Source organism: Wyeomyia smithii, chromosome 2 (genome assembly GCF_029784165.1).
Source record: "Wyeomyia smithii strain HCP4-BCI-WySm-NY-G18 chromosome 2, ASM2978416v1, whole genome shotgun sequence".
In the NCBI taxonomy this organism is placed as follows: Eukaryota; Metazoa; Arthropoda; class Insecta; order Diptera; family Culicidae; genus Wyeomyia; species Wyeomyia smithii.
The window spans coordinates 91,598,157-91,718,086 of NC_073695.1; the positions used below are offsets into that span (position 1 = coordinate 91,598,157).

The 119,930-nt window shown below is 38.2% G+C and overlaps 5 protein-coding genes across 13 annotated transcripts; 4 read left to right on the plus strand and 1 right to left on the minus strand.

Moving 5' to 3' along the window:
- Positions 1 to 17,645: 17,645 nt before the first annotated feature.
- On the minus strand, positions 17,646 to 75,693 carry LOC129719851 (basic helix-loop-helix neural transcription factor TAP). Of its 8 annotated transcripts, XM_055671266.1 has the most exons (4): positions 75,473 to 75,693; positions 21,314 to 21,363; positions 21,193 to 21,254; positions 17,646 to 20,783 (listed from the first exon to the last, which is right to left on the minus strand). In XM_055671266.1, the coding sequence occupies exon 4, from the start codon at positions 19,588 to 19,590 to the stop codon at positions 18,406 to 18,408; it is 1,185 nt and encodes a 394-aa protein (XP_055527241.1). In that variant the 5' UTR covers positions 19,591 to 20,783; positions 21,193 to 21,254; positions 21,314 to 21,363; positions 75,473 to 75,693; the 3' UTR covers positions 17,646 to 18,405. The 8 variants fall into 8 exon arrangements, with proteins under 8 accessions (XP_055527241.1, XP_055527237.1, XP_055527236.1 ...); XM_055671262.1 differs by having other exon boundaries at positions 17,646 to 21,239; XM_055671261.1 differs by having other exon boundaries at positions 17,646 to 21,254.
- LOC129719753 (uncharacterized) lies at positions 60,625 to 64,709 on the plus strand. Its single transcript, XM_055671153.1, has 4 exons — positions 60,625 to 60,758; positions 60,807 to 61,487; positions 61,557 to 61,781; positions 64,431 to 64,709. The coding sequence occupies exons 2-4, from the start codon at positions 60,915 to 60,917 to the stop codon at positions 64,707 to 64,709; spliced, it is 1,077 nt and encodes a 358-aa protein (XP_055527128.1). The 5' UTR covers positions 60,625 to 60,758; positions 60,807 to 60,914.
- On the plus strand, positions 73,404 to 75,151 carry LOC129719852 (pyridoxal kinase). The gene is made up of 4 exons (XM_055671267.1): positions 73,404 to 73,910; positions 74,124 to 74,373; positions 74,433 to 74,702; positions 74,759 to 75,151. Exons 1-4 carry the CDS (start codon positions 73,821 to 73,823, stop codon positions 75,070 to 75,072), a joined length of 924 nt encoding a protein of 307 aa, XP_055527242.1. The 5' UTR covers positions 73,404 to 73,820; the 3' UTR covers positions 75,073 to 75,151.
- A 1,028-nt stretch (positions 75,694 to 76,721) lies between the features above and the next one.
- LOC129719853 (protein starmaker) lies at positions 76,722 to 107,513 on the plus strand. Its single transcript, XM_055671268.1, has 5 exons — positions 76,722 to 76,978; positions 99,697 to 99,881; positions 100,208 to 100,295; positions 105,118 to 105,738; positions 105,867 to 107,513. Exons 1-5 carry the CDS (start codon positions 76,889 to 76,891, stop codon positions 106,887 to 106,889), a joined length of 2,007 nt encoding a protein of 668 aa, XP_055527243.1. The 5' UTR covers positions 76,722 to 76,888; the 3' UTR covers positions 106,890 to 107,513.
- Positions 107,514 to 111,422: 3,909 nt separating this feature from the next.
- On the plus strand, positions 111,423 to 118,461 carry LOC129719854 (uncharacterized). 2 transcript variants are annotated; one of them, XM_055671270.1, is made up of 10 exons: positions 111,423 to 111,606; positions 111,671 to 111,785; positions 111,844 to 111,921; positions 111,982 to 114,124; positions 114,213 to 115,274; positions 115,337 to 115,719; positions 115,786 to 116,038; positions 116,094 to 116,260; positions 116,733 to 117,722; positions 117,776 to 118,461. In XM_055671270.1, the coding sequence occupies exons 1-10, from the start codon at positions 111,596 to 111,598 to the stop codon at positions 117,920 to 117,922; spliced, it is 5,349 nt and encodes a 1,782-aa protein (XP_055527245.1). In that variant the 5' UTR covers positions 111,423 to 111,595; the 3' UTR covers positions 117,923 to 118,461. The 2 variants fall into 2 exon arrangements, with proteins under 2 accessions (XP_055527245.1, XP_055527244.1); XM_055671269.1 differs by having other exon boundaries at positions 115,337 to 116,038.
- The last annotated feature ends 1,469 nt before the right edge of the window (positions 118,462 to 119,930 follow it).

Below are 119,930 nucleotides of genomic sequence, written 5' to 3' on the forward strand. Positions count from 1 at the left end.
TGCGGAAGGGGTTGTGTAAACATAGCGAGAGGGAAAACGTCATAAATTTTGTCATAATCATAATCGGTGCAATGAGGATAGAATAGCGGCAGCGGGTTAACGGATTTTCTCCCGGAATGGGACAATCGGGTTTTGTTCCAGACACAAACTAAGAGCTGTTCGTCAATTTTAGCACTCTGGTCAGCATGCTGTGCATTGTATATGGGTAATCAGGATTGTACAGATAAGTAGTTGCAATTCTTTTAATGGTAGAAAGGATTTCCCCAATTACATTTTGATTCATTTCAATGAATCGAATTTATTTGCCCGAGAGAAAAAAAACTAGACGGTGGATCGTGCGGAGTGCGAATGGATATGTAATTGTCTGCCATAGAATTAATTTTCAGTACTTTGGATCCCTTTGCATCATTACAGTTATTGAGAAAACAATAAAAATATTTGGTAGTTAGTGTTATTTTCTATTTTTTCCAATTTTAAATCTTCTCTGTTCTTTCCTTTAACCGCTGCTACACGCAAAAAAATCGTCCTGCTGACCTATCCCGTTTGTGTTACGGATACTCCCGGATTATTGAACCAAAATCCATCAAGCGACACTTCTAACGACTTGGAATTCAAAACCTAGTCCACTGGTGGCTGAATCTAGTGTCTACATCGTCATAAGCCATTGAAAAACCAAACGCGGTCTATCAAAAGACGTGCAGAAAAAACAGCATTCTCTTTTGAAACAAGCATTCGTGTTGAAAATATTCAACTAAGTAAGTAAACGGCGCGATCAAAACGAAAAGTTTACTTTTTAAGTGTTAAATTGCACAATTTTCCTCCTACTGTAAAAAAAAACAAGCCGATGATAACGCGAATAATAAACCTCTTTAACATGTTGGCAATCATTAGAACACTCGGACTCAGTCCCACTGCGTGCGTTTACCCAACATGAAGTTCACGAGTGAAAAACAAACATCAAACACTGGCATATGTTTAAAGTAATGGACCGTAGTATAGAAAACCAACGGGCTCATTATTAGGACCGCTCTGGTGTTTGGTTTGTTGTTCGCGTGTTCTAGCTACCAACAGCAAACACTATCATTTATAGCCTCTCTGTTTACATCGTGATCATAAACCATAAACCAACGGCTGATAAGCAAGGTAAACCAAACTGGTAGGGAACACAACAGAAGTCAACATACAGGTGCAAGAGTCGGCTATGCGGATCACATATCCAAAGGCGTTTACTAACAGGCTAACTCACAGCATAACAAAACGTTTACCTACAAGGAGCATACATTATTTCAAGATAATCCGTTAACGAACCGAGAAAAATGAAGAAAAATTGCACCGTGCAAGGAAACCTGCATCAACTTAAAATTCGCCAACGATATTTATATAGGACGTCCTTTTGAGACGCATTATCGAATTCTGACACAGGCCCTCAACCGGTCTCCGTGACATGCATACAAGCCCGCTAGGCTAGGTTTGAGCAGGGATACGCATGCAGACAGGTCATAAATTATATAATGTTTTGTCATTTCTGAAACAAACATGGAAAATTTAATTTATGCAAACGATTCCAATTGGGAACGCTTCTTCAAATCTAACCTGACTGATGATTAAACTGCACTGTTAACGAAACCGAGTTCCTGGATCGCAGCTGGGGTAACCATCTCGAGCCCGTAGTCCGTAGCTTCTGCTGTAGAAAAAGGATGAAAGGGGCCATCATTTTGCCGTTTGATGGGAGTAAATTTGAATAACAATCACAGTGGTAATGAGCCTTTTGACTTCAGCATAGACCAAGGGGCTAAAGTCCTATCGTATAACGGACGGACATAAGGGCGGCTATAGAAGCGCAGATCGGTTTGCGTAGACAAAACCGTAGTTAGGTATAAATATAATAGGCACGGATGCGGAAGATTTAATTAAATTTTTATGGCATTTCACATCATTGCCTTCAATTCGACGGGGATCCGCGGAGTGACACGAACGAATGACCAGCTTGGGAATTTGTCGCTTATTGGCTAAACTGATGATTGGAAAATTGAACAGCAGAGGTTAGAAACCGGTGTTTATTAACGGTTGAAGTTAATATTAACTTACATTTTTAGATTCAGCAAGAATTAAAAGTAAATTAATAGTAATAATCAGTAAAGCTAGTGAAAGCGTATTTTTGTAACGCCCAATTCTCTTTCAATTTTGCCTACCGGTGGGCAGGGTTACTCTCATACTTTTTAAATACTCAGAATTTCAGATTACACCAAATTTAAACTTTGCTGTTACATATTAAAAGCGCGTACCCTCGTATATATAGGCCCTCAAGGTAACATTCTATCATGAATTTGAGCCCCTCATTTTACTAAAATGACCAAAATATGAAAATAGTTTTTTTTATATTTGACAAATGTAAATATATTCCAGCGAATACTTTAGCTGAATATTACACTAGTCAACACAGATTTTGCCCTAGAACTCAAACTGAAAAATAATGAAAGATAATAGCTTTTTAACCATTGATTTGAAGTTTTAGTGCCCCTAGTAGAGATAACTTTTTCAGAGACTAAATGAGTTTTCCCATAAGTCAACGTAGAAGCAACTCGGCGAGCAATAACTCTGCGTCATTTTGAGGCGATTCTGCATTTACAAGGGGCACCAAAATTCACAAAAATGGTAATAAAGCTTTGGCCATTTTGCCACGACAAAAGATAATGTAACAAAATTGAAACTTTAAGAGTGCTGTATGACGTTTTAGAGGTGTTTTATGTTTTTTTTTACTTTAAGCATAGAAGAAAAACGAACGCTCGTGGATAAAAACTTTCGTTACACCGTTACACTCTTATTCTCAGTAATGAAATTGGCTTACAAACTTCTCTTTACCAGAAATTTTGTGAAGAATTTAAAAACTATTTTATTTCAACTAAATATACTGAATATGTATCTGTGACGCATATTCAATGAAAATTAAAAATGTTCTAAATCTTTTATCTTTTATGTAAATAACAAAAAAAATCAAAATAATTTCCTATTTTTTACGAGAAGTCCAATATTTCAAGATACAACGGCAATGAAAATATTGTCAAATCCTAGCAGTTCAAAAAACAACACCAAACATAAAATTTCTTACCTGAAGCCGATCTTATCTATCCCTCTTCAGCTTCTTGTGTAGTTTCGGATTGCTTATTCAAAACAGATAGGGAGATTTCAGCATGTTTTGATGACCGAAGTGTAATCCTTAAAAGCATCGTTCAATGTATGACCATTGGCTTATCAACGAACACTCATTGACATATCTTGAAGTTCATTGAATTAAACGTAGAAAGAAATCCTTTATATAGCCAAAACGGATTAACATCCCTTTTTCCCGGTAGGTATTATCTGCCACACTTCAGAGCATCTTACAGGGAAGAAGAGGCGTTACACCGGAAGAATTTGAGATCCTTTCTATGGGCTGACTTTTGTACCTCGCTCGGGCAGAGTGAGTGAAAGTTTTTATTTTCAACTCGAGCAGACAATCGAAGCCGTGATTAAACAAGGACACGTGCGCTAGGTGTTGATTTTTTTATATTCATTCTTTCTACGGCTGACTGCCGTGCAACCGAAAACCCAGTCAAGCATGCATTGAAATACGAGGGGTGGTGGTCACGAGTATCTTGTTCCCTATTCTTCTATCGGAAACGATAATCATTGCACACACGTGGCTAAATCATGCAGCACCCAACGGTAGTGCTGTTATTTCTTGCCTGGTCTACCAAAGGTGACAATCCGAAACGGAAAGTTGCTGACTAACCGTTTTTAAGCCGCCACTGTAAAGGAGTAGGAAGTAATTATTATTGTTGAAGAAATAAGTTTCTTAACTACTGTTGTACTCCTTTGTTATTACAATTGATGGGATAGTAAAAAATATTCGGATGTAAGCGTCATCCATGGGTTTTTAGCAACTTCCGGAGAAAGCCTATTAGCATTTATGATCACCCCGGTGAGCGAAAGGATAACATGAAACGTAACATCTGTTTGCAAGGTCTGAATGAGGTGACATCGATTTATCATTGCAATTATTGAAATTATCCACAGCCGAAAAAAAATATATAAAAGCAAATAAAATTTACCACACCGCTTCGGCCTGTTGGATTTTTACAAATTATTGCTGTAATAATCGCAAAATTGGCAAAACATAACCGTGGCGATACTGCTGGCAAAAATCTACTGCATCGAATCGCCGTGCACCGCCCTTTGATCTTTTTCAACTCTTCCGAATTGTGAAAAGATCAATTTCTAACCTACATGGGTTTATGTTACAAAACTGTATCAAAAAAGGGCTGCATGATTGGACATAAATCAAACCCTAGAGATCAAAGAAAATCAATTGACATGGACCGCCTTCGAATTACAGCGTGTTAGGGAGTTGAAAGGGTTATAATTTTTGCTCTGTTTGACATACCTTATTGAAGGTGTACGCTACTTTGCAGTCTTGGAAGAAGGCATACTAAAAAACTTCGGCAAACTGACTCAAATTCGATTTGCTTTGATTGAAAAGGCAGTTTACCTAAAACAGTACCTTATCCTGTAAAATAGAGAAGATGATAAAAAAAACTAATTTTGTGCTATCTATACCTTCTCTTAGTTTTGTAGAAATCCATCTACTTGTTACATACAGAAAGAGTTCAATTTTTGTTATACTTAGATTTTTGGGTAGTTGCTCTAGTTCCCAAGTTCGCCTTTCGACGGGCTTCAGTAAAATGGCTATAAATGTTTAATAAATTTTGTTTTCTTTTCTTGCTTCTTTCAATTCATGTATCTTTAGTATAGTCTAAAAAGGAATATCTATCCAAATACCTGGTTTAACCAATGATTTAGTTGCTAAAGACAAAAAAATGTTAAAACCAGAAGGTAATTATTTTCCTGCAGACAGTGAAATGGAAACCACTGATATTCTCTTATTTATTGGAGAAAACAAACGATAAAGTTATTAGTTGGTAGATGGAACATTGTAATTTTTGGTATAAAAGTTAATTTATTGTAGAAGTTAAAGAAACTAATAAATATTTACCGATTAACAAAACCCGTCGAATGGCGGTATCAGGCATTAACGTCAAGTTTTTTTCGCTGAAAAACTGTGTTTAATCAAACTTAATCTACTTCAATATATCTATAATGCCTAAACGTTCATTTCATTGTCCATCTCACATAAGGAACGGTAGAACACTTTCTCGAACATGATAGGAATAAATCAGGCACAATCAGGCACTTGCATTAAGTGTAACGTTTACCTCTATCTGCAAGCTCGTTAGGACTTTTTTATGAATTTCATATTTTTTCAAGAGAACTCGAAATTCAAAATCTTAAGAAGCTTATTTTTCTAAAAATCATAGAAGTTCGCAATCAAAAAGGTAATTTAAAAAAAAAACACTCGAGAGATCTGCATTAACAAGGGTACCAAATGCTCAGCAACACCAAACATACCAATACCAGACCTCTCATGTAGCCTTCTCTAAGTTATAGTTTCACAAAGAACATTTTGACTAAGAAAAAATGTCATAAAAAATTTTATTTTGCAACTTTTTTCGCGCAGCGTCGGTGATGGTTTGGGAAGCCGTATCCAAGTGTGAGAAGTTTTAACTAGTGTTTATCAAGAAAAATGTCAAAATCAATGCCGCGTCCTATAAGACCGAGGTTCTGGAAAAGGTTGTTGCCCCAGCACTTCGGGACTTCTACGGGAAGGATTGTTATGTCATTCAACGCACCAGCCCACACGGCGAATATCGTCCAAGCGTGATGTCGGGAAAATTTAAAGCACTATGGACCAATTTAAGAAGCTAATTTCCAAAATCTGAGACGAGATGCCGATGAACCAGGTGCGTGTCACGTATGACTTTTATAAGAAACATCTCAAGCTCGTCATACAGCACAAAGGGGGTGCTCTCAGCTAATATGCCGTAAAGGTTCTGATTAAACATTGCCTCAGAATTGACTCAGAAAAGCACGGTGCTCCCACAGACCGTTATTATAAAAAAATGCACCAAATAATCTGAGTACACCATTCGGTTCGTGATGACGTCCTGAATCTCTGGTCAAAATTTCAAAATCATCGTACGGTACATTTTTGAGTAATGGCCTTTTGAAGATCATAAAGTATGAAAAAGTGATATAAAACGACGAAATACTCAATGTAAAGCACGTTTTTCAGCCACAATTTTATGAAACAACTTCCAAAATAGTTTCTACACATTCCAAGTATTATATTTTAAGATATTTACAATTGGTTGAAAGATTTATTTGAAAATCCCAAAGTGCACAGTGGTCTAAATTCGAAAAATCGTGATCGTTCTAGATTTGACTATGAAAAATTGATTTTATGTAATCAATGTCTTCAGCAAAATTGTTTCATAGAACAAGGCCTTACTATTGGCGTTTTTGGTTTCTCGATCAATCCACCTAACAGGGTGATAAAAAAAATATTTTTTCTGATTTTCAATATACCTTAGGGGCCATCCACATACCACATGGACAGCTTTGGGGAGGGGGGGGGGGGTGTTGGCTAATGTCCACGGTCCAAAAAACTGATTTTTAGGAGGGGTGTTCCTCAAAAAAATCTATTTTGTCGTGTTCAACGTACAGATAGGATATCGCAGTATTCAGCAATTGTTTTTCTTTCAAAATTTCCACAACTTTGCTGAAGGAAGCAATCCGGTATATTGAAAATTAGAAAAAAAATATTTTTTTTTATCTAAGAGGATTGATCGAAAAACCAAAAACGCCAAAAGTAAGGCCTTGTTCTATGAAACAATTTTGCTGAAGACATTAAGTACATAAAATCAATTTTTCATAGTCAAATCTAGAACGATCACGATTTTTCGAATTTAGACCACTGTGCACTGTGGGATTTTTAAAACATTCTTTCTACCAATTGTTAATGTCTTGAAATATAATACTTGGAATGTGTACAAACTATTTTGAAAGTTGTTTCATAAAATGGTGGCTGAAAAACGTTCTTTACATTGAGTATTTCGTCGTTTTTATGTCATTTTTTTGTACTTTACGACCTTCAAAAGAGCATTACTCATAAATGTACCGTACGATGATTTTGAAGTTTTGACCAGAGATTCTGGACGTCATCACGAATCGAATGGTGTACTCAGATTCTTTGGTGCCTTTTTTATAATAACGGTCTGTGGGAGCATCATGAAAGAATATCTTGTATTTCCATTTTCTTAACTCATTTTTAAAGTGTATGCGAACTTACTGAACACCCTGTACAATATGAATAACTTCATTGACTTTTGTCCTGGGAAAACATTAGTAGAAAACCGTAATAAGAATTATAATTATTATGTACCATTTCGTTCCTTGGAATGTCCTATATCCAATAATGCACAGCTCTTTAATGTAAGTCCACTTCCAGGGAATCAACAGACGTTGGAAAAAGTGACAGTCAGTATTGAGACGGTTTGTCTATCTATCTCTTAGCGATTACCTTGAAGTGTTCGAAGTTTGAATCAAAGCCGATCGTTGAATTCTCGTTATTTTTATATACAAAACTTGTTAATATCTATGTAAATAGCACTTAATTGCAACAAGAACAAAATAAATAACATGCTAAACCTTTATGATCGATGAGAAAATTTATTTTTCGTTACATTTTTCAGTGCAAGAAATTGCATCATGGCTTATGTGTTAGAAATTTGATGCAGTACGGCACTTTCTTATTTTGCCATCAGTTTATTTTTGACAGTTCTTTTATTTCTCACAGACAGCTGTTAACATTTACTATATAGTGCTGCCAAATATGTTACGATCGTGCTTCATGAGAATAAAAATGCAGTTTGCCGTTATGAGAGCACCTTTTTTGTACCAATCAGAAAGCCGTTATATAGGCTAACGTAACCAAATTGCATCATTTTCAAATGGCTGTAACTTTTTACTCTTTGGGTTTTTTTTCTATTGCACATTTGGGTGAAATTTGTTCAATGTGTATTGTTGACACGGTGTAAGTTGCACTCAGCTGCTAGTGCAATCGTTGCGAAGGTGGAGTCGGAAGAAATGAAGAGGCGTAAATAAATTTTACGCACATACCTCTAAAATCCGAATCTTTTTCATCGTGCAATCAGCAGGAAACTGGGAATGGTTAATCTACGATAACTCGCGTTTCAAATCGGTACAACGACCGGAAAAAAAGGTCCATATAAGCACTGATGATGACACCAAATCGGTGTCGAAATACGTATTTGCATAGTGACAAGTGTTTCTCTTGAAAGTGAAGTGATAGAAATAAAAAGTGAAGTAATTCAAAAGCGTAAATTTAAGAAAAAAAGTGGCCAAAATAGATCTCCGTATAGTGTAAAGGATCACAAGTGGGTAGTTCAAGCTTTTAAGGAGAATCCAAACACTAAAGTTTGAGATGTGGCTAAAAAACACACCCAGATGTTGACGATAATAGGTCGAGCCTGACGATAATAAAGCTGATGTCCTACTTTGCTTGTATATATTAATTATTAAATGAAAACACTCGCAAACTAGTCTACTTAACATCCGAAAAAGAACTCCATTCATTGTGATGATGTGATTATTGTTTGGTTTGAGAGAAGGAGGACAGGATTCAAATGGTTAGTTGACAACCTGGAAGGCTCCAGTCCTCACAGGTTCCTATCTCAAATTTCCCCGAATCATACGATCAGGGGCGGACTAAGGCAAAGGTGAAGCAGGCGATCGCCTGTTCGTCAATCATCGAAAGACGATAAATGAGTGAGCGAAAAATTTGAAAAAATAAAACTCGAATGATAATAATAATTTGAATGTTCGGCAGGTTATCAACTTTTCAAGGACTGCCTGGCAGTGCCTACTTCTTCAAAAACCCATAACATAAACTTAACAATGATGAGCAGGCGGGCGCCAAATCAATTTTCGCCTACAGCTCGAATTACCCTTCGTCCGCCCCTTCATACGATCAATCAATAGACTACCAGCTGAAACAAGGACACAACCGGTTTTCTTGACAAGTATGTTTAGAGTTTTCCTACAATTATATTCCCTTAACTGCGGAAGCATTATCTTTTAATAAAATGAAATTTCAAAAAGTTTATCTAATAGTGTTGAGATATCACTGTTTGTGGCAGAACACACAATATAAATTCTGAATAAAATTCTGGCGCGTTAACCATATCTCGACGATAGAGGAAATGCCTCGCCAACCCGAGCATCTGTTCACCAATGTAGTGCGGCTAAAAACAGCGTCTGTTCTCCTTGTTAGGGGCTACTGATCAGTGTCCTGGTGCCAGCGAGGGACTCTAAATAGTGCTGTCACAATGGTCTTCGGGACGACAAGACTGGGGTTGGTGCAGGTCTTACAAGCCAACCGTAAAACAATCAGTACAGGTAGCAAGTAGGGCAACAAATGGTGAGTTGACAACCTGGAAGAAGCGTCAAACATACCTTCGGCCCTCACAAGTTCCTATCTCACACCTCCGCGAGTCATATGATTACACTAGACTGCCGGTTGGAACATGGATACAACTGGTTGGTGTTGCCTGGGCAATGTTGTCATCCGACACTAGCTAAGTGAGAAGGTGCGACGCGATCATTGGCGCGTAAACCATATTCCGGCGGTAGGGGAAATGCTTCGCCAACCTGAGCGTCTATTCACCAAGATGGTGCGGCTCAAAACAGCGTCTGATCTCCATGTTAGGAGCGGCTGATCAACGTCCTGGTGGCAGCGTGGGGCTCTAAACAGAGCTGACACGATGGTCCCCCGGCGAGACAGGGGGTTGGGGAAGGCCCAACAAGCCGCCCCGGAAAACAACATGTTACAAACAACGTAAGAGATAATACGGATCGGAACAATCGGCAGAGACCTAGGCAACGAAATAAGGACTACGATTGGAAACTTGGGACCTGGAACTGCAATACGCGCAGCAGCTGGAGGCAGTGCTACCCACGGAAGAGCAGCTTGGCGCAGCTACCCTTGAAGATGGCTGGAGGAGCATCCGATCCGCCATATGTAGCACTGCTGTAGTGCTACTAGGTACAAGGGCCCCGAATCATAGAAATGACCGGTTTGACGGCGAATGCAAACGGTTAGTCGAGGAGAAGAATGCAGCACGGGCGAGAATGCTGCAACACCGCACGAGAGCGAACGTGGAACGATACCGACAGGCACGGAACAGCCAAAACTCAGTCCTCCGAAGGAAGAAGCGCCAGCAAGAGGATCGAGATCGCGTAGCGATGGAAGAGCTGTACCAAGCTAACGACACTCGAAAGTTCTACGAGAAGCTGAACAGCTCCCGTAAAGGCTTCGTGCCGCAAGCCGATATGTGCAGGAGCTTGGACGGCAACCTCCTTACTGACGAGTGTGAGGTGATCGAAAGGTGGAGGCAGCACTTCGACGAGCATCTCAACGGCGACGCAGTAGAGCACGAGGACGGTATGGCAACTGATCTTGGTGAACGAGCAGAAGACATCAGAATTCCAGCCCCCGATCTTCTGGAGGTGGAGGAGGAGATTGGTCGGCTGAAAAACAACAAAGCTGCTGGAGTGGACCAACTTCCCAGCGAGCTATTGAAATACGGTGGAGAAACACTGGCTAGAGCCGTGCATTGTCAAGGTTTGTGAGGAAGAACGAGTACCGGAGAAGTGGATGGAGGGTATTGTGTGTCCCATCTACAAAAAGGGCGATAAACTGGAGTGCTGCAATTACCGGGCAATCACTCTGTTGAACGCCGCCTACAAGGTACTCTCCCAAATACTTTGCCGTCGACTATCGCCATTTGCGAAGCAGTTCGTGGGGCATTACCAGGCGGGATTTATGGGTGCCCGCGCCACCACGGATCAGATATTCGCGGTTCGGCAGGTTATGCAGAAATGCCGCGAATATAACGTGCCCACACATCATTTGTTCATCGATTTCAAATCGGCGTACGACACAATCGATCGGGACAAGCTATGGCAAATTATGCACGACTACGGTTTTCCGGACAAACTGACGCGGTTGGTCAAAGCGACGATGGATCGAGTGATGTGTGTAGTTCGTGTTTCGGGGGCACTATCGAGCCCCTTCGAAACCCGAAGAGGGCTGAGGCAAGGTGATGGTCTTTCGTGCCTACTGTTCAACATTGTCCTGGAAGGAGTCATTAGAAGAGCGGGGATTAACACGAGTGGCACGATTTTCCAAAAGTCGGTTCGACTGTTTGGTTTCGCCGACGATATTGACATTGTGGCTCGGACCTTTGTGAAGATGGCGGATACGTACATCGGACTAAAGGCTGAAGCCAAACGGATTGGACTGGTCATCAATGCATCGAAGACGAAGAACATGAAAGGAAGGGGTTCACGTGAAGACAGTAACAGTATCAGTAACCTCCCACCTCGAGTTCAAATTGGTGGTGATGAAATCGAGGTGGTCGATGAGCTCGTGTATCTGGGCTCACTGGTAACTGCCGACAACGATACCAGCAGAGAAATTCAACGGCGCATTATGGCAGGAAATCGTGCATACTTTGGTCTCCGGAGGACGCTTCGATCGAGTAGAATTCGCCGCCGCACCAAGTTAACCATCTACAAGACGCTGATCAGACCGGTAGTCCTCTACGGGCATGAGACATGGACAATGCTTGTGGAGGACCAACGCGCCCTTGCGGTGTTCGAGCGGAAGGTACTCCGTACCATCTTCGGTGGACTGCAGATGGAAAACGGAGTGTGGAGAAGGCGAATGAACCACGAACTGCAGGAGCTGCTAGGGGAGCCATCTATCGTCCACACCGCTAAGATAGGCAGGCTGCGGTGGGCTGGGCATGTTGTAAGGATGTCAGACGACAGCCCGGTAAAGATGGTTCTTGAAACCAATCCGTCAGGGACGAGACGGAGAGGTGCACAGCGGGCAAGGTGGATCGATCAGGTGGAAGACGACCTGCGGACCCTACGCAGACTGCAGAGCTGGCGAACTGCAGCCATGGACCGAGTGGAATGGAGACGACTCTTACGTACAGCAAAGGCCACACCACGGCTTGGGACTGTTTGGTAAGGTAAGGTAACGGGTTGCAAGTCAGACTGGAACGATCGGCATTGACCTAGGCAACGAAAACGGGCTAACTATTGGAAATCCGGATCATGGAACTGCAAGTCTTTAATTTTTTTGGGAAGTACCCGCATTTTTTTCGACTTAATGGGGATGCGCAAGTTCGACATTGTAGCGTTGCAGGAGCTAAGCTAGAAGGGAGTATCGGTACATACTTACTGGTGTTTATTATAGGAGTCACTTCACGGTGAACTTCATTCATTGAGACCTATTCCCGATTTCACCTCAAGTGAGGTGACAAAAATTACCTCCGTAAAGTGAGATTGACAGTGAAGTGAAATTGTGAGTAGGACAAGTGAATTGAGAATGTTTCCCAGCTCGAAAATTTTTAAGTACCAGAACGCCGATTTTTTCCGTTTTTTGGATAACACCAAATCTTGACTTCAGTACCGAAAATTTCATGAACTACTGTGCATTTTTTCCATCGGTCAAAAAGTTGAAACTTTGACCGCATTGAGGCACTGATCGAATCCTGATTCGTCTCGTTACTGGAAAATAAGTCCAATATTTGTTATTAGATCACAAATCATCAATTTTCAAGACTTATACCATCTTCGTGGAATCATTTCACCGTTCAAAATACTCGTGAAATAATTCCACGCGAAACGTCGCTTTTTCCGTTTCTACTTCAGTAATATGACACTCATAACAACCCAGATTTCAAGGCAGATGTCACTTTGTTTTTCTCACTTACGTGGGTCCCGTTATAGGACTTTATTCCATTCACTCTGATTTTACCGTGAAGTGACTCTAGTTATAAGCACCACTGCCTCGTTGTGAAAGACGAGACATATTTAAAAGCAGACGGCTGTTATCTACTCAAGGTTAGATCATGACATCTCTAGCCCTGAGGAATATTTGTGCATAGTGAATAGGGTGGGGAAAATGATCGATTTTCCAGAACCAAGTTTTTTTGGTTCCTTTTAGGGTTCCAAACTATCCTAAACTTACCTGAAGTCGATTGGTTTTGTCTCCGCTTGGCGCATTGCATTTCAAATTTGTATGAAAATTTATATGGGAAAACCTACTTTTTTGCATTTACCTTTCTAGAGAGCTCAATAATGCTCTAATAATGCACTACATTATGTTGAAGTATAGTATCTTAGATGCCCAACAACTTTGCAGAAGACACTGAAGAGCTAGAATGTCCCTAAAAAGAGCTATAGTTGTTTAAAGTTGAGTATGTCGATTTAAATGCAGAAAATCTTTTTTTTTTTTCTTCACCTATCGTTTATTTGACACGGCACAAATACAATTTAATGTTCAACGGCGCCAATTATATCTGATGACTTAAAATCTTTAAGCAAATTTTTTATCCTCGCTGCCGACTACGAGCTGAAATTAAGTCTATCTTAAAACTAGCATATATTTTTCAATTAATGTTTTGTAGTTGAATGGTCGTCTGATGATCGTCGAATGGTCATGAATATGCAGCATGTATGGATTTGTTCTGCTAAGCCACGATGTTATGAGCTGGGACAGGGGCTTGTAATCCTCGGGTCCTGGAAGTATTGTGCGGGGTTCAGTTGCTGGTTATGTTTCGTTGTTGTTGTTCGCTGTTGTTCAAGCCAAGATATCACGAAAGGCCTCGGGTTCTCAGGTCCTGGCGGATTCGTGTGGGGTTCAGTTGATGATTCCAAAATCGAGGTCTATGACGTGTTCTTGCCGTTTTGTTGAATGTGGATGGAAAGGAATGGGACTAGACTGGGGCGTGGATGGATTTCAGGAAAATGTATATAAGGGACATGTAGGGTAGGTCACGACTCGCCAAGACATCACGAACAGGAACAGCTGGTCCTCTACCCTCGGCCCGGAGGGAAGTTATTAATTTAGACCTGGCGTCACGGTGTACAGGGCATGACCAAACAACGTGCTCTATGTCGTGATAACCTTCACCACAGGCACAGATACCACTTTCCCTGAGCCCAACACGACGGAGATGCGTATCAAATCTATAGTGATTGGACATAAGCCGCGACATCACGCAAATGAAATCTCGACCTACATCCAACCCCTTGAACCACGGGCTCGTCGATACCTTGGGGATAATGGAATGTAACCACCAAATGCAGAAAATCTTGTTTTCTGCCAACATTACCAATGTACCGGCGTCAGTAGGATTCCCATCAGAAGTAACCTGTAGTAACCAGTTTATACACTCAGCTGGACCAAGCAAACAAATTTAGGTCAATATTCTAGGCGTAAATAGAATCTACAACGTGTTTCAGAGGTTACTTTTGATGGAAATTTGACTCACGCCGGTACACTGGCAGTGTTGGCAGAAAAAGTGATTTGCAACATAAATTTCGACATACTCAACTTTGAACAGCTTACTTACCTTACCAAACAGTCCCAAGCCGTGGTGTGGCCTTTGCTGTACGTAAGAGTCGTCTCCATTCCACTCGGTCCACGGCTGCAGTTCGCCAGCTCTGCAGTCTGCGTAGGGTCCGCAGGTCGTCTTCCACCTGATCGATCCACCTTGCCCGCTGTGCACCTCTCCGTCTCGTCCCTGACGGATTGGTTTCAAGAACCATCTTTACCGGGCTGTCGTCTGACATCCTTACAACATCCCCAGCCCACCGCAACCTGCCTATCTTAGCGGTGTGAACGATAGATGGCTCCCCAAGCAGCTCCTGCAGTTCGTGGTTCATTCGCCTTCTCCACACTCCGTTTTCCATCTGCAGTCCACCGAAGATGGTACGCAACACCTTCCGCTCGAAGACCGCAATCATAGTCCATGTCTCATGCCCGTAGAGGACTACCGGTCTGATCAGCGTCTTGTAGATGGTTAACTTGGTGCGGCGACGAATTCTACTCGATCGGAGCGTCCTCCGGAGACCAAAGTATGCACAATTTCCTGCCATAATGCGCCGTTGAATTTCTATGCTGGTATCGTTGTCGGCAGTTACCAGTGAGCCCAGATACACGAACTCATCAACCACCTCGATTTCATCACCACCAATTTGAACTCGAGGTGGGAGGTTAGCACTGTCCTCTCGTGAACCCCTTCCTTTCATGTACTTCGTCTTCGATGCATTGATGACCAGTCCAATCCGTTTGGCTTCAGCCTTTAGTCCGATGTACGTATCCGCCATCTTCACAAAGGTCCGAGCCACAATGTCAATATCGTCGGCAAAACCAAACAGTTGAACCGACTTTTGGAATATCGTGCCACTCGTGTTAATCCCCCGCTCTTAAACTTTGAACAGCTCTAGTATTTTTTTGGGACACCCTAGCTCTTCAGTGTCTTCGGCCAAGTTGTTAGGCATCAAAAAACCTACCATTTGAAGGTATGAAACCTATGGTTTGAGCCATTTTGAGCATTTTAGAATGGAAAATGCATAAAAGTTGGTTTTTCCATACAAATCTCCATATAATTTTAAAATGCAATGCGCCAAGCGGAGTCAAAACCAATCGACTTCCAATCAATTCAGAATTGCTTGGGGCCCCAAATAGAACAAAAAAAACTTGGTTCTGGCTTTCTGCTATCAAGTTTCGTTTTTTCCATATAACGATTCCCAGCCCTAATAGTTATAGCCGAATCAAAAAAATTACAACTAGAAAAAATATAAAAACTGGCACATTTTCCAAGGAATTTCTCTAATATAAAATCGATTTTTTTAAGAATCCTACATTCATACAATCGAAAGAAGTCTACTAAAAATTTGAAAAAAAAAGTTTTAAGGTTTTGAATGAGAACATTTGACTTGAACGCATTTAAGTCAATCCGTCTTTTGAATTTATTGTTCATGATTTTGTTTTTGTAATTTAAAGAAAATGTATGCCAAAGATGTAGTTTATGTCAATATATGCAATAAATGATTCATATGATTTTTTTCTAAGTAAAAAAAAAAACACCAAAAACGACCGTTCTTTGATGCTTCACAGTAGAAGCTTGCCTTATTGTTTTTTTAGAGACTAACGAAACACATTATCAAGGTAATTTCAAATTGCCACCTTTTCGAGATGCAGTTGATTTCGGATCTGTTTTTTTGTGTGAATATTATCATTGAAGAATCTATGATTATGTAATGTGGTGCATTATTGTTTTTATTTTTGTTTAAATTATATTTTTCGAAGAAATCTATCTAAAAATTATAAAAACAATCCAGAAAAAAGGTTAATGAAATTGGCAGCTGAAAAATAATAAATCTCCGTGAATGTAAACATAACCGTAACTTCTGAATTATTGATCTAAGGTGTCATCCACGAATTACGTAGCGACTTTTTTGGAGTTTGCGACCTTCTCTCTCGCATAATAAGGCTTTGTAGTATTTTTTATTACCCCTTTTTTCTATACGACCAATGGTTGCTGCACTACAATAAGTTTGAAAAATTCCTCTTCCAGCGGAAAATACGCAGTTTGCTAAGTCAAATACGTGTGCAAAGTTTTATTCAAATCAAAAATGGTTGTTATTCGACGTCATTTGACATGGAAACGCTCTATAATTTTTTCGTAGGCAACATTTTCATAGAGTCAAAACTTTTGAGATATAATTTTTCAAAGATTCCATTTACTAAAAGCATTCAAGAACGGAGAGGTTTTCGGTGAATTTAAAGATAGTATGAAAAAACTCAAAATATGATAGAAAACGACATCATTTACAAATGCTAGCTCAACAAACTTCTCGCAGTGGCCTTCAATTCGCCTGACAACAACAAAAACTTGTGACATATCTAGTAGACGTTTCCGCTTCTTCTACATTTCAAGAACTGTGATGTACTACCTAATCGAAAAACAGCTTTTGTTTTCAATCAAAACACGCTCTACTGAAAGTTTTCCATATTTTTATCAGTGCATGTTATTGTAGTCAAACAAATAATGCTTTTGTCTCCGACACTGTATTATTCAACGATGGTTTTTAAGATATTATTAATCTTCAATGTGTTGATAGTTTCAAATATCTCTCTACTTTTTTGTAATCATCTTACATTGCAGTCTGTTAGAGACGAAAAATTTGTTCTCAGCAATAAAATGGCAGCTTGGGCAACAATTCTAACACCGGTGAAATACAATATCAACGAAAATCAAACTGTGCAGTGTTGTCCTTTGTGCATCAATGCAACGTTTTTCACCTCCCTAAAAGAACCCCCGAGGTGTCAGCCGACGGATTATTCGCATAATCAGACCGGCTGATGTGGATCTGTAGTATGTTCCTGAAGCAGGGAATGCTTGATCATTGAGAGGGTCGTACGCAACTAACAATGGATGCAGCAGGGAATCTCAGCAGCGGACTACTGCCGGTATAATTCGTGTGTTACCCGTCAAGGTTGTGATTCCGATTCACGCGTGCGTGCTTAGTTTAAAGGGAAAATAAGAGCGAATAAAGTTTAGTTATAAATTTTTAACTGGATAACAAGGTAAACCTTATAGTAAGGTACACACGATTCAAGCGTGAAAGCATCAACCAAGTAAAATCGCATATCACCTTTACCTACCCTCCAATGCACCTTAAGCAAATGAGATACAATTGCGGCATCCGTGTCGCTGTCCACTGAAGTTGGAAGTTTGGTGATATGGTAGAAAACACACGTTCAGCTATGTAAGTTCTTTCTAATGTGGATTGAAAAATAGTTTCACAACTAAATAGCTTCATATATGATTTATTTTTAGAATATAGCCTATTCGGAATATTGGTACGAAATATATATAGTTTTCTGAGTAAAATACTACTTTCTAACACTAGGTAATTATATGCAATCTAACATTTTCCAAAAGGCATCTGAGTTTGCAATTGAAAATCATTGTCGAATCCAATACATATACCGTATGCTGAATTCGAAAACAATTTTCACATGTTTGTTATGACTGGTATGAGTTATATACTGATTCTTTCCGTTGAAAGAATCAGTTTAAAACTTATGAATATTTTAAAGTTTTCGTTTGCAAACAACATCGCGATATTTGGATCTGATTTAATTCAAATCGTCATTAATTTGATAATGTTTACAAACAAACCTAGAGTGTTTTTCTAGTGTGACTAGCAGTTTATTTCAGTCCTCAAATTGAACAAATGATAGGTGAGATGACTATTAATAGAATTCTTACTTGTATGGAATTCGATTAGAAATGATCTCGCTTGCCTTATTTACCAACACACAATATTTTACACTTTGTGAAGGCAATGTATTGCATTTAATAAATGCATCGTTCCTCACTCGGGATCCGCTGATCGATCTTGAATGAGAGACAATTGCACTTTTTGTTTGCGATTAGTTATAGAGTATAATTTACAGTATCAATTTCACTAGTTCATCTATATGAAAATTATCACCAGAATTTCCGTTAAACATATGCAACTTGTTAACCTTACATGTAATGCTTTTCAAAAAAACCTGAATGTCAACAGTAAACACTACAACTGAACAGGATAACTCTCACTAACTTTCCGACAGCTTTCCATCGGAAATCCCGCGGCCTCACTATAATTTGAAGTGTCAGACCATGGTGGTGTTTGGCTGTAGAAACTACTCCCGTAATGCATTCCTTGTTGGACTGCAGGGTTAGTGGAGGTCTTCACACAACTCCTATCCACAGGTGTTACCGTTGGGTATGAGGAACTATCCAAATGCACCGGTATAGACGTATGAGGAGTTCCGCTATAGTAACCGGAATTGAACATCGATGGTGCACCGTTATGCTGAAGGCCGGCTGCTGAGTAAGCCACTGAAGAATAAGTTTGGTTTGAAGGATGAGTTTTGTGGGCACCTTCGTGATAAGCTGTATCGAAGGCACCTCGGAACATTTGATAGTTTTGTCGGGAGAAGTTCTGGTGATCGTATACAGGAGCATCATTCATTGTGATCGAATATTGATGCATGCTACTGTAAAAATCGTTACAACTAAATCCAGGATCCATAAAGTGAGAGGGTGGATTCACAAACATGGCATCAAACAATTCTTTCGTGATCCGTTCGCCACTTAGTGTAAGACTTTGCAGTTTTTCAAGATCCAAATGAACTTCACTATCGAGTTCAAGTACTTGAACTAGTGAAAATATGTAATTATACGCAAACTTAAGAGTCTCAATCTTTGTCAGCTTGGTGTCCTCGGGGAAAGTCGGAAGAGTAAGGCGTAACTTTTCGAGGGCTTCGTTCAGGGTATGCATTCGGTTGCGCTCACGATCGTTTGCCTTTAGTCTACGAAACCGCTTGATCTTCTGAACTTGAGTGGGGCTGCGATTTCGGGTTATTCGGCTCTTCCCCATTGCGTACTTTCGCTTTGGTTTCGACTCTCCATTCGCGGCCGACGGTTTAGTTGGTGTAGAAGTTTGAACACCCAAGCTGGGACTAAATTCCGCTGATAGATGTTCCAGGCTCTTATCTTTCAGTGATTTGCGACCACGTTTCTTAGGGCCGGGTTGTTCTTGTGACAAAATAGTTGAGGCCAAAACGACAGGGTCGAAACTTAATTTTCGCGGGGCAAAACTGAATGATATGTCGCCACTGGATTCTAAACTTTTCTCGAAGCCACTATCCTCGGATGTGTAGTCCTCAAAATCGTCGAAAGACGTTTCATCAAATCCACAGAGAGATGACATTTTTCTTCTTTTTTTCTCAATTTGCGCACCTCACGCACTTTATCTCTCCACGGTCATAGTACGATTTCCATAATCCAAAGTATTATTTAAATAAGAATTCACTCTGTTAAGAAGTACTGCTCCTGTTCGATCTAATCACTGCCGCTATCAAACACCAACTGGTTCGTCCAACGAGTCCTGAGTAATAATATATACGCAGGATCTGTATAGTCAGGAGTCCCCCGAGGATTCCTTCTGAACAATTTACACTTTCCTCCGTCCCTTTTCCACTAACCAGCGCTACCCTTCGCTATCTCGAATGAATTGAGCATTTCCCATTGCATTTTGTCATTCGTTCGTCTCGTTCCCTCGCAGGCCGAATCAGCCAAGTAGCGAAACCGGCAGCCGGTAAAAGGGAGGGATCTAAATCTCCGATCCCTTATTCCATTCAACCGTGCGTTGGCCGGTACCCGATTCGGCCGGTGTGGACTGGTGCAAAGTGCTCCTCTAATGGCGGACGCAGATATGCATTTGTGAGTTGTTTTCCTTCGGAAGCGAAATCTAATTTCGCTCAATTGGGTGGTGAGGAAAATTTCGTTTTGATGTTCGCATTCCCATTCTTAGGCTAGCTTTGAATGCTAATCACACCAGTATTCCAACGGCGGTAGAGACAGGGGCAGATTCTTACCCTTAGCACGAGCCATAGCGCATCCGTCCAAGTCATTTATCAAAAGTGTGCGTCTTGGCCTTTCAGCAAGAATCGTTGTCGGACGCTTTTTGTTTATACACTACCCAAATATTTTCTGCTAATCTGGTGGGATTAAGTGAAGCAGCGGGGTGGCTTTGGTGAAACGTGTATTTGGAGACTGGGGAAAGGTAACTGGAAATCTCCCTTGCATTACGCAGACATTGGGGTAGGACAAATGGTTATGTTTATTACAAACTGATGTGGGTGAAGACTGAGGAAAATGAGCAGATAGAATTATACCGTTTGTTTATCGATAATTGTTTCGAAAATCAATTCTCACAGGGTATGTATCAAACACGTACGGTTTTTGCCGAATATTACACATAAACAAGCGCTTATAAACTCAATCAGGATTTACCGGCTTGGTAATATATTTTACGGTAACCGATCGGCACACTATTAAATTGGATGTATATCAGTCACATTCCGTCAAAACAAATCGTCTTCCGCCATTCATAATTTCACGCTGTTTGGTAAATAAAATAATGTTAAATACGCCACCTGTATTCACTGCAGTTTCGCATGTAGCAAACTAGGATCAATATCAGCGACTTGCTCTGGTGCCATAGGAACTGGCTAGTAATCAGTATTAAAAACGCGAATTTCACTTCGAATACCACATTGATGGTGTTTTACCTGATGCCAAACTTACTCTTCTTTTACATCATGCCAGCTTAACCCTCTAGTGCCCAAATTAATGTTAAGACGGTCTTCGGTAAAATCACAATGAATCTTTATAAACACTTTTAAAATATTTATTGAAGCTTATTAGATGTTTTACTGAAGCCCGTCTAAAAGCGGCACTGGGCACTAGAGGGTTAATATCGTAAGTGAATCGACAAATAGGATCCTGTTTTTGCTAGTACGACCATTACTCGAAAACTGCAGCATAATTTGATTTCCTCATCGGCTATCTTGGTGTCTACGGATAAAACGTCTAAAGTCGAAAAGATTCATTCCATTCGCATTACGTGATTGATTTGATGTTTTACAAACCCGTGCCCGAGCCCTAATTTTTTCGATCAAAACGCGAATCCGACCCGGACCTGAAAATTAAAAATATTCAGATTTTAATCAAAAAGCTTAGGATTAATTATTTAGAAACTAGAAAATAAACTCTAAATTTTATATTAGTATAAAAAAGTTGAATTTTCCTCGAAATTATTTTTTTGTTAAAGCTTGACGTTATTCTAAAACTATTGAAAGAAAATTTTTCATAGAGAATTGTAAAACAAATTTGTACTTAAATGTTAAGTTTCAAGAAATTCCTAAAAGTTTATCTTTTTCGAGAATAATGGAATTACAATGATTCACCATAATTTTTAAGTAATTTTGAATCATAAACCTCTTGGTGACTAACTTTTTAAATACTTTCGTTTTTTTGAATAATTTCAAAATTAAGTGCGATAAATCAGAGTTTTTTGATCAACAACAACAACAGGCATAGATTCATTGCAATATATGAACAATATAACACTTTTTATTTAACAATATAACACTTTTTATTTTTAACAATTCATTCTTTGAGACCAATTTTGTGTTTATTTTCGAATTTAATTCTAAGAGTGTTTTATTATTGAATCATTGAACTTACTATTGCTTGCTCAAATCAAAAAATTCTTCATTTAATAAACGCTGGGAATCTTTTGTACGACAATAATAAAGCACTACTTAGAGTAAGGAGAAATTTGCACGTTTTGGGCTGCACAGGAATACGGAACATATGTCTGTGATCGGGAACCTTCCATACCTATAAACCTAAAATTCCATACCTATAAACCTATTTCAACTAAGCAGTATCCCAGATCGTCACGATGGCATCAATCTTCGTACTTCTCATATAAACGAGCTGTTGAAGTGCTATCGGCTTTTAATTCGCACATGAAAATACGATCACTGACTGAACAGAATCAGAAAGGATTTACTTCCAAAGTCTGACGCCTGAGACCTTTCGATAAAATAGTTATTTGTTTAGTTATCCTAGGGCAGTTTGCTGATCAAAATTAAATATCAGCGAACAATTTTGTTGTATACTAGCTTATTAGGCTTTAGTTCAGCCGAAATCCGTTTATTAATAGCTTAATAAGCTGTAAACCAACAAAACTATTTACTGGGTATTATGCTGATCATAGGTTAGTGTGCAGCCCCGACAGGAGGAATTAGGCACCCCGACCAGGCTTTGAAATGGTCACGGTAAAACCACTTTTCACTGCGATAATCGTCTTCTTCTTCTTCTGACGCTACCAACGCTCGCTGTCTGAATACATTCTTGAACAAACATGTCAAATGAGTATCGCCATCACGACGTTATTTTCCAGTGCGTGTATTCTGGAAATTATTTATATTATTGATCTTGTAATAATATTTCTCGACATAAATGAATGAAAGTAGACAGAAATAGGCCGAAATAACATCGCTAAACGATTGACAGTGTGCATCTCTTTGATACGCGAGTGTCGTTTGACTATCCTTTTCACGGTGCTCCCACAGACCGTTATTCTAAAAAAAATGCACCAAAGAATCTGAGTACACCATTCGATTCGTTCTGACGTCCAGAATGTCTGGTCAAAATTTCAAAATCATCGTACGATACATTTTTGAGTAATGCCCTTTTGAAGGTTGTTAGGTACAAAAAAGTGATATAAAAACTTATTGTAAAGCACGTTTTTCAACCACCATTTTATGAAATAACTTCCAAAGTAGTTTCTACACACTCCAAGGGTTATATTTCAAGACAATAACAATTGGTGGAAAGATTTATTTGAAAATCCCACAGTGCACAGTGGTCTAAACTCGAAAAATCGTGATGGTCCTAGATTTGACTGTGAAAAATTGATTTTATGTACTCAATGTCTTCAGCAAAATTGTTTCATTGAACAAGGCCTTACTTTTGGCGTTTTTAGTTTTTCGATCAATCCACCTAACAGTTAGATAAAACAAATATTTTCTATTTAATGTGTAGAAACTATTTTGGAAGTTATTTCATAAAATGGTGGTTGAAAAACGTGCTTTACAATAAGTATTTCGTAGTTTTTATATCACTTTTTTGTACTCAACAACCTTCAAAAGGGCATTACTCAAAAATGTACCGTACGATGATTTTGAAATTTTGACCAGACATTCTGGACGTCATAACGAATCGGATGGTGTACTCAGATTTTTTGGTGCATTTTTTTTTATAATAACGGTCTGTGGGAGCACCGTGCTTTTCTTTCTGTGAGCTGAGGGGTGATGGTTTGTTTATTTTACATTTACGAGCGAAAGCCGACTGTGACGCACGCTAAGGAAGCGAGATCAAATGAAAATGGTGACCGTTTACAAGCCTGACCCACACAACACACAAAACTCCACAAAACTCAGTCTTGGGCTGCTCCCTTCCAGTCTCCATTACACCTGCTGCTCTGGCATCCTCGTCGACAGCACACATCCAGCGCGTGTGAGGTCTGCCTCGAAGTCATCGGTCTCTATCCGGTTCTCTGCTAAATACAATATTATCTTTGCCGGTCACTCATTCGCCATCCGTGCAACGTGGCCAGCTTAATGTAACCTGCCGTGTTTTATCAGCTTGTCAATATCAGCGTGTTTGTATACTTCGTACAGCTCGTGATTCATGCGCCTGCGCCACACCCCATTTCCTAATTTACCTCCGAGTGTCGATCGCAGTATTCTACGCTCGAAGACCCCAAGTGCTCGTCAATCGGCCTCCTTCCACGTCCACGATTCATGTCCGTAGAGCGCCCCGGGAGAATCAGGGTCCTGTAGAAGGCAAATTTCGTAAGGATATAGGATATAAGGAATTCTCAATCCATAATAAGCCCAATTCGCTGCCGCAATCCGTCTCTTTACCTCGCGGTTCACCTCGTTGTCACATGTCACTAGAGTACCAAGATAAACAAATTCGTCGACCACATTGAAAGAATCTCCATACATCTCCACCGCAGCACCAACACCCGCAGAACTACCACACTCTCTGCCAGCCACCATGTACTTCGTTTTGGCAGTGTTTATGGTAAATCTAAATCTCGCAGCTTCCCTTTTGAGAGCCGCAAAGGCCTCCTCAACAGCTCTACGGTTAATACCAATTATATCAATGTCGTCCGCGAAGCCTAGAAGCATGTGAGACTTCCTGATGTTGGTGCCGCTCCTCCGCACACCTGCCCTTCGTTTTGCACCTTCCAAAGATATGTTGAACAGCAAGTTCGAGAGCCCGTCACCTTGCTTCAGACCATCTAACGTCACAAACGCGTCCAAAAATGATTATTACTACAATCGAGTCTGTGTCCCTTCTTGTAGATAGGGCATATGAGAACATTCGGTAATAGTTAATGCTTAACATGTGAAAACATATTCTAATGTTTTTGCTTTTCTCCTAGAAAGGTATAGCAATCACTTGCAAAATCGAAAGTATAAAAGTGCTCCAAAGGGCCGAATGGCATATATCACTCGACTCAGCTCGATGAGCTGAGTATTTTCTGTATGTGTGTGTGTATGTGTGTGTATGTGCAGACTTATATTCTCACTCACTTTTCTCAGAGATGGCTGGACCGATTTTCATGTAATTAATTGCAAATGAAAGGTCTTGTTAACCCTTAAGACCCTATTCAATTTTATTGTAATCGGATTTTCAGTTAAGAGGTTATGTATCAAAATGTAAAAATCATGAATCATCATTATCTCAAAAACTACACAACCGATTTGAACAAAATTGGTTTCAAATGAATGGGCTACCTGAAATACCATTAACTTTTGAATTTTATAAAGATTGACCTTGTGGTTCAAAAGTTATGATAAGAAACGTGTTCTGAAGACTGTTTAATCTCACTCATGTTTCTCAGAGATGGCTGGACCGATTTTCATAAAATCAGTGTCAAATGGAAGGTCTAGTTGCCCCATAACACCCTATTGAATTTTACTGTAATCGAACTGTAACTTTGTCTGTAACATACCGAAATATGAAAATCACGAAACTTCATTATCTCAGAAACTACACAACCGATTTGATCAATATTATTATCAGATGAGCGGGCTAGTTAAGGGTTAACTGATGAATTCTGATTGAACACGTGGTTTCGAAGTTTGGCTGCCCTATACGTTCTCATTTCATTTGATTATAATCGAAATTAAGCAACCGTTATGTATCAAATTGTTAAAAAAAAACAACGAAAGTCTATTATCTCAAAGATTACATGACTTTTTTGAACATAATTAGTGTCATACGAACGAGTCATCTCTCAAACTTACAAATAACAAACTTCATAAAAAATTGATATGTGGCTCAAAAGTTATGGAAAGAAAAGAAACTCAAAGACTATTAAAAACTATACCTGCTTTGAGCGATATATGTGGCCTTAACATAATTTAAATGTGGTATCGTACTATTTGAACGTTCCAAATTCATTGATTCTTTGCGATGTGTTCAAAGTCTGCAAATGCACGACGAATCGGTCATAGGATATGATCAAAGTCAAATAACAAAACGTTTGAAATGATTGGTTTTATCGAAATGACAACATCCTCGACTTTCGGCTTAACTACACATCGCCTCAATTCTGAATATATTCATATTGGGTGGTATTCGGTCATTTTCAGCCATTTTTCTGGCATCAATCTGACACCGGAAATACCCATTTTGGTAGGTGTTTAGTAATTATGGTTGTTTTCCAGAAACTAAAAATGGTCGTCTTTAAATACAAAAAGGTGTCCAGGGTCAATGTTTGGTTTCTGTGCATCATCTCGATTACGGAAATATCCATATGCAGTATTATTCGGTCATTTTCGACTGTTTCCTAGAAGTTGCCATTAAGTAATTCAAAATGGTGCCTGAGGTCAATTGTTATCTCATTGCATCATTCTTGTTCCAGAGATACTCATATGAGATGGTATTTGGTTATTTTAGGCTGTTTTTCACAAACCGGAAATCGCCATCTTGGATTTCAAAATGGTATTTAAGATAATTTCTGGCCTCTGAGCGTCATTCTGGTTGAATGTTTATAGAGGTAACAAATATGTCCATAATGGTACGACGCCCCTCTCTCTTCTGGAAACACATGTTCCTGGGAAACAGCCGAAAATGATCGAATAACACGCAATACCGGAAGTCACCATCTTAGAATTCAAAATGGTATTTGTGGTCGATTTCAGCTCCTGTGTATCATTCTAGATCCGGATATTATTAGGGTCGATCTGCTTAATATAGACCACTTCCTTTAGTTGACCACCTAAGCTCTTTCACCAAATGACACATTATAAATATACTTATTCTGATTGGTGCTTTGCCAATTTCAATAATTTTCTTCCCTAGAAATGTTGCAACAGACGTTTACTATCATATTCTTCATTAAAGCTGTAAAAAACATATTTTAACAACAGCTACCTGTTTGCCATGGTTCGTTAACGTTTTCATAAGAAATGGCTTCACCAAAAACTGTACTGGCATCACACTTTCCGAGTGAAAATTACCAGATTTTCGATGAACGGGTAGAATAATAGTGTCTTTAAAAAATATGCAAGAAATTTAACAATAAAAACACTCAAAATATTGAAAAAATTAGTGGTCCAATTAAGGGTGAAAAAAGTATGTTTTCCTTTATTCGACATGCTTCATTTCGAACAAAAGCTATCATCGAAGTAACGCAGCGAATCATAGTTACCATGGATGTGTTTTGATCGTGTTGTTGTAAAAAATTGCTGCTAAAATGGGAAAAACGCCGAAAACTGCTAGAGAATATAGTGAAGCTGCAGTTACTGAGTGTCTTCAAGCTATAAAAAGTGGTATGTCGACTAGAAAAGCTTGCAAGCGCTACAATGTTTCACGATCCATCGTAATGTTTCGTGCAAGCAGGAAGCGGTTAGGAAAAAATGCATGTTGCATATATAGCACTCCAACAATGTGATTAACTTAGGAGTTCTCCATTAACCACGTGGTCGTATATAAGGTTGGCAAATGACCATGGTCCATGCAAAACATTTAGAATTAATTTAGAGGATTGACTTACGAAGCCGGTAAAAAATGGCCACATGGTCTATGGATGATCCTTTATAATTCAAGGCAATTTGCGGCATAGTACAATTGTTCACAACTGAAACACCTGTTACACAGTAAATCAGAAAATTATTAAAGAAGACCTGGTCCAAATTAGGAAATTGTTGTGTTCCAAATTAGGAAACGGTGGCCCATTAAAGGAAACTGAAGCGATGATTTATTTCTTTAATTATAATAAAATAGAGGTATTATCTTGTTGTTTTCCATGCAGAAAAGATGGAAAACATGTTACTTCATGTTCATGCATAATGAAATACTTAATTCAGTTAAGATAATTACACTTTTTCTTGCAAAATACGCAGCTACGCTACTAAGTGGTCCACTAAAGGCAGTTATACCCTATATTGGGTGGAAATCGGCCTGAGGTCGAATCTGGAACATATTTGTTACTTCTAAAAACATACACCTGCCAAATTTGTTTCCATTTAGAGGGTTAGCTCTCGAGATGTGCAGAAATTTGTGTTTCATTTCTATGGAACCCCTCCTTTCCAGAAAAGGGAGTGGCGTCCAGTTATTATGGACATATTTGTTGCCTCTTAAAACATCCACATGCCAAATTCGGTTCAATTTGCTTGGTTTGTTCTTGAGATGTGCAGAAATTTATGTTTCATTAGTATGGGACCCCTCCCTTCCACAAGAGGGAGAGGTCTCAAACTATCACAGGAACCTTTATCGGCACCAAAAACCCCTACATTCAAATTTTCACGTCGATCGGTTCGATAGTTCTCGAGCCTATATGGATCAGACAGACAGACCAGACTGCATTTTTATATGTATAGATTACAATATCAATGTTTCAGAACCTAAAGAGGGAATATACAATTATAAATTATTAATAAAAGTTTGAATGAGGAAGTCTGGGTCTGACCGCTAGGAGGAATTATTTAGGTTTTATGGTGATAAAAACATACGGCAGTGTTTTCATAAGTAACGCAGTCTTGTGCCAATGAAGATTCGTAGTCAACCACGTGGTGGCTTCCATGCGGCTACTACACACTACAACCTTAACCGGCAAATCGAAACGTTTGCTGCTACCGCACTACTGCTGAGATGTGTAACCAAACGGCAAGTGATTTGTTTAAGCCGAAAGCAAATTCGGAAAGCCAGTTGCTACTGGCGCAATCCGCAACGCTACTGTTTATATAGAACCGTCCAGAAGAATGTAATTAGTTTGACCAGAAACAGGCTCTTTTATAGCCCAAAAAGTTCATTCCCGGCTAACTAGTTATACTATTCGTAATTTTCGTTTCAGCAGGGCTTGACAATAGTCAATAGTAGAATAGTTCGCATAACACTGGTAAACACAGGTGTGGCCCTATAGCTCAAACTAAAATAGGGTAATCGTTCAATTATTCATCTCAACAGCTTGGTGCACCTATATTCATCTTATTTCTCTCATTTGTCCAATTTACCGTCAAATTTCTACAAATTTTTAAAGTAAATTTGTTTGCTTCTCGATTTTCTCAAGTGGCTGAAAGTTTTACGTTAAAAGTATGGTAAAATTTGACGATAAATTGATCAAAAGGCGTGATGAGATGAATATAGGTACTGAGATGAATATAGGAGCGGTTACCCTAAATGAAAGATAATTGGGTTTTAGCCATTTCTGTGGATTTTGGTGCCCCTAGCCACTAACATTTTTTCAGAGACTTAAATGAGCTGTAAGCATAACGTTGAAGCGAACTCGACGAGCAATTACTATGCGAACTCTCACGTAAGTTGACGCGATTTGGGAATGGCTAGGGGCACCAAAATTTACAGGAATGGTTAAAACGCTATAATCTTTCTAGGGCAGCTATCTCGAGCCAGCACTTTTTTCGCTTTTGTCAACCAGTGTAACCGAACGAATGCTTTCTGCATTTGAGCGGATGCGTGTATAATCTTTCAATCGATTTCTGCAAGAATTAAGGGGTAATATCTACCAAAAATTTTTTTTATTGGCTTAAATCATGCTAAAACTATCCTATAATAAAAATCTACATCGACCAAGTACTGATCTAAACTCCAAATTCGTTTAAATCAATTTTTACCAAACAACTTTCAGGCTCCAAAAAAACATTTTTCGTTTATTTTAGGGATGCTCGTTTTTGTTTTTAACTTCGAGGCTTTGTGAACTAGAAGAAGTTACCTATGATCGATATCGTGTTTCAAATTTGTAATATAGAAGTCGATGTATCAAGTTTCGACCGTTACAGCGTCTCTACAGCACGTGTTTACTCACAAATTCCATTTGTTTAGTATTGCGATTCTTAAGATTTATAGCATTTTGAAACTTTAAACGCGTTTTTCTCAAAACCATGTTTTCAAAATCGGCGAGCAGTAACGTGTGAGGAAAAAAATCCGAACAACTTTTGAATTGGTCTACGATTTGGAAGTGCTGCACAAATCGAAAAATCCTTTTCTACAAAATGAAGATCCACTTTTATATAACTGGTAACACGACTAGTCGATTCTGTCAAGTGACGATTAGTTGGGAAAAAAGGCGTGGTCGGAAGAAGATCGTCGTAAATTGATTTGCAATTTTTGTGAGCGAAATGAAAAAAAATCTTAAAGTGAAGTGTGCCACTATTCTAAAGATCTTGGATATAGATAAAAACAGTTATATACATTATTGACAAACTCTTCGAGGATGAAAATACCTTCAAATAAAAATCTGGTTCCGGACGAAAATGCACTTTGCGAGAGTGCAAAATTCGAGCGAAATTAAGGGCGGAAACGACTGGTCGGTCGGCGTAATCATATCGTGAGCTGGGCAATAAATATTCGATTGATTCAAAAACGGTGAACAAGTATCTGCATGAAATAGGCTTAAAACTTCAAATATAAGTACCATAAAAATTACAAAGTAGTGTTTTGGCTAGACCTTGCATTGGCAAACTATGGTAATGCAACTTTAGCGAATTTGCGGCAAGGCAATATCGGGTTTATTCCGAAAGGAAACAATCCTCAAAATGTGCCACAGCTGCAGTCTATTGAAACTTTCTGAGCAAATTTGAAGCGAATGGTCTACCATAAAGGTTACAGAGCAAAAAGCGTCGATTGTTTGATAGAAAAATCAAGAAGGAGCTCAAAACAATTGAAACATCCGGAATTCAGGAAGCGATAAAGCAAGTACCCCAGAGGATCAGGAAATCAGTGCGATGTGGAGCTGAGTTTTTTCTATGAGGTTTGTAAATGAGTTACATTAGTTGAATGAACAAACAAGTATAGAAAAATAAGTTGCGCAAAATTTTAATTTGGAATTGAAAGTTTGTTAGGATTTTTTTCCTCATACGTTAGAACTGAAAAAGTTTACATCCGATTGACTTAAAATTTTAACTGTAGCTTCTTCATTAGACTATCTAGTGAAGTACACACGATTTTAGCGATTGATTAACAACAACTAAAGTTATAAACAATCAAAGTCAATTTTTTTGTCGAAACAGAACTTTTTTTTTCAAACCGTTGCCATTTTGCGAAGAAAAATTCTAAAAATATAATCATGTGTACTTCACTAGCGACAGTTATGTAGATAATGAAAAAAAATTTGTTTTGGTTATAGGTGGAGTTGGGCACGACTTCTACTGCTCGCCGCGGAAAAACTTTTAAAAAAGCGGTTCACGGCAATCGCTGCATAGCCGCCATTTTGTAACAAAAATAGAAATAAAAATATTTTTTCTATTCTGCAAGAGTAGCTCAATCCAATGATATATTATTTACATACCTTACATCTCGAATGTTCTGTAAAAAAATTCATGAAAAAAGCCTTGTTTTTTAAGCATTTGGTAGATATTACCCCTTAAGAAAATCCGTTGAAAACAAACCGACTTATAAGCATTTAAGAAGAAACAAATTTCTTCCTCTTTCCGCCTATAGATATTCATTTTACACCCTTATTGAGTGGGCTAAAGAAAGATATTATTCTAAGTCAAAAATTTGGCTTTATTTCACCACCCTGAACTTTTATTCAAATTTTTTGTTGAAATTTCCAATTTTCTTTTTAAAAAACATCATTTGCAGACAGTTTTTCTATACAACCGACGGTTTCTAACCTACAATGCTTTGTAGAAAATCTACACCACAATACAATCGCCCTGTTAGAAAATTACTTGAGTCTGAAAAATTCTTCCACCAGCGGAAAACACTTAGTTTGCTAAGCGAAATACGTGAGCAAAGTTTCATTCAAAAAAAAATGGTCGACGTTGGACGATAGGCCATTATGGCCATGGTTTCGTTCTATATTTAAAATGTATAAAAATTTGTTCTTCTGGGAAAATTAGAAATAAATTTAACTCCATCCTACTACAAAAGTTGCCAAATGATATAAATTTTGCAGGCTTAAAATTAAAAATAAAACAAGGAATGCTATTTTTTAAAAATTTATTTTAAAAACTTTATATCACTATTGAAAAAAAAGTTTTTTCAACGAATATTTTTCCAAATTTAAAAACCCATATTATACTATTCGTTCATGTGCAGTGAAATTACAGTTGTTGAAATACAATTTTTTTAAAATTGCTGTTACGCCCTTCCAAAAAATAATAATTCCGAGCAGTTCCACAAAAAATGCCCCAGATTTATAATTTTTTTATTTGTCCTATTTGACTTGGCTGAAACTTTGCATAGACGATTCTATGCGCAAAATATGCCATTTTGTGCTATTGGTTTAAATTTTTGGAATACGACTCATTTTTGCCAAGCTATTTAAAAATGCTATTTTGGTTAGGTATTAATGATTACAAATATTTTTAGGGCCAAAACGGTTTGTTTGATCGGTGTGCCGTTTTCGGCAAAGTTGTAGCTAATAATTGTGTCTTTCCGACTTTGGATTTATATAATGTCTTCAGCAAAGTTGATGACAGTATGCTTTTCGTTATAGAAAAATACACACCATAAGAAGAAATTATTTAAAATTATAACTTTTTTTAGTTTTTATCTCTTCAAGTTCGAACAAGCATCAATGTTTAGCTAACATTTTGTAGATTTTCTAAAAAAAGCAGATCTAAAAAAAGTGAAATTGTTTTTTTTAGGTTTTTCTTTTCATAAGAAATAGTTTTCCTTTTTCTTTCTCCATGATCATTGTTTAGCTAACATTTTGCAGTTTTTTCAAAAACAAATATTTTTCAAAAATGAGTTTTTTTAGATCATTAATTTTAAATTTGTTATTTGATTATATTGTCGTTTAATTTTTAAAAGATTGGTCAAAATTAAGAGAAACACACAGGGATAAAGAGACCTTATATAAACCTTCCATTTTAACTTATGTTCTTCACTAGTATTAACATATCCTCAGAAAGATGATGATTTTAGTGTTTTTGTCTTTCTGAATCATAAATTTTACCACAAGGAACTTTATGAATGCTGTCTTTTGCGAAATATTTCAAATTGACCACAATGACCGTGATTTTGTGGGATGCAAACATAAAATATGTTTCATACATGTAAATGGTGCATTTACTTTTTGAAAAAGAAATATCTCGGAGTTTTAAATATGAATGACCCAAAGCCACAAACTACTCCAGTATCCTACAGTTATCAGAAAGAAAAGTTTTCTAGAATTTGAGCAGACTTCACAAATCTTTTCAGTACTTGAGTATCAGAGCTGCTGTAAAAAAATATCGTATAACTTTCCCATGGGAAATTTGTTACCAGATTTCAAGTGTCACACGTGCAAAGAGGAGAGTATTCATATCCATCATAATTGTCCTACTTGTTATTATCTGACGACTGAAAAAAACCACCAGACTAATTGTGATAAAAGGCACTGATTCGTTATCCACGTGTCTCCGGCAACTTTTCATTGGCTTACATGTCATCCGATACCAAGAATCCCAAATCCGGTTCCCACAGTGACACGTGACTCTAATTTCACACCATGCACTATCAACACTCCATTAAATGTCTATTAAACCGGAAGATCATCTTCATTCCTTCATTCGCTCAAAGTCCGAAAGTGCGCATACTCCCTCTTAACGCCGCACTCCAAGCCGACGCCTCCAGCACGGAATTTGTTATTCTTTTCCCTTTTTAATGGCTGCCACGCGACTTCAACGCACTTGAAGCTGGTCAACCAACATCGGTTACGGGGCACGTGTCTTGAAGGCGATTGGCGTGATATCTAACCGGCTGTTATTGTTTTCACTTTTTAACCATCATCATTATCATTCTGGTCGGTGTTGATTGAGAATTCATTATTCTATTAGCCACTGAGCGCCACGTGGCAAGGCAAACGCAGCACTTGTGAGATACTGTTGCGTTTGCCTAACGGTTCGCTTCCGTTCTTCCGGTTGCTCCGTCCTGGCTGTTGCATTCGTATGCTGCCAGCAGCCGGATTGGTTTAAGGCGACAGGCGCACTTAATTGAGTTGTAAAAGAGCGTGAAATTTTCATTTCGATACGGTTTTGTATTGGTCCTTTCCTGCAGTAGGGACGATGCATATTTAGACTTGGGTGTTTATGTTTGCTCTAGCAGGAGCTGATGATGTAACCAGGCGCGGTAATTAGATTAGGTTTTCGAATAACTGAGAGAGGATACTGCGTTTTGGAAATTTTTTGCCTGGTTTCAGGATATGAATTCCTTTGAGTTTTTTTTTTTTGCTCATTATTTAAATATATTTTACTAGAACATTTACTTTTATACATAGAATGTTTTATTATACTGAACTATTATTATAAAATAAATTTTCGAGAAAAATTTAATCCACCAAATGTTATGCTATTGCTCCGATTCTGATCAGGAAGCATGGTGCTTTCCGATTTAATTTTCTAATTGTGCCCAGCAAACCACTAAGCAGATGAAAGGATACACGCTTGTTGAGGTAATTTATTCATCACCGCTACATCCCTACACGTTGGAAGGAACATTCGGAATGCAATAAAGGAAAGTAGCTGAACCAATTTCACGCCAAATCTGTTTGGAGAGATTTCCGCGTTTATGCACGTTTCGAAATGCAGTCTGAAGCGAAGAGAAAACGAACGACAAATTGAGTAAAAGAAAGACGACCATTCGTCACGAGGATATTGGTTACTAAGGGAGTTCTGCCGTTATATTTGGCTCGAGGCGCTTTTGGTTGAGAAACAAATTTGTCCTGGTAAGAGCAAATATCCGTCGGAAATCAAACAGGAGGTTGCGTGCTCGAAATCGAACGCAGAACCAAACATGAATGCAAACACACGTGGGTAATTATGTATACCTTATAGCTGTCACGCCGTTCGTAAATCCCTTTCAAGCCTGTCCTGCACCCTGATTTCGACGAGGAGACGAACTAACGAGGGATGCAATTGCCTTCGGCCATTAAAAGCTAATATTATAGAATTTATTTCCAAATCAAATAAGCTAATGCGTACCTATTTGTTTATCTTGTTCATCTCCGCTGTAACGGTAGTTCCCTATGTCACTTTTTTTAGCCGTCGCAGTGGCTAGATGATTGAGGATTCTTCCGCCGTCGAACGTTCCCGTCGTGGTTCATAATATATTTGCTTAGAGGCAGGATCGCACATCACGTAAAACGATTTATCGTTTGTTCAAAATTACCAGCAGCGCTGCGTTTCGTTAGAGTGTGTTTGATGATTGGATTAGTGGTCATGGCGTTCTAATGAAAACCAAACGCCACAGGCATGCAATGTAGAAGCTGTGATCGTATAATATCTACGCTTTGTAATGTAGTTATAAGAGAGCTAATCACAGTAAACACTCGTCATTTTAGTTTCGGCATCACTGATAAAAATTGTTATTGACTTATATCAACTCTGGTAGACATCATTCAGTTAACTAGCTAATTAAAGACGCCAATATTCATTTAAAGGTGATCATTGAAATGAAAATCAGCCCAGAAAAACTTGGAACTATCAGGGAATTTGATTTTATCTGGAAAACCCTGAAAATGTCAGGAAATTTACAAAACAATAAGCGAATTTTGCTTTTTAAATAGAATTTATTTCGCAATTTTAAAAATGGATTCAATCGGAATATAAAAAAGCTTTCGCAAAGAAAAACTGGTTAAATCCGTAAAGGTAGGCATGCAACAACATCAGTATTTAAATACTAATAAATATCAAACCCGACGATCTCTAGTAAAGAGATAGTCAGCCTTAATAATTGCACTGCCTTGGTATTGTCATGCTCGCCTCCGCTCACAACTGAATGAACTAGCAGGAAGATGCCAACTTGTGCGATCGGTTTGCACTGCGAAAATATAGTTTTACTTACAAATATACAGTCGAATTTCGATTTTATCACGGTCGAAAAAACATCCTCCCGTAAATCCAACGAAGCTGTGGACTTTATGAAATGATAAATTTTAGTATTTTTCGTTAAATTTCACTGCTATGCAACAAAAAACACTAAACTCCATTATTTTCTCGAATCCAAAGTTTCGCTAGATTTACCGGAAAGTGTTTTTGTGGCCGTGATAAAATCGAAATTCCACTGTATCTGTAAGAATGTCCGGCCATATCCATGTGCTTGGAAATGTTTCGTCTGCGTAAGAGAAATGATCGAAATGTATAGAAAAAGTATAAAGATATTCGACCTTCCCCTTTCTTAATCAAATAATAAAATATGGTGATATTTATGATTTTATAAATCTTTTATATTCAACATATCTTGGTTATTGCATTTCAGTTATATGAAAGCTATCAGCAATTAAATTATGACCCACTCAACTTCGGATATTATTTGTTTTATTTTCTGCAGAATTTAACCCAGTATAAGTAAAAATCCTAGAAAAAAGGCCCGACGAAGAGATAGAAGCGTTTTACGCGCAGCTGAAGATAATCTACGACAGTTGCTGACATCGAAACATCCAGGTTGTCATCGTGAACATGAGCACTTAGATAAGAAGGGAAGAGATGTACCAACCAATAATCGACCCACACAGCCTGCACACCGAGATGAACGACAATGGTTAGCAATGCAATAACTTTGCAGCTTCCCGAGGGCAGGTAGTCCGAAGTACCTTCTTTTCCGCGAAAACATGCACAAAACCACTTGGAGATCACTTAACCAACAAACTACCATTCTTCTCATACATCACCAACGTATGCACCAATCGTAGAGCGGATACCCACGGCAGAAGGGCTTGGCGCATCGCCTCTTTAGGACGGCTAGTGCAGGATTCGCATGGCTAACATCAAGCCGGCAACGATGATACATGGACACGGTGCTCCCACAGACCGTTATTATAAAAAAAATGCACCAAAGAATCTGAGTACACCATTCGATTCGTTCTGACGTCCAGAATCTATTGTCAAAATTTCAAAATCATCGTACGGTACATTTTTGAGTAATGCCCTTTTGAAGGTCGTTAAGTTAAAAAAAGTGATGTTAAAACGACGAAATACTCAATGTAAAGCACGTTTTTCAGCCACAGTTTTATGAAACAACTTCCAAAATAGTTTCCACACATTTCGAGTATTATATTTCAAGACATTTACAATTGGTGGAAAGATTTATTTGAAAATCCCACAGTACACAGTGGTCTAAATTCGAAAAATCGTGATCGTTCTAGATTTGACTATGTAAAAATGATTTTTTGTACTCAATGTCTTCAGTAAAATTGTTTCATAGAACAAGGCCTTACTTTTGGCGTTTTTGGTTTTTCGATCAATCCACCTAACAGTTAGATAAAAAAAATATTTTTTCTAATTTTCAATGTACCGGATTGCTTCCTTCAGCAAAGTTATGGAAAATTTTAAAAGAATAACAATTACTGAATACTGCGATGTCCTATCTGTACGTTGAACACGACAAAATAGAGTTTTTGTGGAACACCCCTCCTTAAAATCAGTTTTTTGTCTATAATTTCGTCTGTGATGGTCAAAACAATGCAAAATGTTCTAAGAATTTATGCATTCAACTAAGTTTTCCTCAAGACTTTGTAAAATTTATTGTTTTGACAATCACAGAAAAAATTATGGACAAAAAACAGATTTTAAGGAGGGGTGTTCCACAAAAAACTCTATTTTGTCGTGTTAAACGTAGAGAAAGGACATCGCAGTATTCAGCAATTGTTTTTCTTTTAAAATTTTCCACAACTTTGCTGAAGGAAGCAATCCGGTGTATTGAAAATTAGAAAAAATATTTTTTTTATCTAACTGTTAGGTGGATTGATCGAAAAACCAAAAACGCCAAAAGTAAGGCCTTGTTCTATGAAACAATTTTGCTGAAGACATTGAGTATATAAAATCAATTTTTCACATTTAAATCTAGAACGATCACGATTTTTCGAATTTAGACCACTGTGCACTGTGGGATTTTCGAATAAATCTTTCCACCAATTGTAAATGTCTTGAAATACAATACTTGAAATGTGTGAAAACTATTTTGGATGTTGTTTAATAAAATTGTGGCTGAAAAACGTGCTTCACATTGAGTATTTTGTCGTTTCAATATCACTTTTTTGTACTTAACGGCCTTCAAAAGGGCATTACTCAAAAATGTACCGTACGATGATTTTGAAATTTCGACAAGAGATTCTGGACGTCATAACGAATCGAATGGTGTACTCAGATTCTTTGGTGCATTTTTTTTATAATAACGGTCTGTGGGAGCACCGTGTGGAATGAGCGGACCGACCGGCAGAAACGACTGTTGTGAAAGGAAATGCGAGGCAACGGTGAACGAGAAGAACCAGGCCAGTGCAAGTCTACGAAGGAGAATAAGGTCAAATACTACCGGGCACGGAACGACATGGTCACGATTCTCAGATGAAAGAAGCGCCAGCAAGAGGATCGTGAACAAGAGAAACTCGATCAACTGTTGCGATACACGGAAGTTCTATGAGAAGGGTTAAACAGTCATGCTGCAAGAGGATGCCAGCGAGATGGTTGACAGGTGGAAGGAGTTGGACATCTAAACAGAACAGGAGCTTACTTAGGAGCACCAGCAGCAGATGACCAAGTACCAGCCTCCGATGTTTATCAAGTTCGTTGTGAGAATAAGAAACTGAAGAGCAACAAAGACGGATTGCCGAGCATGGTAGAGGGGCGCTGGCTAGGTGGAAAAGTTGCCAGACGAGTGGATGGAGGCTGTCGTCTACAAGCTGGACTACCGCAACTATCGCGGTATTTCGGTCATCAACGCCGCCTGGAAAATACTCTTGCATATCCTGTTCCTTCGTCTATCACCTTCAACCATTAGGCTCGTGAGCCAGTACCAAACGAATTTTATGGAAGCCCACGCCACCACAAACCAGAACTTTTCGATTCGACAGACCTCACAGCAATGTCGATACAAGGTGCCAATACGTCACATCTTTATTGACTTCGAGGCGGCCAACCGAGAACAGCTATGGCAGATCATGGACCACATCGGATTCCCAGATAATCTAACGCGTTTCGGAGCTACTGTCGAGCCCCTGTGAATCGCGCGGAGGGTTAAGACAAGGTGATGGACTTTCCTGTTTGCGGAGGGCTGGCATCGACGAATTCATTTATTTATTTGTGGTCACTGGTGACCTCCGACAATACTACCAGCAAAGACACTTGAAGACGCTTTGTTCGAATCGATCATGCCAACGCCCGATGTTGTTGCTGTGTAAACCCCAAATAAGACCGGTAGTCCTCTACGGAATCAAAACAACAACGCTTCTCGCGGGGGACTCACATGCCTGGAAAACTGGCAACACACAGTCTAGAATCGAGCAACATGGCGACAACTTCTTGAGTCAAGGTTGTTAATCGATAACTTATCGTAAACGCTGATAACGATACTGTCTGCTATCGTTATCGACGATGACGCTAACGTCTTCAGACATTAGCGTCATTGCCAAGGACGATAGCTACTGGACGGTATCGAATCAATAACGTCTGAAAAACGAATTCGCAGTTTGTTTTTACTCCGACTGCTGTCTTGGATAGCAACACACACAAACCTGCATTTGGTTCAATAGCAACGGATAGGTTCGTTGCTATTGCATTGCCAAACTTATGAATTCGTTGCTACTCGAGAATTTTTCCTTCTTTGAGTTGTTATTTTCCAAAAGTAAATAGCAACGCTCGGTGCGGTTATTTCGTTGGTTATCAAGCCAGCTTTAGCAACCGAAATATAGGCACTAGTGCATTTGCTCTGATAGACGTTAGTGAGCTGATAACGTCAGGTAAATATCGTTATCGTCGATAACGTTAATGTTTGAAGACGCAATCGTCATCGTCGATAACGATAGCAGACGTTATCGGTATCGACGATGACGATTATCGACGATAATTTATCGTATTAACAAGCCTGTTCTTGACACAACACGAGCCAGCACGGTTCACGTCTGATTGATGAGGTAAATATTTAGAGAGAAGAACAATTTTTGTTATGAACATTTTCGTTTTTTAATAAAAAAAATAGACCATCGCACGGTGACGTCACGCACCAGAGTTTGACAGCTACTGATAACTTTGTTTACCTTCGGGTGATGCAGTTTTGTTCTCAATTATAGCAGATGATTTCAATTCTGATCAAAATACCTTTTAAATGTTGTGCGTAAGGTGCCAGTACACTAAGAACAATTATAAATTGGGCAGCATTTCCACTACGCACACGATTGCGAGAAAAAGCACAAAATCCAAAACGTAAACAAAGTTACCATTACCTGTCAGATAAATGAGGTTAAAAAGATTTAGTGAGATAGTCTATAGATCATTTTATGGGCTATATAAGACAGCGTAGTAATATTTTTGACGAGGGACTACGTCTTTGTTTTCTATACTGGGATGCATTTTGTAAAATTGGAAACAAAATTGGCGAATGTTGCGTCAGATTTCAAACGATAATAACAGTATAACCACATGATGGATAACAATAACCAATTGAATAGATGAAATTTTGGACAATTTTGTTGTATTTTGTTAACACCAACCATTCCAATTGATATTCTCTGTATCAATACCGAAAACAAAATTGACAGAGTCTCCCCGTCCCAATAGGTCAAATAAAGTTTGCTACCATGAACTTAGATTAATTTGATGTCTCGAAAGTAAAGGGTTTTAGAGAAGTTTGAACCAACCCTCTTTCTGGAACAAATTCGAAAACTGCTGGTAGAGCGTACAAAAACTGATGCCTTGAAGAAAACATACTGGTAAAAGTAACAGTACCGTTCAGTATATTATGTGGAGCAGAGCATCGCTAATAACTCGTCGTCTATCATTGCAGTGGTACACACCTTCTATTCGTGTGCAATGAAGGAAAAACTTCAATGCTGCTGCTGATGGTGATTGAAAGTTTATCTCATGAATATGGTTACCATATAAGCCATGAATTACTCAATAAGAATTGAATATTTTTTTGCAACGGTTATAAGTTATAAATTATTTTTATTTCATTTTACCTTAGATATTCATTAAATAATCGTGACCGGCATAATATCGAAAGAGTTATCTCCTAATAATACAAATTTATAGAAGCGCCAGCGAACGCTTGTGAAAAAACTTTAAACAAATAAAAATAATTTACCTGTGTATATTAGTTTTCTTCGTAATACAGTGAAAGTAATTGTTGCAAATGAAAAAAAAAACAAAATGAATCTTTTCAAACCTTAACTTCGTTGTTATTGTTGATTGCTACGGTTTTTTGTTGGAACATGTTGAGAATTTTTTTAACATATTCTCTTATGTTTTGCTATCAGTTCGAAATCATATTCAGAGTGAGATTCATATAATAAATTTGATTTGAGTTAAATAAGACAAAACCATCAATTATAGTAATGTAGGTATTGTTGGATTTGGTTTTTGAGGAAATAGAGTAAATTCTGATTCAGACACATTACGAGAAATTATTGGTGCTTCCTCAACAATAACGATACGCTTGTGCCTTGTCAAATAAATGTTGTTTGCACAAAAAAAAACACTGCAGGTACAATATCGCTCAGTGCAAACGAAATTCTTTCGAGTGTTGTTAAGTATATTTCTAAGAAAAATTTGAGGGAAGGCTGAGAATGAAAATATCTAATCCACTGAACAATCGAATTGATTCTGTCTTCGGACACTGTAACCTTTGCAACTAAAAATCCCTCCAACACTGTAAGAAGTCCCACGTCACCATTTCATACAACCCTAGGGCTGTACACCTTGTAGTATTTATTTCTGCTCTGTTTTAGTGTAACAGCGTCAACACGAAGACCTGCTACTGGTACATATTTATTATTAAACACATAAAAAAACCCAACAGTTGTGAAGTCTAAATTATTATCATCTAGTAGTCTGTAACCATACTCTTCAAACTAACATTATGATTTGATATACATTATCGGTGCGTATTTTTATCTATTGATGTTTACTGCCGTTTTTGCATAACGGAAAAGTAAATCACTCAAAGACAGAAAATAATAGATAAAAAGTTAATCAGGACTGCTGAAAACAACAATGTTGATAGACTGGGTGGTTTTATAGACACAGGAATCAAAGAACCATCCGATTTTCCATGTTGTAAACAATCAATCATATATAATGCATGACACATTTTCCACACCACACTGGTGGGAGAAGAATGTTGTTTTGTCATGTCTGACGATGGTTCAATAACAGTACGCCGAAACGTCATGTAAAACAAACATAGTGTGTATATTTCACCAAGAAAGATCAACCATCCAAAGACAATAAAATTATACGGTGACAAAAGCCTCAAATAAGAGAATAAAATTCATCCAGCGATATCAACGCCTAACATCACCAACGTGCGAGATTTCAAAAGTATTATCATATATAACGATGTTTTCATTATTTGTAAAGAGTGGTCAGTTGATGGTTATTTATACAATTTTGCGTCATTCGAAGTTAGTGACACTAAGTTTGACTATTCGGTACATAATGTCGATGATTTTGATGAACCTCCCATACATGTTCATAGAATGAAGAAAAAAAGACAAATGATTAGATTGAAAAAATATTTTAAATAATTTAATGTCAAGTAAATAACGATAAAATGATGCAAGATGATAATAATAGAACTGAAGAATTGTTTGAGGTAAATAATTGATAAAGTTATAATCTACCTATAATTGTAACAATAAGACCAGAAGAATATTGTATTATTAAAATTTATGTTTATAATGAATAGATATTATACCCTTCAATCAGTGTTATTCAAATCAATATTAAAATGTTCACAGCAAGTAGAAAAAAAAAACAAAATAAATTGTTGAACTGGACCCTAAAATGGCAAAAATTATCATTGCTACCATTTTGGAGATCAGCTTGACCCGATTGGATAGGTGGTTTTCAAATTATCACGATATTTTTCTGTGTGCATTGCCAAAATCACTGGAGATTGAGTATGCAATTCTACGGATGAATACTAGGCACTTTTTTATTTCTTTACATAAATTACGTAACGCATGCGGGATGGGGAGGAGGTTTAGTGTGCGTTGCTTATTGTTACATAGGGTAGAGGAGGAGAAGGGGGGAGGGGGGGGGGTAGTAGAGATAGTTACGTAACTGTGATGCCTGCTTAAGATTGAAAATTTGGAGGGGGAGGGGCAGGATGTTCGACGTTACGTAATTTAAAGCAGGGAGTCATATCGAACGTTACTTATTGTTACATACAGAGGAGGAGGTCTGAAATCTAGATTTTTGGCGTAACGTAAATCGTGTGCGACATCTAAGGGGGCTTTCTGCCACAGGCTGGTTTGCCACCGCTACCGGGACGAACTACAGCTCTAAGTTAGTTCGCAAAAAACACACCTAACTACAATATGTTCAAAATATATGTGAACCACTTCTAATCCTCAACCACAATCGACTCCTACCGAGAAGACATTATCTTGCGTACCCTAGAGTAACTTGCTATTGTGTCATGTATTACAGTATTTACCTTAACCGGGGTACCAACGTTTAAACCAATAGAGATATATGAATTTTCACGTTCACTGTTGCGTGTCACAGATGGAACTGAAGTTTGATTTTATAGTGTGATAAGTTAAACGTTACTTCCGCATACACGTTTCCACCCTCGCTAATGGTAAAAAAGACTGACAGGGCACAGCGGTGGGGCAATAATTAGAACACGAGTATCTAGCAGCTGCATTTGCATTTCTGAATGGGCAAGTATCAACAACCCAAGCAAAAAAGTTAACGATTTCCCACATTATCCATTCAGCAGCGGGACCACACCGAGCAGTTGACTGTTTCCGGCAGTTACCTGTCGCCTGGCCAGGTCCGGCAAAATTAATTACCGGCCTCAATCAGTGTTTTATTATGCACTATCCTGGACGTTACCCCATGCGCAGCACGTGGAATTTCTTCTTTAGGATACACGCTTGATGCCTAGAGGGAAAAGGCGAGCGCAAAATTGTTAACGGCGACAGATGCGCAGAAGTTAACAAAAGCGATTTTGGTTGCGTGTTTTTTATAATGCCCTTTTTTCGAAAATCGTACGCCGAAATAATGCGGAAAATTGTCGGTTCGATTTTTTTGTATTGGGAAACATAGTTAATCGGTACTTAATGAGTAGGGGAATTTTATTGGTTCTTGACAACAGAAGGCTTTCGATATTATTTATGTTATATAGAATTGCATTGCAATATTCAAGTTTGAATATTCCAATAATAACACAAACTCCACAATTATAATATTTTCTAAGTCTCTACTTGTACATTCTGGCTTACTGTATTTGGCATTTCCGAAAATCAAACACCATTAATTTCTAATGAATTTATTCCCCTTGTGTCGAAACTAGAGGGTGATTTTTTTTTTTTGGAAATTCCTGATTGACAAAACCGATTTATCGGATTTCACGTTTGTCAACGACCGTTATAATCTGCGAATTCGGATGATTTTGACACGGCTTCAGTGTTTGTTGTACAGCTTATTGGTCACGCTAGATCTGCGTAAATGACTGCCATGCATTTACAGAACAAGCAGCAATCTATTAGGAAAATTGGTGTTTGCACCCGCAGGGGCAATCAGCATAAATCCGACTGTTTGGCAGATCATGCCACTTTTTTTCAATCCGAAAAAAATCGAAACGGATAATACATTTTTGCGGTTGATAGAGAAATATTTTCATATTAACAAGTTAGCCTCATGAACAAATTACAATTATAAATCATCAGGTTGGACTGCTATCGTATAGCATGATTTAAATTGATCTCTATCCGTATTTGTAACAGTCTAATGTAACGTATCTAATGAAGATAAACCTTACTAGCAAAGAAACTAATTAAAGGTCGACTGAGGTTGTTTTTCGAAACACCAGGCAGAGGAAAGCTGCCAATCTTGCTAGTGGTTTATGTGAAAAATTAACCACCATGACTTGGCTTTCAATTTCGCTGTGTGGTGGCGGGGTTACTTTTTCCAAAAGCAGAGGCTAAAATATTGAATTACTTGTGCGCTGCAAGAAAAAGAGAACATATATTTCACCATCAATGAAACGTCCAATGGGGTGCACCAGGATGCTTTTACAGAAACCGTGATTAATTCAAATAGGTACTTTGGGTTTTCCACCCCTAGCATGCAGGAACGGCAACGACCAGCGCGGGTGCATTTATTTTTTGTATTCATCTGCGTAGTCAACGCGAATGTATGGTTGGTCGTGTCTGCCCTAGCTAGAGTAGGAAACAGAACAAATTATAAGCGCTGTTGCGTCGAGGTCATACAGTAGTAATTTATATTCAAACAGTTTATTTTAGCAATAAAAGTGAATGTTCAAGGCTTGATAATGTGCTTTTGTGCTGGAGAAGTCCGATAAGGCCGGTTCATTGCAGTTGTGTTGGTGTCGACTATGCAACGATTACTGAAATTTAGCAATTCAGGAAAAAATTCCATTTTTATCTAAAATTCACGGAGCCGTAGCAACTCCATTTGGCATGCTTGGGTTAACGAAATTCTGGTCAATTTATTTCTTTTTGAATTAATTTGAAGTAATATATTCGGCTTAAACATATAATAGCTAATAATTGATTTTATTCAGATTTTTTTTTGTAATTTTCTAGTTCTCTCGCGTATCTCGTATCACTTATGTACACGAGAAAGAAACAATACAAACGCGTGGAGGAGCAAACCTCTCCTTCCCTAGCCCCTAAGTAGCTAAAATTCTGAAATCACAACCGTTGAATGAATGTTTGGTGATTGACTATCAAATATATCATGTGTTAATCTTAGCAACAGTTAGAATAAAAGCCAGAAATAAAGAGTAGCCTTCTTGTTTTTCTTCTTCTTGGAGGTGCTCCCGCAATCGGAACTTGACCTACTGTATTATTAGATTTCGCTACCAACTGTTAGTAGTGTACAAGACAATTTCGTGGCTAGCGCTACGATCCTACTGACTCTCCCAGTCTTTCCCGGGTCGGGATTAGAACATATGACGACTTGCTTGTTAGATCAGCATCGTAGCTTAAGACCAGCTAGGAGTGATAAAAAAATTGTGTTCCTTATCACAAGAAGTGAAAATATAAAAAAATCGAGCTCACTAGCAACAAGGACCTTTTCGATTAAACGTCATACTGTAGAACAGCCAATAGGGTAAGAAATTTTCCTATGATTGTAACGTAACAAGCAGAATTTATTTAGATCTTGGTTAGGGATACCATCCGTCCTGATTTAGCAGGACATGTCCTGATTTTGAAGTCCTATTTGGGCGTCCTGATTTATTTTTAATATTTTAGCATTTGTCCTGATTTTCTTGAGATATTTAACTTTCTGGTGTGGCAATGAGCAGAATTTTTGAAAATTGCTCAATAAGTGTTTTCGATTCCAGGTCACAACGCTCACTGCGATCGAATTTTTTCATTGGTTGAATCTCACTAGAGTAATAAGACGAATTTCTCACGCGTTGACCGTTACAATTAAGCATCTGGCATTTGTTAAGTTTAAGTTGAAACATTTTACGTGTGTTTAATTTTTAAAGTATCTACTAATGCGTAATAATTCAAAGTGGTTTGATGAAAGTGGATCGTCAGAGATACACTCAGATTTTTTACTAGGTATTTTTCTATACGGATTTTCGGATTAACGGTTTTTTCACGCGGATTTTTAAATCGAAAGAAATTCAAAATACGCGTTTTTATACGCGGAATTTTTTATTAACTCGTTTTCCGCGAGGTACGTATCCTCGCGTAAACAAACTGAGTAAATCAAATATTACGAGTTAAATTTGCTCATACTTCGAAGAATAGAATAACTTAGACAAATTTGGGCCCAGAAAAGGTGTCCTGATTTCTATCTTCGACCAGGTGGTATCCCTAATCTTGGTGAACGGTTATGACAACAGCAATAATTATTATTTTATTTCGGCCGCTTTCTACTCCTGGTATGGTTCTGGTGTTTAATCGTGATATGATTCAAAACTAGAAATCTAGAGTGCCTGTATTACTAGAGCCAAGGTAACACTGAACTTTTCTCCACACAGATTTACCTTCACTCTAGAGTGCCTGTATATTACTAGAGTGGCGACAGCTGTCAAAATTAGAATAAAATTATCTGTCAGTGCAATTACATTCGAGTAAATAACCTATTAAACTCGTGCGGAAGAAAGAGAAAGGTGTTCAGTGTTAGCAGTGTTACCAGCATTACCTTGGATTACATGACTCCACTCTAGTAATATGCCGAAAGAGTACTCGACTGTGTTTATATTCCCAAACTCTTTGAGGGAATTGTTTTGTTTATAGATTACTCAATGAATACAATGGATAATGGGAACCATGTCGAAGCTCTCTATACAGACATAAGCAGAGCATTTAATGATATTTAAAAATTAATGCTACTTTTTAAACTACAAAAAGTTGTATTTGAGTCTGGTAGCTTGAATCATTAGTCATCTCCCAGATGGTCTCGAGGTACGATGCTGGCCTAACAAGCCAGTCGTCGTAGGTTCGAGTCTCGGCTCTGGAGAGACTGTTAGTGTCAGTAGGATCGTAGCGCTAGCCCAGCAATTGTCCTGTACACTAAACAGTCGGCTGCGAAGTCTGTGTATAAATAAACAGAAGGTCATATTCCGAATCGGAATGTAGCACCAAGGCTTTGCTTTGCTTTAGCTTGAATCATATTTAACAAACAGGCATCAAATAATAAAACTGTATAGAAAGAAATCAAATCCCATTCAAGTTACTTTAGGTGTCCCCCAAGGCTCCCACTTATGACCACTTCTTTATTTTGTACGCAAACGACATTTCCTTCATCCTCAAAAATGGTAATAAAAAACCAAAAAGACCATTTATTTCAGAATGATATCTACACATTTTACATCTGGCGTAAGAAAAGCCTATTGGAGTTAAATGGAAATAATACTATCATACACAAGGCAAATAGCATGTTAGAGTTTATTGAATGCCTATGCTACAATTGTTAAGACCCGTACACCTTTAAAACTTTTTATATTGCTGGAAAGGACCTGAGCGAGCAGTGGAAGCACATCCATGATGCGGTCAGCGGAACAGCGCGAGAAGTGATAGGCATGACAACGGGAACCACGCGTAGTGGGTTGCTCGATGCTGAGTGTCTAGAGGTGACGGAAGCGAAGAACCGGCCTACGCTAACACGTTAGTAGCAGCTAATCGTGTGACGCCTCAGATGCGGTGGAAATACCGGAAGGCAAGAGCTGCTGAAAAGAGGCTTCACCGCCGTAAGAAAAGTGAGCACTACGATTGCGTCCTCTCGGAGGCGGAGAGTAGCTTCACCAGGCACGACACGAGGAGCTTCTATATAAAGATTAATGGAATCAGGAATTGGACCGTGCCAGTACCTGCCATGTATAATGACAGGAAGGGGAACCTGATTACCCAAAAATCGCAGGTGGCCAGGCGCTGGAAGCAGCATTTTGAAGTAGTGATAAACGGTGAGAAAGGTAGGAGAGTCGTCGAGGAAAACAGAATAGAAATTGGAAGGACGGACAAGCTGTAAAGCCACCAACATTGAACGAGGTGAAGAATACTTGCAAAGAACTGAAGGCTAGGAAGGACGGGTTACCGGCCGAACTTTTCAAAGTCGTTAGCGGCTGACTAGTGCAATTCACCAGATTAGGGATATGGTCTTAGGAACAACTACCTACGGACTGGTTGTAAAGACTTATATGCCTTATCTACAAGAAGGGACATAGACTCGACTGTACTAATTATCAAGACATAACCGTCCTCACTTCCGCTCAAAAAATTTTCCCCATATTCTGTTCCAGCGACTGAGGCCGATGCAGGAAGCCTTTTTTGGAGAATATCAATGCGGTTTTCGAGCGGGACGATCTACAACGGACCAAATGTTCACCTTGAGACAGATCCTCGACAAGTCTCGAGAACACAACTTGCAGACACATCATCTGTTTATAGACATTAAGGCGGCGTACGATACAGTAAAACGCAACGAGCTGCGGCAAATTATGTTTGAACATGGTTTTCCAACAAAACTAATTAAACTGTTAGGTGCGACACATGACGGTTTCACATCGACCGTCAGGACAGCGGGCGAATTTTCGGACGCGTTTGTGACGTTAGATGGTCTGAAGCAAGATAACGGGCTCGCAAACTTACTGTTCAAAATAGCTATAGAAGGTGCAATACGAAGGGCTGGTGTTCAGATGAGTGGCACCATCATCACGATGTCTCACATTCTTCTGGGTTTCGCGGACGACATTGATATCATTGGTGTTAACCGTAGAACTGTTGAAGTGGCCTTTACGGCTCTCAGAAGGGAAGCTACGAGAATTAGACCCACCATCAACACTGCCTGCCACTTCTGCCGGTGATGGTGCTGCGGTGTAGATGTATGGGGATACTTTCGAAATGGTCGGCGAATTTGTTTATCTTGGTACTTTCGTGACATGTGACAACTAGGTGAGCCGTGAGGTGAACGGGTTGCGGCTGCGAATAGGGCTTTGGATTGAGAAGCCAGCGTAGGTCCCGAAGCCTACAAATTCTTACAAAATTTGGGCTCTACAGGACTCTAATCCTCCCGGTAGCGCTCTACGGACATGTATCGTAGTCGTGGAAGGTGGACAAGCGCTTGGGGTCTTGAATCGTAGAATCCTGCGATTTAAACTCGATGGCAAACTAGAAGATGGGGTGTGGCGCAGACGCATGAATCACGAGTTGTTGAAACTATACAAACCCGTTGATATTGTCAAGCTGATGAAACACGGCAGGTTACAGTAGGCTTGCCACATAGCACGGTTGGCGGATGAGCGACCGAAAAGCTAATATTTAGCAGAAAACTGGATAGAGGCCGACGACTTCGAGAAAAACTTCGCACGCCCTGGATGTGTACTGTCGATGATGATGCCCGAGCAGCGGGTGTAAAGAGAGACTGGAGAGGAGCAGCTCAAGACCAAGTTTTGTCAATTTGATTGATAAAAACTTTTTTTGCTGATTCCGAAGATCGTACGAGACTTTCAATTCTTCTTCCAACTGAACAAAATCCACAACGGCAAACATACAGAGCGCAGAGGCCATACCTAGGACAGACGTTCAAGCATGAACAACATTGATTGAAAATTCCGTGTAAAATTTTAAAGATAGTTGCGTTATAAATCACTTGTACACCAGCGCTACATGGTGACCTTATTGCTAGAATAAATTTGTTTCGTAGTTGTACAAGGCTGGCGTCTTCTTCTCCCGGCTGGTTCGAGGTACAATGCTGGCCTAGCGAACCAGTCATCATAAGTTCGAGTCTCGGCTCGGGAGAGACTGTTAGTGTCAGTAGGATGGATCGTAGCGCTAGTCCCATTACAATAGCACCATTCTACAAACATATCCAGTAACTGCTGCAAACGGTGACAATTTTTCTATGCACTTCACGACGAAATACAGTTTCAGGTCATCCGCATATATGTAAACTTATATATGAATGTCCATCACCATTACCAAGTAAAATATTGACATCATTTAACAATATTGTAAAAATCAATAGTCCTAAGTTACTTTCTTGAGGTACACCACTCAGATTAACGAACGGAGTTGAGGTGCACGCTCCCAATTTCACCCGAGGTGATCGATCCCATAGGTATGAGCTAAGCCATGCAACTAAGCTGTCAGAGGTACCAAGCAGGTTATTTTGCGCAATAGTATACGATGAATTGACTGGAAAGATGTCATACTTACTTACTTACTTAGATGGCCGTACGTCCTAAAACATGGCCTGCATAACGTGGTTCCGCCAATTCACTTGGTCCATGGCTGCCTGCCTCCAGTTCCGCGGGCACCCGGTACTTTGCAGATCGTGCTCCATCTGGTCCACCAATCTCGTTGCGCTCCTCGCCTTCTCGTTCCCGCCGGATTTGAAGCGAACACCAATTTTGCAGGGTAGCTATCCGGCATTCTTGCTACATGCCCTGCCCAGCGTATCCTTCCAGCTTTAGCCACTTTCTGAATACTGGGTTCACCGTAGAGGCGCGCAAGCTCGTGGTTCATCCTACGCCTCCACGCTCCGTTCTTCTGCACACCACCAAAGATGGTTCTTAGCACCCGACGTTCAAAAACTCCGAGTGCTCGCAAGTCCTCCTCGAGCATTGTCCACGTCTCATGCCCGTAGAGAACGACCGGTCTTATTAGCGTTTTGTACAGGATACACTTGGTGCGAAGACTCAGATTATGCGACCGTAATTTTTTATGGAGCCCATAGTAGGCACGACTTCCACTGATAATACGTCTCCTTATCTCCCGGCTGGTATCGTTATTCTCAGCTACCAGAGAGCCGAGGTACACAAACTCGTCGACCACCTCGAACTCATCCCCGTCGATTGTTACCTTATAGCCTAGGCGTGCCCTGTCGTGCTCGGACCCACCTGCAAGCATATACTTAGTTTTTGACGTATTAATCTTCAGTCCGACCCTATCTGCTTCACGTTTCAGTCGGGTATACTGGTCTGCCACCGTCTCAAATTTTCTGCCGACAATATCCACGTCATCCGCAAAGCAAATAAATTGACCCGATCTGTTGAAAATCGTGCCCCGCATGTCAAACCCCGCTCGTCTCATAACACCCTCCAGCGCGACGTTAAACAATAAGCAGAAGAGACCATCACCTTGTCGGAGCCCCCTGTGAGACTCGAATGGGTCCGACGTTCCACCCGAAATTCTCACACAACACTTCACATCCTCCATCGTAGCCTTAATCAGTCTTGTCAGCTTCCCCGGGAAGCCGTTTTCGTCTAGAATTTTCCATAGCTCTTGTCGGTTTATTGAATCGTATGCGGCTTTAAAATCGACGAAAAGATGGTGTGTAGGGACTCTAAACTCACGGCACTTTTGGAGGATCTGCCGCAGTGTTAAGATTTGGTCAGTTGTAGCCCGTCCTTCCATGAAGCCGGCCTGATAGCTTCCTACAAACCTCGTGGGACAAAGCCTCTGCGGGATCCGTTGAGTTTTTGGTAGAACTTTCGTGTTTCGTGTGTGCGGTGCAGCTGCTCGAGTTCTTCACATTCCTCCTCTTCCTGGCGACGCTTTTTTTCCTTGAAGAGTTGGACTTGCTGCCTCCGTTTCAGTCTATATCGCTCCACATTCTGACGGGTGGCTCTACGCAGCATTGTTGCCCGCGCTGCGTTCTTCTCGTCCAAAATCTGCCGACATTCTTCGTCAAACCACTAGTTACGTCGATTCGGTTGCACGAAAGATGTCATATTTTGGGCAAATAACGCATTTTAGGTAGTTTTATGTTGAATATAAAAAATCAAGTAATTTCCAAACAACAAGAAATACAACACCAGTACGAGATACACCAAAGTATGTTTATTAACTGATTCTATTCAGACGTTATTGATGGAAATCTAGTATAAAGTTGTTCCAAAAATATATGCGATGAGCTGAGTTAGGTAAATAGTATTTTCCAGTGTATCTCATGGTAATCTCATGCTCACAGACTTCATACGCGTTAGCGTTCAATTTCTCTAGCGAAATTGTTTCAAAACTACTTGTCATTCATTCATGTTCGGCTTACGTTTTTTATACTTAACTCATTAACTCGTGGATATAAAAATTTGTACAAGTTTAAACGTGTTGTTTGGTGCGAAGCGAATATGAATTGGCGATTATTGTGTGAATTAGCCGAAATTAATGAGGGTAATGGTTGTCTTCAGCAGGTTTTCTACTGCAGTCTTATGCAAAAACCTTCCAAAGACGTTCGAAATCCTAGCTATTTCCATTTTCTTGTATATCAACACTGCGATTATGAAATAGTTCAAGATCTAGCGTATCCCGCCAAATACCCAAAAACCGTTGAGTATCCCTATTATTATTATTGATTCTTAAATTTATTGAATTTATTTTATTATTGATTCTTAACTTCCTAATAAAACTAACTTCGACATGCTTGTGGATGATACAGAACATTCCTTGGTCTCTAGTAACAAGTCAAACTAACATTCTCTTCCTTAATTGATCGGTAAAAAGTTTTGAAGTAGAATACTTCTCTCAGGAAGTTCGGCTACATAGGGATGTGAAATGAAAATCTAAAACCGAAAAAAGTGAAAAATATGTCCAATTTTAAATGCTAATAAATCGGTTAGTATTCGATGGATTTCCTTCGTTCTTGCAGCAATAGATTTGAAAATCTTCTAAGATTCTCCCCAAAAGAAGATAATTGTAATTTTATTATTCACACTATTGTACTATTGAAAATAGTCAAACCTTGTCAAAATGAAAAATTTGACCTCTGATTGGTCGTTATATGATTGCTTCCCAAGCACTGTCGACAAAATCATAAACCTTGCAATTTTAAACATGCTATTTGGCCTATATAAGAGCCTGTTTCAGCCGAAGCCGCTCAACCTTGAGCTGAAAAACTTGAGTCGAGAATTTTTCGAACACCTGGCAGCGATCTTTAATAAGTGTCTGGAGCTCAGCTATTTTCCGTCTCACTGGAAGCGAGCTAAAGTGATCCCCATCCATAAACCTGGTAAGGACCCTACCAAGGCTAAAAACTATCGTCCCACCAGCCTATTATCGTGCATCTCGAAGTTGATCGAAAAATTGATTCTTAGTCGCTTACTAGAATTCGTAAACCAGAATAACTCTTCCCCCATGAATAAGAATCTTCCTCCCAGAACAGTTCGGGTTTAGACAGGGTCACTCCACCGTTCACCAACTGACTAGAGTTACTCAGATCCCAAGGCGGAACAAGTCCGTTAGTAAAACATCTGCTATGGCATTGTTGGACATCGAAAAAGCGTTCGATAATGTCTGGCATGATGGCCTGGTGTTTAAGCTGCAGCGATTCAACTTCCCGATCTTCATCGTGAAGATCATCAAGAATCATCTGTCGAATAGATCATTCCAGGTCTTCCTCAACAACATTCCCTCTGATACGTTTAACGTAGATGCTGGGGTCCCACAGGGAAGCCTTCTTGGTCCCATCCTGTACATAATATTTACCTCAGATGCTCCTCCCCTTCCGGGTGGTGGCATCCTGTCTATGTTTGCAGACACTGCCATTATCTACAAAGGTCGAGTGATTAGAGCTTTGACGCGTAGACTACAAGAGGGTCTGGATGTTTTATCCGACTATTTCAACAGCTGGAAGATCTGCATCAATGCAGCTAAGACCCAAGTTATTATTTTCCCGCAAACAACTCGACTTGTTCCACCTGCCAATGTAAGAATCCATCTCAATAACACTCCCATCGAATGGTCGAGTGAGGTTGTCTATCTTGGTCTCTCCCTGGACCAAAAACTTCTATTTCGTTCACACGTAGTGAAAACTGTTACCAAGTGCAACATACTGACTAAATCCCTCTATCCTCTCATTAATAGGAAATCCACTCTTTCCCTCACTAACAAGCTTGCCGTTCACAAGCAAATAATTTTACCGGTCATAGAGTACGCTCTAACTGTCTGGGAGGGCTGCGCTAAAACCCACCATCTTAAACTTCAGATTGTTCAGAATAAAATATTACGTATGATCCTAAACACCCCTCCGAGGACACGAAACTCTGAGATCCATCGCCTGGCTGGTCTTCAGGTGCTGGAAGAACGGAGAACAACATCGTTGACTAGGTTCAGAGAGTCCTGCGCCAGGTCACCTCACCAGACCATTCGTGAGCTGGTACCTTAGTTTTAAGTTAATTTTAAGCTAGTTATTCGTAGTTAAGTAGGTTATAAAAACTTATTTTTCAAATAAAAACAAGTCCTATAAAGGAAAAACTGTGAAATTCTACACAAATAATGTAAATCTATAGATATAAGTAACCAACAAACCTCAGAACAAAGATGCAGAGCCTTGAAAGGCTTAACAATTATTATGTAAACCATATGTAACCATATAAAATTATGAATAAATATACTTTGAGTTAAAAAAAAAAACAAAAAAGAAGCCGCTCATAATAGTTCTAGACAGCGACAACAGCAGTCGTCCTCCCTTAGCAGAAGCACTAGAAGTGCAGTGGATACCAGCGATGGCGGATAGCGGCCACAGCTGTGGCGTAGCAATGGATAGCGCACTATTTGCAGCGGATCCCAGCAACGATAGCAGCTCGGCTTGCTGATGCAGGGACAGCGGATACCAATGGCAGCGTAAAGCGGCAACAACTGTAGCATGGCTATGGATAGCGCACTAGTTGCAGCGGATCTCAGCATCGACAGCGGCTGATGCAGTGAGGCACTTTAGTGAAATGCAGTCTCTGTGGCACTAGTAAGTGCATTCAATGAAAAGTTGACCCATTTTGACAACACGTGAGCCGTCTAGTTTTGAGTGTTATATCAGCATTTCACTGTTTACTTTATCACAACGAATCCTTTGTTCGCACTGTCAGTGATAACGCAAAGATGTAATCGGCATCTTATCCGATACTAAATTTAACAACAAATTGTCCTTTTCAGGATGAAATAAAATCCTGATGATTGAAGAGTTAATGTTTTCTCTTGAGTTAATTTACATTTTTAAATTTGTAAAAGTTATAAATTTTACTTTATTTCCGTGTCTCAGAACGTACTGAATTATCTTTTCCTTCAGTCATGAGCACCACATCCGAAAAAATTTCATCTCAAAATTTAAAAATTGTCAGGCCCCAACCATGACAAGCAACTTACTATGTTATTGAAAATAGTCAACCCTTGTTGAAGCGCAAAATTCGATTGATCTGATTAGTCAACGTTTATTTACTAGAAAAAATGACTGACACGCAAGCAGCCGAGTTATCTTTCTTGTAAAAGTATTCTACTTCAACCTTGCGGTCGTGGCTTTGCACACAACCCTCCTGTTATTTTAAGTTTATATTTACTTACGTGCCATTATTTACAGATTATTTTGAACTACAATTACCAAAAACGCAGTCCAAAATCACATACAGTTTAGCAATCATTTCAAAAACTCAACAGACAGTAGGACTCTTCCACAAAATATAAACATCTGTATTGTACAATGTACACAGTGTATAACGATGAGAAACATTTACATACACATTTTAAAAATATTACACCTATTCGTGATTGCTTTATCTGTTTTAAATATGCATGAGTCAGATCGCATTGTCCACCTAGACGGTTTATTTTTGCAGATGCAATGAACTAACAAAAGATTTTCAAAGTGATGCAACCCCTTCACTTCACTCAATGACACTGCATTCAGTTACACTTCGGAATGTTATTTCACATGCCCAATTACGAAATATGTGGTTGTCTACATTTATCATTTCGAATGGTCTACCCTATGACGGGCGTATTTCAGTCTGTTATTTAGCACAAAATACACATTAAAACTGTTTTCTGGTTCAGAAGTTTTCGTTTGATTCATAAATCCATCAGCGCATAGGTAGCTGCCAACAGTTCTACATCTTTCTAAACAAAAGAAAAATCATATCCAATAATAGATATATGTAATAAATTTTTATGACTATTGTCATCTCGTCATCCCTCGGTCGATAACTGCAAAGATCCTGGAGAAAGATTAGCGCTCGTCGACCCACGCCACATAAAATTTCAAGTTCGTCCACTCTTAATGTGCGGTACATTTAGGCACCCCCTCGAGACAGTTCCGTTGCATCGTCCTGATTCCAGAACGGACTTATTGATTTTCAAAAAGTTTTACGACTGTTCGATAGGCTAGACGTTCGCTTGCTGCAAAGTTGTTGTGTTCGCACAGGCACAAGCAATAAAATTAATTTCAATGTTTGTACCCGGAATTCAGGCGTCCTTTGTTAGTAATGTATGCAGACAGTACCTCTACTTTATAGCGCTGAGGAACGAACCAAAATGCATTAGGATTGTGCTGATTTACGATAAAATTATACGGGGCGATCGGGACTAGTAATTCGCTCGATTTTGGCTTTTGACAGCTCTTTGAATGGGAACACCACGTGCTCCCTCACAGTTAGACTAGGCATTGTTTGTGGACGGATTTTGGGCTCAGCTACAGACTCGGCAGGCAGGTGATGGCTAAATAAAAGTTTTCATTTATTCCCTTTCGCAGCATCGCACATTCCATTCTGCGGGGTGATGTAGTGGACCAGTTTGTCCTTGCCCTCGTTTTTTTTTTCGCTTGCTCTGTCGGGTGAGATTTTTCATGAAAACTGGGGTGAAATTTTAGTTCGTGCAGAAGTCATACATCAAGCAGTATTTAAATGCTTGTTAGACAAAAAAGTATTTTAAAACCTCCAATTTATATTCGACCGTCGTGGCAAAGTGATTTATGGACGTCCGATGAACTTTTGTTCACGGAAAGATGCGATAGTCATTTTAAACCCAAATTGAGAACCAATTCATCCTGCACACTGAAATCCTGTTTAATATATTATTAACTGTATAAAACCACAAAAATTATCCGTTTGTAGAACAATAATAGAATATATCACATTACAGTGCAATTTGCATCGATTTCGTAGATTACAAGATTCCTTCTATTATTGTCGGCTGTAAATGCTACATTTACTTCCTACATAAAAGAAACAGTAAATCTCGGATAACCCGCAAACAAATCAACCTTCATCTCATCGCCAACTGTGCTAATTGAACATCGACTGAAGCGTGCCTTGTTCCTTTCACCCGAACCTTATCGAAATCTGCTCATCTCAACAAATGCAAACCGTTACCACTAGACAGGCACAACTATCGGATTACGGCTGGGTACATCAGGTAGCTGCTTGCCCTGCGCCAACGGTAGACCGATCAGATCTGAACAGGAACGGAAACGGTCGGAATATTTCATTGTATTTGGCCCTCCTCAAGCTGCATCCGAGCTAACACTTGTGATGTTTTCTAGCTGCTAGTGCAGACCCAATGAGCATAAAAGAGAGGTGAGGAGGAGAGTGCATTTTCCTAGTATTAGTAAATGCTTCAAATGTAAACAACTAGACGAACTCAATGGTAAACTCAAATAGCTACGTCACTATTTGGCATCATCTCTGGGCAGAAGGGGGCAAGCAGAGGGGCGCGTGCAAGTGTTAGTAGGTTTTCTCCTCACCTCTCTTTTATACTCATTGGTGCAGACCGGCTCTGCCTACGGAACGGTACCGAAAGTTTGTAATTTCAAGTACCACTTGAATTCGTATGTTCAATTAAACTTTCAATTCGGTAGAACTATAACTAGACAGAGAGAAGTTGCTCGAGTTTCGAATGTTTATCATAGGAAATCCTGTTAATATAAACAAAATATTTTTCCCTCATGTTTACTTCACAAATGTTACTTTTTTGTGGTACCGTAAGCATAGATTATTTAATTAGTGTATTGCATATTTTGTACATGTTTTTATGCTTAGTTTCGTGAAGCTTTCTATCAAAAATAAATGAATTACTCGTCAAAATATATTTATTTTAAAACTATAATAACAAATATTTTTTTACGCTTTTATTGAAAAACAATTTTAATAAGTTTAAACATTTTTTCATTGCAATTTGTTTCAAATAGAATTGGAAAATTATGTAGTTAGGACACAGACAAACAGACGTACCACTCCACACAAAACTATAAAAATATATGATTTCGACTAACTTGTGCGACACCTACTGGACATATTTCGCAAAAGATGAACTTTCGGTCTTTCTGCTGTTTTGGCAACACGGCGCGAGGCAACTGTCAACTGAGTTCAAAAGGAAAAAGCACATCAGCGCCTCCATCGCTGGGAATATTCCGCATAGCTGAAACTCATTTGAATTGACCGTGATTTTGATCCTCGAAAATAACTTTCGTAGTACGTCTGTTTGTCTGTGGTTAGGACTCATGCTGTTTGGATCGACGGGAATATTACACAGTATATTTGCTGCAAGCCGTTACATTCACACTTATGTCGTTTTCGTTTTTGCGGTGTAGCTACCCCGCGGACTACACTTTGTCCTATCACTGTTTTTTTTACATTTTCCGGACTATCCCGGACTACCCTTTTTCTGTCCCGGACAGTCCGCGCAAGAAACAGAGTGCAGTTTTGAAGACACCAACACATTCACACGTATGTGTCAAAATAAAAAAAAATGTGTCAAAATCGGTTTGCTTTGATTATCGTTCTTCGCGTGTCTAACATCAGATTGAATTTTATTTGTTATTTTGTAATTTTTCAGTAAATTGGCAAATTTTTCGTACAGCAGCACAAACGCGATAAAAGACAATGGCGATAATGACCAAAACAAAAGTGACAGCTACCTCTGGTATTATACGCACACCATTGCAACTGCTCGGAAAGTGTTTTTTTTAAGCTGCAAAGCGTAGTCCGGGACGGGATAGTCCTGCCGTAAAAACGAATTCGACATTAGTTTCTTTTACCGAACTCAGCAATCTTTTTAACGAGTTCTCAACAGCTGAGCCATCATTCATTCTCGCTGAAACGTCAAACATAGAAGATAGCTCAGTAAAAATTTACGAAGCGTTCATCAAAAATTGCTGCATGATTCGGTATTTACAAAGCTGACTATTCGTCACGAATTACCGAGCGTTCTGTAAATTTACAAAGCTGACGATTCGTCACAAATTACCGAGCATTCTGTAAACGTAAAGTTTTTTCATGGTTACGAGAGAAATATGAACCATTGTGAAAGTTGCTATTGCAACTGTTGAATGATTTTAGAAAGGAATTTCGGATTGTTTAGATCGATTATACTGGTGTTCCCAGCATATTCGAGTAAAAACTTGATACGTTTAATGTTATGATGAATACAGGCTTTCAGGGATGTTATTTGCTCAATTTAAGTGCACAAAGAGTAAACTTTGCAACTTCCACTTTGAGGAGAACGGCTGCAGCTGTTGAGAAAATCACCTCCACAAAGAAAAATCACGCGGACGAACAATGAGAAACGGTAAAGCAAAATTTTACTCTTTGTTATTCTTTGTACTGAGAACTTGTTGTCATCGCACTTGCCATAAGCGCTAGAGCGCGTAAGCACGTATAGACGCTCTCTCATCTTCACTTCTCGTTTGCAGCAATGTTGCCGTTAATATTGGCTAAGAAACTATGTTTGTAATTGCTAGGTCTACAATTTCCTTGTGTTTGTCATTGATTAACTTTGATTTTTCTGTTAAGCATAGTTGGAAACTCCGTGCGAAGTAAAAAAGTGTAAATTTTTGACAGTAAAATCAGCAGGGAAAACCTGGCTATGAACCACGCAAATATTTTAATAGCCTGTATCTTACCATCAATGTGAAGCGAAATCCATGAGTTTACACTTCAAGCGAAGTCACTAATATGTGCATGCGTGAAAAAAGTAATCCAAAGTGAAAATTTTTGCCTTATTTGGAACTTTAAACAGTTCTCAATTCTTAAAATCAAATCATGGAATAATATATGTAACTTTTACTATTAATAAGGTATTGGATATTAATTTCAACGCAATATCCATTCTTGCTAAAGAAAACTACGAACTGCTTGGCAACTCTGCCGTCATCCGAAACCGCGGCGAACGAACGGTGAGCAAAGCCGCAGTTTGAGATTCGAGTTGAAAGCAAAATGTCGGGAAGACGTTGGTCGGAAGGAGATTTTTTAAGTTTGTTCCAAAAAAAAGTTTTTAACGCAAACCATCGTTACAATTTGTTCATTGTGTGGTGATTCTAAAACGTTTCGGTGTAATGCTAAGTTTAATTTGAAAAGGCATATAATCACTAAGCACAAGGAAAAGGGCATAGAGCTAAATTTATTGAATGACGATAAGCAAACTACTGCTGCATCCAGTTCCAGAGAAGTTAATTCGAGAAAAAGAAGTCGATGGATTACGGTTCCTCCTCGCCAACGAAATTCCCAATAAAGTCGTGGAATACATATCATCTCAGCTTCGCGGAAAATTAATCAGCGTAAAGGCGGATATCGCATCCCGCAGAGGCAGGAGCATATTAGGAATCAATGTCCAGTTCATTCATCAAGGAAAAATCGTCATCTACGCTCTTGCTATGCAAGAAAGCACAGGGCATCAATCCTGATTAAGCAAATTTATACAATCACGACGGACAATGGTCAAAATTTCATAAAAGCTTCCGGATTGTTCCGAAACAAGCAAATTAAAGATACTTTGTATGGTGACGACGATTACAAAATAGATGATGAAGAACTAGAGTTGGTCCTGGAAGATCCAGAATGCATAGATTACGCTGAGAACTATGAATTGACCAGGTAAATATTTCTGTAAAAATAACATGAAATACAATTGTCTTCTTTTAGTGATGATCATGAAATCGAAGACCTTGATGAGGAAGATGAAGACGAGTTTGAGCTCCTTGAATTGCAAGATGGTCTGCCTGTAGTGAACACTCATTTAACCAGCGTTAGATGCGCAGCGCCCACAGTTCAGCTTTCTGTCTAGTCTACGATGTACTAAAAACCAAATCACTGTCGAGGTTTCTTACTAACGCCAGAAAGCTCGTGAAGATTATGCGTTGTCAACCATATGTGAATTCCTTCAAGCTGGACCAATCTCGAAATCTACCGTTTTTGGATGGCGATACGCGTTGGGGGTCCGCTTACTTAATGATCAATCGGTTGCAAGATGAAAAGGATTTTATAATTAGCCTTCTACCGCCGCAACTATTGAAGTCATTCAACACAAAATTTTGGCAACGAGTGGATCAATTCGTATTGGCAGCCAAACCGGTGTATATACTAACTAAACGTATTCAGGAGGAAACTTTGCTATGTGGTTCCTTTTACCTTTATTGGCAAGAGTGCTGTCTTGAGTTGCAGGAAATTGGAGATACAATTTCGAAGCGGCTGCTCAAGGCATTAAATCACCGCAGACACATGTGGATGGATAATGCTGTATTCCTGGCGGCTCTATATGTCGATCCTCGCCTAACTGATTTTGAACCAGCGGTACTAACTTCGGAGCAGAAGGAAACAGCCATCGTATGTTTACACAGAAAAGTTATTTTAATTTATATATGATTTGTTTTTAAAATTTGTTTTTGATTTTAGCAACATTTACTGGTAACCTGGAAAGCCATTCAATCTCTACGAACTACTGCAACGACACCGGAAAAGACATCAACTTCTCCAACAGCAAGTCCGAGTCCGATCGACTTACATCGGGTTCAAAAGTTCCTGCTTTCTAAGAGACTGTCGAAGTCATCTAGTGACATTGATATTGAGAAACGAATACGTCGAATTCAGATAGACATGTGCCTGCCATTAGATGCTAATGTACTTGCATACTGGGAAAAATATGCAAAGCATGACAGCGATTTATCTATTTTAGCCCTGACTGTGCTTCAACTACCTTGCACACAGGTTTCAGTTGAACGAGAATTCAATGGACTCGGGCAAATATTGACCAAGTTCAGAATGAATCTCAGTAAGGATAACTCTAACTCTAAATGTTCTAACTTTTTCTCAAGTCGAACAGTAATGTAGTGAAGGCACTTATGTACGATTTTGAGTTCTAAACTATATATCGATAAGTAAGCAATAAATCTTTGAAAGATGAAGTTTCATTTTTGTACTTCAAATGATTGCTTTTTCCGAACTCGAACAGTAACGCAGTAAACTCAGTTAATTTCAATTTCATTTTTTACCCGTATAATGATAATCAAACATCATATCTTAGAAATATGATTTTTTTTAAATTTAGAACGTTTACTATTCTTTCCGATAAAAATGTATCAGATCTTAGAAATATAACGACGCGATTTATGTATGGCCTTACCTTTTTTAACCTTTTTACGCCCGTGTTTTCTAACCGCACCGCTTGGATTTACACTGGGGTCTTTTTTTACGCGGTTGGTTGTACCGCGTTGAAAAAATCCGCGTATAAAAAAACCGCGTAATTTTAAAAAATCGCGTAAAAAACTCCGTACAAAAAAAGATCCGAATAAAAATAATGGCACGTAAGTAAATATAAACTTAAAATAACAGGAGGGTTGTGTGCAAAGCCACGACCGCAAGGTTGAAGTAGAATACTTTTACAAGAAAGATAACTCGGCTGCTTGCGTGTCAGTCATTTTTTCTAGTGAATAAACGTTGACTAATCAGATCAATCGAATTTTGCGCTTCAACAAGGGTTGACTATTTTCAATAACATAGTAAGTTGCTTGTCATGGTTGGGGCCTGACAATTTTTAAATTTTGAGATGAAATTTTTTCGGATGTGGTGCTCATGACTGAAGGAAAAGATAATTCAGTACGTTCTGAGACACGGAAATAAAGTAAAATTTATAACTTTTACAAATTTAAAAATGTAAATTAACTCAAGAGAAAACATTAACTCTTCAATCATCAGGATTTTATTTCATCCTGAAAAGGACAATTTGTTGTTAAATTTAGTATCGGATAAGATGCCGATTACATCTTTGCGTTATCACTGACAGTGCGAACAAAGGATTCGTTGTGATAAAGTAAACAGTGAAATGCTGATATAACACTCAAAACTAGACGGCTCACGTGTTGTCAAAATGGGTCAACTTTTCATTGAATGCACTTACTAGTGCCACAGAGACTGCATTTCACTAAAGTGCCTCACTGCATCAGCCGCTGTCGATGCTGAGATCCGCTGCAACTAGTGCGCTATCCATAGCCATGCTACAGTTGTTGCCGCTTTACGCTGCCATTGGTATCCGCTGTTCCTGCATCAGCAAGCCGAGCTGCTATCGTTGCTGGGATCCGCTGCAAATAGTGCGCTATCCATTGCTACGCCACAGCTGTTGCCGCTATCCGCCATCGCTGGTATCCACTGCACTGCTAGTGCTTCTGCTAAGGGAGGACGACTGCTGTTGTCGCTGTCTAGAACTATTATGAGCGGCTTCTTTTTTGTTTTTTTTTTAACTCAAAGTATATTTATTCATAATTTTATATGGTTACATATGGTTTACATAATAATTGTTAAGCCTTTCAAGGCTCTGCATCTTTGTTCTGAGGTTTGTTGGTTACTTATATCTATAGATTTACATTATTTGTGTAGAATTTCACAGTTTTTCCTTTATAGGACTTGTTTTTATTTGAAAAATAAATTTTTATAACCTACTTAGCTACGAATAACTAGCTTAAAATTAACTTAAAACTAAGGTACCAGCTCACGAATGGTCTGGTGAGGTGACCTGGCGCAGGACTCTCTGAACCTAGTCAACGATGTTGTTCTCCGTTCTTCCAGCACCTGAATACCAGCCAGGCGATGGATCTCAGAGTTTCGTGTCCTCGGAGGGGTGTTTAGGATCATACGTAATATTTTATTCTGAACAATCTGAAGTTTAAGATGGTGGGTTTTAGCGCAGCCCTCCCAGACAGTTAGAGCGTACTCTATGACCGGTAAAATTATTTGCTTGTGAACGGCAAGCTTGTTAGTGAGGGAAAGAGTGGATTTCCTATTAATGAGAGGATAGAGGGATTTAGTCAGTATGTTGCACTTGGTAACAGTTTTCACTACGTGTGAACGAAATAGAAGTTTTTGGTCCAGGGAGAGACCAAGATAGACAACCTCACTCGACCATTCGATGGGAGTGTTATTGAGATGGATTCTTACATTGGCAGGTGGAACAAGTCGAGTTGATTGCGGGAATATAATAACTTGGGTCTTAGCTGCATTGATGCAGATCTTCCAGCTGTTGAAATAGTCGGATAAAACATCCAGACCCTCTTGTAGTCTACGCGTCAAAGCTCTAATCACTCGACCTTTGTAGATAATGGCAGTGTCGTCTGCAAACATAGACAGGATGCCACCACCCGGAAGGGGAGGAGCATCTGAGGTAAATATTATGTACAGGATGGGACCATGAAGGCTTCCCTGTGGGACCCCAGCATCTACGTTAAACGTATCAGAGGGAATGTTGTTGAGGAAGACCTGGAATGATCTATTCGACAGATGATTCTTGATGATCTTCACGATGAAGATCGGGAAGTTGAATCACTGCAGCTTAAACACCAGGCCATCATGCCAGACATTATCGAACGCTTTTTCGATGTCCAACAATGCCATAGCAGATGTTTTACTAACGGACTTGTTCCGCCTTGGGATCTGAGTAACTCTAGTCAGTTGGTGAACGGTGAAGTGACCCTGTCTAAACCCGAACTGTTCTGGGAGGAAGATTCTTATTCATGGGGGAAGAGTTATTCTGGTTTACGAATTCTAGTAAGCGACTAAGAATCAATTTTTCGATCAACTTCGAGATGCACGATAATAGGCTGATGGGACGATAGTTTTTAGCCTTGGTAGGGTCCTTACCAGGTTTATGGATGGGGATCACTTTAGCTCGCTTCCAGTGAGACGGAAAATAGCTGAGCTCCAGGCACTTATTAAAGATCGCTGCCAGGTGTTCGAAAAATTCTCGACTCAAGTTTTTCAGCTCAAGGTTGAGCGGCTTCGGCTGAAACAGGCTCTTATATAGGCCAAATAGCATGTTTAAAATTGCAAGGTATATGATTCTGTCGACAGTGCTTGGGAAGCAATCATATAACGACCAATCAGAGGTCGAATTTTTTCATTTTGACAAGGTTTGACTATTTTCAATAGTACAATAGTGTGAATAATAAAATTACAATTATCTTCTTTTGGGGAGAATCTTAGAAGATTTTCAAATCTATTGCTGCAAGAACGAAGGAAATCCATCGAATACTAACCGATTTATTGGCATTTAAAATTGGACATATTTTTCACTTTTTTCGGTTTTAGATTTTCATTTCACATCCCTATGTAGCCGAACTTCCTGAGAGAAGTATTCTGCTTCAAAATGATATAAAAATGGTAACGAAACACACTAAATGAGTTCATAGTGCTTCTAAAATGAAAATTCATCGAAGAACATGACAATAACTTTTTTATAATAGTTTTGCCACTTGTTCAAGCTTTCGTTTCATAATCGGAAGTTAATCGCAACGACCCTGACTCCTATCGTTATACAATTATTCATGTAATTTTGTTACCAATACATATAACCAGCCCATCGAGCAAACCAAAACGAGTTTCACAAAGTTTTACAAAGAGCCACTCTGTGTTTAGGAACAATTTACTTCCTCTTTGTATGAGTTTCCCAATCCTCTGTGCTCTGTGCACGAGAAATTAGTCCAAACAACAAAGAGAAGAGCAGGCGATTTGAAAACAGAGCAAAGTCAGAATCTCACTTCTCTCGTATTTCCTCTGAGGAGAAACCATCCCTGCAGGCTTTTTGTTGCAGGTTTCTAGTAAACTGCTCTCCTGTGGTGAAAAAATTTCCATATGCTGACTGAATAGATCGTGTACCTCCACGTCGTTTTCTTGTAGATTTGAAAGTAAGATATCCATTTTTTTTTTGAACACGCGAAACACTCAAAAACTTAGCTTCGGAACTTTGAATATTTGAAAATGGCGGACATTTGATGTTTCGTTTTGACAGATGCAGAAAAACTGCCGAGCAGTATAGTAAAAAACAACAAGAATTCAGTTAAACAATTGAAGAGTTTTCAGCAACACCTAGGAAGATGCTGACAGATCGTCAAATATTTACTGAACTTTATGAAAGTGCAGAACATACTTTAGTTTACAGAAAAGGTCAGTAATGTTTTTTGCTGAGCTCGTCAAGTGCCTTTTGCATAACGGTAATTCGGTAAAAACTTCAACCGACATCAGTCATTTTTGAGAAAATTACAAAATGATCAGTATTTTTTCAAATTTACTGAACATGACCGTAATAAAAATTACTGAACAATTAAAACGAGAATAAGTGTGTTATTTGTGGTTGTAAAACATTTTGTCGATAGATACGTACAATTCAACATGTTTGAAGGGTTTAAGAAAATATTTTTTCCTAATATTGCTGGACTCCAAGAACATTGGCTTCGGATTTTGTTTCCCATTGTTTCCAGATCAAATATCGATCTGTTAATTTTCAAAGTCCAAAATGTGATAACCCTTGTTAAAACACTTTTGTTACACTAGTCGCTTGGTAATATTGTAGTAGGAAGAAATAATTACAAAATTGGATAGAAAATTGTGTGCTTGAGCTGCTTCAAACCAAGCTCACGGTATGAATGTCTGTTTTGATCGAACACCGCAAAATTCCCTCGCTGCAGTCTGTTTTTCTTTTCCTTTTAATAAAAGCTTATCACAACCATTAGATGCTTGGATGACTTCTCCCAATAAGGCTGTAAGCTTTATTCACTTATTAATACTTTATTGGAACTAAGGCTGTGCGAGATTTCGAATGATTCCGTATAATTTCGCAAAACTCGAAATTTCCCGAAATTTCGGTTTCGCGAAATTGCCGAAAAATTTCGTTGAATTTCGCTAAATTCCGCCTAAAATTTCGCGAAATTAAACTTCCAATTTCGACGATTACGAAATTTTGCGAAATTTCGGACCAAATTTCCGATGCACATTATTACATTATTTTGGTTTGTGCTAATTGCGACTATTAATTAAATAGAATATATCTCAACAGATATGTGGTAAACTAAGTCAGACATAGAAGAATAAACTCTCAGCTGGTAATTTTTGTTTTTAAAGACAAAACCTTAACATCATGCGGGAGGTATTTCAGAGCATAAAATTCATGTCATCACTGAAGTCATATTCGAGGAATATGAAGCCGTCCAAATGCGCTACAAGGTATCTAGTAATTTGTTTGTAGGAATAAATTTTACGCATCTTTTACGTACATCAAAATGTGGTTATATTTGCAGCCCACAAGGTTAAAGAGGTCACTTTTTGTCTTTCGTTTAGGAGGGCATAGCAATTTCTGTCAAAACTGAAGCTCTGAAGCTCTATCTTACAGGCCAAATGTTCCATGCTACTCGACTTGTAAAAATTTTCAAGCGTTTTTTCGGATTTCTCTGTGTTAGAGGACTCCTCTTCGCACACCGTAGTGTATTTAAATGTGTTTTTTCAGATAGTTCATTGCTATCACTAGGCTGACCAGATATCATGCCTTATAGTGTGCAGACAGAGTGATCGATGTGTCAAGCAAAAAAAGTGGTAATTGCCTGAATTTTTAGTATTGTTTCAAAACACTCTGACTTCAAAGTCAGCATAGGTTTCAAAATTGCCAGGTCCCTTATCAAAAATATTTTAAACGTGTTACCAAAAAAGTATACTTTATCAATGAATGAATAAAAAGTACATGGTTCGCTCTCGTTGAACACATAACTGAAAAATGTTACTCTTGTTTTGGGGGACACAAAATTTTACAATGTCAAAAACAAGTTCAGATTATAGCATAAAAGTGATTCTGACTTTGCACTTGACGAATTTACAAGGTAGAAGAAAAGAAAGGTTAGGTTCCCAAACCACGTAGTCATATATAGGGGGACGGGAGGGGGGGGGGGGATATCAAAAGACCACGAAAAATCACGCGGGGGTTGTGTGGGTTAACGAATAGACCACGTAGTCTTTTTTCTGACTTATAATTTATTATTGCCACTCAGTCAAGACGAAGCTTTCGCAATTTTTTAATTAATAACTTTATTTGACACGACTTGTTAATTAATAAGTGTCACGGAAATTTTGAGAGTTGTCACCAATTACCTGCAATCAAATTTTTGAAACATATTTTAAAATTATCCGAACGAAGAATTTTTTTTTTGTTTTAAACAGGCATTTATTGTTTTAAACAGGCATTTATATGGCATTTACTTCTTTAGAATAATAGTTCTATTTTGCAATGCGTCGGGATTTATGTTATTTTTCCTAGAAGTATATTTCAATACTCAACGACCGGTAAAAAAATCAACGTTTTGGTCTTAAAAACAATATATAAGACCTGGATGTTCGTAAACTGAAGGAAGAAAGAAAGATGTTTATATTTTGTTCGACATTCAAAAACTTTGTAATTTATTTTAAAAAAACTAAGTTACAAATCCGATACCTGAAAATCACTAAAAGTAAGGTTTCACTTATTATCAACTAAATACTTTTCTAGATGATTTCTAGATGAGTATACAATTTACCATAACTATAAGCGAAAAATTTATCGTAGATGATCAAACTACTTAAACAAATTTTATTTATTTTGATACTCAACAACAAATTAAAAATCATTTTGAATATACTCAACACAAAAGCTTATTTTAAATTACTTTCAGGTAAGGAAATTATTATATTTGTTAAAGACAGTGAAATATTATAAAAAATAAACAACCATTATCTATTTGTTATTTTGGTTTTTAGAAAATGATATTACTGAAATTTCTATTTACAATTTGCGCAATAACTAATAATCAGCTTTCTTGAACCTTCATTATTTTTTATAAATTTTTCATACTTTATTGTACATATATTTGCAGAATAAGATCACAAAACAAAAGACCACGAAAGACCACGGGGGAGTAGGGGGTATAAAAGGGATCAAAATATGACCACGTAGTTTGGGAATGGTCCCAAATGCATTTAATTATTTTTGGTGTCGCAGAAACTCACAGGGCATATTTTTTTAGGACTAAATTATTTTCTACAACCTTACCAGAGACACTAGTTATGCCAGTCAAACAAACCGATTTAGCTGAAAAAATAATTTTAATCTCCAAACACTCTGTGGGTAATTAAAACATTTTTATAATCGAAACAGTTGGTTTGATTGGCATAGTGCCTTTGGCAAAGTTGTAGATAATAATATTGTCCTTCCAAAAATAAACATGTTGTAAATTTACTTTACGAACTAATTTCATTTTTGTCATATGACTTACATTTTAAGTTTAATAAAGCGGGCAATGTATGCAGTTTGCGAGGATGCGAAAATGAACGGGAATAGAAGGTGTGACTTTTAGGCTTAGAAAAAAAATTCCCTCGTCCATGTTGTAAATTTTTTTTTTAAATATAAATATAACGTTTTTATTTTGACTTCTTCATCGCTTCGGTATTTTTTTTGTAATTTTCATGCAAAAAAAAAAAGATTTTTGAAAAATAAGCTTTTTTTATATTAGTTTTAATGTTTCTTTTACATTAAAAGAAATGAATTTTTTAGAGTTTTTTTTATCGGAAAGATAAAATTACTGTCTAAAACTTTTCCAGAGACGTCACACTGATCAAAAAACTTTTGGCCCTGAAAATATTTATAATCACAATAACCCTCCCAAAATAGCATTTTAAATAGCTTCTCAGCCTATAGAAACGTTTATGCAAAGCAAAGTTTAGGCCAAATCTAAAATGACAAAAAAAATTGAAACTGGAACATTTTTTGTGGAACTGCTCAGTTAAAATGTAATTTTAAGTTATATTAAAAAATGTGCAAAAATATTGAAAACTTCAAAGTTTACAGAATAGTTAACTTAAATTTTGTTTTCCTCGAATTGATAAAGATGTCACTTAGTCTAGTCTGACTAAACAGTGTTAAAAAAAATCAAAAAAAAGTTGCCCTCCAAAGGTTTTACAGCTTTTTAACCATTCCTGTGAATTTTGCTGCTTTTAGAGAATGCAGAAATGCATCAGAAGGCCGCCGAGGAATTGCTTATCGGATTCGTCGCTTTTACGTTTGCATAAGGAAAAACTCTGGAAAAATTATCTTTGCTAGGGACACCAAAACTCACAGGAGTGGTTGAAAACCTACCTACCATCTCTCATGTTTTCCAGTTCGAGCTCTAGGACAAAACTTGGATTTTGAATGATGAAAGTGCTATGACAGAAGGATTACTATTTTGAACATAGTTGCATTCAAACCAAGAGAATCAGTTCAGAAGTTTATTAAATTATTATTTACAAAGACATTTCGAGTTTGACCTTTATATCATTTGTATCTATCGCGCTACTATTACCTGCAATATAATCTGTATAAATGAATGCATCAAGATTTTAGTTTTTAACATTTTTGATTTTCTCGTCATTGTCGGTTTATCAATATCTGAATACCTACGTTACTCTTCGTCGACCAGGTAAGCACCTTGCGATCAGCTACTGAAGGGTTCTTCGTTAGCGTACTCTCCAACGTTACAAATCATTGTAATGCTATGTTTCAGAAACATTTATTTTATTTTTCGAAATTTCGCGAAATTTAGAGACCAATTTCGTTTCGTCTCGAGAACTCGAAATCCACCTTGATTTCGTTTCGACTAATTTGGCGAAACCGAAATTAAGGGTTAATTTCATTTCGTTTCGTTTCGACTCCAGAAAAGCCAGTTTCGCACACCCCTAATTGGAACGATACACACAATATTCTATTCATTAAAAATACACATTGTACTGAAAACAAACGTTTAGTTTTTGTTTTATCCTTCTGTTTATTCGAAAATAAGTCAATTAGTAATTATGGGCCTTTTACTTTATTTCAGTTGTATTGGGGCAAACAAGCTAAAAACTGGGTACCAGAATCAATGAGTTTGACTGTCACACCAATCCCCTGGTTCGAACGTATCGGAAAACTCTTTTCCCATTTTCGACTAGATAAAATACATTAAAATATTTTTGACGTAGGACTACGTCTAACCGCACTATATCGAGATACATTCTGCGGAAACTAAACGTTGGGATGAAAGATTTCAAACGGTAATACTGATGTAACCACATGATGGATTACAATAATCAATATGTCGTTGGATTGATAAAATGATGGACAATTTTGTGATTCCTCAGTTATCATTATCACTGTAGTGTTGAACAGTGAAAATTTCATAGAAGTTTCAAGGTCGAATTTTCACGAACAATGTACCAATCACATGCGAGCACGTCTGGCACAGACTTCATGAGTAGACACCAAATGCCTGCTGTAATACCCTGTATAGCAGTGGCAAAAAAATTGACAGAATCTCCCCGTCCCAATAGGTCAACTAATGTTCGCTTCCATGAGCCTAGACTTATTTGATGTCTTGAAGGTGAAGCTTTTTCGGAAAGTTCGTAATCACCTCCACTATCAGACAGTTTTACGTTCTGCTGTTAGAATGTTATTAAAACTGATGTCTTGAAGGAAAACATGCTGGCACAGGCAACAGTACTGCACCGATCAATGTATGAATAGAGCGCTGGTCACTCGTCGTCTATCAGTGCAGTAGAACTCGATATTCATTTGTGTGCAGCCAAGCCAAAGGAAGACTACATAGCCGCTGTCGACGCACAGTGGGGCGTGTTAAGTTAACGCGTAGGTATCGTTTTGCGAACTGGAACACAATGGAATTGCCGTTTGATTTGTTTATTTGAATTGTCTTTTTGTTTCGTATAGTAGCAAATATCAGAATTCAATATGATCATTCGGGTGCCGCAAAATACGCTGCGCCACCGGGGACAACAAAATTCTGTACGTGTCGGTAGAGGCAGATAGCAGGGTATATAAATAAGGGTTATTGTACAGATAAAATGCGTTGTTTATTTATAAACTCTTATAAAAACTATTATAAAACTCTAAAATTTTCTGTGAATATACATTTTTGTTTAAAACTGTAATTCTTCATCGTTATTTTTTTCCATGAACTTGTAACTGCAGGAAAATGTTATTATGTGACATCTTTGCCGCTTGGTGATCGGAGAGTGAGCCATCATTCACAAGACGAATAAATATTGTTTAATTTCTACTAAATCGTACTCAATTTAGGTCTGTATAGAAGCTTGCCTTTTCGCGTATTGAAGAAAATTGACTGTATTAGAATAAATTGCATTCATCAATGTTAAAGAAAATATTTTTTCTTGTAAAATAGAGTGCTGCAAATAAATAATCGAAATACAGACCCAATTCAATTTTGCCAAACACGACACGGCAGAATTTTTCTGTTGCCAAGATTGAACCATGCCAAAAATGAACGGTTCTCTTTTCATGATTTTTTTTCATAGATATTTCCACCAATGCATCTGTTTTAGTTCCAAGTGGTTTGAGGTGTTGCTTTATGAATTAAGGCTGACGACCTAGATACTTGATATTACTACCCGAGTAATTAGAGGCTTAGTACTGCTTAGATCATGATCAGTATATTACCGGCACATGTTTCGGTCACATTCCAGGAACCGTTTTACCGATTCGGTCATCTGCTTCGGCAACATAAAGAACCAAAATACCCTTTTTTTGGAGAATGTTGAGCTTACATTGGTTGAAATAATGAAGGAAACTAAGAAATGTGATTAGACATAATCGCTCGTTTTTGGCACATGTGTGCCAAAATCTAACCGTGCCAAAAGTGAAACGAGCTCAAATGAAACAGAGCCTCAAAGGGAAATATAAAATTATTGTAGACCTACGTCAACTATACAGTCGTGCCTTGGATACCATCCTCCTACTATTTCTAATAATTTGGAAAAATTACTTTGTTTTGTATTGTGTATATTCGAAATAAATGGTTTTATGTTATAAAATAGAAAGCAAAAATATATAATAATACTAAAAACACTTTGTTTTGTGTTGTGTATATTCGAAATGAATGATTTTATGTTATAAAATAGAAAGCAAAAAATATCTTTGCAATACCTCAATATAATGTAGTACAACCAGTACAGCAATTCGAATAATATAATTGCCAATAATAACAGACAAACAAACATTTATTCAAGTCTATTGTTTGCAAGAGATAAAAGTCGAAAGAGTTGAAAATTTTCCAAATTTCTTAGAGTGCAGTTAGCAACGCGCATGCGTGCACCCACAGTGATTTCGAACACGCTGTTGCCAGGAAATCCAAAAGTGCCTGTTATTATCACTTCTGACGCATTTGTTCTACGGAACTGTAATCTTCAATAAATTTCATTCAGATATCATAAGGATATATGACTGTTCACTTGTGTAAAATTTTATCCTAACTCGTATAGACTTTTCAAAACCATATTAACTCCCTATTAGTTTCTTACGTGCCCATCAGGTTATATTACTGATTTCAGCAGTTGGTTTTCTGTTTTGAGACTGCTGGCATCTCTGCTTGTGGCAGCAGGTTACCACTAATACTATCAGCCATTTGAATATAAACATTGTGTAGTTTTTTTTTCATTCCCAGATGTTTTGACTCTATCCGAGAAAAATGTTTCCTTCGAGGGTGGCAGTATTTCAATTAATTTACGTTCTGATTGCAACAATGTTGTAACTGAAGTGATTATTTTTTCACTATATGAATGTGTCTAGATGTAAAGTGAGGTCACTCTGTCGTACAATGTAGCAAACTGTGTCAGTAATTACACATTGTTCACTGAATAGTGTTAGCTGCAGCTAAGCTAAATATATGCAACTCATCTCAACATTTACTTATCAAAAATTAAAGAGACGTTTTGCGACTGTATGTCTTATCTTATCGCAGCTGATCACACGCTTATTTATAAAGTGATTCTTTGAACTGTAGTTCGACAGAAAGGCAGTTCAGAACTAGAACATTCCCTTTAAGATCAGTAATGTCAGCCGTAATTAATCGAGTGCTCTCAATACAAAGCCATGTAGTGCATGGATATGTTGGTAACAAGAGTGCCGTGTTTCCGCTACAAGTGAGTATTTAAAAAAAAAAAAGGATAGCGTCACGTGTGAGTTGTACAAATTTAAAATTAATTTTAAAACACCAATAATAAACTAACCGGATGGTAAAAACTTATACTTAATAATAACTTTCTGTGCAGCTCTTAAAAGTTAGTTTCAAATATGTTTACCAAAAAAATACTATGTACTACATAATTTAATTTTCTTGTTTGTCTACCCTGCAGGTTCTAGGTTTCGAGGTAGATAACATCAACTCAGTGCAATTTTCCAACCACACCGGGTATAAACAAGGCTTTAAGGGTCAAATTCTTAACGAAAACGAACTGGCCGATGTGTTTTCAGGCTTAGTAGCCAATAATTTGCACTCCTTGTACACCCACCTGCTAACGGGATATGTAGGAAATCCTGCTTTTCTGCGGGAAATTGCGAGTATATTGAAAAAATTACGCTCTTCCAACCCATCTTTAATTTATGGTGAGATCCGCAAAAAAAATCGCTACACTATTAATGTCAAATAATACTACTAATTTCAGTTTGCGATCCAGTAATGGGAGACGATGGAATCATGTATGTTCCCAAAGAACTCCTGCCAATTTACCGAGATGAAATTGTACCCCTGGCTGATATAGTAACACCAAATCAATACGAAGTAGAGCTGCTAACAGGAATTTCGGTCAAATCAGAGCAGGATGCTTGGAATGCAGTAGAGTGGTTCCACAACAAGGGTGTCAAAACGGTAGCCATTTCTTCATCCGAGTTAGGTGGATCGAACTCACTTTTGGCGCTTGTTAGTCATAAGAATGGTTTGTATAAGTAACTACTGGAAATAAACTAATAATAACAATGGTCTCATTCACAGGAAACAACAGTCAGCGTTATCGAATGGTTATCCCAAAGCAAGGCAATGGGATTAGGTTCACTGGAACGGGTGATTTGTTTGCATCACTTTTTCTAGCACACTCTACTCTTACTGGGTTCGACATGGGCATAACATTGGAACGCACGATCGCTACTCTACAAGCGGTTATTGGGAAAACGCTCTCATATGTACCGGACGATGTCAAAGCCGGAAAAGTCGAGGTGACATCAGCACAACGTGAATTAAAACTCGTGCAAAGCAAGAAAGAAATAGAAGAACCGGAAGTTACCCTACATTGTACAAAAGTTTGTTAAAAAATAGCACTTTATTAATGTTTTTATTGCCAAGTTTTTAGTAAATGAAACAGTTGAATGAAATATACATATAATTTTAGTCTTGTCTGTTAATTTTCAGAAGATCACAACCATACTAGAAATATATTATGAGCTAGTCTAAAATCGAAAAAATATCAAGTGCAAAATCTCAGTATCTGGTACATAAATAGAAGTTTACTACAACCCAAAGCTACCTTGTTTTGCCACTGCTACCGGATTACCGTAAAATCAAATTTTTCATTGTTTTGTTTCTTGAATATGCCCTCTTGAAATTCACTATTAGAATACACCATAACCAACTGATAAACCAAATGAACTCCATATATATAGATATGTAGTCGCATTCAACCGATTCACTTTTCTCAACATGGAAACTTACATTCTTAATTCGCTTGGTTTTGACCTGGAACACCTCCAAAGCGCAACGTAAATTTTGTCAGTTTTAGCACACCAACGCAATACAGAACAGTTTCAATTCGTGACTTAAAAACTGTAGTACGACGATATAATTTTTTTTAAATCGCATTGCGCTAAAAAAAACCAGCCATTTCAGATAGTATTATGCATTAAGTTGAAAATTTTAGTTGTCGACTAGCGACATTCGATTTTACTCTCATACCGTACATTAACTTAACGTCGGACGGAAGTAGAGCGCTGTATTGTATAGCGCATCTGATTTGCTATACAGTGCATTACTTCCGACGTTAGGTATAATGTACGGTATGAGAGTAAAATCGAATGTCGCTAGTCGAAAAATTTGACTTTCTACTTGGGCGACAATTTATTGTTCCAGTTGAAAACCGAAATAATGACTCGCGATTTTCGATTTTTTAACCTTATACACAATGCGCATAATGTCGCATCTAGTGCGCTGTATAGCGCATCTGACGCGCAATACAGCGCACTAGATGCGACACTATGCGCATTGTGCATAAGGTAAAAAAAATCGAAAGTCGCGAGTCGATATTTCGATTTTCAACTGGAACAATAATATAAAAAAACTGGTATTGGCCCTGACGACTCTGCTGGTATTTGTCTGGTTTTTGTTTTGTGAAAAAGAAGGAAGGAAATATTTTGCTTTGGTTTTCACACATGAATTGACAATTGCATGCGAAAACTCGTGTAGGTACGAACAATCTTAAAAATCTCTTACTTCTGTCGCCGCCAACAGCTAAACAGCCCCCCCGCATGATCAATAACCATAAAACGTGCCTAAAGCCTGTAGTACACTCTTTGTCTAATGGTCAAATATTTGACCTCCTGACATAATGGTCAAATTTATTTGACATCATGGTTGTTGTTTGCCCGTGTTTGCCCCATGTTAAAATTGGAGAGTGACAAATAATCATCTTTGACCAAATTTTTATCTGTCAAAAAGTGACAAATATTTGACGCTCGGTCAAAGAGTGTACTACAGGCTTAACAACTAGTTCGGGATGTAGTCCCGACTGTATGGGCTATAGTTAAATCATATGAGTTATCATCCGTTTATGGTTATTGATTATGCCCGCATTGGACAATAAAATAATGAAATCAAAATTAAAAGTCTTTCGCCAGACTATGCATTTGGCTGTGACTATACGTTGCTCTAGTACTACTAACGCAACCCTGAACTTGTACAACACTTTTTTTCAAGCAGACCAAGCACACCGATGCGTCAATGAGTGAGAAACAAGGGAAATAAGAAAAAGCGAAACAGTTAACAGCCGCCGGACAGCATCGCAAAAAGAAAAAAGTGTTTGTACGCGTACTTTTCAGCAGAAAATCACCGTTTTGTTTGTCGAAATTGCAAGAAATGAGCTCGTCGGTGATGCTATTCGCCTGTTCGAAGTGTTTTTCTCGGCATCCGTTCGAAGAGTTGTCCCCGGGTCAGCAGCTTTGCAAGGTAATTTCCGCTAATCATGGCGAAAAGTGCCAAATGATGGTGTAATGACGCAGGCTATTAATTATGTCGGATTTTTGAAGAAAAACGGTTGATAGTGGCAAAAGCAATGATTTTCAGTAAAAGTAGTGATTCTTCAATGATTGCTTCGGAAAAAGAAAGGTTTCAAGTAACAAAGCATTAGCGAAAGATTTTTAATAGTCAGTGAAATGACTACGCACTTAATGACGTGTTTTATTGTGACGAGTCCTTCAGAATTTGGTGTCCTAAATAGTGGTATGACTACCCAAATGTGCAATTGAACTAAATTTTGATGAAAATCCAGCGATTTTAGCAGTTTTAGTGCATAGATTAGGACTTAAATCAGAAATCTTAAAATGTATGACGTTCCGATGCCGTTTTTCGCTGAAACGATACAGGGCTGCCAGAATGTGTTTAGTGGATAAGTGAAACACAGGACCGTAATAAGGACTATTTGCTGTGAACATTTAAAAATCGTGCTGATAAAAATGAATGCTCTGTGGAGGACATCTAACATCGGAATTTAATATAGAAATAAGTCAGCCATTTGCGATATAAATAAAAGTTTGTGAACATAAGTTTTCACTGGATTGTTGGTAAAATAAAAGTGCATCGAACCAAAGTTCAAAACAAACGCATAAATATACGCGCATCGTAGAAAATATTTTGCATCGTTGTTTATTAATTTAGATGATTATTTAAATCTTTATTCTACATGTACTATGACTCTTAAGCTCCAAGTACAATTGATACGTTGCCGCTGCATTTGCAGCTATTTGACAGTTCGAACTTTATTCAACACAGTTTTCGAAAGCAAACCGCTATTTCCTGAACACAGGGCTGGGTCTCTTTTCAGAGACTTGGTGATTATTTCAAAGCCAGTCTCTAAAAAGTTGCTTTTACTGACTTTTTTAACACAATTCTTTCATGTTTTGAAAATTTCAAGCATATTTCATTTCGCTTCCTAAGGGGTCATCCACATTCCACGTGGACAGATTTTTAACGATTTTAAACCCCCCTCCCATCCGTCGAGAACTGCGCATATTAATTTAAAAAAAATATTGACCGTGGACATTACACAACCCCCCAAAGCTGTCCACGTGGAATGTGGATGGCCCCTAATCTGAATTTTTTATTTATAAATTTTGTTCGTTGTCTCTTTTTGGTTCCTTTCTGGTCTGTTTTTCAGGCATTTGGTTAGAGAACAAAGTTCCCATCTTAAGTCACTCCTACCAGTTCTGTAAAAAATTAATTAAAAAAAATCTAGCATCTCACCACAATTTATTTGAAATAAGTTTTATGTTATTTAACTTTTTACAAATAAAACTTTAATAGAGATCACACTAGCTCGAATCAGCCTAGAATTCCCCGTGAAAATTTTACTTTTTTCGACTTTGGATAGCTACTGCATCCACTTACCAGATTAAACTTACTTGATGTGATTTTCTCTGTCGAGCGGCATCTATTGCTGTTCATAAAAGTTTCACTAAATGATGGAAGCGCCTTTAAATTTCATTTTCAGTCAAAAAGTATACAATGTGTCAAATGATATCATATGGATTCATTGGGTTGATTCGGGTTAGGATAAGATTATATGTGTGGACAAAATCTTTAGCTAACGCCAAAAACAGATCTGCTTTATAAAAGCTCCCCCACCTCCCATAACCATATGTAACAAAACGTAACGCCAACACCTACGCGCTGTCAGTTCGTTCCATCACTATGGGTATCAGTGACGGCCGCCCTAGGACTTTGCATTTCCCCCCAAAAAGGAATGCCCTCTTTGATAAAGTTCATTACCTTTGTTAGTTCAGCATTTCATACCTCGTTAGGCGTAAGGACACCTTTTCTAAAAGTACGCTGTCTTTGCTGAAATAATGCGCCGCATTGGCACAGTAGGTGTTCCGAAGTTTCAACTTCAAGATTACAGAAGCGACATATGTCTTCTGTCAGTTTACCTATTTGCTTGATAAAAATGCTCGTTTTTGGAGAGTCTTTCCAGAGTTTTTTTTACGTAACGCTGAACTCACCTCCCCCCTCCCCTATGTAACAAATCGTAACGCTGGAGGGAACCCCCCTCCCCCCTATGAGCGTTACGTAATTTATGGATGCCGCCTTATTTATTATCGTTTGGTTTCATACCAAATTGTGTGCTCTATTTTTTTTTCTTTTTTTAAAATGTACATATTTTCCTTTTTTTCTACGAATCCATGTTCTTTGGACGCGTCTTCTTGCTCTTATTATCATACTTGTAACGATTCGCCCTAATTTTTGGTTTTCAAAATTTCTCTTCTGTTTTCTGTTTAAAGCAATTCGATTGTTTATTTAGCTATTTAGCTAATCGAAGTTCCAATCCAATACTCTTCAACAATAATTTATTGTAAATCGATTTTGTCGTCAGAATGTGACATTCTGAATTTACATAATTCTTCACAGAATGAACTTTATGCACTTTACTCCACATCTTATTATCATTCATCATAGATGTTAACCAACTGTAAATAATGTTCAAAAATAAATATGTGCAATATTGTCAGAAATGCAACACAAACAAACATAAATCAACACTCCTCCAAGGATAGATTCTGACGATAGTTTATATTTCAAACGATCAGTATTCAACGATCAGGGCGCCGAAAACCTGGAGAAACCTGGAAAATCAGGGAATGTCAGGGAAATCCTTTTTCGATCAGAAAAATCAGAGAATATCAGGGAAAACTGAAAAATAATCAGGAAAAATTTTTAAACCGATACGCGATTCTTTTTCAAATGGCTCTTTAGCGCAAAAACTGATTATTTTAGCAAAAGAAGCTAATTCGAAACCACTACTGATCGGTTTCACTTCTGAACGAATACTTTTTTCAATGGGATTTCAGAGTTGCGTTTATCTACGTTGGAACTTTTTTGTGCCAAATTTATTTATTTATGTTTTTAATTTAACTTCAACTGACATAGTCTCAATGAAGTAACAATGGGAAAAGCCGACAACATCAAAACCATTCTCAAATCGGCATAAAAACCCATGCTGAAAAATTTCAGGGAAATTGAAGTTATATTTCAGGGAACATCAGGGGAAATCAGAGAATTTCGCCACCTTGAATATTTCTCAAAAACAACTTACTGTTTTTTAGAAATTCAACGAAAAATTTCCAAAATTTTAACGAAACATTGAAACTATGAAGCAATTCCAAATGATGGAGTGACTCTTAAAAACACTGGTCAAGAAAATAAAAAAAGTGCATTCCAAAAGCTCAAACCGGAAAAAATAAAAGATTATAGGTATTCATTCTTATGAATTTTGGTGCCCTAGCCATTGCCAAAACGCGTCAACTTAGGGGCCGTTCCTAAACCACGTGGTCATAAAGAGGGGGACGGGGGGGTTTGTCAAAAGACCACGCATGGGGATGGGGGGTTAATGGAATGACCACGTGGTCTTTTTTCCTGGCTTATAATTCATTGTTGCCACCAAGTGAAGAATGAAGCTTTTGCATTTTAGATATATGATGTCACGCAAAATTTAGGAAAATTAACTCCCCCCCTCCCCCTTGTCACAAGCTGTCACAACTTCCTTGACCCCCCCCCCCTAATTACGTCACGTTTTCAAACCCCCTCTCCCTTTTTTGGTAATAATTGATTGAAAATCGAGAAATTTGTTAGGAATGCATTTTTTCTTAATAACGATTTGATTGAAAGAAAAACTGAAACTAAAAGGAGAAGAAGATTATAGAAGATAACTAGAAAAGGTGTTTAGTTCTAAGTCCAAGGATGCTGTTGATGGAGTCGCATATCGACGACATAGAGAGCCGATACAGCAGCATCATTGCTGATTTTTGAAAGACCATCAATATTTAGTTCCTTTTCTTCAATCAATTCGTAATCCAAATCTTCTCCACATGTTACAATAGTCAAGCATTTTTATTTACGTTTTGTCACAATTTTGGAATGGATTGGATTGAGAGACACTAAAAGTTAATGAAATTGCACTGTCATTCATAAACGAACATGCACGGTAAAACAAAATTAACGAACATTATGCTTTTGACGTGAAAAAAAAATTGTCATTTATTTTATCTAAAGCAAATCTTAAGCCAAAAAAGGGATCGTAGAACTAGAAATAAATGATGCAAATATCATAAATGGTTCTGAGTTGCACTCTGTGATTAAGTATGTGACTTTTTTTTTTCTTTTTTTTTGAGTTTAAATGTGATGTCACACTCAAGCTAACCCCCACTCCCCCATATGTCACAAAATGTCACAATAATTGAAACCCCTTCCCCCCCCCCATAAACGCGTGACATCATTAATGGATGGTCCCTAATAGATAGAGACACAAAAAATCACAGGAGTGGTTGCTGCTTTATATTGTATAAAATTTAGTTGCTTCCGCAGTTAAGTGAACGTTATTTTAGGAAAATTTTAACCTGCTTGTCAAGCAAAAATAGAATAAAATAAAACTAAAATTTAAAACTATTTTATTGACTGTAAAGTGAGCTAATCGTTGTAGTTGAGGATTGGAACGAATTTGTCGGAACTTTTTGATAATTTAGTTTTTATTTCTAATGTTTCTATTTTTGTAGGTCTATGTAGTTCATTCGTGCAAAACCAGGAAGGACGAATCAAAATTATTTTCAAAGGTTTATTCTGAATCAATTAAAGCAACTTCTTTCTGGTTGCATAACAATGTGTCCAGGTAGACACCGCATTTAACTTTGCTGGTCCAAATATTTGTTTGTATATAACCCGTTTATCCTTGAGACAAAGTCTGGAATTTGTGTTGATAAGAGGATAAACACATTTTACATACTTATTACACTTCGACTGGATATTTTCAATGTGCTCTTTGAATGTAAGATTCTTATCATAAATTAGCCCTAAATAATAGATATGATCAGACCAATTTAAGATCGCACCGTTCCTCTTAACATGATTATTGGCAGGTTTGAGAAACGAACCTCTTGGTTTATGAGAAAGAATAACTAATTGTGTTTTTTAAATCTTCAATTTCTGCAAGTATGAAAAAAAATAACTAGACTTTTCTGCAGTCGACTGCATATGACACGAAGGCTTTTACCTTCTACGAAAATGCTTGTTTCGTCACAAAAAATAGTAGGAGGGTGGTATTCAAGACACGACCGCATGACGTTGACTACCGTATTCTTATATTCCATTAAAACAAATAGTAGAGGGAATTGCAACGCTTCTTTTACAAAACTTCGAGGCACCAAAAGGTGCCAGTTGCCGATTATTCTTGTTCACTGGTCAGTCCGTCCAGAGTTCCAGCCAGCATCACGGGAGAAACCGGCACGAGATGACCTAGCGTCCGTATGTAACCAGTACGGTTTAGTAATGAAACTGATGGGGTGAAATGTTCGAACGGTACCTTTTATACCAAGGCTTCGTCAGTTAGTTAGAAAGAAGAAGGGGTTTAGTAGATAATGAAATGACAAGGAAAGTAAATAAGCATCGGAAACAAAGTAACAACAACAATAACAACAAAGTCAGATCGATTGTATCCGTTAGTGTCGACTGTGCTTGGGAAGAGAGGTAGTGATTGGCAACGCGGTATGATTTAGACAATCGATATTATTACCAATTTTTCAATAGTGTATCTCAAACAATAGTTTATTTTTGTTACATAAATTTAACCATAAAAGAATTTCTGATCGATTGATGCCAAAACCTCGAAAACCTGATTATAAATGACTGAAAAATAAGCGCTCAAAACCTGACAACTTTTCCCTGGTTTTCCCTGGTTGAATTACTAGATTTTCAAATTCAGGCGCCTAACTTCGATGTAGACGTAAGTCAACGTCAGAAAAGATTTTTCACATTTTGTTGGTAAATCAGGAAGATCAGAAGTAAAAAGATATTAAATGTAGATATTCATCCTCAAAATTTTCGACTACTCAATGGTATTGCAAATCAAATTATTATGCAGAACATGTGACGTGCAATTTGCAATTATACAAGTAATGTGTTATACTTTAAGGTTGTCATAAAAATAAGTAATATTCCATTCTATTTGAGAACATCAAATCGATCAGGGCTAGTTGCAATATTTTCACATTCAGTTTCTATCGATCTTGTGAGGGGTTTGTTTGCGATAAATGAGAAAAGATTGAATACTTTTTTAGTGTGGATCATTCTTCTTCTTCTTCTTCTTAGGGTGGGTTGTCTAGCTGGTCGCCGTAAGCGAATTACTTCTACACTAGGCCCAGGTTATAATGTTAAAACCTACAGGAGCAATTCATGACGCAACGGTCACTGGCGACCAATAGAGCACATGTGAGCGAATTTACTCTGGACTGAAGGTTTCAACGGCAATTATGTGTTGTAAATGGGAAACGTACCTGTTATTACCGGTTCATATCACCTTACTCACCACAGAGTTGACTATACCTTTGTTGTTCCAAGGCCTCATTGCATCGATATTAATGTCGGCAGTCTTACTTGTGGTCGTTGCGTCTGTTGCTCTCATTTATGCCGTGTTCTCATCCTCGGTCGCACCTTTCGACATATCCCATGCAAGTCCGTCCGCGTTACTGCTATGCTTGTCATGGTTCTTTCGGTTGTTCTGGTGATCTATACAACATTTTGTCTCGCAACCGCAAAAAAAAAGAATGGGAGTGGTTAGTGGCAAAGCCGAAAAGTACTGTCACATACATCCACATTCAGACCGTCAATATATACCACTACCCAATGAAACTCATTCTACCAAAAACGTATAACTGATAGCGAATTTATCCACTCCACTGGGTCAGTGCCAACACCTGGAATAATGAAACGATACTGCGACTCGCCGTAATCTAAAGAGATGTTAGGCAGTTGTCTACATTCAAAGCTCATGTATTGGTGCGCCAAAACTGGCTCAACATTCGCTGCGCAACTATCCATTTCAGGGTGCCAACTGCGCAATAATGGGTGGAATCAAATCGAAATAGAATCGTTCTGACAGCAGTTAAAGCGAATTTTTATTCCACAGGGTCAGTGCAAGTCTACCCAAGAATAAAGAAATGGCATCACGATTTAGAACGCAGTAAGAAAGAGATGCCAGATAATTGTTTATGAACTAAGCACGTGCGACGGTAGATTGAAACTGACAAATTTACGGTGCGCTTTGGGCAACACGCCGGGTCGATACTGGGTCAAAATCAAGCGAAAGTGGGTGAGCTGGGTGGAATAAAGAAATTGCCATTAGATCGCAACTGGGATTGACACTGGGAACAAATAAATTCACGCAGTTAAAACAGCTGAATGAGAGAAAAAAATAATAATTATAATAAAACATACGAATTAAAAGACATACATATGCATACACACATGTATATATATAGAAAAATAATAATAATGAGAGTAATAGTAGTAGTAGTTGTCAGTGAAGTGGGAAGGGTTAGTAATGCTACATTATATGAGTGCAATGGGTGGTCGTTAGTCACGGGGTTTTGTTAGTATTAACCTCGATTAAGCCCTACAGACCCCGCCAGTATTTAGTTTTGTTAGGTCATGCGAAACTAAAACCGGCGGTGTGATAAGTCAAGCGTAGTAAAAAAAAACGAATTGCAATTATTGTGTTGATCTTAATAAATTGTTACTTTTATGATATTATTATAATGTTATTTATATTGTAATTTTTAATTAAGCTTTGTGTTTGGAAATACGCTTGGCGAATCACCGTCAAGTCCTCCACCCATGTGTAGGAAATACTTTTTTAGTGTGGATCATTATGAAAAAAATGACATCGAAGTTATAATTTCTCCCGGCAATCTCAAACTGAAAATAATACTGAAAATGATCGCTCAAGAACCGATGACGTTAATAATTAACATTCAAAAAAAAAGGTGAAGAGAATCGCTTGAGTAGTTCTTTGGCAATCGTAAATACGGCAGTCATTTTCCGAAAAGCACCATACCGAGATATTCACGTATAACGTTTCAAGTTTAGTTTATGAAGTCGTCACGAGGCTTTATGGAAATTTGAGGAAATACTAATACAGTATGCACATCTGTTCAACTGAAGAACCAAAAACGAGACAGAATCTCTTTATTTTAATAATCGACATCTAGCGGTGGAGAGAATGCATTTTACACTCGAAATTTCATCACGCTTATATTCCATTCATTCAACAAAAGGACCGTATGAGCTCTCGCCGCTTTTTCGTCGGAGAATCCTTTGTTCTCCCCGGTGCTGGTATAGCGAGGGTGCCTTTTCATGATAAACGTACAGTGCCACCCGCATACGTGCAACGGTTTTTGTGTAGATATATTTTTAATGAATTTCATTGTTGTCCAAGTTGAAAACTGAATATCTTGACTAACGACAATTATTTTTTTACATTGTACCTAATGTCGTAGGCAGTGCTGGTACAGCGCGTCTGATATGCATTTCTAGCAATGTTAGGTAAAAAAACGGTACGAGAAAAAAATATTGTCGTTGGTCGAGAAATTCGGTTTCCAAACCCAACGAAAATATTCAAGTAAATAAAGTAAAATTCAAGTAACAGGTTAAAATAGTTTCAACAGTCGTGAGGTGTACGATCCAAGAAAATTTGTTAGACAATGTTTGAATGGTTGAAAGATTTTTAGTTTAATTTGTTCTATTGACGTTGATTGTGAATTGTTACTGAATTTCCACTTCAAAGATCTCTTGAATGCGGTCCTGTGTTAAGTGCGGTCGGTCCTGTGAACTTGATTTTGATAGATTCAACTATTCAAGATCACCTTTTTGCCTGGTTATTAAAGTAAAAAAAAAAATTGTTTTTTGGTGCATGTTCAAACTATTGGAGCGAACTGTTCGAACGATGCACTGTAAAATCAATGTAGGATGGAACAGCAAAAAATGAATGCGAAAGCTTGGGCACCAATTTGCTGCAGAGTTTTGTTCGAAGTTGCATATCTGCTCTGTGCAGTATGCCAAAAAGTTTTTCTATCCCCAGTGGATCTTCCAAAATACCCACCAGAAATTCAAAACACGGCTAATTGTTTTTCAGTTAATTATTATTTATGTAGAAATAAAACCAAATTTAGAAATCGAAATCTCTTGCATTTGAGACATGATTTAAAAAAGAAAGTTAGAAAATATCGCATAAAAATGGATATAGCCCTGCGGCTCACATAGTTTTAGTACTGGGTGGCGACTACCGGGAAAACTCGGGAGAATCAGGGATTTCATTTTTCGATAAGGGAATATCAGGGAATTTAAAAAGTCATCAGGGAAAAAATCAGAGGCTTGGGATTTTTTTACGGAGTTAGTTTTGAATTGGATTTATTTCAGTGCATTTGATGTGAACGCTCACCACTCAATAATATTTAGGTTATTTAATTTGCTTTTTCCGACGCGAAAACGAAAGTACCAAACAATGCTAAATGAATTGAAAATATGCAAAAAATAATCGATCAATTTTAATTGACTGAAACTTTGCACTCGTACTTGGCTCAGCAAACTAAGTATTTGTTCTAGGTAAAAGAATTTTCCTGAAAAGTAATTTTCTAGAAGAACATATTCACTTTAGCATAGGCTTTACTTAACCCTATCCCTGCGGAATGATAGGGTTTTCCTTGATAAATGACCTTCAAACTCTTCTTACTCTCCAACCACATACACAATTTGCACAGACTCTATTGTAAATAAAGGTCGATCTGCTCTCCAACCGTTTTAAACAGTTCCATCGTTTAAAATTCAAGTATATTTGTTAAACTGCAATCAAAGTTCATATTCCAGTTGAATTCACCCGGGGAATGGAGCATTGTACCACGGGAACTTTTTGTTGTACAGTAAAACTTTCTGAGAATGAATTGCAGAGGACTGATGATACCTTGTACAGGGCTCGTAACGATAGACAATGCAATAGTAGGGGAAAGTAGGTAAAGACGGACAATGCGTTTCACAAACTAGAACGCTTTATGATAGTTGAGTGATGCGAATACCTTCTTTGTAGTGTGTTAATACTTTTAAGATGCATTTGCAATTCAGCAAGCAAATTGTCAAATTTGTAAGTAAAACATAAAATATTTTCGTGAAAGCGGTATTTGATGTTACTTTCTTTCCACGGAAAATAGTGAAAAACTCGTGAAACTTATGTGTTTTCATTTGTTCCCGATAGTAAAGTGTTTAATTAGTCTTTCCTCGGTTTTCTAGTGAAAATCCAGCAGATTTTCGATGTTCCGATAGAGAGCTACGATCGTTTGAAAAATTTACAGCTAGGTCAGGCAAGACGGACACACGTAAGGTAGGGAAAACAAACACACGAATTTTACAAGAATTTTCACATGTAATATCGGTTGTGTACTACAGATGTTTACAAAGTACACCTACGAGAGAAACCAGCAGATATTAATCACTTATCAGTAAGCAAAGGCCTTCATCCTACCCCACCCTCCCAAACTGTTCACGTAATGTAAAGATGCACTCTAATAACGTACAGTAGTGTATGGTCATCACTTAACACATAAATCAAAAGAATATGTAACATACTACATCTTTTTTGTGAGTGTCCATCTTACCCACCCCTGGTGTCCGTTTTTCCTAACCATTTCAAAAAAAAAACAGCAACTTGTAATCATATTTTTGAAGACCCAAAACACATAAAACGTGCAGAAAGTTCACTAATACCAAAAAAAAATATATGACAACAAATGATCTTAAGTTTCAATTGGTATGATTACTGCGATCTAAATAGTAAAACCTGAGTAGTTATTAAGGTTAAACATTAGGGTGTCCGTCTTTACCTACTTTCCCCTAGTGATTTTGGTGACCAAAATATCAATAGTGACTTAAAATTTTTTGAAAAGTATTCAAATAGGCACTAACGAGTCATCAAGTAGTGCGCGCATTTTATGCTTATTACTACGTATTTTTTTGTAAATACAAGTGCTTAGACGAAATTTGTTCTTTGGCTACTTCATCACCATCACGTTCACAATTGGGTCCTAAAGCTATACCAGTTTTTATATATCACTTGAAAAAGCCGCGTTTTCTGAGCAAAACGTGATTTTCAAAAAATGTTTATCGTTTTCCTACGATTTTTAAATGAAGAATAAAAAAACTGCTCGAAAAATCTTAAATGACATTTCACCCATGTACGGTATATGGGAGAACTGTCATTTAAGACCTTTCGAGCAGTTTTTCATTTTTCATTTAAAAATCGAAGAAAAACGATGATCATTTTTAAAAAATCACGTTAGCTAAACAACCCAATTATGGAAAAATGCCAATAATACTCAAATTTTAAAGCCGGATAGGAAACAAGCTGAGGTTTCAAGTTGTCGGTCAATTTATGATAATACGAGCTAATAAATCTGACGATTATTCAAGTGGAACTGCTCTTCAATACATAGAAAAGCATTCGACAGTGTTTAGCATAAAGGTTTGATTGCGAAATTGTTAATTTCTAATTTCCCAATTTTTACAGTCAAGTCGTCCAGTGTAATTTTTATTTTCAATTTTGTCAAACTGGACGTGTTTCTCAACAAAAAAATATTTTTGTTCAAGATTCAAGTTAGCAAAAGCGAAACTAAACAGTTTTAATTACTGGTGGGAATTTTAACAGGAACCAGTTTAAGTCTGTTTCTTTTTAGTTTTGTTAAATCAAAAACCTATGATAGCCGTAACTTAAATAATTTTTGAAAATTGAGTCGCCGTCCTGTAGTACTTTGTGTGACCACTTTTGACTTCAATAACTGCCTGGTATCGTCGTGGCATCTACGAAACTAGCTTAGCAGTTGTTTCCTGGGTGATTTTGTCCCATTCAGTTGAGATTAGCTGCCGCAATTGCCGGATTAAGATCGGGAGATTGTGCAGACCACTTAATAACCTTGATACGCTATTGTAAACCACTATGAAACCAAGTTTAAGACGTGCTTTGGATCTCCGTCTTGCTGGAACCTATGATTGCGCCCCAATTTAAGATTTTGTGCAGACGCGCGCTGGTTGTTTTCGCTTGGAAATGTCCAAATAAACCTTCTTGGTCATGATTTCATGGATTCGATGAACTCAAATTCTACAACGCCGAATGTAAAAATCAAAGTCATGCTCAGTTGGTTGAAAAATCAGTATTGGTGACTCACCACTAGGGTGACAATGAAAATCGACTTAGAATTTCGCTAGTAGTGCTCAAATGTTTCGTCTTCTCGAAAAAAGCCTCCAAACAAATTTCGTCAAAAATTCCAGCTCAATCAGACTTTGGGAACACGTGCCTCAAAGCGGCCTAAAGCGAGCAAATAATCAGTTCAGCTATTTTCGAGAAACAAGCCCATGTACATTCTTTAATGCCTATGCTCAAAAAATTATGCAGTTTTTTTACTGTCAACGTTAGTGTCCTCACTTGTTTTAATATCTTTTGACTATCAAAGCTTATTTGCCCCAACTGTTAGCGTGCTGATGAATATTTAATATTTTTACTTGACCCCAAATAGAGTACTCGGTGTTTTGAATGCAGTCGCCTAATTTTATAAATTTATCGTTAGTCGAAAACAACGCGTTTTTTGTGCGGCTACTTCTTCTGCAAGGGGTATATAATCCTGTAGGAAATATTTTTCTCTGTTTATTATCTTAAACTGTATCAACCGTTTCAGCAACAACAATTAGTTTTTTTTTGAACGATCATGGCATCAATAACAAGCCCATGACAGATATTTATCAATATCAATGAAGTTAGTTATTACAAAGTAACACTCAACGTATGTTAATTGTATTAACCGCGAGTAATCAGATTGTCACAAAAACTTTATCATTTTAAAAGGACAATAAAATAACAGCAATTTGAATTTTGAGTTTAGCATATCCTTAGGGGCCATCCACATACCACGTGGACAGATTTTTAACGATTTTCTTGTTTTTTGCGGAAATGGGTCTATTTTGGCATGCTCTACAAGAGAAGCCATTAAAATCGAGGTTGTGGGAATCAAACCTCACTTTTTTAATGGTTATTCTTGAAAAACATGCCAAAATGGACTCATCTTCGCAAAATTTACACAGGACTCGCAACTTTTACATAGGACTATTATGCGAATAGCAGCAGTATACTGCTCTTTATTATTAAAAGAAAACCAACAAATTATTAATATACGCTTGCGCTTTAGTGAAACGGAACATGAAATTCAGCACTTTTGCTTTGTATTTGAGGCGCTCTTGCTTTTTTTTTATTATTTTAAGGGGGGGGTTTGTTAGTAGTTTAAGTATTTATGATAAATATTAGTAAGTAATGAGTATGTGTGTCTAATCACAAATGGTGACTTCTCAACACTGTTAAAAATTTGTAATTTTAATTGTTAGGATTTGTATGCTTTCGCAATTAGGACCTATCGTTCGTAGGGATTTAAACCTGCTTGTCAGAATAGGGGAAGTAAACTTATAACTAACTTAATTACTAACTTATTGGCTATGAAGAGAGCTTATCGTAGCAATTGAGGATTGCAACGATTTTTGTCGAAAATCTAAACATTTAAAAATGCAGCTCTGTCTGTCTGATTCATATAGGCTTGGAAACTACCGAACCGATCGGCGTGAAATTTTGTATATAGGGGTTTTAGGGGCCGGGAAAGGTGACTAAGATAGTTCGAGACCCCTCCCTCTTCTGCAAGGGAGGGGTTCCATACAAATGAAACACAAATTCCTGCACATCTCGAAAACTAACCAAGCAAATGGAACCAAATTTGGCATGTGGATGTTTTCAGGAGTAACAAATATGTCCATGTTGGTTAGACACCCTTCCCTCTTCTGGAAGGGCGGGGTCCCATACAAATGAAACACAAATTTCTGCACATCTCGATAACTAACCAAGTAAATAGAACCAAATTTAGCATGTGGATGTTTTTAGGAGTAGCAAATATGTCCATGTTGATTAGACACCCTTCCCTCTTCTGGAAGGGAGGGGTCCCATACAAATGAAACACAAGTTTCTGCACATCTCGAGAACCAATCAACCAAATACAACCAAATTTGGTATGTGAATGTTTTTAGAAGTAACAAGTATGTCCATAGTGGTTCGATTCCCCTCCCTCTTTTGTGAGGGAGGGGTTCATAACAAATGAAACACAAGTTTCTGCTTATCTCGAGAACTAACCAACTAAATGGAACCCAATTTGGCAGGTGATTGTTTTTAGGGGTAACAAATATATCCATAATGGTTTGACAACTCTCTCTCTCTTCAATAAGGAAGGGTCCCATACAAATGAAACTCATTCACGCACAGCTCGAGAACCAATCGAGCTAATATAACCAAATTTGGCAGCTGAATGTTTTTAGGTGTAACAAACATGTCAATAATGTTTCGACACCATTCCTTCTTCTGGCATGTCTCCAAGTACCACTTCGAAATCCAAGATGGCGATTCCCGTTTCTGAACAATAGCGGCAAATGACCCAACATGGGTATTTTCGGAATTGTTATGACGCACTGAAGCCACAAATCGACCTCAGACAACATTTCGAATTGTAGTTGGCGACTTCAGGTGTCTGGAAAACAGCCGAAAATGACCAAATAACACCCAATATGAGTGTTTCTTCAACCAGATTGACGCTCAGAGGCCAAAAATTGTCTCCTAATGCCGTTTTAAAATCCAAGATGGCGACTTCCGGTTTCTGAAAAATAGCGGCAAATGACTAAATACCACCCAATATGGGTTTTTCCGGGATTGCTATGATGCACTGAAGCCACAAATCGACCTTAGACAAAATTTTGAATTGTAAGTTGGCGACTTCCGGTGTCTGGAAAACAACCGAAAATGACCAAATACAACCCAATATGACTATTTCTTCAACCAGATTGACGCTCAGAGGCCAGAAATTGTCTCCTAATGCCATTTTGAAATCCAAGATGGTGACTTCCGGTTTCTGAGAAACAGCGGCATATGACCAAATACCACCCAACAGCCGAAAACGACCAAATACCACCCAATATGAGTGTTTCTTCAACCAGATTGACGCTCAGAGGCCAAAAATTATCTCCTATGGCCATTTTGAAATCCAAGATGGTGACTTCCGGTTTCTGAGAAACAGCGGCATATGACCAAATACCACCCAATATGGGTATTTTCGGGATTGTTATGATACACTGAAATCACAAATTGACCTCAAACAACATTTTGAATTGTAAGATGGCGACTTCCGGTGTCTGGAAAACAGCCGAAATTGACCAAATACCACCCAATATGAATGTTTCTTCAACCAGATTGACGCACGGAGGCCGGAAATTGCTCCCAAATGCCAATTTAAAATCCAAGATGGCGACTTCCGGTTTCCGAAAAACAGCGGCAAATCACCAAATATCACCCAATATAGGTATTTCCGGAATTGCTATGATGCACTGAAGCCACAAATCGACCTCAGACAACATTTTGAATTGTAAGATGGCGACTTCCGGTATCCGGAAAACAGCCTAAAGTGACCAAATACCACCCAATATGAGTATCACCGGATCCATAATGATGCAAGGAGCTATAAATTGATTTTGATTGATAGAAAAAATAGCAACTTCTGGGAAACAGCTGAAAATAACCGAATACTACTACATATGGATATGTCCGTAATCGAAATTATGTAGAGAAGCCAAGCATTGACCCTGGACACCATATTGAATTAGGAGATGACCACTTTCAGTTTCAGGAAAACAACGAAAATAACTGAAATGCACCCAATATATATCCGGAATAGAGGTCATGTACAAAAACCAAAAGTCGAGGATGTTGTCATTCCGATAAAACCAATCATTTTTAAACGATATAATCGAATCGCAAGGAATCAATGAATTTAAAATGTTTAAAACTAATAAATCAAACACTTAAATAGGCGGGACGAAGTTTGCCGGGTCAGCTAGTTGTTAATAATTTTATTTGACTTAGCTTCTAATGGTTCAACACCAGTAAGTCTATGTAATTCGAGTGTACCAAACCAAGGAGGACGCTTCAAAATCATTTTCAGAATTTTATTCTGAATCCTTTGGAGCGTTTTCTTCCTTGTTGAACAGCAACTTGACCAGATCGGTACAGCATAAGGCATTGCTGGTCTAAAAATTTGTTTGTGAATCAAAAGTTTGTTCTTTAAACAATGTTTAGAATTCCTGGTAATGAGAGGATATAGACATCTCGTATATTTGATGCACTTGGCTTGTATACTTTCAATGTGCTCTTTGAAAATAAGTTTTAGGCGCTCTTGCTTCAACGATATCTAATTGCGTCGAAAAATACCTCTTAACCGCATTCCTGATATTTATTATTGTTACTATCTATTAATTTTTGTCATCCGACTACATGTCCAAGTGATGTTTGGTATTTGGACTGGGAAAAGCCGCATTGAGTAAACGTTTAATCTTCACTCAAAGTGGCATCAAAATCCAGTATCTTTGAGTAAAAAACTATCAAAAAATAAAACTAGAATAGTGAATTATAACAATAAAAACCCTTTTTAAATTGCCAAATAAATTTAAAAAGCTAAACTATTCTCACTTCGATTGTATTCTAACGCTTGCTGACGAATTGATTCATGCACTCTGTAATTGGTGCGATGTGACCTAGCCCACAGCAGCTAGTTGTTCCCTTGTGGTGGAAGAGGACAGTGTAATTGAAGAAGTGACAATACAGCAGGCCAGTCAAGAACACCCAATAATATCCTATGGTCGGTGTTTGCTGAGATATCCTTGCAACGTTGTTCAAGAGGTGCTAAACCTAACAGTACGCACAGTTCCTCTTAGGGCGGTCGAGCATCAAAATTTCTCCATATGAAGGGTTGACAGCAAATTATACGAATAGAATATCTCTGTATTCTCTCTAAGCGGTTAGTCCAAAACTAAAAATTAAAATGAAAAAATGGGTCCAGAAAAAAACTACAGAGAAATTTTCTTCAAACTGATTTATTTCTTATGAAGGATCAACGCAAGGCTTCAAAATGCGGATAGTGAACCCTAACATGCGATCCGGAATCCGTGCGGTGCAGCTTAGTCATGACATTGGAACATGACCGTTGGACGGAAGCCATATCGATTTTCCTGTTGATGGGTTTACATGTTTTCTCGGCCTTCAAATTATTGTTGTACATCATTGAGCTCAATAAACCGGAACATTTTTCCATAGGACAACACTGCAGCAGATTAATCGGGTTTTGGTCCTGTGGCACATGCGGGCTCTCCAGAAACATTAGTGTTTTCTTGACACAGTGCGATGATGCCTTGTCCGACCAAAACACGTATTCTCTATCCAACTGATGTTTCCGAATGAATGGGATTAGTATTTTTGCAAACACTCTTTCTGGTACTTCCTGATCAATGGCCAAACCGGTTGGTTTGAACCACGACTTCGAAATTTCTTTATCGGATATTGCGACAGCAATATCATACAACATAGCCTTCAATTCAAACTTGCACATCATTTTTGGAGGAGTAGTGGATTTAACTTTAGTGTAGAATCGGTCGTTTTCAGTCATTTGAGACTTAATTAGAGGAAAGTAGGTGTCATCATCCAGTTTGAAAGATTTTCCGCTGTACTTCCGAGTCATCCAACTGCAATGGGATCTCACGGTTTATATTTGATCGTCAGTGTACTCTGGGGATCTAGTTTTCTTTTCCCATACTATTCCCTGTTCTTTGAATATTATAAGTATATCAATTTGTTCCCCATCTTTTTTCTGTCAGCACTTGTTTTCAGATTCTAGAACCGATTTAGCAAACTTCAACAATAATCAAAATTTCCTATCGAGGGACACTATTCCAATCACCCCGAACCTTCTAAGCAGTTTGCACCTGTTTTGCAGGGGATTTTCTTCAGCACCTGAATAGCGGCAATTTTTTTCATTTGATGGTTTTTCAAAGATTTTTCTGGGTTGAACTGTATTTTATGTATTCGTAAGACAGCTTGTTGATGAGAGTTTTCGTTCTCATCAATGATATTGTCGATATTGAAAAAAATCAGGAGATTGAGGCCCGTTTATTTCGACTGATTAAAATAGGCGCCACTGCTTAAGCCGTTCCTATAATCGTTGGAGAACCACGGCCTACTATCCGGAGTACTGTCATGGAAGCCAGGATACGGTATACGGTGGATACCGATATTTTTTCACTCAAAATGGGCCACTGTCAGGGTTATTAAATTTTCAACTAATTCGGCTCTCATCGTATTGCACACCTCTCTCTGCTCCCCACACGTTCGGAGTAGGATCAGATGGTTGTTCCTGACTTGCGCCGGTCGGTGGAGTCATAGTTGCTCATAAGGCGCTATGATTGCTTACCCTAGCCATGACCTCACTGCTTCGGCATAGCCCACTATGGGACCACATAGGCGACTACTTCACCATGGACAAGGATAGCGGCTGGAAGGGGGACCCATTTAAATCCAAATGTTAAATCAAAAAACAAAAGGGACGAGTGTGGAGAGACTACCAAATCCCTTCGCGAGAGGTGGCATCCAGCGGTCTCCGCAGAAAAAGGCGGAGATGGATGCAGTGAAACGCCAGTTTGCACACCGGATAGAACGGCCGATGGTCCCTTGCTAGTCAAGGCCATCGAAAAGAGCAGGGACAAGCGGCCTAGGGTGGCAGCGCTTTCCGAACAGCTCGATGCTATCATCGAGTTCACGGCGAATAGGAGCAATATGTCCAGGGATCTGAAGCAGGGCCTCCTCCTGCTTCGGGCTACCATCGACGAAGCTCAAAAGGACCACGCCGAACTTGTGGCTCGGGTTGAAGCCTCCGAAAAGGGGGCGAGGACCAGGAGGGCAACTGAATCCAAGCAGGTTCAGACTGATGCCCTCATGCCCTCATTCGCCGCGATCTGCTCTACGGGGCAGGTTGGTAAGCGAACGAGGCAGTCCCCGGGGGAAGCGGCCCCCGATAATGTGATGAAGCGGTTGGTGGAGCTAGCCTCACGATCTAGCACACCAACAGGCTCAAAGGCCGGAACATCGACCGGAGCGGCGACTGCGGGAAATCCATGGGTTACCGTAGTAGGAAAAGGGCGCAAGGAGGGTAAAAAGCGCCAGGATGAAGCGGCGGCAAAACGTTCACCAAATATCAAAAAGGCGAGGAGCAGGGGGGACGCCCTCATACTCAAGACTGACGGGTCCAAGTACGCAGAAGTCTTGAAGAAAATGAGGAGTGAAACTCAGCTCATGGATTTAGGGGCGGATGTGCGGACCATCCGTCGATCTCGCACTGGCGAAATGATTCTTGAGCTCCGAAAAGATGCGAAGAACAAGGGCGCTTCCTACAAGGCGGTAGCCGAGCAGGTGCTTGGCAAGGAGGTGCAGATTCGGGCACTCACCTCGGAGGTGACTCTCCAGCTTAAAAACCTGGATGAAATCACCGAGGGGTGCGACGTTGCACAAGCCCTCAAAGAGAAGTGTGGGGTGGAGGTGGTCACTGCGTCAATCCGCCTCCGAAAGGGTCCAGCAGGGACCCAGGTGGCCACCTTCCGGTTAGCATCGGCAGATGCAAATCTGGCACTAAAGGAAGGCAAGCTAAAGGTTGGCTGGTCAGTATGCCCTCTGGGCATAATCCAACAACCGGACGTTTGCTTCCGGTGCTTCGAGGGAGGACATAAGTCCTGGACCTGCAAGGGGCCCGATAGGAGCCAGTTATGCAGACGTTGCGGTGGTGCAGGCCATAAAGCAAAGGATTGCAGGGAGTCTCCCAAGTGCATGGTGTGTTCCGGAAAACGGGACGCCAAACACTTTATGGGAGGCCCCAGGTGCCCAACTGGTAAGCCGGCTGCGAAACCACGGGCATAAGAGTAACGCAACTGAACCTGAACCACTGCTATGCGGCTCAGCAGCTACTATACCAAGCAGTCACTGAGTCGCTATCGGACATCGCCATCCTATCGGACTTCTACCGCATTCCTCCCGGAAACGGTAACTGGGTTACGGATAAGTCCAGTATGGCGGCCGTATGGACGCCAAGGAGATTCCCGGTTCAGGAGGTTGTTTCCACCTCAAACGAAGGGTACGCGGTTGCCAAGGTGAACGGAGTGTTCTACTGCAGTGTCTATGCTCCGCCACGTTGGTCCACCGAAAGGTTCACTCAGATGATCGACCAGCTATCCATGGTGCTAACGGGCCTAACGCCGTTGGTGGTGGCGGGCGATTTCAACGCTTGGGCTGTTGAGTGGGGAAGTCGCACTACGAACCAGAGAGGTCAGATCCTGTTGGAGGCTTTGGCAAAGCTCAACTTAGATCTGGCCAACGTTGGGACCAAATGTACATTTAGCAGAAATGGTGCGGAGTCGATCATCGATGTGACGTTCTCCAGCCCAGGACTGATCACGAACTGGAGGGTAGACGATGGCTACACCAATAGCGACCACCAGTCGGTTTGCTATAGTGTAGGAAACAACGCGAGGAGGCGAGTGACGAGTAGAACCAACACTCACACCGTCCGCGGCTGGAAGACATCGCATTTCGATGCCGAGGTATTCGAAGAAGCAATGGAAAGAGAGTGCAATGGAGGCAGTTGGCTCCGCCCGACTGCTGACCAATTAGTTGCCGTACTATCGCGGGCGTGCGACGCCACCATGCCTAGGACCCGCCAACCAAGAAATGGGAAGCCACCGGCTTACTGGTGGACCGATGCGATAGCGGACCTCCGCAGTGCGTGCCTCCGTGCAAGACGGAGGATGCAGCGTGCGCGAACAGACGAACAGAGGATTGAGCGCCGCGCAGCATTCGGTTCTGCAAGATCGGCGCTAAGCAAGAGGGCCTGCTTCGATAGATTGTGCGCGAGTGCCAATACGAACCCGTGGGGTAACGCCTATAGGATCGTAATGGCCAAGACCAAAGGCGCGCTGGCGCCCGCAGAGCGATCACCAGCGATGCTGGAGCGTATCATCGGGGGACTCTTTCTACGCCACGAGCCTAGTCCTTGGCCTCCGGCAGTCGAGTCTCACGTCCGACGTTCCAGTATCTCAGACACAGACCAGGGATGGTCGGCCAACCTGCCGAACATCCAATCCGTGAGCGACGACAGCCGTGTCGAGATCGAGGGAGAGGTAAGGGTTACGAACAAGGAACTCATCGTGATCGCCAACTCCCTAAAGGTGAGCAAGGCACCGGGACCGGATGGAATCCCCAACCTGGCAATCAGGCTGGCGATTAAAACGGCCCCCGGACTGTTTCGGGCAGTCATGCAGAGGTGCCTGGATGACTGCCTCTTCCCGGACAGGTGGAAGCGGCAGAGTTTGGTCTTACTGCCGAAAGCTGGGAAACCGCCAGGGGACCCATCGGCATACAGGCCTATCTGCCTGCTGGACAGGAAGAGACTGCTGAGCATGTCTTCTTCGTATGTCCTCGTTTTGCGCGTGCGCGGAGCGACATGATGGTTATGAGCGGGCCAGACACTACTCCGGACAACCTAGTTCATAGAATGTGTGAAGACTCGAACATCTGGAGGGCAACCGGTAGTATACCAAAAGTTGAACCTGAGTCCATCGTGTAGTTATTATCGGCCAAATACCAATCCTGAAGATAACAGGGTGTTTCCCTTTGAATTGACCCCAGTCGATCTAGATTATGTAAAATTTCTTCTGTTACCAAATACACATACACTAGCTGCCACGAAGTTCCTTAACAAAAAGATCATTCTATAGTACTCAATCACTTAGACAACTCTGCTGAAGACATGAATGTTCTATGTCCTAAGACTAGCGAGCTCTAATGCATCCTTCATACTCAGACTGGACATGTGCCACTTTTGCTTTCAACGTTTTCTGCTTGTCATTATATTTCCCATAGAATAAAAGTGGTACATAATTTTCTATTGAAGTTTGTATAAGTTTCTCACCCAGAACTCGTTATGCTTCCATGTACCATCTTTTGAAACCTTTGCTTTGATTCCCGCGTACGTTCTCCTTCTCTCTTTCTCTCTCTCTCTCTCTCTCTCTCTCTCTTTCTGGCGTGAACAAATAACGCCAAGGTAACGAGAAAAAAAGACAATTCGGCGAGTCGAGAAGGCTTCGCATTGAAATCTTCATTTTGCTATAAAATTAATTAATTTCACACTTTTCACACGCGGTGCACTAAATTCCCTTGGGTCAATCACTCCCCGAGAGCCGAATTGATAATTTCGTCAATGATGTGTGGAGGCAGCAGACGATCAATCTTCTTATTTAGCGTGCCCTGCACTGTTTCTGACTGTTTCTTCCGTTCCGTGACTGTTTCTCCCATTTCGTTAATGTTCTTTGCACTTGCCATACAGGAACCACTAAATGGGACCATTTGCAGGGTGTTAAATCACCTAACTATTTAAACACTGCATTTTGCAGATTGTCCAACCAACGAAAAATGACAATTTTATTCTTTTCTCTACTACTCGGGTTAAAAATTTCGTTAACTAAAGCATATGTTATATGTATGTTAACTAAAGCATACGTTAGTTTACTAGTAAGCATAAGTTATTTTCAGCTTTTTCATTTCCTTTTCATTAGAAACTTTTTATATCCTGAAATTTACGAACCTTTTTACCAAATCAATAAATTTTTCTCGTTTCTTAGTCAAAATTTCTTCTTCATAAATTATCTTTATGGGCTCTTCTTGGTTCCTATTTTCGAGTCACTCAGTCGCTACTAGCTCTGAATAATATACTGCAGAATAAACTAATATACAAACAAGGGCACTAAAGCTGATAATTATATTATTATGTGTGCTTTCTTTGAAAAATATGAATCGAAAACAAAATTATAAAATTACTGAAGAAGTACTAATTGTTTAAAATCTTTTTCTTTTCCAGGATTGCCGTGGATCATCTGCCATAGTAAAATGCACATATTGCCGCACTGAGTTTGAGCAAACCAGCAAGGGAAGCACAGCAGCAGTTTGTAAAAAATGCGAACAGAACGTCAAACAATATGGTAAACCGTCCGCCTGCGAACTTTGCAACATTATCGCAGCGTTCATCGGCTCCAAGTGCCAAAGGTTTGTTTTTTTCATTTTTACCGTCTGTTAAATTCCGTCTCCCTCGTAACTCCCCTTGGGCCAAAAACTGTTTTGTGAAATTATGGAATGTAACTAATCAACTGAACTTCACCTCTATGCACCATAAACTATTTGATTTTTGAATAAAAACAATGTTCGCGTTAGATTGCATAATTTTGAAGACAGTTTTGTCCTTCCCTTTTCCATTGTCACCTTGATCAGCAAAAACCTATCAACAGTATCAGCAGAAAAAAATTACTGCTGGTAAGTCCAAAAAAGTACGTTTGATTATGACGCAAACATATTTGTACCATTCCCCCGACTAGGTGTACAAACTCCGAGTTAAAATACGGACCGGCGGTATCTTGCGATCAGTGCAAACAGCGATGTGCCTTTAATAGGCCTGACTATAAGGTTAGAACGTTACGCCAACTTGCAGTGATGACCAACTTCAACTGCCATTATCAAGCCCTCGGCCCTTGAAAAGGCCGTCCCTGTGAGGCCTTCTGACACTGAGCACAATGGCGGCACTCAATGAAAGAAAGAGGAACGAGTTTGCTCAACCGCTAAATTGGTGTTATAATCTTATCCGAAAACAAAAACGAAATCAACACCACACTAGGCGAGATTGGAGGCAGTCTTAGAGTTAAGAATAAAATCGAATGACTATGAGGGGTAGAGTTTTATTATAATACATCAAGAATAAGCGATTAAGAAAAAGAGAACGAGTGCTGTGACATATTTTGTTATTTTACCATAAAAAAAAATTAGTGGTTAACCAAATTTGGCAGAACTTAATCAACATTACGTCCGAATTGATCAATCATCTGAAATAACAAATAAGTAATTTAAAAAAAAACACTAACCTGAACCAAGCAATTATGCAAGCAATGAAACAGTAAATGGGTTTTACAGTGAATTATGTAATATAAGTAGAGATATATTAACTTCTATAAAGAACTATATACCGATACTGCCCGTATATCAGTCCCATTAGCTTTTTTTTTGACAAATATGAGTTATAATTAGCAAGATAGGCTGATTTTAAGTTTCAAACAGACTTAGCGAAGAGATTTAATTTTCGTAACCTGGCGCAATGCAAAATATGCATTTTTGTTCAAATTAAAAAAAAATCGCATCAAGCTAGAAGATATAAGCTTAAACCGATGTTGTTCGAAGAATCGCGTTTGCAATTTGAATAAATACTCATATTTATTCATACTTTTCAGAATAAAACAATGACCTTTAGCCAAATAAATGCAAAAGCAGAAAAAAGCTATAATTTGTATTAGCTTTGCTGAACACATTACAATAGTTCTAATAGTTCCAGGCAAGGCCACTCTTGTGTGTCTCATTCGTGTATTTTACAACTATCGTGTCTTTGTTTTGGTAGCAGCAACAACAACAACCGTAGTGAAATCATGTTACATTTACGTATCAGCAAATCTGTACGTTTTTATTTAGTCAGCGATATAGTGCCAGAACAATGTCGAATTTAATCAACTACACATCGGCCAAATAATTGATAGCGTCTAAAATAGATCTTTGTCCCAACCCTTCAAATTATTTATTTATTTAGGGTATGGGACGACTTCGGCAAAGGTTTTGTTCGGCCGGTTTTTACACTAGAAAGATGTAGGAAACCTGCCGTAGCAGTGTCGTACCCTGTTATTGACAAGGAGAGTAACGTGGACAGCAAATGACTGTCGTTTTATGTAGTACAAATAAAATATAAAATTGATCGCGCTCCATATCAAACCCAACAAACATAGTACTCTCCGAATTCGAGTTAGTTTCTTTAAAACTATGTAATGATTTTGAAGAACTAATAACAAACAAGAACAAATCGAAAATTGTGCCGTATAACTAAAATTATAGAAATAACCTAATTACCCAAAATAAAATTCTGAAAACATTGTTTCATGATAAGTTGCTTTGGCAGTCTCGAAATAGGATACATTGTTGGCATCACGTATAAACTATATATTCAAACAGTCGAAAACATTTGCGAAATTTTGTGTAAAATGCCAAACTTTACATTTTATCTCGCGAATGAAATGTTATTATAAAAAATGCCTGCCTGGTTATGCTCGCAAAGTCGATTGCTGTGAAAATGTGTATCTATTTTAAGTTATATGAAAAGTTGAGAAAGTTGTGTGTACAACTAGACAAGAAGCTTCTCCCATTAAATTATTTATCTGTTCATATGCTTCGATTAGATTAGGATTGATCAATTAAAATATAACGCGTTAGGTATATTTTTGCTACCTTCACTATTTAGCTTACACGTATGATAACTCAGCCCGTTTATCAAAAAATCCTATCCACATGAATTATACTCTCTTACCACAAAAATAAATATCTTTATATTAAATTCAAAAACACAAATTCACTGAAAACCATCTAATAACAGGTTTCCATCAGCACTCAAGAGTGTTTGAGTAGGTTTGCTACTCTACGAAAAGTAAAATGTTTTATATTATAACCAGCCCAGTACAAAGAAAGCTTGTTATTTTAGGATGAATCGAAACTATTAAAAATCGCATATTTTGTGAAAATCAAATAGGTTTGTTCATAATATGAAAAACATAGCATAGTTATCTGCTTAGGAAATCTATGTATAAATATTTATGAACTCTTGTCATCACAATCATAATCGTCAATGATCGTGAAAAAATCTGGAAAATCAGTTTGAAATTTCCTATTTTTATGATAAGATTAAAATTGTGTGTATTTACCTTAAATTTTAGTAAAACCTGATTCAGACAGTTTCAAACTTTTCTTCGTTTCCAAAAGGTTAAAAACTTTCAAGTAAATATAACGCATAAGACCTACCAAAACGCGTTGCTGAGTTTTACTCTATTGAAGCAAGAATATTTTACTTTTTGTTGAATCAAAATAGAAACGAAGAAACACGTAATCATTTCAGTTAAAAATCCAAGCAGAATACTTTCAAATGAGGTACATTATGTTTATGGCCTTTCGTTAAAAATACTTTAGTTTAACTGCTTATGATTACTGCTAGAATTTCGAACTACTTATTTTTATCTCTAAAACTTTTTTGCTTGTATTTGTAATATGGAACTGACAAAATTTGATTTTTATTCATCATTTCTAGAGTAAACATATTAAACATAGTATAAACTAGGCTAAAATAGTGTTGTCATAGCGTATTGCATGAAGTGTACAGTATACTTTCACTATTCAGAGTTTCGAGTTAAAAATCGACTAGTTATAAACCGATGTACTCAAAAAATTCGATGTTGAACGCCACTAAGAAAAAATGTAGCTTGTATTTTGCAGTTTCGTGAACGTTCAAGACAAAAAATCACATGAATACCAAAAATCTGCAAAAATATTTGTTTATACACCTTAGATTTATCTATACAACATTTATAAAGAAGCAGAAACGCACGATACCATGTTAATATTTCAAAAACATATATAATACTAATAACTAGCTATACTAGAATTTACTCACTTTGGTATTCGTAGTAAAGATGAATTTAAATGTTGCCAAAATGTAATGTGGAAGGGGTATTTTAGCTAATGGAGTTTCTGATCACAGAAACCCCGAGTAACTCGTAAGGTGACATCCATAAATCACGTAACGCAAAAAACCCAATTACGCAACACATAACGCAATAGCATTACGCAAAGAAGCGCGGTTTTCAATGTTGCTGTTGTTGATTTTTTTATATAGACATGCTGGCCAAAATGATAGGAAAATTTAACTGGCATTGAAAAAAATACGTGCAAAATTAGTACATGGTAAACGGCGGCTTTTGACAGCTGCTCTATATTCGCCACATGCGCTAACAAAGATTTAAAATTAGTACTTTATAATGATAAGCTTTTCTTGTTGTTTCCTCTTGTTTTTCGAGCCAACTTAGTCGAAGCCGCCATCTTTCCTGCAATGTACTACTAAAAATATGATTTCATGTTATATATTGTTTCATTTTCATATTCCGAGATCTCAAGCCATTGTTATATTCGTTTTTTGGGTTTCAATGAAGATCAAAAGCATTTGCCTTGTTAACATCAAGTTTATGTTAAGTAATGACATTGTTTTGCTTATTTTAAATAGATTAGGCTAAAATATTTTCGGACTTTGGAATATCTGAACTTAAATGCAAACGAATATTTAAATGGCCTCTAGGTTGCTTTTAAAGTGCGATACTTGTTCCAACTAACCAGTCGTCGTATGTAAGCCACTTGCAGGAGATTGTTAGTGTTAGTAGCATCGCAACCTCACAACTATCCTTCACGCTAATAGTTGACTGCAAAATCCATGCTTTTTAATATTTGGAAATAAAGTTTTAGATAATTCTCAATATTTTTGCACATAGACAGGATTCTTGAAATACGTGAAAACTTGTGTTTTTATCGGTTTCGCTACTGAAATTACCACTTTTTAAATATAATATGAATCAATATTTTTTAAATACATTTCTAATAGAAATATAAAATGCTGGTCAAGAATACAGAATTCACAACGAGCTGTTTTTAAGGAATATTAGCAATATTGCAAACTAAGTCGGTTTTTCAAAATATTTTTTGTATGTTTTACTATAGCACAAATACTGCGATCTATGTCATAACCGATCTATGAAATATGAGGCTGACAACTCATACAAAAAGAAATAATAATCTTTCATTTTTGTACCCTGAAATAATATTTAAAATGACTTGATAATGAAAAAATACATGAGGGGATCGAGATTACATATAACAACAAGAAAGTAACTTTTTTCAAATCCAGAGTAAAAAAATTAATCTAAGGTAAAAAATAACAATTATGCAAACTTGCAATAAGTTTTTTCTTGAAAAAGATTAACAATAGTGTTAAAAGATTTTCCAACACATAAGACGAGTGTTCAAAATCGAAAATAGTAAACTAACTCTTGGTAATTCGTCAGACGTCATAACGTACAGAGCATGAATATATTAAACTAGAAAAAAATGACCACAACATTAGTTTCAAATGCAATAAGCAAATATATTAAAAAACGCTAACTGCAGAAGAGGATAGTAAAAACGATATGTCAATAGTCAATATTATAAATCTACCTCCAATCGCGCCTACAACTTGAAGCAGCAAATTCATCCTCTTTCTTTCAACACGTGTGCGGCCAACGTTTGAACATAGAAAACGCCAATATGATGCTCGGTACCGCAGCAGCAAAAATGCCTACCTCCTTTTGACATTCGATTCTCTCTCTCTCGCTACTTTCAGGTCGATGGCAAGTTGTTATGCTGGCTATGTACTGCCTCCTACAAGCGTGCACTGACCAAAGCACGCCAGGCTGAAAGCGATCGCCGACGGGCGAAGAAACGAGGCGCAGATGGAGGCGCTCCAACTTCCATGTCGGCGCCGGCTCCGCTAGTACCCGGTGGCGCTGGCAGTGGAAGCAACACTTTACCGCTGGGATCGAGCAGTAACTCTAGCCGCGATCGCGGAGGAGATCGTAGCTCATCAGATAAAAGCAAGAGCAGCTCGTCGAATCGTGGAATGTCCACATTGCCACCGTTGGGCGATCTTAATGCGGGACTCGGGCCGTTAGAAATACCCGACAATGGTCCCCCTGGAGGTCCAAGCAGCGGTGGACTCGATCGCCCTGACAGCGGAAGGAAAGATGGCGGACGTCATTCGTCTAATAAAAAGCCACGTACCGATCATATCAAATCGCTGGGTCCGGAAATACCGGAAAAGGTTGCCAAAAGTGCTAACAGCGGATATGTCGATCCTCACAGCACGGATCATGTGATTGCAATGACACAGCTTAAGGAAACGATAGCAACCTTACAAAGGAAGCTGAAACAGAAAGATGCGGTTATTTTGGACAAAGAGAAGGAGGTTAGTTTGATCTGTTATTTGATTTCATTTATAAGGACAATTTTAATTTATTGTATCGTTTTTTTTTTTTTTTTTGTATTATGTATCTAATTGTTTTATTATGCATGTCACAATTTCTCCCCCATCAGATAAGTGCTTGGAAAGGAAAACATTTATATCTAGAACAGGATTTGATGAAAAAATACAAAGACATGGAAAAGAACTACGAATTCAAGGTGGACGTACTAAATAAGAAGCTCAAATCGCAGCTACTCGAGATTGCCCAACTGTCGAAGTCGGCAAAGGATGCTGTCGAGAAGAAAAAGAAACCGATAGTATTTCTGGCTACCACCAAACTGCATAAACTGAAGTCCGAAATCAAAGAGAAAGAGCGCGAAAAAATCACAACCGGTAGTCGCAATCGTATCGTTGAGGATGACGACGACGACGATGATAAGGAGGATAAGGAAAATGACAGTGACAAAACTTCAGACAGGGGGGAATCCGGTAGAAACACACCGAAAGAAATTGGTAAAGACAGTCCTCGTGATGTTGACTCTGGAAAAGAAAGTCCTCGTGATTCAGATAAAGATGATGACAAAGAGGATGAACATGTAAAAAATGAGAAAAAGGAAAGTGACTCCGAGAAAGAAAAGACCGAGGAACAAAGCAAAAGTAACGGATCAGCAAAAGCTGACGAAGACTCCGACAAAGAGAACGACGATAAGAAGGAAGAAGATAAGAACGTCGATAAAAGCGAGGAGAAGGATCAGAGTTCAGATCGTGGTTCAGATAAAGGTTCTCGGCGTAATTCAGAAGCAGGTTCAGACAAAGCTTCCGACAACGAATCCGATAAGGACTCCGAACATGGATCTGATAAGGACTCTGATCGAGGCTCAGTGAAAGGTTCTAACCATGATTCGGAACGTGGATCCGATCAAGGTTCTGATCGTGGTTCGAACAAAGGATCTGATCGTGGATCTGAAAAAGGATCAGATCGAGGTTCCGATCGTGGCTCAGATAAAGGGTCAGAGCGTGGATCCGATAAAGGATCTGATCATGGCTCAGACAAGGAAAGCGACAACGAATCTGATGATCGGTCAGCGAAAGGCAGTGACAAGGATAGCGGTTCTGATAGTTCCGATCAGGATAGTGATCGTGATTCAGATTAATTTTTGCTACAGGTCAATGTTATGTCATGTTCATGGGTAATAATCTCGATTGTCAACAGTTCTAATTCATTTTCCTTGGATAAAAATATGCTTTTTATCATTCGTTGTTCTTTTATAGTTAGTTGCAAATATAGGATTGGCTTCATAGCGTCAGTTTTATTCAGTTTTAAATATTTGTTCTATAATAAGGTTCTCATTGAAAACGACACAAAAACTTATGTGTAAGATAACATAGGATTTAAATTTAACGTAGAATTTTAACTATCGCCCGTCGGCTCAGAACATCGGCTCACCGTTCACCATTCAACCTCAAACTGTAACAACAATGTTATCAAAGAAAACAGATTATCAAATGCAATTGCATGATACCATACATTCAACAGATTTTGATTTTGTCCTGCTATCTAGTAATATTTTAAACTAAAGAGTTAGATACCTACTATTATATAATATATTCATTTGAAAATAAAAAGGTATTGATAAGTGATATGTTGCTGTTTTTCACAGTGAATGCCGATTCTTAAAGTAATATGGGAAAGTCAACACACTGTCTAAACTAAACATGCATTATAATGATGAGATAAATATACTTAAATTCAGAAATAAATAAATGAATAAATGATATTTTTGCGAGTAGTCAAAAATTCTCATCTCCTCATGAAAGCTGATATACTCGATTCTAGGATTAATCCTTTGCCGATAGAGTTTCGTCCAAAATAGATAGTCCCTTTCCTACTCGCTGTTTTTTTTGCAATTTTTCCTTTATCTCTTAAGCACGTCGACTCGCATTTGCCAAAATGTATACCTACCGTATGCCGGAAATTTCATTTTTGTTCTATCGTTCTTCAAAAAACCGGACCTATCGGGAACCATACCAAATTTGTTTGCCAAAAACATTTGTAAAGCAGGCGTTTCACTCGACCGACAAATTTTGATATAAAAGTGGTTGAGTCGAGTCAATTTTTCGTCAAGTGAGCTACTTGGCTGAATGGACTGGTGGCTAGTTCGTGACTAAGTCTAGTTTAAGTCTTCTTTCCACTCAACTCGTCTTATGTAGAAAGGCCCTGAGAGCACAACACATTTTTTAGTAGTTAGTAGTTTTTTGATAGTTCAATAGCATATTTTCCCAAATTACGGAGAATGCAAAAAATACTCAAATTTTGAAGTCGGATAAGAATCGAGCTGAACTTTCCAGTTATCGATCTACTAATTTGCTTTTTTCGATTAGTGAACCATTTGAGAGAAATTCTCAACAGGATGATGATGTCTTACATCAATTAAAATTCAAATTTTACAGATGAATTGTTTGCACTTCGCATCAAGCATTCTACAACACATCAATTGATTAGAATTACTAATATGATACAAGCGAACAAATCTGAAGATTATTCTACTGGAGTTACTGTTTTTGAAATAAGCCATCAAAATTGGTTGGCATAAGCTTTGGATTGTGAAATTTTGAACTTTTTATTTCGAACTTTGCATATTGTCTACCAAAATTCAAAAACTGAAAGATTTCCTGTCAGAGCGGGTTTGTCCCAAGGCTCAATCTAGGGTCTAGTGCTGTTCAACATATATAACTGTCCATTTTACCTCCAAAATGCACAAAGTGTTTGTTTTGTGATGACGACAGAAACATTTCCGAAAAGGGTCCATCCACATTCTCCATGGAAAGCTTTGAGGGGGAGGAATTCATATGTCATGTTTTTAGAATTTATATGGGCAGTTGTCTACGGAGGAGGAGGGGGGAGGGTCAAAATCGTTAAAAATCTGTTCACGTGGAATGTGGATCGCCTCAAAAGAAAAAGCCATATGAAGTCAAAAAGAAAAGCTTAGGTGTTTTTCTTCCTGTCTACAAAACTGGAAAATTTCACTCAATGCTTTTTAAAATCTAATTGATAATTTTCCCCCATTAGCCTAGAGCTTCTACTTACATGCTAAACAATAATTAATCAATGCTTAGTCCTAATTGCAAGAGCAGACAAATCTTAACAATTCCAATAGCTCATCTCCAATAGAGTTGAGACGTCACCATTTTTGGCCACCACATTGGTAACACAAAATAATGACTCGATAGTTTATGATTTAAATTAAATTTATTTTCTTCTTGAAAACCAACAAACGAAACCTCTCAATATTCTGGATGAATATTTAAAGTAACACGCTATGCCATTTGATAATCCAGCTCACCGGGAACAAGCGAGTAATAAGTTAAAACGTTTTTTTGGCAAGTGTGCACACTCATTAACAAAGACAGTCGCTATAAGCAAAGGCATGAACCGTTATGAAAATTAGTAGGCAGTAGGTAGTGAGCTCACATGGTGGTGTATAAGTGTAACGTTTCAAACAAGGACGATTTTTTTCATGATTTTTTCTTCGAAGAGACGTCTTTTGGTCTGTGAGCTTATATCTTTGTATTATTGTTTTTTTTTAACTGAAAACTCTTATTTCAGAAGTACAAAAATATCTTCAAAGTTCAAGAAATCAAAAACAATTTCGTTTATAACATTTTCTACATTCTAAACAAAATTGACGTTGAAAATAGTTGTTTGTGAAATTTTTGATGACTTACCAAGAATTCACCTAGTGGTGGAAGAACCGAATTCAATGTATTTTTTTTTATTTTAGTACCCAAAGTCACTTGATAACTTTGGTTTTATTTGAATATTTTTGAATAGATACTATGAGCTAGGTGCATACTACTAAATACTAGATGAGAGTTGAAGATGACACGGGTAAATTGTTCTGTGCTAGACAGTGCTTAGAACTCTGTTTCTAGTATTCTCCAATTTTAGAGAATATTTCTCACACACTGAACAAACTATTGTAGGTACAAATGATTTTATGTTAATGTTGAAAAAAAAAAAAATAACACGACATACAAAAAAGAATGAAGACGATAATATAAGGAGATATGCAAAAGTAGAAGTTCTCAAACCAGGCGATATTAGGCCGTATGAACAAGACAATCTACTTTCCTTCTTTAACCAGATTTACACTATTCCTTGTCGACCAATAATGCCGATACTTTTACAAGAAGTGGTCTACATCCAAAAATACACCAACGCATTGGGAAAAACTTGTTTAACATCTTGACTGCTATACAATTATTCAGGGGACGTGATATTGAATCAAAAACTCAAATCTATTGAACTATTGATAATCCTATTGGCAGCCCATCGTCTATTATTTGCTTTTCACCACGCTCGCACCGGGCTCTGAGTAGCATCGGTTAAAATCCATGTGTTTCGCTCGTGCTTTTTCATCGACATCTGTTTGTGTCGCGGGTGAGTTTTACAAATCACATAAAGTCGTTCATGGCGATATACGAAATAGCAATCCTTACATCGCCTTTTCAGACGCCCTTTTACTTTAAATCCACAAGCCAAATTGAGTAGCGGCACATTCGTGGGTTGCAGGAAATTTCCTGTTCTTCCAAGTAACGCTTGTTGTGATGCCTGATTAGCCAATGGCAAGCATCGGGAATTGCTAGCTCCACTTAGCAAATGAAATAGACTCGTAGTACTAAGAGAAGCATTGTACAACGTTTTTAACAATGGTGTGCTTAAGAGGGAGCGGTTGAAAGCAAAAATTGGCCACATCTAAAATAACAATCTTTGTAGAACGCAAATAACGAAAGACGTGGTTTGTTACCTCTGAATATTATTAAGAAACCTGAAATCAAAAATTACATCACGAGAATAAAAACCGCTTATTGAAATCAACAAAACATTTTACTAAAGGAATAATGTCAAATCTGTCAAACAGACATTTGCGGAGAATTGCAGCCGGTATACAGAGTTGCCATACGTTTCCATTTGAGATTCATGCAAAGCGATATTAATCTGTGATTATAATTGGCCCTGACGGCTTTGCTGATGTTTTTTGATTTTTTGCTTGCGAATATATTTTTGCTTTTTTTTTTCACACATATTTCAATTGTTCAATCAATTGACAATTGCAATTGAGAATTCGCGTAAGTGCGAGTAGCCTTGAAAATCTCTTTTACTTGTGTCAGAGCCAATATATTAACGCCAGAATCGGTTCGAAGTTCTGAGATATCGTGAGTATTTACGTAAAAACCAATATATTGAAAATTATATCATTAACAACAAGCTCTGCATTTGAAGCAAAAACAATCGTTATTATAAACTGTACGGTTCATTGAATATTAAATGTAGAATTTGATGCTGTAAAGATAACGTTAAATTGACTTTTTTGAAGAGAGGTAACTCAACGCTTACTTCAGACAAAAACTGATAGGAGATTTTGTTTGTCTGATCCGATCACCATTGTGAACCATTCTGCCCATCTCTATTATTTGGATAATATATTCTCCAGTATAATAAACTATAATAAATGAGCTTAAGTGACATAGTTAAAACCCTTGCTTCATTCTCAATAAATTGAATTATTATTCTAAAAATTTGCTAAAAAATCTGTTTTTATTCTCGCGATTATTTAGTACACATCTATTTCAGTTATTAGCGTATTTTTTGGATTAATGGCAACTCTGACCGTTGCTGACAACACATTTCACTTGTTTATATAAATGACTGTTCGATCGAAGTAAACCTTCCGCTGGCGATGTATTTACTTAGCGAGTAAATGTTCCTAATTTTGTATAGCATTGATATTTTCTCAGAAAAACTGCAGTGTATACCTTTGTGCTTTTCAACCAATTGTACAAATCTTTAGCGACTGTGATGGCATATAGGTATGTTTGTTTTATAGTACGACGGTATTCTTGAACTCTACTGGTAAGTTGACGTATTTCACAGAGAAACTACGCGCTGGTATTTAAAACGTCTGCACCAGACAGAGTTTAAAATTGTAAACATCGGTGCGTCGACAGACATTAGCAGATCGTTATCCTCGGCTATAAGACTTAACAGGGTATAGTTCTTTCATATCATGTACCACTAAGTCATATTCATATTTTATTTCTAAATAGCATTCATTTCAACATGTCTCGAAGCGACACTGCATTATATCCTGCGTTGACGGAGTGGCCACCCTGACAGATGAAACGGTATTTTTTATGGTGCACTATAATATCGTAATATTCATTTTTTTTTTAATTTTTTAATAGTCCACTTCTGGTACCTTCATAAATAATGTGAAACTGTCGCGAGAGACACCTGGATCTGTTGTGTTGTCCGCTGGTGACAGAATTGGAATAGGATCACCATGTTTCAACGATCCGTCGTTTTATGCAAATAATAATCATGTACTGCTTTACCAGGTATGCAAGGACCGGAACCGGGTTATTACGGACGGAGATGTGGATACCATTCTGTCTAGTGATGAAGAAACCCATGCTACCTCCAATCTGCAGAAGGTTCCACAAACAAAATCGCCCAAAAGCGTTGACATAAATGACGAAAACTACCGCATACTGGGTAATATAGATCTTTCTTCAGACGTTGATGATGATGACGTTATATATTTGAATTGCGAAGATAATGTTACACGGCTAGATCGAGCAATTTTGGAAGAAACTGAAAAAAGAGCCAAAGACCTGGAAAAACTGATAGGTGATCGGGAAACAAAACAGCACACACAAGTTGAAAAAGAAACTGAACAAAAACAAATGATTGTGGCACACGACACCGAAGAAGCTCAGGGAAAATGTAACGAGAAGCGACAACGTAATGAAAAAGAGGACGTTAAACGTATACTTGATAAGAAGAGTGAAGAAAAAACCCAAAACGTGTCAGCACAAAAAAATGATCTAGAAGAGCTTACACGGAAGCACGAAAAAAATGAACAAATTGATAGAGATCATCAAAATCCAAATGAACTAAGAAAAGAGATATTACACGAAAAAACTCATAAAATGCTGCCAGAACAAAAGCAAAAAACAAAAGAAAACGATAGCAAAGATACAAATAAAAGCGATGAATCATCAGGGGATCGCTTGAGATCACTCACACATAATACTCGGCCCGAAGAATATGAAATAAAAAGTACAGGGGAAAAGATACGCCATGGCAAAGACCGTGAAAGGAAATTTAAACATACAAGCAAACACCATGACACTAAATCTAACAGTCATTCTAGTAAATCCGAAGACAACACGAGTCTTAAAAAGGATAAAAACCGCCATAAAAATTCCACTAATAAAGATAAAAAAGATTCCAAGAATGACAATAGTTACAAATATGTATCAGATGAAAATAACGCTTCCAGAGAAACAAAGGCTGATTATTGTTTAGACCAAATTGAAGAGCTGTTTAAGGACTCACTTTCAATTCCGTCAGAAGCAATGTCTGTAATATCTGTACATGACAGTGAGTCTGACGATGATAAAGAGTTTAGCGAACAAAAATTCTCTCAAAGCTACTATCGTCAAATTAAGCAAGAGGCTTTGGAAATAGACTTGCCTGACGAGAATGACTCAGATAACCAAAATGAGGTATTGGTCACTAACCAATTAGTGGTCGATGCTCCGTTGTTCAATGATTCGGAAACAATTTACATTTCCGAAGATGATGATGATGAAGAAACGCTAGAAGACTCAAAACGGTGGTTTAAGAAGCTTTCACAAAAAAGTTCTCCTCTTAGAAATAAATCGCAACTTCGAGAAGCACAATTAGATAAACCTCATACTTTAGAACAAAGTTTATCATCGTTCCAGCACCTGAGTTATCCTTCTACGAGCAGAAATAGCGACTCATCAACGTTGAAGTTTACCACTGTCAAACCGAATTGCAAACCCCAAGCTATATCAACAAACATTCCGAATGTCGATCAGGCATTAAAAACGTTCGAAGCGGATCCGAATAAAAGGAAAAATGAATCACATAATTTGAACAGCCCCGTCCGTGCCAGACAAAAACGTAGTCTTCCAGATGAAGTACCTAAAGCATCTGAACAAAGGCCAACGATCAAAGAACGTATTATAGAAGGTGACTTTGATCTAGACGACTCATTTTTTAGCGAAATTTTAATTGAATGTGAGAAGGAGCAACATGAGAATATTTCCATGGACTGCCGGCCTTCAGATCCGAAGAAACAAAAAATACAAGAAAATGAGCGAACCCAACTCACGCTTTCGAACAGCGATTGTATTACCGCGAAATCTAGCAGTATAAAGCCAATTTCGCCCGATGTACCGCGACCTCGTCTGAACGAGAAAAATACCAATAGTGCCTCGAATGCTTGGGTGAAACGTAAAGTGCCAATGGTGGAACCACACCATATTCAGAAACGACGCCAGAGCTTATGCAACGGTAAGTCTAATTTAACAAATTTGTATATCTATGCTGTTGAAAGAATTTTCATATTATTTTTGTTAAAAAAATCAATTTCAAATTTTAGGTGTATTGTCGAAAAAAACCTTAAAACCTGACCAGCAATCTCCTATCAGAAAATCTATCAAAAGTAACGAGGCATTGAAGGAAAAACTAAAGGCAATAAAGTCTACAAAATCTCAACCAAGTGGCGAGACTGCAAAGGATAATAGTAGCAGACCGATTACCATACCGAAATGCAAATTTACACCAACGAATCGTGGTGCTTTTCTGGTCCACGAAACTCCTCGCCCAAGCAAGCCACTCATGAGAGCAAATTCGCTGCCAAACAATAATAATGATGACGATTTCGTTTGCACGCAATCTACTTCAATTGAAAAATTCCCGGAGTTGGATAAAATGATCGATGTATCATTGACTAGAGCACCGAAGCTAACTTTCAACAATGTGGCTAAGGTCAGCAGTGTGACGAACAATGCGCCTGTTTTCAAAATTCCAAAACAGCGTCCTCCACCTACAGCAAAAGTAGTTCTCACCGATAGTGAAAGTTTTCGTTCAATTTTGGCCACAATAGAGTTACCAAAAGAGAATGAAATTCCACAAGTAGGTATTTCGGCAAACGCTTTTACCAGTAGCATCACGAGTGCTACAAATGGGTTAAAATCGATTTTAAAAACCAACAATCTGACGTATTCAAACGGTCAAAGCCAATCGAAACGCACTAAACGCGTGAACTGGTGTCATATACTAACAGATACACGAGTGTTTGAAATTGAGGAGGGAAACGAACTATGCGTGCAGACTAAAGAATACAAGGAAAGTTACGACTGCCGAAAAATGACTCAGGTCAGCTTAAGTGAAATTATTTTAGAGATTACAAGTTGGAACCCCAGTTGGTTCGACAACCCAGCTGAAGCCAAAGTATGCGAGGGCATGCTGTTGCCGATGGTGGAGGAGTATCAAAACTTTGAAGAGTATACAAAAATTGTAATGCCGATACTTAAAATGGAGCTCTTTCATGACATATTAGTTCAGTATGGCGAGATGCGAAAAACTTGTCAGAAGCCTCTCCAAATGAAGCTGAATCAGATTCGAGCACAAAGTAAAATTTTTGTGCTTAATTGTAGTGGTAAGTGTAGTGTTTCGAAGAAAAGAAACTTTATATTTTTCAATATTTCAAAAAAATTTTAGTTGAAAACAGCTCTCACCAAAGTGTTAATAACAAGGATTATGTGCTCATAATTTTTCGAGACAAGATCACCTGCGAAGAGATACGTGTACCGGCTGTGGTCTCAACCCGACGTCAGCTAATTCAGTACTCCGCTGAAAACGGAGTTAAATTTTATCATTGCACGCTGGAAACAGCCAAAAATAAATTGTCTCAACGCATTCGCGATGGATTTGGCGAAAGTTTTCAAATAGTATCCCTGACTCAAATTAATATGCACTTGCGACAGTTTCAAACGCTTGCTGCTTTGGAAAGTTCCCCGCTACTGGAGAACATTCTATGTCCAAGAAGTAACTTTTTCACCTGTCGCATCAGTATGAACGATCGTCGGGCGTATAAGGGAAAGGTAAGTACGGATTGGCAAAAACGATATCCTCTAGAACTTGATCTAATTACGACACATATCCGAAAGGAGTCGCTCAACGTTCAACAAGGGGACATTTTGTTAAGCGTGTTTGGGCAATGTCTTGACATGAAACAGCCCCACATCATGTTGATCCAAGGACCGCCAGGCACGGGAAAATCACGATTGATCAGCAATCTCGTAATGCAGTTGCATCGGAGTTTCCCGAGTCATAAGAAACTAAAGATCCTCGTTTGTACCCAGTCAAACACGGCGATTGACGTAATAGTCCTGAAACTAATCAAATTGTTTCGGTTATTGAGTAAGCAATCGATAAAACTTTGTTTTCGATGGTCTATTGAGCACTTCGCTTTTAGATAAAGAAGAACAAGGTAACATACTGCGAACGGGAACCGCAAACAAGATTAACCATGAATGCAGGATGGTGTTCCTCGATGATCTCGCCAGGAGGCGAGTTAACGGAGACATCAAACGCAGAAAACTACGTGAAGAGAACCCAACCCTCGAGACGTATTTTATAGAGGTAAGATAATAAATTAGTTGCCTCGGTGCTACCAGTAGAGTTTCTTATAAGGATTTTCCATACAATCATAAATCATTTCATACAATCATAAACACTCACGATTGTTTGCCCTGAATTAGGGTCACACAAGTCTCCTCCTTAAATATGTATCAGATGTTGAATCTTGTTTCAAAAATGTGCGGAATAGATTTAAACATTTCCTGGTAGATGTCTAAGCAGCGACGAGGTTCTTCAGAAGGAGTGGTGGTTGATTAAGTTGGATGGAGGACAAATACCTTCTCTAGAAGTAAAATTGCTTCTTGTTTTTTTTACTATCATAACTTCTGTCAAATTTTGGTCTAATTATCTATCCCAGTATACTTTTTGTACAGCTTCTTATATTCATAACATTAGCGTTTGTGTTATTTTATTTAATATTCTTTTTAATATTAGTATTTTTATACGTTTCCTTGTTAAATGTTCTCCATTTCAGAAAGAAACTTTAGAACGAAGGCTTAAATATCTCGCAATAAAAGCTACCAATGAAGGCAATTCACGACAACAGGACGAAATAAACAGGCTCCAGGAGCAGCTTAACCGTATCAAGCAAATTCTCCCCAACGATGTAGACGCAATCGACGTGCAGGAAAGTGACCGACGCTCTTTAGAAATTAGCGCAAAGAAAGATTTCGTAGCGAGGGCCGACATTATTTGTACTACGTTGGGCAGCTGTGGTGCTCTAATGGAATACAGTAAATCGCTGAAGTTTGACGTGTGCATCATTGATGAAGCGACTCAATGCACGGAAATCGCTTCATTCACTCCCCTACAGTACAACGTTCGGAAGTTGATCTTGGTAGGTGATCCTAAACAACTACCACCATTAGTTTTTGGGAAGGAAGCAGCCGATGCCGGTCTTAAAAATTCTTTGTTCTCAAGAATTGAAAACTCATTTATCGGTACAGATCTTGAAGGAGTGAAAATGCTTACGACACAATATCGCATGCATCCAGAGATTTTAAAATGGCCAAACGAGTACTTTTATGAAGGGAAGCTTTCAAGCGATATGCAATCAACCAAATGTGATGAATTCCCCTTCAGACCCTACACCGTCTTCAGTCTAGAATATCAGCAAAATCAAACTCAGTCAGAGCATCAGATTTATAATGATGACGAAATTCAATTTGTGCTTAGTTTGCTGTCTGAAATTATGAAGTTTTGTGAACGTCATACATCGATCGCTATAATAACGCCATACACACGACATAAAAGAGAAATCGAGAAATATCTCCATACAAAGAGAATTACTCAAGTATCAGTGCTATCAATCGACTCTGTACAGGGTCAAGAGTACGACGTTGTAATTATTTCGCTAGCTCGTTCCACCGGGATGGGTTTTCTAGATAGCCCACAACGCTTGAATGTAGCGCTCACGAGGGCCAGGAAATGCCTTATACTATGCGGTAACTTTGCCGACCTACAGGTAAAGTCATTCATATGTATTGTACATATATTTTATTTTGAAAATGGTTGCAGGGCACCAACATGTGGTCGGCGTTGCTTAAAGATGCCGAGGATCGAAAATTGCTTTTTAACATCGAAGACAACGATGAATATAGCGACGTTAACACTTTTGTAGAAAAAGTGATGCGGAGTTTGAGAAAATCGCCTGCCTTATGCTAGAAATAATAGACAAACATGCTGGTGGATTTATAACTTGAAAGGTGTACATATATAGTTATTAGTATAAGAAAGCTTTAGGTTATCCTAATATGAAATGTTTGCTATGTATCAACACGTAGCGAATATTTTTATTTTCTGAACAGGAATAAGCTTAAATTTTGCGTAAAAATATACATTAGGGTGCCTCCTTTATGAAATGTGGTTCTTCGTTTGGAACTTAATTTTCTTAGTGAAAAGATGCTTTTTGCTCAGATTTTTTTTTGTATTTGCATACTCTGTACTGTATACTCTGGCTTATCCGAAAGCTTTTATATTCTGAACTTATGTGTAGCAGCCAGAACTGCGAAAGTTATTATAATTTCTCAAACTTAAATATATTAATCAGGCTAGGTTTGTCCTACTCAGTGCTTGTTTATTAAGAATTTGAACGTTTTGGCAATGTAAAAAAGCTCGAAAGAAAAAAATTCTACTTTTTTATATTTGTATCTGTAAAAAAATATGAAATGCGAAGAATAGAATAAAACTTTTTTTTATATATATTTTGAATGTTACTTGTCTTTTATTCTGTGGGTGGCATTTGATTTTCATTCTTATATAAGTTAAGAACGTAAATCAATAAAATTCAATGTACACTAAACAGTCGGCTGCGAAGTCTGTGTATAAATAAACAGAAGGTCAAGTTCCAAATCGGAATGTAGTACCAAGGCTATGCTTTGCTTCGCTTAGCAAGTTTTGAATAACAAATACAATTTACTTCTTAAAGTACCTAGTGGTATTATTGAATATTATAATCAATTGATTTTATTTGTACAACATTACAGGGCTAGTAGCGAGTCACTTTTTAGTGACTTTGTCACTATTTTGAGCCTAGTCACTAAAAAGTCACTATTTACGCTAAAAAGTCACTAAAGTCACTTTTTTAGCTTTAAATGAATAAATTAACTATTATTGTATTGCAACATACTTTAGAAAGCTTGCTTCTCATTTACAGAGTATTTGGACAGTTCGGTTTGTAAGGCATTTTTGTTAACTTTTCGATCATAGAAGTTTCATGCCAGGCAATGTTTCCAAATTTCTTATTGAAGTGAACATTGCAGAATAGCTACGAACGAATTGTCTAAGAGCTGCAAAGGAGTGTAAAGGTTTATTCTACAAGCTACTCGCGTCTCTAATCAGTGTTGTGCGTGAAATTACGTTTGTAGTTTGATTTGCTTGTCTCAAATCAACTGTTCCTCCTGGATGAAGTGAATTCAAAAATTTCAAGCTTATATTGTGCATAGTCGTGTTGCGGTCTCAATTCGTAGGATTTTGCTTTCAATCATCCGAACCTACCGGTGTTTACCAGATACCATTTCGAAATTCCATAATGATAACCCGTTCTACGCATATTTGTCCCATGCTTCAGATCAAGCAAACGAGTGTTTAGTAGGTAGAACGAATTTGATTAGAAAATGTCAAGTTGGTTAAATATGCGTTGAAAATCATTGATGGGACAAACAGGCTTAGTATTGTTTTTGCAGATTTTCGGAACCAACAATGCTATTTTTAATATATTTTGAATCAAAAACTTATTTTCAAAGAGCACATTGAGAGTATACAAGCCAAGTGCATCAAATATACAAGATGTTTATATCCTCTCATTAACAGGAATTCTAAACTTTGTTTAAAGAACAAACTTTTGATTTACAAACACATTTTTAGACCATCACGCAAAAGTTGAAGTCTTGTACAATCATTGTGTCTTCCCGATTCGCACAAATGTTGCACAGAAATCGCACAATAAATGTGTGAAACGCATAACGCAACAGTTGTACTGCGAATACATTGACATAGAATGAAATCAGAATATGTATCATATACCGACACTTTATTTCTCACGTCGAGTGTATTAGTGACTGCGACTCATTAGAGATGGTCGGGTTTCGGGTTTTCGAACCCGACCCGTACCCGACGGGTTCGGGTCGGGTTCGGGTTTGAAAATTTTTGAAAGTGTCGGGTACGGGTCGGG

Bases quoted from the DNA above. Each gene is read 5' to 3' on its own strand.
- LOC129719852 (XM_055671267.1), top strand. From the start codon at position 73,821: ATGTCAGCCGTAATTAATCGAGTGCTCTCAATACAAAGCCATGTAGTG. The intron at 74,374-74,432 runs GTGAGATCCGCA...TACTAATTTCAG, and splicing joins CAACCCATCTTTAATTTATG to TTTGCGATCCAGTAATGGGA. The intron at 74,703-74,758 runs GTTTGTATAAGT...TCTCATTCACAG, and splicing joins GCTTGTTAGTCATAAGAATG to GAAACAACAGTCAGCGTTAT.
- LOC129719854 (XM_055671269.1), top strand. The intron at 114,125-114,212 runs GTAAGTCTAATT...TTCAAATTTTAG, and splicing joins ACGCCAGAGCTTATGCAACG to GTGTATTGTCGAAAAAAACC. The intron at 117,723-117,775 runs GTAAAGTCATTC...AAATGGTTGCAG, and splicing joins GTAACTTTGCCGACCTACAG to GGCACCAACATGTGGTCGGC.
- LOC129719851 (XM_055671262.1), bottom strand. From the start codon at position 19,590: ATGTCATCTCTCTGTGGATTTGATGAAACGTCTTTCGACGATTTTGAG.
- LOC129719853 (XM_055671268.1), top strand. From the start codon at position 76,889: ATGAGCTCGTCGGTGATGCTATTCGCCTGTTCGAAGTGTTTTTCTCGG. The intron at 76,979-99,696 runs GTAATTTCCGCT...TTTCTTTTCCAG, and splicing joins CGGGTCAGCAGCTTTGCAAG to GATTGCCGTGGATCATCTGC. The intron at 99,882-100,207 runs GTTTGTTTTTTT...TCCCCCGACTAG, and splicing joins ATCGGCTCCAAGTGCCAAAG to GTGTACAAACTCCGAGTTAA.
- LOC129719753 (XM_055671153.1), top strand. From the start codon at position 60,915: ATGCGCAGCGCCCACAGTTCAGCTTTCTGTCTAGTCTACGATGTACTA. The intron at 61,488-61,556 runs GTATGTTTACAC...TTTTGATTTTAG, and splicing joins AGCAGAAGGAAACAGCCATC to CAACATTTACTGGTAACCTG. The intron at 61,782-64,430 runs GTACTTGCATAC...TCTATTCGACAG, and splicing joins GCCTGCCATTAGATGCTAAT to ATGATTCTTGATGATCTTCA.